The 111,084-nt window shown below is 36.5% G+C and overlaps 8 protein-coding genes across 8 annotated transcripts; all 8 read left to right on the top strand.

The window, feature by feature from the left end:
- Positions 1–10,225: 10,225 nt before the first annotated feature.
- On the top strand, positions 10,226–13,298 carry LOC143551350 (D-galacturonate reductase-like). The gene is made up of 4 exons (XM_077041807.1): positions 10,226–10,569; positions 11,627–11,870; positions 12,061–12,240; positions 12,817–13,298. Exons 1-4 carry the CDS (start codon positions 10,253–10,255, stop codon positions 13,042–13,044), a joined length of 969 nt encoding a protein of 322 aa, XP_076897922.1. The 5' UTR covers positions 10,226–10,252; the 3' UTR covers positions 13,045–13,298.
- A 7,107-nt stretch (positions 13,299–20,405) lies between these two features.
- Positions 20,406–20,985, top strand: LOC143551349 (defensin SD2-like). The gene is made up of 2 exons (XM_077041806.1): positions 20,406–20,545; positions 20,696–20,985. The coding sequence occupies exons 1-2, from the start codon at positions 20,482–20,484 to the stop codon at positions 20,866–20,868; spliced, it is 237 nt and encodes a 78-aa protein (XP_076897921.1). The 5' UTR covers positions 20,406–20,481; the 3' UTR covers positions 20,869–20,985.
- Positions 20,986–29,763: 8,778 nt separating this feature from the next.
- On the top strand, positions 29,764–32,435 carry LOC143551377 (uncharacterized). The gene has a single exon (XM_077041830.1). It carries the CDS (start codon positions 30,699–30,701, stop codon positions 31,938–31,940), a length of 1,242 nt encoding a protein of 413 aa, XP_076897945.1. The 5' UTR covers positions 29,764–30,698; the 3' UTR covers positions 31,941–32,435.
- LOC143551363 (uncharacterized) lies at positions 32,070–41,072 on the top strand. The gene is made up of 12 exons (XM_077041817.1): positions 32,070–32,307; positions 32,694–32,949; positions 33,241–33,457; positions 33,540–33,892; positions 33,979–34,494; positions 34,584–35,757; positions 35,847–36,200; positions 36,289–36,526; positions 37,450–39,941; positions 40,027–40,145; positions 40,722–40,972; positions 41,059–41,072. Exons 1-12 carry the CDS (start codon positions 32,070–32,072, stop codon positions 41,070–41,072), a joined length of 6,222 nt encoding a protein of 2,073 aa, XP_076897932.1.
- Positions 32,740–60,278, top strand: LOC143551361 (uncharacterized). Its single transcript, XM_077041815.1, has 5 exons — positions 32,740–32,949; positions 33,241–36,526; positions 49,194–51,680; positions 51,766–51,881; positions 60,002–60,278. Exons 3-5 carry the CDS (start codon positions 50,295–50,297, stop codon positions 60,276–60,278), a joined length of 1,779 nt encoding a protein of 592 aa, XP_076897930.1. The 5' UTR covers positions 32,740–32,949; positions 33,241–36,526; positions 49,194–50,294.
- On the top strand, positions 47,091–49,831 carry LOC143551362 (uncharacterized). The gene is made up of 6 exons (XM_077041816.1): positions 47,091–48,017; positions 48,078–48,122; positions 48,233–48,577; positions 48,661–48,898; positions 49,194–49,387; positions 49,493–49,831. Exons 1-6 carry the CDS (start codon positions 47,091–47,093, stop codon positions 49,829–49,831), a joined length of 2,088 nt encoding a protein of 695 aa, XP_076897931.1.
- An 8,741-nt stretch (positions 60,279–69,019) lies between the features above and the next one.
- On the top strand, positions 69,020–85,222 carry LOC143551376 (uncharacterized). The gene is made up of 13 exons (XM_077041829.1): positions 69,020–69,186; positions 74,046–74,570; positions 74,664–75,848; positions 75,929–76,256; positions 76,580–76,835; positions 77,067–77,283; positions 77,380–77,732; positions 77,812–79,513; positions 79,607–79,960; positions 80,060–80,297; positions 81,312–83,782; positions 83,875–84,157; positions 84,209–85,222. Exons 1-13 carry the CDS (start codon positions 69,061–69,063, stop codon positions 84,643–84,645), a joined length of 8,475 nt encoding a protein of 2,824 aa, XP_076897944.1. The 5' UTR covers positions 69,020–69,060; the 3' UTR covers positions 84,646–85,222.
- A 24,312-nt stretch (positions 85,223–109,534) lies between these two features.
- Positions 109,535–110,058, top strand: LOC143551359 (uncharacterized). Its single transcript, XM_077041814.1, has 2 exons — positions 109,535–109,541; positions 109,658–110,058. The coding sequence occupies exons 1-2, from the start codon at positions 109,535–109,537 to the stop codon at positions 110,056–110,058; spliced, it is 408 nt and encodes a 135-aa protein (XP_076897929.1).
- Positions 110,059–111,084: the final 1,026 nt, after the last annotated feature.

The raw sequence follows: 111,084 nt of genomic DNA, 5'->3' as shown, positions 1-111,084 counted from the left end.
AGCTACCTGAGGCGTTGACCCAGGCGCCTGCGCCTGGTCCCGCTGGTTCAGTTGCTCACTCTGAGCCGACTGTTCCAGCCGAGTTTATGCCACCGCCGGCCGTGAGTGCGATTTTTACGGCGTCCTTCTCCGAGCCGGCGGTTACGATTGCTGCGGATTCTGCTGGCAGCGACTGCGGCGGCTGCCACCATGCCCCCGCCACCGGCACCGATGGCCGGCCCATCAGGTACGCATGGGAGTACTCGCCAGTCTTTGCCACCTTCCCATCTGCCTGACCTTTTGGATGGGTTTCCTTTGGGTTCAGGTGATGGGTTCGGCGGTTATCGCCTGTTATAGACCCTACAGATGCGTAGGGTTCCTTGGCCCCTTTTTTTACTATTTTTATCATCTTTTTCCTAACTGCTTTTTTGTTTTTTGCAGTGTCGGATTCCAATGAAGTGTATGTTCCGCGATGGAACATACGCCGAGGAACAACCCTTCGTACCCCTGTGGAGTGCGTGGACTGGGCTCGCCACGCTGCTCCTCATGATGCGTTGGGGGAAGCCATGGCTAGCTACCAGGAGGGTAGGCTAACCAATGAGCTTCGGGTTCTCCAGGCCCGGATGCAGCCGCGCGTCGAGCTGCTTTGTCGTGAAAACGACAAGTTGAAAGCAGCTCGCGCCAAGGACGTATCTCAGGCGCGTGCTCTTCGGGAGGAGAACCAACGATTGACCGCAGCTGCTGCGGAGAAGGAGAAGGCCTTCAAGGCCCTCGAGGTTGACGTTCAAGCGCGACTCGAGGCCCGCTCCAAGGCTGCCCAAGCTGTTAACGAACAGCTTCGGCTGGCTAAGGAGACTGCGAGGAACGCGACTGAGAGGGCTACCAAGGCTGAAGCCGTTGCTGAGCCTTTACGCATGGAGAACGAGGAGCTCAAGGCCCAATTAGAGGCCCTCCAACGTGCTCATGATGCCTTGGCCATGGAAGATGCCAAGAAGCTCCAAGAGATCCTGGACCAGAGGGGTGTGCTTGACCACACCGAGCGGAAGCTTAAGGGCGTTGAAGAGGCTGCTGCAAAGGAAGTGCTTCTTGCCAATCTTGCTAAGAGCGAAGCCGAACGCGCCTGCACCCAAGCTCTGGTTGCCAAGGAATGGCTTCTTCGAGAAGCGTTGCCTCAGGTATTTTAGCTTTACGTCTTCACGCTTTCTTTTGTACATAGAAAAGGTGTTTTGACACTTGTATATTTTCTTTGTAGGTTGTGCATCGGGTCTTCTCAGAGACTACTTATGATGATGCCATGAGCGCAGCCCTCAACGCTTCTCACGAGGATGGGGAACGGGCCGGCTTCCTGCTTGGTCTAGGGTTCGTTGAGAAAGGCTTCCCGCCTTCCAACTTCCCTTTGTACAATGTTGATACTGAAGCCATATATGACCAAGCAGTAAATCAATACGCCGCCTTCCCGCATCCAGTGGTGGAGAAGGTGAACCAAGTAGCTGCTGCTGATGATGGGCTAGCTATCCTCAAAGCTTTCCTTGAACTGCCACGCTCTACCGATGGGGCTGGTCCAAGTGGAAGTGGCCCTGAAGCCTGATCCTGAAGATCCCTTCCTACTGCTAGGATAGTTTTAGCTTGTATTGATTTTTTTTTTTTTCTTTTCGTAGGCGGGTAGTTACCCGGCCATTCTTGTAATAATTCATTTGTGAAATATTAATCTTTTTGCGTATAAGATTGTTATTTCCTTCTTTGGGTTTCTTGCTTTATAAACTTATGACTTGCATACTTAGTTTAAATTAGCAATTTTCCAAGTGTAGAATAAGTTAACCTGTTGAACGTGGTTGATAATAGGTGTGAAGTTTTGCTTCCTTTTTCGTGATTGTGCGGGTAGAACCGTCACTTGCACTTAGTAGGATGGCGAAACTTTACCTTTATCTGACCTGCGTGTAGGTTTTCCTCATCTTTTGAGGATAAGTTAACCTTTGAACGTGGTTGATAATAGGTGTGAAGTTTTGCTTCCTCTTTCGTGATTGTGCGGGTAGAACCGTCACTTGCACTTAGTAGGATGGCAAAACTTTACCCATATCTGACCTGCGTGTAGGTTTTCCTCATCCTTTGAGGATAATTTTGTTTTGAACCGTTCGACGCGCGGTTGTCAATAGGTTAGTGTTCAGTTTCCTTTCATGACTCATGCGGATAGACCGGCACTTTCATTTAATGGGATCATTGAACTCTTCCCCTTTGACTGACCTGCGTGAAGGTTTTTTCCTGTTATTGGGTTTGTGCGGGTAGGACCGCCTTCCCACGCAACGACTTCACGTTTAGTGAATATCGTCACCAGTGTTGCATAGTTAACCGTTCGACGCGCGGTTGTTGATAGGTTATTGTTCAGCTTCCTCATTATGATTCGTGCGGATAGACCGGCACTTTCATTTTTGGGTGCTGAACCTTTCCCCTTCAACTGACCTGCGTGAAGGTTTTTTCCTATTATTGGGTTTGTGCGGGTAGGACCGCCTTCCCACGCAACGACTTCACGTAATGTGAATGCCGTCACCTAGTGTTGCATAGTTAACCATTCGACGCGCGGTTGTTGATAGGTTATTGTTCAGCTTCCTCATTATGATTCTTGCGGATAGACCGGCACTTTCATTTTTGGGTGCTGAACCTTTCCCCTTCAACTGACCTGCGTGAAGGTTTTTTCCTATTATTGGGTTTGTGCGGGTAGGACCGCCTTCCCACGCAACGACTTCACGTTTAGTGAATATCGTCATATTAGTGCAGAAAAGTAAAATCATCAGCTTCGATGTTCTAAAGAGAATCATTTCCATTAGAAGTGGCTCTTGGCCTTCTTTACAAATTGGAATTGATTTACATGTAAACTGTGTAAATGAGCTCCCTTCCATGTTGGGATGGGAGTGCCATCGAGCCGATACGCACCTGGTTCGGGATCTCGTTCTTTACGCAGCATGTAGTCTCGATATTGAAGCTGGAATTTTTATTCGTGTTTTCCCCCGCTGGGGTTCTACACGCACCCGCCTGCTCAGCCTTTATTGCGCCACGAGGTGCGCGAGCGTCCCATCTCTGACAAATGCTTCTACCATGTCTTTTACGTCTATGCATTCTTCAGTGTTGTGGCCTTTTGTCTTGTGAAAGTCACAGTATTTGCTCCGATCAGCATCGTGACGATGTCGGATTATTGGAGGCTTTGGCCACGGGAGCTCTTCAGTGGCGAATATCTCAGTGACGCTTTTGGTGAGTGGCGTCCATCTGGAGTTTCGGTGCGGCTGTACATTATCCCTTCCGCCCAATCGATGTTGCAAGCCGGATGAGGTGTCAAAGTTTACCCTTGAGTGCCAAATGCCTAGCTTCCGCTTTTTGTTTAATCGGGCGGTGAGGACATTGTCTTCTCTCGTCTTCTGAGTGTAGATGTTTGTGCTCTGTGGGAGATCTCTACCCAGTTGCTTCTCCGTTTCCGCATAGCGTTTTGCTGCTGTCATGATGGCATCCCATGTGGATGGCATACCATCTTTACCCGTTAGGGTGCGGATAAGCTCTGGGTCATGCGCGCCCTGGATGAAGGCTGTGCGAACAAGATCTTCGCTGATATTGCCCAAACTTAGCTTCTTTGAGTTGAAGCGAGTGATGAAGTTTGGCAGAGATTCATCTTCTTCTCGTATGCATTTGAGGATTGTCCATTGCTCCTCGGTATACTTCCGTTGCTGGCTGAAGTGTTGGCTAAACTTCTGCTGGAAGTCTGCCCAGTCGTAGATGTGGTTGACCGGTAGACGATCAAACCAAGCTCTAGCAGCCCCAACAAGCGTCATTTGGAACATGTAGCACCACGTGGGTTCCGTCCAATTGCTGACGGTTGCCCCCGCTATGAACCTGTTCAAATGATCGTCTGGATCAGATATACCGTCATATGTGCCTATGTTAGGCATTTGTTTGGCACTCTTTGGGGCGATTGCTTCTGCAATGTCCCTTGCAAACTTGGACGTTCCTGCATTTGCAACGTTTGGTCTGAACGTTTTGGAGAAGTCTCGTGGACTTCCACCTGTGCTTTTTGGTTTGAAGGCTTGTCCCAAATGCCTTTTCGGTTGGGATTCCATTTCCTTACGCTTCCCTTTTGCCCTATGGCGAGGGTTCGCGTCGGAGTCGGATTCCTCCGAGTCATCCTCCCAGTATTCGAATTCTTCGGCCTGTTGTACGGAACGCAAGCGTTCGTTCAACTCGGCCTGGAATTCCTTTTGTCGTGCCTCCGCCCATGCCTTGACTTCATCGAGAGTTTGGCGGGGGAGTCTTCGTTTCTCAACCTGGGTATCCGTGGATCCCAGTAGGCGATCATTTACTGCACTTGCCCCAGCATGAGTAACTGGGGTAGTGTTCGTAAAATTTACTTCACTTGCCCCGGCTTGGGTAACCGGGGGTAGTGTTTGTAAAAACTGTGTTACCGGTATTCCCCCCAGTAGCTGGGGTTGTGGTTACCGGAATTTCTCTAACCATCTTTGTAGAAGTTTGAAAAAACTGGAGAAAAATGTAGTTCTAGCTTTATGCACGGATGGCGCCAATGAAGAAACACTAACCGAACCCCGGACAGATTACTGGTAACCTGGGGGTTAGATAGATGTTTCCCACGAGGGGTTAGACCCTGAGAAGATGGTTCTTCTGATAACCTGCAAAACAGACACCGTGAGCTCGTCACTGAGAAGGGGGGGTTCCTCCTTGTGACCACCCTCCGGCGTGAGAATCAGACTAGATTGCTCTTTAAATATAAAAGTATATTAAGAGATTGCTAGAGCAGATATCAGGTATAATATGATGATAATGTGATAAGATATGATATGATAATACAAGATAAGATCAGATGGTCATAACATTTGTGGTATTTATAGCCGAAGGTAGGTTTCCAAGGAGGTATGGCCGGCTGCAACAGTGTTCCTGTTCACCAACAGTAGTCTACGCACGTGCCCTGCTGGTAGTTGGTGGGTAGGTAGCGGCTGACAGTGACCAGGCCTGCTGTATACTATTCCTTTTCCACCAAATGTCAGCTACGCACGTGGTATGACAAGAGTTGGTGAGTAGGCAGCGGCTAATAGTGACATACAGTGTAGGAGCATGCTGCTCGCCATACTGTTGTCTATAAGCTGTCGTATCTTTAGTCAGATCTTTTTCCCATACCTCGTCAGGTACAGTACAGAAGATCTTTCTGTATCGTACGGACTGGCTTATTTGGGCGGGAGTATTCCCCCTCCCGCCCTTGTGCGGGATTGTTCCCGGCTTCGCTCATTCTCAGGTGACACTGAACGATTGAGAGCTAAGTGCCTTGTGCGTGTAGCCTTGCTGCGCGGGTGGCCTTCCCTAATGGCTTGTATCCGAGGCTGCGGGGACAGGCGGAGTCCTTCACCATTGGGAGGCATTTCCTGCGGGACAGCTTGCGTACTGCGCGTAAGGACGTCACGTCTCTGAGCATGGTTGGTCCTGCGGATCCAGTTGGTTTCTGCGCAGGACGTCCTGTTTAAGGTGAGTCTTGCAGGTTCAACTGGGCTCTGCTGGGACCTACCTCTTCAGGTTTGGATGTATCATGCGTTTCGTATTATTTTGTTGCATAGAATTGTTATAAGAAGCTTTAAAAATGTTTTTGATTCATGTTTCTTGACATATAATGATTCATATAAATAGTTTAGTTTGTATGTTGCTAAATGAAACACATGTACAGATGAAAACTGGACATGAATCTTTTCTACATAACTATCAACAGTCAACCCACCTTTGTTGACCAAGAAACAACATGGCTATGTGGTTCTGAAGAATGTGAACATATTATGTGGTGAACAAAAGGAGATAATGGTATCTTGGTATCGTGTTCACAATAATGTTGCCCCATATATAGGCTAATTACAATTGTAGCTCTCGATTGTTTCCCGTGTATAACGAGTCATAGCTCTGATACTCACTTGTTATGATCTGGAAAACACATACAATACTAAAACACACACGAAAGCAAATAAATAAAGCAAATAAATGAACATGAGAATTTATCGTGGTATGGTATAGATTGACCTATACCCACGAACTGTAACAAGAGTAATATATCTTATTATTGATGTGCCTCACTCTTAAGGAATTAGAAATACAATTATATGAATAGATTGAATTACAATAAGGTTTACACGTAGTACAAGAAACATAAAACATGCTTCTATTTAGGAATAGAATACGAGGACCGCCCGGGCGCATCCTAGTGATCTTCAACTAAGAAAGGACCCGACCAAAATGTACCTAAAAACGCCTCCAACCCCAACACTTGGATGAATAAACTTTAAAAGTTAAATGGGTCAGGATGGATAAAATAAAATTCTTCAATGAGGTCAGGATGGGTTAGGAGTATACAAGTGAGTTTCATTTATAGGTTAAAATTGGTCAAAACAAAATATCCAAGTTATCCAAAATTTATCTAATTCAAAATACCCAAACTATCACGTGCGAAACAAAACTCCCAAAAAAACGACCAAAACGAAGCAAAAACACCGAACCGACCAAAACGAAACTGAACCGAAATAGAAAAACGACCAAAACGAAACGAGACCGAAAAAAGGACCAAAACGAAACAAAAAAAAAGCGAAATGCAAACGAAAAGCTGACCAAAACGAAACAAAAACACCGGATCGACCAAAACGAAACTGAACCGAAATAGAAAAATGACCAAAACGAAACAAAAAAACGAAACGAAACCGAAAAACTGACCAAAACGAAACAAAAAAAAAACGAAATGCAACCGAAAAGCTGACCAAAACGAAACAAAAACACCAAATCGACCAAAACGAAACAAAAAAAAACAACACGAAACTGAACGAAATAGAAAAACGACCAAAACAAAACAAAAAAACGAAAAGAAACTGAAAAACTGACCAAAACGAAATGCAATCGAAAAGCTGCCCAAAACAAAAAAACACCGAATCGACCAAAACGAAACAACAAAACCAAAACGAAACTTAACTGAAATAGAAAACGACCAAAACAAAACAAAAAAATGATATGAAAACGAAAAGTTGACCAAAATGAAGCAAAAAAAAGCAAAATGCAACTGAAAAACTAACCAAAACAAAACAAAAACACTAAATCGACCAAAACGAAACAAAAAAAGAAATGAAACTAAACCGAAATAGAAAAACAACCAAAACGAAACAAAAAAACCGAAATGAAACCGTAAAACTAACCAAAAGAAAACAAAAAAAAAAGAAGCTAAATGCAACCAAAAAGCTGACCAAAACGAATCAAAAATACCGAACTGACCGAAACGAAACAAAAAAACAGAAACAAAACTGAACGGAAATAGAAAAACGACCAAAACGATACAAAAAACCGATATGAAACCGTATAACTGACCAAACCGAAACAAAAAAAAACGAAATGCAATCGAAAAGCTTACTAAAGCGAAACAAAATACTGAAATGTAGCCGACCAAAACGAAACAAAATGAATCAAAACAAAACAAAAAAAAACGAAATGAAACCGAATAAACCGACAAAACGAAATAAAAACACTGAAACCGAAAAATCGACCAAAACGAAAAGTATTAACCAAACCTGAACCGAAATGAAAAAGAAAAAACCGAACAAAACAAAACAGAGTAACTGAAAAGATCGAAACCTAAGAGCTAAACTAAACCTCTAAACCGAAATTTCTTTGGTTTTTTTTCCATAAACTAGGATGACGGGGGAAACATTTTAGTTATTTTACATTTTTCGTTTTTTATTTATATTTTGAATTTTATTTTTTTAATTATATTTTTTTGAATTTTTTGAGGGGTTTTGAGATCTTTTGTATTTTAACATTTACATGAGTCAAGATGAATTAACTCAACCCATCTTGACATTTATCAATCCTAACCCTTTTTTTAAAAAAATCCATCCTAACCTATACTCATCCTGACTCAAACCCATCTTGACTCATCACCTCAATCCAACCCAACCCATTCAAATTGTCACCTCTAGTCAGTGGCGGATTCAGAAACTTTGCTCAGTGGGGGAAAAATTTCGGTAAAACTACCGTGTATTGTCCACTTTTACAAATAAAATGGGGCTAAAACGTCGTTTTTTATATCGATCTTTCTTTCTTTCTGGAAAATCATAACCACGAAGGAAAATCATCTAAATCAACAAAACAAAATTTGAAGATGTTGCTTTTGTTTCACAAACCTTTTTATAACACCAAATATAGAACCCCGGAAGTTGATTTTAAACCAAGGCAATAAGAAATTTAGATGGACATGCTTCTAGTGCAAAAATTGAATTAGGCACGGAACCATTTATTGGTGGACTTTGAAAGACTTTTTGATAAAATAGGCTTTTGAATTAGCTTTTAGCAGGAAAGAGCAAAGGACTTTTGTGGCCAATGAATAAAATTCAAGGGGGATCTTTAATGTTAGATCTATTTTTGCAAAAAATATACAAATAAACTTTAGAATATACTTAGAAACTTAAAGTACCCCCCCCCCCCCCTCCCCCAACAATCAAGTAAATCCGCCCCTGCCTCTAGTCACCACCATGCATGTGCATGTAAGTGGTAAAAGTTGCAACTTTGTCAAGAGGATAGTTTATATATATGTGTTGTATTTTGCATACAAAGCCTAGTAGACCTTGTGTTGTTGTTTGGACTTCGATTTAGTTGTGTTTTCTTCTATTATTTAATTTTGGTAGTATAATTTTTTTTTACTTAAAATAAATAACAAGACCCAAGAAAGATACCAAGAATATTTTATCAACTGATTGATGGTTACATGGTGCAAGTAGGAGAATAATTTAAAAATCGGTATTTTACTTGTACCGGATTGGGTTAAAAAATTATACAACCGGTTGAACCACCTTATAATTTTCTATAAATGTAACTTTAATCCAAAAATAACCCAAAACTATATAATATTATAACAAATAATTAATCCATATTAAAAAAAATAATGCAAAAGCATTCAATCTTTAAAAAATAGTTCTAAAGTTTATACGTTTGAATGTTAATTGTTGGTTTAAAAGTAGTTTTGAAAAAATATGGGCTGCAAATATCAAAAATTTATCGGACTTAAAACCGGTTTTCCGATAAACGGTATTTTAGACAAAAACCGCCGGTACGATGTTCTAGTAAACCGGCCAAAAATACCAAACTCAAAATACCAACTTATTGTGCGAAATCCAGTTTAACTGGTTTAACCGGCCGGTTTGAAGCGGTTTTTAAAACATTGAGTAGGAGTTTAACATCAACATTTGGAAATTTGGTCATATAGAAATTGCCAATTGAATTTAATTTAATGGAATTGCTATTCTTTCGTCAACTAAAATCCATTGAAAGTTAGAAACGTGACGTTGTTTCTCTCTTTTGTTGTATACTTTTGAATTTTTGATTTTTGGTATTTGTCACAATCACATGATTATTAATATATACATTAATTTTTAGGAACCGTCTGTAGAAAAACAAAATAAAGAAGAAGAGGAAACACCATAACAAATTTTTTTTAACTTTTAGTAATATTCAAAAATACTTTATGAGCTAGGAGTAATATATCTTTGAACGTAAGTGTATTTTCTTAAACAGCAAAAGAGCATAACATTCCAAACAAAATAATAAAATAAAAAATAATAATAATTAAATAATGATACGTGCAACAACCTATATTACTATATATATCCCCAAAAAAACAAAAATAAAATACAATAAAAACAAAACAAGAAACTAACAAGACATCAAAAATATCATTGTTTTAAAGACCGGTATTTTACTTGTATTTGATTGGGCTAAAAAATGGTACAATCAGTTAAACCGGGTTATACCGAAAGTTTCAACCGATTGAATAGTTTACATTAAAAAAAATAGTTCTAAAGTTTACACGTTTGAATGTTAATTGTTAGGTTAAAAGTAATTTTGAAAAAATACGGGCCGTAAATATCAAAAATATCTCGGACATAAAACCGGAATTTTAGACAAAAACCGCCGGTATGATGTTCTAGCAAACCGGACTCAAAATACCGGTTTGCTATGCGAAATCCGGTTTAACCGGTTTAACCGGCCAGTTTGAACCAGTTTTTGAAACACTGAGAAATACACAAAGCTTTTGACTAAGTGTTACCTACTTATCTTGGTCTTGATTTTTATGAACTAAAAGTAAACATGCTTACGCATGCCAGTCCGTCACGTACCAATTGTTCTTTTAAAGAAAAGTCTTTCGCCTTAGAAAAAAAACACTATATATACACTACAAACTACAACTTATATAACAATAATAATCAAAAACATGGTATCCATTCCGGTAACAACGATCAGCTCATCCGAAGGCCGAAGACCCATTCCGCTAATAGGATTGGGTACCGCAAGCAGCACAGAAGTCGGTAATGATGTGAAAACTGCGGTTATTGAAGCCATCAAGGTTGGTTACCGTCACTTTGACACGGCTGCGCTCTACGGGTCCGAGAAACCTCTAGGGGAAGCCATCAAGGAAGCTTTGAGTCTCGGTCTCATTAAGTCACGGGACGAACTTTTTATTACTACAAAATTGTGGGGTGACTCCACTGAAGGCCACCTTGTGTTACCAGCCATCAACAAGAGTCTCGAGTAAGCTATGCTACATAATATTATTCCTCTACAAGATTTTTTTTTTTTTTTTTTTTTGTGGTGGACAAAATTAAAAGTTATTAAAATAGAATTACTTTCATCTTTCAAAATCATTTGTGGTACTACTGAAATAATATTCTCTTCATCTAAACACATATTCTTAAAAACCATAGGGGTAACAAGAACAACAATACCGGCAGGGTCGGCTCCAAAAAACAAAAAAAGTTTTGTGTCGAAGGCGAAAATTTTTATGGGATTTAAGTAAAAGAAATATTTTGTTAGGTTTAAATAATTTAATTTTATATGTGCTTAGTTGGTTATAATTTGAGTTTTGTAAAAAATTTTGTATTAAAATAAGATTAAACATGTCTAAAATGAGACTAGAACCCATAACCTTTTGGTTGGGAGTAATACTCCTTTACCACTAAACCAAGTTGTAGTTATGTAATTGAGTTTAACATTAAATATACATATTGTATTTAATAAAAATACATATATTAATTTTTGTTTAAATTTCGGGCCTAGCGGAGTGTCGGGACTGTGGCCGTCGACTACCCTGCCACCCCTATGGGCCGGCCCTAAATACCGGTTCGGTGTTCGGTTCGGTTCTAAAAATATTGTTCACCACACAATTGTGAAATTTTATGTCTCCGTAATACAAGGAAAAAATAATTATAACGTTATATAAACATATACCATCAAGGAAATTATTCTTGCGGGTCTCACCATATTATTTTTCCTTGTATAGATTTTCTAATTTTTTATTATGGATGACTGATGAGCAAATGGTGTTGGTATCGAATCGGTACCGACTATATAAGGTTTAGGAATCAGTATGGTATTACTAATGGTACGGTTTGATTTGGTACCGGTATTCACTAAATTTTTGCCTGTAGTACCGGTATCGGTATCAAGTTTTTAAGAAAATCGGGATCAGTGTTGGTATGAAACTGAGCTCTTCCCTACTTTCTACTATATGTTTCTAGTTTTCTCAAGACTTCAAAATAAACGCATAAATAAAAATAGATATTGACATTTGGGTGTTTGTGTTAAACAGGAATCTAGGACTAGAGTATGTAGATTTGTATCTAATACACTGGCCACTAAAGATAAACCAAGATGAGCTGAAAATCCCAATTCCTAAAGAGTGCATAGCTGCAATCAATATTAAAGAAGTTTGGGAAGGAATGGAAAAGTGTCAAAATCTTGGACTCACTAAATCTATTGGTGTAAGCAATTTCTATCCGAAACTAATTGAAGAAATCCTTTCCTTTGCTAAAATTCCCCCGGCCGTCAACCAGGTGATCATCTGCTCTATCCTCGAGTCATAACTATTTTCAGGGGTGTTTGGGATTCCTTATGAAAACTTCTTATAACTTTTCAACCAGTTAATAAGTTACAAAAGTGTAACTTATTAATTCTCACACCAAAAGCAAACCCAAACACCTTACTAATGCTATCTCGTCACTGATTTTCGTGTTGTTGTTGAAGGTCGAGATGAACCCGCTTTGGCAACAGAAGAAGCTTAATGAGTTTTGCAAAAAGAATGATATCCTTATCACGGGCTACTCCCCTTTAGGCGCAACAGGATCTAAATGGGGACACAACCGTGTCATGGAGTGTGATGTCCTTCAAGACATTGCCAAGTCTAGAGGGAAGACAATAGCTCAGGTACTCTTCATACCAAAAACTAATTAAGTCTTGCAAAAATTGTGGGTCGAGTCTAGTATAACATGTTAAAGTATATTAGGTTAAAAGTATGTCGTTTTTAAAAAATGTATCAAATATTTTGGCAAAATGGGTTCCGACAATGGTGGTGGTGGCGTCTTTCTAGAAAAAAAAAGGTATAAAAATAGCTTAGCCGTCCAATTTATTTTTCATGGCGGCTAGACGACATAAGGAGGAAGTGAACTAGTGGTGACGTGGATGGCTGATGTTGGGGACAACGATGGTGGGTGACGACAATGGTAGTTGTGGCGTCACAAGGACGAGGTGATGGTGCCACATAGTGTTAGTGGGTGGTGCTGGCTCGTTTTAATCATTTTTAAGTTGGCAAGTGTTATAGGAGAACCGATTGCATAATTCGAATAAATTTGAGTAGACCCAAATTGACCAGTGGTATAATGTGTGAACGCCCATAGACTCGTATAATTTGAGTAGACTCAAATGAACCATTAAGTAAACAAAAATTCCCAAATCAAATAATTAGCTTATATATGTACTAATCTTGTATTGGTTGACATGCAGATTTCTTTAAGATGGATGTATGAGCAAGGTGTGAGCTTCGTAGTAAAGAGTTTCAACACCGAGAGGATGAAGCAAAACTTAGACATATTCGACTGGTCATTGACCGAGGAAGAGTTGAACAAAATAAGCCAAATTCCTCAACAAAAACATATTTATATTACAGGTGCGTTGGTGAAAGAGGCTAACGATGTAATCACCGAGATTGATGCTGGTCTGGCATTTCAGTAAATAGTTTCATCATAAACTATGCATGTTATATACTTAAAACGCCAATAAGAGAGTATCGGTTTGACTGTATCGTATCATATTATCATTATCATTTGTTGTGTAAAACGCACTATTATAAAAAGAATTTAGTATCAAGATTTTCTTCTTGGAAATAATTATTCATGCATGTAAATGAATGATGTGTCGCTTAATGAAACATGTGTACTGATAAAACCGAGATCAAAGATCCACCCGTTGCACCTCATCACGGTGTAACCAAACCGAGAGTGTCTTCTTTGAGGGATCAGTTTTTTTAGATTTGGTTAAACTAGACGTTGGCCTCAGGTTGGAGATGTAAACGAATCATAATATAAAGGGTGATCCCCGTTATAGCGGGTTTTGGATGTTTTGGATGACTCTGAGTCTTTACTATTGGATACATCTAGGCCTATATAAACTTTTAGAATATATTGGACTGGAGGTGGGCCGAATTAAAGTATTTTGGGTACGGTTGGATTGATGCGATACTATTTGCGGGTTATGAGGAAGACGGGTCAACTAATCGACACGTTATCATTGGCTGTTTGGTCGAAGCAAATCATGAAGTCAACATTAGTCAAAGAAGATGGGATGATCAATCAAGGATGCATCATTTGAGTGTCATAACTTTGGTGTTTGTTTGATGTGTAAGACCATATGCTATGGGGCGTCCTCAAGGGGCCTTTTTGGGTGACCAGGGTGCGGAACACCGCGGTGGGGCGCCAACGAATGCTGGGCGGTGAGGGTTCGGCCAACGCAACGGCAGGTGCGGTTGATTGAATTTTGGTGGGTCCCCCCTCCAACGTTCGTATAACGGCTATATTAAAAAAACTAATTATTTTATTTATAAATACCAACCCATTTTTTCAATTTTTACTCAAACAAATACCAAATTTCACTCAAATAAACCCTCAAATTTCACTGCAATAATCTCTCAACTCTTTACCATGGATCCTTTCTCAAATTTCACAAGCTCGAGCTCAAACCCGAACACGAGCTCGAGCTCAAACCCGAACCAAAACCCAAACACGAACCCAAACCCGTGGGATCCGGCTCAAATGTGGTGGGCTAGTGTGCTCGCAAACAACAATGACCTACCAACCCTTTCTATGCCAACAAGAATCTACCCGTAATGCCTCAAACTGTACAACTGTAACACCCCAGCTAAAGCGCCTTTACGCCCGAGTGTGACGTACAGATTGCCCAAAACACATGTGACACTATTAAGTGACAATATTATTATTAATTAATTTAAACATCAAGTACACATGTTTGTAACAAGAAATACAACGAAAATACAAGAATCATTAACAACTTGTCCATTTATTAATATAACCTAAGTTCTAGTGTCTTCTCCGTTTCATCCTCTAATAATTGTACCTGTAACATATATATATAAAATAAAGTCAACTAAATGAATAGTTGGTGAGTTCACACAAGTTTTGATATGCGTACATAAAAAATCATACAATTCCATAAACAAGTGTAAATGAGCAAGTAATGTCCTTTCCAACTGGGATTGTGCACCAGCGTACTCAGATAAGCGCAAGTAAGGTCCTTTCCAGTTGGGATTGTGCACTAACGTACTGGGATAATGAGGCCTTTTTCCACTCATAACAACAAATGTATTAAGCGCAAAGGGGGGGGGGGGGGCGTATGATCATACTATCTTGAAGTAATCCATCAGCAAGTAATTTGTAGTAAGTAACAAGTAAACACACAAGTCCATGTAGCGAATTGTAGTTTGTAAATAATGAATAAACGAAATTGAATTGTTGATATGATATATATGCTACCTCTAAAATATGTAAAAGCGTTAAAAAGGGGGTGTGAGAAACTCACCTTTGCAATTGAATGATAACTTGACATAATAACCAAAAGCGCGTTTAAGGGAATAAATGATCGCACCTCACAAACTATAATTAAAAATGAAGTACAAAATTTAAAGACTAACTATCGGGATTATAGAAGTTAGTTAATATTAGTTTTAGGAATTATGCGTTATTTAAATATCTATTTCATTAACTTATGAAAATGGGGACTTGAGAATTTTTAATTAGTTTAACACCAAATGAATAAAGTTTATAAAAGTCATTTGATGTTTATTAGTTTAAAAATGAGTTGTAAATACATAATTATAACTTATTAATATAAGATTAAATAACAATATTAACAATAATTTATGATTAAACGTTTTTTTTTCAAGTAACATAATTAATTTATTTACTAATTAATTAACTTAAATGTTTTGCATGAATTCTTTTAAAGAAATTATAAATATTAGTTTATGTTGAAATAAAATAAACAATAATTAATTTACTCAATAATTAATTTAAGATATGAAGTATGTTATATCTATTGTGAAATATTTTAAATAAAAGAAATTTTTATAAATCATCTTATTTAAAAGAAATTTATAAGTTTATGATGATCAACAAATCATAAGATTTAGATAAATATATATTCATGCTTTTTCTTGCATAATAACTAGGTTTGATTCAAGATTTAGAAAAATCATAGTGTTTATCTTGGATATCCATGATCATATTGATTCTTAAAACCAAAATATAAGATTTTTATGATAAAAGTAACATGATCATGAAGAACAACTTATGAATAAGTATGAACATTCAAAATAAAATCAAAACAAAAGCTATAAAATGCTTGAAATGGTAATAACTTACTTGTTAGTGCTCTTAAATTTAAGAAAAGAATGGATTGAGGTGTGAAAATAATGGAGGATTTGTCCTCATTTTATATTGAAAATATAGAGTTGTTATGTCTTAAGGAAATTATGAAAATTAATCATATTGAATGTAATTAAAACACAAATTAAAAATTGTTTAATAGGGTATTCAAAAGCTTTAACTATTTTAATAAATTTTATTGAATTAAAACATTCTTTAGTTATTATTAATTAAATAACATATGAAAAGATGATGATGATAATAAAATTAATAATAATAATAAAATAAAAGTAGTAGTTGTAGTTAAATAATAATTATAGTAAATTGCATGGGACATGTACTTAAATATTTGATCTTGATTATGAATGTTTTAAATGAATCTTTAATGCCACAAAGGTGGTAAAATGTATAATTGCATATAAATGATCACATGGAATACATTAATGAAAATTGAGATTAATTAATAATATTATAAAAATATATAAATTTAAATAGAAACAAAACCGGAAATTTAAAATGGGTCGAGTTTTTGGGTTTGAAAAGTAACGAATGTTACAACAACCGTTTCCGTTTATGCCGTTTATGTCTCTGCCACCCCAAACCCCAATACTCGAAACCCAAGTAGACGAACAGCAAGTTGGTCGCAAACGAAAGCATAAAAAGAAGGTTGATTCCGATCAAACATCCTCCGAAAAGTTTGATTAGAAAGAGTGGGAAGACGATGAGGAAGCGGCGTTGGCGCAAACGTGGATCGACTCATCAGAAGACTCAGTCCTATGTGACGGTAAACGTACTGCAATATTTTGGGCAGAAATACGTGGAAAGTTCTCTGAGATAATGGGGCGAGGTCTTTACCGTGGGGATGATTCCGTCTCCCATAATAAAAGGGGTGGTGTGATTGTATTTTCTATTGGGCCGGCTAAAGCCCAGCTTGAGGCTAGATAGATAGAAATGTGGTTAACATTAGATGGGTCGGGTTGTACGCACCACACGTTTGTTTAGGCCCATTTTGATAGTTGGTTGAGAGTAGACTATACTAGAGGACATGTCCTGAGATAGGGAGATAGTCTAAAACATTTTACTTTTACTTTTTCTCTTTTGTAAGTCTATTCTCCAAATTTATTAAAGCTTGGTCGGAATACCGCCCCTTTATCTAAAAAAAAAGAGAACATAAACTTAGTTCTTTGAAATTAATAAAAGCTTGGAATATCGATCTCTTTATCCCATAAAAAAAAGAGAGAGAATATAAACTACATGTACAGGTAATCTGTGAAATTTCATTTCCAATTTTTGAACCGGTAGGCTTCCTCTTTCCATTCAAAGCCCCTCTGAGCCAAAAATGTGATAAGAATCACGGTTCCGCGTCACAGTGCTAACACAAATGAACAAACGAGGCCCTTGTTCATGTTCGAACTATAGCTTTCTCTAGTTATGATGTACTCTTTTTTTTTTTAATTTTTATCGTTGTAGCTGCATGATAAGATTGATTTGGATTCTCTTTGTTTATTCTCATTCTTCTTAATAATTTTTTTCCCATTAAAAATTGCATTTTGCTATGACAACTAATGCTCTCGTAATTTATGAATCTCTGAAAGTATCAAGACATAGTAATATAAGATAACATTTTTAATTCAAAAGGCATGATGATATCATTTTAGGAAAGAGTTAAATGTCATTTTAGTAGCTGTGGTTTTAACAACTACGCAACTTTAGTACTTTTTTTGAATTTTTCGCAACTGGATACCCCATGTTAAAAAAACTGGCCATTTTAGTACTTTTTCGTTAACCCGTTTAATTTGTTCGTTAAGTCAAGGGCATAATAGTAACTTTAATATTATTTTTTTTAATTTTCTTTTTTCTGTTAACTCCTTCCCTTCCCCGTTATTATCATCCAAACCCTCCTCCCCTTCCCTCCTTTATTATCATCGGGAATTGGCAGCTGTGTTTAGGGAAATTGGCAACTCAGTATTTAGTTTCCAAGGGTTTAGTTCCGCTGAATTCGGGTAATGGGAAGTGGCAGAATGGTAATTTGAAGAATCAGGTTGGTGGTGCGGGTGAGGATGTGGTTTCGGGTAGTGGGAGAAGAAGGTTTTCGGATGAAGGTAGGGGTAGGAGAAGTGTCGGGTCGGTTAAAAGCCCTGCGGTTGAAGTGAACCGGGACCGTGAAGTTGTTGTTGATCGGAGTTCTTCGTATTCAGAAAACGTTAAAGATGAAGAACAGAAAGTTGGTAAAGACGGTGGTAACGAAGACCGAAAATTGATATCTGGTGACCAACAGAATCAACCGCTTGATGAGAGGTATAAAGAAATGAGGGAGGCGGCTGAGAGTGAAAGAACTCGTAGTTACGGTTTGGATGATAATAAAGGGGGAAGGGAAGGAGTTAACAGAAAAAAGAAAATTAAAAAAAAAAACTAAAGTTACTATTATGCCCTTGACTTAACGGACAAATTAAACATGTTAACGAAAAAGTACTAAAATGGCCAGTTTTTTTAACATGGGGTATCCAGTTGCGAAAAATTCAAAAAAAGTACTAAAGTTGCGTAGTTGTTAAAACCACAGGTACTAAAATGACACTTAATTCTTTTAGGAAAAGATTAACCTAATAGACTTTGAGTTCGATGCATTTTTTTTTTAAAAAAAATGTATTTTGTTTTAACAAATGATTATATCATAGCAATGTATATGTATACAGTTGTTAGAAATGAAAATTGTTATTTATATCTATTAGTAGTTTATAAATGGTAAGGGGCATGGTGCCATATATATATATATATATATATATATATATATATATATATATATATATATATATATATATATCTGACTTGTAAATTACATAAGCAATGCAAAAACAAACAAACGTACCCATTTTAATCTAACTTGTTGGAGATCTTATAGGTAGGTTATGAGAAGGATGCGTTGAGTTGTTTATTTTAGTCTTTGTAGTTATATTATTTAATTTTTAAAATTTGAAAAGTCATATTATTCAAAGAATTGAAGCTTGCGAAAATCCGATAATGAAACATAATTATTGTTGGAAATTTTTAATATCTCATTATGTAATTTGTAACCTTTAACTATAGTTTAAGAAAAAGAAAAGAAACATTAAACATGGACTCGTGGTCTAATCAAAAGTTGCAGGCAAAACCCATTCATACACACCACATAGTGCTTTTACCTTTTTGCATTATCTTCATGTGATCATGTTCATATCTTTCCATAAGCCTTTTATACATATTTTTTATTAAAATGTTTTAAGTAAATAAGCTAAACTTTGTGTTTTAATATAAAATCTAAAATTATTCCTTATGAAGTTGAATATTAAAATAGTGAGTTACACACAGTTTTTCTTGGTTTATTATTCTCACATATTAATTAGGTCATGTTTGGGATTCCTGATTTTGCACCTCCTTTTAACTTATATACTTTTAACTTATATATGTTGTTTTTGTAAGTCACTCCCTTCTAACTTATCAAAAACTCATATTTCCATTTTTAAAAACATAGCAAAGTTACAATTAGGGAATATTTCATATGATAGTAACAAACTCAAACATCTTCTTAACTTATACGAAGTTAATAAGCTATAAGGAGGTAAAAATAAGGAATCTCAAACACCCCCTTAGACTCTAAATTTCAAAACTCGTATGTTTGAGTTATTTGGTTTTTATTTATAGCCCGGGTTGACGCTAATTTTCTTTAGAGACTTTTAATTTTTAAACCGACTATTTTACCGTTTTGTTGTAAACGTAAAAAAAAATCTTAGATCTCTCTCCCTCGTTTTCTTCTTTGGCCCCCCCTATCCCGTTCATCCACAAGTGGAAACAACCTCCTCCAAGTCACATACTAACATTAACACTAGTGTAACTAAACGCACACACTACTGTGGGGCAGAGGCACATGTCTCTTAGAGAGGAGGTGTCATGTTCAAACTTAGGTGAGTAGTTTAGAATTATTCGTGTAAAGTATAGTAAGAGTAACATTAATCAAGGCTTGTTGTGCATTCTTAAACATTTTCCAAGATGCATCATCAATAGTGACCGCCTCGAACCCACTTCTCCGGACTTATTAGATGGTGATTCATATACTTTTTAATGGAAATTAGTGTTAGAATCTACACTAATTACAAAATAAAAACGATACATTCCAAACATATTAAAACTTACTTAATTAGACTACAAAGGTGGACCAAACCAAACTATTAAAATTATATGTGTCCGTAATTAACTCCTAAAATATTTATTAGCATAAGCTAAACATCTATTTTGAGTCAATAATTTATGGAAAAAAAATTCTCGGTTGATGTACTAAAAATCAGGGGCGGATCTTCATACTGGCCGGACCTTACAAGTTTTTTCATCAGGTAGTGCAATTTCTAAAAAAAACTCAATAAAACAAAATATGTATTAAGTCCGGCTCATCCAGATTATTTATTCAAAATCTTTCGGCCCACAAAAATTATTTGTTTAAGATCCGTCACAATATATAAATAAATTAAAGAATTATCATAGTATTGTATGATTGAAGAATATCACTAGCATGTTCTAGTTCCTTTTCTTTTGCGTTAGTGGAGGGCCTAACTATCATTTTGCCTTTTAGAAAAGTAAAGAATGAGAAAATAAAAATGAGAACACCCTTCACACTATAAACCAACTCTATATAAACACCTTACTCATATATGCCCTGTGTCACCACTTCTCTCTCACTCTCTCTCTAGATCATTGGGTGAAGATGAAGTCTTCCATAAAGCTATTTGCAACATTGTTGCTTGTTGTCATGTGTCTATTGGCCAATGGTAATCCATTTCATATATGTTAAAACATGCATGCATGCTTATGTAGTAACTTTAGCTACTTGTGAATAAACTCTTGATTTTGTGTACAAACATTATTTGTTTTGAATACGCGTACAATTATGTAACATGTATTATTTATCATGTATACAGAAATGGGTGGTCCGATGGTGGCGGAAGCAAGGACATGCCAGTCAAAGAGCCAGAAGTTTAAGGGGCCGTGCTTGAGCGACACCAACTGTGGTAATGTGTGCAAAAGTGAAGGGTTTCCTAGAGGAAAGTGTCGTGGTCTTAGACGCGGATGCTTTTGTGTCAAACAATGTTAGATCGATTGATCTATATATAGCTACTACGTCATGGCCGGACGAGCATCATGTGTGCCCGGTCTTTGAGAGTCCTGTTTGAGTTGCATGTTTTTATTGCATGGTGTGTTACTTATTGTCTAAGTATTGTCTAAGTACCTTTTATTTAATAAATGTGGGATGTGATCGAGTGTTGTGTTGCAATAAGTTATTATAACTATAATCAAACAAATATTACATAAATATATTATAACCATAATCAAACAAATACGAGTGTGTGTAATAATAACTATATTCGTTTCTTTGATAGTACTGAATCTTTTAATTTAATTAAAATGTAGTGTTTACATTAATATAGAAAGCAAGAGTTGAACTGGCCACTACACCGGCCGCTAGCATTTTTAAAGTGGTTAAAGCATACAAAGATAACTAGATAAGTTGCTACGCATCAAGTAAAAAGTAGTCAAAACAGCAAGTCGATCATATCAGGAAAAGGAGTAAAAAATGAAAAGAATAAGAAAAAATAAAGGCATGTGAACATGTGTGTGTATATACAAAAGTGTTGTGTTAAATCGTCTTTTAGATAGACACAACGCAACAAGTATGCTAAAATTAAATTTCTTTTCCTACTAAACCGATCCGATTATTAGATGGCCATTAGAAACAATATTTTCGTAACCAGATCGTTCATTAAAGCAAAACTTCGGTTATCGAACTAATTTGAAAACCCATGTGGTTGTAAACACACACAAGAAAATCATTTTAGCCTCATTTTTGTAAAAAAAATGTTGTTTTAAATGTTTATTTTTATATATCTTTTTATTTTTTTAATTAAAATAGCTTTTACATGTAACAACATAATTAATTGGAAAATTGGTTTTAAATAATTCAAACTATGCCCTATTGGTAAATATCAGTCACAACTTTACACTTGTCTGCTGACAGTACCAACTATTTGTGTATTTGTTTTTAACAAGCCACGACTAACGGATGTTAACTCCGTTAGTCTTTGTCTGACGTGGCCATCCCAGCTGACAAAAATTTGATTACGTGGAACGTTATGTGGCGTCTAACTGTATCCATCCCACCACTAAACCCATCATCTTCAACCTAATACTCTTTACAACCCATAACCGCCACAACACCACCCCTGCAACCATTGCCGGAACCCCGACCACCACCATGCCCATCCACAACAACCTCCACTGGAACCCACCACCTGCATGTCCACCCATCTTATCTTCTTCTATATAATACAACCACCACCATTGTCTCCTTCCTACAATCAATTGCTACAAATACAAATCACCACCCACCGCTGCAGCCTTACAGTTCCTAATTAGGGTTTTATTTATCTCGCCGGAGCAAAGGGTATAATAATCAGAATAGGGGTAAAAACCGGGAACGTCAAGTTGCAGACATCACGGCTATACACGGGGCTACGCGTCCACTAGCACATGTCCGATCAGTACGACGGAAGGTTCATTCAATAATAATAACCATTGAGAGAAACCCTTCTACGCACGGCGGACGTGGTGCCTTGCCGTCTGAAGGCGGTTGAAGTAGTCGGATCTGATTTGAACCCACCGACCACCACCAAGTTGAAAGGAGGTATATGGTATAGTCGGAAATGGGTTTTGTGAACTCCGGCAAAATTAGGGCAGAACTCCGGCAAGTTGGGGTCAGAGAAGATGGCCGGAAGATGGCCAGTTGCAGGTAGGCCTGTAAACGAACCGAACGTTCGGTGAACGGTTCGTGAACCGTTTGGCGGGAAGTTTGTTTATTTATTAAACGAACGAACACGAACAAAAAATTTGTGTTCGTTTAATTAAACGAACGAACATGAACGCATGTTTCGTTCGTTCATTTATGTTCATGAACGTTCGTTTATGTTCGTTTATTTATGTTTGTTTATTCATGTTCTTATATGTATTAATATAAAATAATTAATTATTATCTGGATGAGTCATTTAATTAAAGGTTTTATATTTTTTTAATTTGTGTTCATTGAAGTGTTTTCATTTATGTTTGTTGTGTTCACTTACATTTGTTCATCTATATTTATTTATGTCCGTTTATCTTTGTTCAGTTATGTTCCCTTTAATTAAATTATAAACAAATGAATATGAACGAACACAAATACTCTTTTTTTAAATAAACGAAAAGAAACATAAATATTTGTTCGATTAAGTGTTCATATTCGTTTAAAGTTAAATGAACGAACATGAATATGCTATTGTTTGTGTTTGTTTGATTCGTTTACATGCTTTCATTATTCACATTGATGAATACGTCGGTCTCAATCTCTAGGCTCTGTTGATTTTATTTGTGTTCGCTTGTGTTCATGAACCGTTCGTGAACACATTCGTTTCCTTAATGAACGAACATGAACATAAAATCTCGTTCGGTAAGTGTTTGTGAACCGTTCGTGAACACGCTATTTTCTTAACGAACGAACACGAACAGGACCTTATTCGTGTTCGTTCGGTTCGTTTACAGCCCTAGTTGCAGGTGGTGGGTTCTAGCGGAGGTTGCTGTGGATGGGCATGGTGGTGGTCGGGGTTCCGGCGATGGCTGCAGGGGTGGTGTTGTGGTGGTTGTGGGTTGTAAAGAGTATTAGGTTGAAGATGATGGGTTTAGTGGTGGGATGGATACAGTTAGCCGCCACATAACGTTCCACGTAATCAAGTTTTTGCCAGTTGGGATGGCCACGTCAGACAAAGACTAACGGAGTTAACATCCGTTAGTCGCGGCCCGTTAAAAGTAAATACACAAATAGTTGGTACTGCCAGCAGACAAGTGTAAAGTTGGGACTGATATTTACCAATAGGGCATAGATTGGATTATTTAAAACCAATTTTCCTAATTAATTACACGAAATTATGGAAATTGCATTTTGATCCTCTCGTGATCAAGTAAAGTCTACTTAGGATTGTCGATCTTTGATTAAGGAATGGTTACCCTTAATCAATCATGTCTAAAGACATATGATACCATAATTGATCGACCATTTACTGGATTCCACACCAAGAGGTTGATGCAAACCTCATGTCTCCTCAATTGAAAACTAGTGTAAAGGGGTCAATGTTATATTACTCATATACATAATACATATAGCCCAACATAATGAGTTAAAGGTTTTTGTCAATATCCCAAAGCACATGCCTTTGCACTTATAATCAATTTATGAAAACAATAGCGAAAACATGAATCACCTCAAAATAAGTAAAAGTAAAATTGAGTAAGTATATATGTAGTTTACCTTGTAGGAAAACATGCAACCAACAAGCAAAAACAATTAGGAGAATCCCCGGTTAAATAATCAAGTAATAACGTATTAATGTCATGTAACATATACATGAGGGTTTGATTTGATCATACCATACTTACATCATTATTGCTAAGTCTTAGTTAAGTCTCTAAGTACGTAAATATCACTTCTTGGTACTAAGTCTAGTCTTAGCCTAATCATTAATCAAATATTAAAGTTTCTAAATAAAGAAACTTTATGGGAAAAATATTTTTAACCAAATCTTCTAATGTATTATATCATATGGACAAGTTCGCCATGGTATCACAAGTAATGCTAGCTAGGATATGAAAATACATAAGTCTCATTGGATGCACACGACCCAAAATAGTAATTAAGTAGTATATGGACATTGGACAAACAGGGCCGGCAGTGGCGAAGCTTGGACTTAGTCACGGGGGTGACCGAAGTCACAGACTCAAAAATTTTCGGGTCGACGATTCGGTTCATGCCGGTGATTCGGGTCGGGTTGGATCAAACAATATAACATCTATATATATCTAATTTCTTCATTTATTAAAACAATTGTTCTTACAATAAAAAAATAAAATAATTTTTAACCACAAAGACTTAAAATATTCATCACAGCGCAAGAGGAAGGGTGAGTATGGATAAGCAAATTCAGTATTGCTACCGGTACCGAAATTGGTACAGATTTGGTACCGTCTGTACCGAATGGGTACCAAAGTTTTGAGTTTCGGCACTGGTATTTCTCAAATTTTACCTTAAATACTGGTATCGAACAGAATATTTTGGTATTGGTACCAGTATGGTACCGATCTCATCCCTATGGGTGAATACCCGGAATAGGAATTGCAAAGACCTAAAATATTTATAAAACCAAATATTTTACTATTCGACTATTATTTTGTAACTTTTGTTTATAAATACTACGAGATTTTAGGAAAAAAAAGCCAAGCAATGGAGTATTATACTTTTAAAATAATCAGTGGTGACCGGTAGCATTTTGGAAAAATACATCGGGGTGACCGCGCTTAATACCTATAAAAATTTTCAAGCAAAATCGTGATATTTACCCAACAACAGAGAAAACGGCAGTGGCCGGGGCCACCCCGGTCCCCATTGAGCTTCGCCCCTGAGGGCCGGTCTCTGAGGATGCGGGGTACCTCTAGGGCCCTGTGCAAGGAAAAAATTGGCCCATGTATATTGAACTTGTTTTTAAAGAGAAACAAAAAAAAAAATGCTCGGATTAGTCTATTTGGACAAAAAGATACATACTTATTGTTCTTTGAATTACATGAAACTTGAATTTTATAAATTTATTTATGGGCTTTTGCTTTAAAAAACTATATTATATATATAAATATATATAATATAAAAGATTTTAATACAAACAAAGAAATTGACCCAAGCCATAAAAAGAAAAGAAAAAGAACATTGTAGCCCATTTAAGTTTCAGGAAAATGAGTGCAATATAAGTTTTGAAAAAAAAATATAAAATAAGAGTGTGATAACCGTGAATTGAACGCGAGTCCACAGGTTGTAAAAACATAGCATACCATATGAGCGATAAGATATGTTTGTTGTAGTTCCGTTTGTATCTAATAAATTTATTTCGAATCCCGAATTTTTTCTTTTGGGCTCCAAAACTTTTTGGGTCATGTGCGGTTGCACGGCTGCCTAGCCCTTGGGCTGGCCCTGTGGACAAATATGACATAACTACAATAGTAACTAATGATTGCATGCCTTTAATAGTTCTACAAAAGACTAGTTATATTGTGTTTTTTTTAGTTATGTATGTTTTCACCTTACGAGAGGTTTTAATGCTAAAAGTTTTATGTTTGTGTCATTTTTTCATTATTGTTTTCACTTCCCTTAAATATGCTTGTTTTCTTTAATATTTTAATTCTCGGACGTGCATATATAAAGTTTTGTCAAACAAGGGTAAAGAGCGTTACACATTTAACATGAACTAATTTTCCATCATAAAATCTTATACAAGAACAAAATCAAAACCAATTTAAAGGAATTTCAATTATCATTATCATGGGCGTATATAAATTTAGTGTTTTGTAACATGTTAAATTATATTAAACAACACTAGATAAATAATAAAAATGACTCGCATAGCTATATATGTTCAAATCTAAGACTGTGCGTTGTGATCTCGCAACCACCAATTTCAACGGGTGGCGCACACCACAACGGCCAGCCGCGAGTGCGGTGGTGGGGTGAAGTGAACGTTGGGCTTGGGGTTTCATGATTTGACCGTTAGGCTTGGGTTAAATAAAAAAATTATTTTATATTTTTTTATCTATACAAACTACACCATGAACCTGAATAAGTTTGTCCATGAACCTCTCAATTTATTAAAGACCGGAATATTTGTGATATTTGGGTGGGTGAATTTTTTTCCAAAACTTAAGATAACTTGACAACGATTAAAGACTTCATACGGCCGACTTAGACCAACATATAGTATTTAGAGTCTTAGGTGATGTTTGTTTTTGCTTCAAACATCTTCAGGAGAGTAATGTCTGCAGGCGCGCAGACAATCAGCTGTGAAGACAGTTTGTTTTTTTAAAAGAATAAGATCTGCAAACAGCTTATAACTTCTTAAAACAAAAGCTATTGAAACATGCTTCAAACGTCTTCATCCTCCACAACCGGTCGTCCAGCCCTTCCAACCCTAGCCACCGCCTCCGTCGCTCCTCCACTTGCCGGCAGCCATCGCCACCGCCTCTGCTCCTCCAGGTACACTCCTTCTCTTCCTCTCTCCCTTGGTTCCGGTCGCCATAACCACCGCCATACCGCCTCCTGCTCTCTCCCTTGGTTCGGTCGCCATACCGCCGCCATAACCACCGTTCGACCACCTCCGTCGACCCCCCGCTGCTTCATCATTAAACCGTTCGACCACCGCCGTTCGACCACCTCGTTCTGGTGGTTGTGTTTTGGGCTGATTTGGTCTGCTTATATAAATTGAAAGAGTCGAGAAGTTTTATCGTGATTCATACAATCCGTTCAGTTTCTCTCTCAAACATCAATTTTGTTCATCTTCTGTTAATTTAGGGTTTTGATTCTTGAATCCGTTTGTTTTCCAGTTTTAGTCTTTATGATTGTTGTAATCAGTAGATAGATTCTAGTGTACCAGATGTGCTATAAGTGTGTATTTTAGAGTTTGATTGTCTGGTTGTTTTTGTTTGAGAGTTGTTGAAGATTTATGAAATTGGTAGTAGTTTTCAGAGATATATGGCAAGATTGGTAGTAGTTTTCAGAGAAGTCAACATATATAAATGATTTCTTTTATTTTGGTCCATAAACTTTCGTCTTTAGGAAAATACATTTTAAGAAAAAAGAGTGTGTCGGTTTATGGTATTTGACCCAAACCACCTTTGATTTGTTTTTGTTAAGCCATTTGTTTTTGTTATGGTATTTGAGTTTATTTTATGTGCTTTGAGTTTATTTTATGTTATGTGTTTTTTAAACTTGTTTTTAATATTATAATTTTATGTAACTTGAATGTTAAATAACTTCTATCCAGTGAGATAAGTTTGATAATTTACATATTTTCAGTTTATGCAAACAGTATCAACTTATAAAAACAAACAGTCTTATTTTTTCAGCTTACAGAGCTTCAGACCACATATTCAGCTGCAGACATAAAAACAGATGAAATCAGCTTACAGACAGTTTATGTCTGCAAAAACAAACAGCACCTTAGACAATTCTCTTTTTGTTTGTCCGCGATAAACGAGAAATACCAACATATAAGTTTTTGTCACAACTCACAAGGTCTGAAAACATATAACCTTTTGTTCTCACTCACATACAAAAAGCTTTTATTATAACTCGTGAAATGAAAAGACGACACGTGGCAGTCGCGGATCAAAAGCACACACAACAACAGTAAAAAAGAAATAATAATAATAATAATAATAATAATAATAATATGAAGAAGTTGAGGAGACTCACTTGCTGCAATTTCACTCCCATTTTCTATCTCAAAACCAACACATTTCACCTTTTTCGTACGGACATTTTATATAAACGAGCGTAAGAAAACCTAATTATCAGTTAATACTCAAATCAAAACCTGCATTTCATTATAATGGAAGACGATAGTGATGACAGTCAGCAGCTTCATAAACACCAGGTCTATTTAAATATTATTATTATTATTATTAACTGTTACTGTGTTTACGATAAGTTTCGTCTATAAGTTAATATTATTATTGAGTGTAATGTATGTATTTGATACAACAGGAGAAGGAGATAATAATAATGGATGATAATTTGGTGAAGACGACGAAGCACGTCATAGGCATGGCTTTGATGAGATGGTGTTTTCGTGGTCTCTTGAAGATATTTTGAATCAGGACCTTTATAAACACCAGGTCCATTATTATTATTATTATTATTATTATTATTTGTAATTAGTTTATGTATTGAGTCTCATTTTTGTTGATTTCAAGTGTTTGTTTATTATTATTGTTAATTAATATAATGATTTATGAAGGTTAATTTTGTCATTTGGCCTTGGAAGTTAATGTTACAGTTGTATTGTTAGTATATTTTTATTATCATGAGTTATGTTGTTGTTGTTTAGTAAGGGTGTGCGTGGTGCAGTTTGGTGCGGTTTTAGGCTAAAACCAAACCGAAAACCAAAACTTCGGTTGTTTTCTTTTTGTTTCGGTTTTTTCTGTTTTTGCCATTTGAGCCTGTAAATTTTAGGCCGAACAAAAAGTTGGCAAAAATAAATGAATTTAGGTATAAATAATTTTGTTAATTGTAAAATTATAGACTATTATACATTTGACTAAATATATTTGAGTTAAATATTTATTAAAGTTTTATAAATTACTTAATATAAAATATAAAAGAACAAAAATTTAGAAACTCAGTTTGGTTTGATTTTTACAAAAATATAAAACCAAATCGTAGGTTTTTATTTCAGTTCGGTTTCGAATCGGGTTTTTTGGTTTCTTGCACACCCCTATAATGTTCAGTATAATTATTTTTGGAATGTATAATTAGATTAGGGCCACTGGCTTATTACATTAATCTAATTAAGCCCGTGGGCCCAAATCTGATAATACATTCCAATACTTGAAGTTAATGCTTTACTTTTTACTTATAAGTTAGATGTATTGCTCATATATTGTTATCATGATTTATCAACTTCAGTTTTGTCATTTGACATTGAAGTCAGTGTTTTAGTTTTTAGTTATAATTGGATGTATTGCTCGAATATTATTATCATGATTTTTGAACTTCGGTTTTGTCATTTGACATTGAAGAATGTATAAGTCTTTACTTATAGTTTGATGTATTGTTTGTATATTATTATCATTGTTTATGAAGTTTAGTTTTGTCATTTGATCTTGAAGTCAATATTTAGGCTTTATTTATAACTTGATGTTTTCTTCATTTATTATTAACATGGTTTATGAAGTTTACTTTTGTCATTTGACTTTGAAGTCAATGTATAAGTCTTTACTTGTAACTTGATGTATTGTTCAATTGTTACTATCTTGATTTATGAAGTTCTTATAGCTTGGTTTTGATGAGATGGTATTTTTATGGTCCCTTGAAGATATTTTGAATGAGGGCCTCTATAAACACTAAAACTCTAGGTTTTATTTTATTAATGAATCTCACCTTTGTTGATTTCAAGTGTTCATATATTATTATCATGATTATGAAGTCAATGCATTAGTCTTTACTCTTAGATTGCACATGAAGTTGAATTCCAAAATTGGCTGCCTGATGATTAGATTATAAATTAATATGTCTTATAACTTCTTGTATTGAATCTCATTTTTGTTAATTTCAAATAGTCATATAACATTATAATGGTTTATGAAGTTTAATTTATCATTGTTTAGTTTGTTTTCTTGATTAGTTGTTTTGATAAAAGAAACAATGGCTTTCTTTTCTATTAGATGAAATTAACCGAATAATGATATTTGTAGGTGGAGAACATACCACTTACTTTTCAGTCTGAAAAACACTATGTTGGTTCCTTTATCTATCCTTTGCTAGAGGAGACTCGTACTGAGCTGGCATCTTCTATGGAGTCCATGTATAGAGCTCCATATGCTGAAATATTTTCTTTAAACGAGAATAAACGTCATGGAAAAATGTTGTATACTGTTACTGTTGGTAATTGGAGAAACAAAACTAGTGAACGGGGAAAAGAGCCTTACCGAACATTACCCGGTGATTTGCTTATTTTAGCAGATGGAAAACCTGAATCGGTTCCAGATTTGCAGCGTGTGGGAAGAACGTGGGCTTTTTTGTTAGTTAACCAAATCAATCAAGATGACGATAGTGATGTTGATAGTACATCAATGTGTTTCAAAGTAAAAGCTTCAGAACAAATTGAATTCCAAGAAGGGATGTTTGTTGTTTTCTTGATGAATATCACAACAAACAAAAGAATTTGGAATTCATTGCACATGCGCCAGAATATGAATATCATTAAAGAGGTTCTTTACACTGATTCTATGGTAAGTTTTTTGATTAACAAACTCTATTAGTATCCTCTTCAGTTGGTAATATCATTCTTAACTGTGAACGTGTAATGTGTTGGTTACAGGTTAAAGAAAGCTGCAATATCTGTTCTTTCGATAACGGTTCATCTCAGATGTTTGATTCACATCTTTTTGAGCAGCTGAATGAATCTCAATCAGCAGCAATTAGGGCAGCCCTTTGTAAAACCGAATGTTGTCACGGTTCTTTTGTGGAGCAGATATGGGGACCACCTGGAACGGGGAAAACAACAACTGTAAGTGTGTTGTTTATTCTTTTGCAAATGAACCGTAGGACACTTACGTGTGCTCCTACGAATGTTGCTATTATACAAGTAGCTTCACGTGTGCTAAATCTGGTAAAGGAGGCATCTAATGCTACAACTGCCAACGGGAATTTCTTTTATTGTATTGGAGATGTACTTCTGTTTGGGAACAAACAACGGTTGAAACTTGGTACAGAGATTGAAGAAATGTATCTGGAAAATCGGGTTAAGAGGCTTGCCGAGTGCTTTGGGTCTTTGACCGGCTGGAAGCACTGCATAAGATCAATGGTTGATTTTCTTGAAGATTGTGTTTCCCAATATCATGTTTATTTGGAAAATGAGTTGTTTAAAGAAAAACAACTTGCAGCCGAAAATAAAAATGAAACTGAAACTACTAAGTTGGAAGTCAAATCATTCATTGAGTATGTGCGTGATCGATTCAATTCATGTGTATTGCCTCTCAAGAGATGCATCTTAATATTCTTGACCCATATTCCAAAAAGTTTTATGAAGGAACACAATTACCAAATGATGGTCTCTCTTTTGGACGATTTAAGTTTTTTTAAATCACTATTGTTTGAAAAGAGTTTGGTTTCTGATGAGCTTGAGCAACTTTTCACTTCTAAATTGTTTCTAAATGATCTTGATAAGTTGGGTGATATGTCATCAATCAGTTTTGTTAGAGCCAAATCTTTATCTGTTCTAAACGCTTTGCAAATTTCTCTTGAAAGACTTGCTTTTCCACATTATTTGAACAGAGTTGCAATAACTAACTTCTGTTATCAAAATGCTTCACTTATATTCTGCACAACCTCTACTTCCTACAAGTTACATTCTATTGGAATGAAGCCTTTGGAGATCTTGGTAATAGATGAAGCTGCCCAGTTGCAAGAGACTGAATCCACCATTCCTCTTCAGCTTCCCGGGATAAAACATGCTATTCTCATTGGAGACGAGTGTCAGTTACCTGCTATGGTTTCCAGTAATGTAAGTCTAAACTTACTTTTACTGCCTTTTGTTTATGTTTAAATCTTTATTTATATATACAGATTGAATGTTTGTGGACAGATATGTATTGAAGCTGGCTATGGAAGAAGCCTATTTGGCAGACTGAGTTTTTTGGGCCATTCTAAGCATCTACTGGATGTGCAGTACAGGATGCATCCTTCTATAAGTTCTTTTCCAAATTGGAAATTTTATCAAAACCATATTCTGGATGCAGATAATGTGATGTGTGAAAGTTATGAAAAACAATATCTTTCTGGACCTATGTTTGGTCCATATTCGTTTATAAACGTTGTTGGGGGAAGAGAAGAAAGAGATGACGAGGAACGAAGCCGGAGAAATATGGTTGAGGTGGCTATTGTGGTTAAGATTGTGCAAAATCTATACAAAGGTATTTGTTATCTTTGTTAGTTAGTTAGGATCTGTACAGTTCTATATCTTTTGTTGTAAAGAAAGTAAAATAATGTTGCAGCACTTGAATATGGTTTATTAAAGTATATATATTTGTTTTAAAGAAAGTATAATAATGTTGCAACACTTGAATAATGTTGCAATTCTATATCTTTTGTTGTAAAGCAAGTAGAATAATTTTGCAGCACTTGTAACATAAACTGAATATGGCTTATTAAAGTATATATATTTGTGTTTGAACTCAGATACTAACATTTGTATCTGCGTGGTTAATAATCACTTATGTTTAACCACCTTTTTTTGTGTGGTTAATAGTCACCTATATCTAACCACTTTTTTAACCGCTGTTTTTTCCCTCAATTACAGCATGGCAAGACTCTAAAAAGAAGGTTACTATTGGTGTCGTATCTCCTTATGCTGCTCAAGTTGTTTCCATTCAAGAAAAACTTCCCAAAAAGTATGAGAAACTTGATGGATTTTCAGTGAAGGTGAAAACCATTGATGGGTTTCAAGGCGGAGAAGAAGATATTATTATCTTATCAACAGTAAGATCAAACAGTCATGGGTCTGTTGGTTTCTTATCTAGTCCTCAAAGGACTAATGTAGCCTTGACTAGAGCACGGTATACTATCTTGTCACAATCTTTACAATTGGTTTTTGTAGTTACGTTTTTTGTGGAACTTTAGTTTTGATTAAATTACATATACATGGTATTATCTGTGTTAAGTTTTGTCCAAACTGGCCAGCTAAAAAGTTTCGCTATATGCATATCATATTGATGTTTTTGTAGTCATAGTTACATTTTACTTAATTTTTAAGCTTTCAATCTAAACATGTCTCTTGAACCTTTAGTCTTTTGTTTTAATTTGTGTGTCTGACTCTGTTTTTGTACTGTCTTTCATTCTTTGTCTAGACACTGTCTTTGGATTTTGGGCAATGAAAGAACCCTCACTAATAGTGAATATGTGTGGCAAGAATTAGTCTGTGATGCAAGGAATCGCCATTGTCTGTTTGATGCTGATGTTGATGAATGCATGAAGTCGATCATCATAGCTGCAAAGAAAGAGCTAGACCAACTTGATGATCTGGTTCATGGCAATAGTGTTCTCTTTAAACATGCAAAATGGAAGGTACTGTACCTAAAATTCTTGTTCTGATTCCAATTATCTCATTATGTGATATAATGACATATGCTGTGTTTTTGTTCATTAGGTCCTCTTCAGTGATGATTTTAGAAAGTCGTTTGGAAAACTGACATTTGCTCGCTTGAAGAAGGTTGTTATAAATCTTTTACTGAAACTTTCTGGTGGTTGGCGCCCCAAGAACACAAGTGTAGACATGTGTTGCGAAAAGTCTTCACAAATTCTTAAAAAGTTTAAGGTTGAAGGTCTTTATGTTATTTGCTCAATAGACATCATCAAGGAAGTTAAATACATACAAGTTCTAAAGGTTTGGGATATATTACCCTTGGAGGAAATTCCTAAACTTACAAAAAGACTTGAGAGCATATTTTCCGTGTACACTGATGATTACATTAATCGCTGCACTTCAAAGTGTTTGGAAGGGTATGCTTATTTGCTTTCTACTAATTACTAATATTTATTTCTTAACATAGATTATACATGCTTTTTTTTATTTTTTTGGTGTTCAGGAATTTTGAAGTTCCTAGGAGTTGGCCGGCTTCACAAGAATTAATCAAATTTCATTCTTTAAACAACTGCGAAGGTGATAGTGAGGCAAGTGTGAGTCTTGGTGATGGAAGAGTTTATGTTGAAAACTCCAAAGTGAGTGAAAGCTTACTGCTTATGAAGTTCTACTCGTTGTCACGGGGGGTGGTGAGCCATTTGCTATCTGGTGAAGAACTTGACCTGCCAATGCAAGTAACTGATGAACAAATGGATATCATTCTCTTTGGCAAAAGTTCTTTCATTATTGGGCGATCGGGAACTGGGAAAACCACAATTTTGACCATGAAGTTGTTCCAAATTGATCTTAATTTTCGCGTTGCTTCTGAAGGGATTTATGAAGTAGAAAACAATCAAATTAGGGATGTTGAAGCTATTAATGACTCTGAAAGTAGTAAACCGAGTGTTCTCCGTCAGCTTTTTGTGACGGTCAGCCCCAAATTGTGTTATGCTGTGAAGCAACATGTTTCCCAACTTACAAGGTGCAAAAATATTTGAATCTCTCTCTCTCTCTATTTATATCCTTGCATTGATTATGTTTTCTTACTTCAATGATTAATCTTTTTAATAGTATATCATGTCAAGGAAGTTCGTCAGCTGAGATCAATCTCGAGGAGGCAGATTGTGCATCAGTCTTCAATGATATTCCAGACACGTTTGTTGACATCCCAGTTAAAAGCTATCCGCTTGTGGTAACATTTCATAAATTTTTAATGATGCTAGATGGCACTCTGGGTAGTTCTTACTTTGAAAGATTTCACGAGGCTAAAGAAGGTTCTGAAAGTAATCATATAAGTTTTGGATCTGTTGCATTGCAAACTTTCATAAGATCAAAGGAGGTTACATTTGATAGGTTCTGCTCACTTTACTGGCCTCGCTTCAATGAAAATCTTAAAAAGAAACTTGACCCTTCTCGGGTATTCACTGAAATAATTTCTCATATAAAAGGGGGTCTGCAAGCAGGGGAAAGCAGTGGCGGTAAACTGAGCTTTGAGGATTACTGTTTATTGTCTGAAAGTCGCATATCCACTTTAACCAAACAAGAAAGAGAGAATGTTTACTTTCTTTTTCAAGCCTATGAAAATTTGAAAACTAAACGTGGGGAGTTTGATTTGGGTGATTTAGTAATTGACCTTCATCATAGGCTTAAAAGTGTAAGGTATGAGGGCGACCAAATGGATTATGTTTACATAGATGAAGTTCAAGATCTTAGCATGAGGCAAATCTCTCTTTTTAAATATATTTGCCAAAATGTTGAAGAGGGTTATATATTTGCTGGAGATACTGCACAAACCATTGCAAGAGGCATTGACTTTAGGTTTCAAAACATTAGATCCTTGTTTTATAAGGAGTTTTTATGTTCTCGCACAACTCAAAAACAAAAGAAGGGTATTGTATCTGAGATATTTCAACTAAAACAAAACTTTAGAACTCATGCGGGTGTTCTTGATTTAGCCCACAGTGTTATTCAGGTTCTGTCCCGTTACTTTCCTCATTCAATTGATATTCTGGAGCCCGAGACTAGTCTTATTTCTGGGGAAGCTCCTGTTCTTCTAGAGTCTGGTAATGATGAAAATGCAATCGTTACAATCTTTGGTGGCAGCGGAAGTGAAGAGGAAATAGTGGGGTTTGGTGCAGAACAGGTAATCCTGGTACGTGACGAAACTGCAAAAAATGAGATTTGTGAATATATTGGAAAGGCTCGTGTTCTCACTATCGTGGAATGTAAGGGTCTAGAGTTTCAGGTGATTTTATTTTCATTCTGTCATGAACATATTATTTTTGTTGTGACTACTTTTTATGTTTTTTGATGTTTCATTTCCATCATTTTCAGGATGTGTTACTTTACAACTTCTTTGGGACATCCCCTTTGAAAGATCAGTGGAGAGTTATATATGAATACATGAAGGAACACGATTGGCTCGATGAGAAACTTCCTCAATCATTCCCTAACTTCAGTGAGTCAAGACATAGTGTCTTATGTTCTGAGTTGAAACAATTGTATGTGGCAATCACCCGTACACGACAAAGGCTATGGTTATGTGAAAATAAAGAGGAACTTTCCAAGCCAATGTTTGATTACTGGAAAAGAAGGGGCTTCGTTCAGCTAAGAAAGCTGGATGATTCAGTGGCACAAGCCATGCGAGTGGCGAGCAGTCCTCAAGAATGGAGGGATCGTGGCAAAAAGGTTTAATTTGATATATTACTTCTGTAAATGTTTTATGATTTGTTTTTTAACACGGTTTCATGATTATTGTTCATTTGTTTGGTTTCAGCTATTTTATGAGAATAACTTTGTGATGGCACAAATGTGTTTTGAAAGAGCTGGGGATGTGATGTGGGAGACTTTAGCTAAAGCTTCTGGTCGGAGAGCATCTGCTGATCAAATGCGGGGAACAAATCCTGAAGCTTTTTCACGCAATGTCAGAGAAGCAGCAGAATTGTTTGAATCTATTGGGAAACATGAGTCTGCTGCATCTTGTTTTTGTGATTTGAGGGAGTTTGAAAGAGCAGGTAACATCTCTTCTAAACATAATTGTCTGTCTAAGATTAAGTGACTGCACTAATTTTCTCAACATTTACATGATCGGGGCTCCTAATTTCAATTCATTATCTTATGTCTGGTGTTTTAGGTTGTGCTTTATCTAGAAGTATCAAAAACGTCTAATTGGTTGAAATTGCAGTGATATATATGCTTTCTTAATTATAGTTAATGTGGCCATTGCTTACAGAAAATCTTTAAAATGGACAGAAAGTGTTACAGATCAACCTGATCTGTTTAAACCTGTACTAGAAAGACCCATTTCAACCTGACCCGCCCATACTTGTACATCTAATCTAGGTCTGTAAACGAGTCAAGCCAAGCCAAGGAAAGCTAGACTTAAAGTTAAATGAGTCAGCTTGGCTCGTAAAAACTCGTGCCAGATCATCTATCTAAAATAAAGTTTAAATTTTGTAATTTACACTTAATGATGTCTTTAAAACGAAACAGTGTTTTGTTTTTCTTGTTATTTATATATTATTATTATTATTATTATTATTATTATTATTATTATATCTTTTAAAATATGGTGCTTAAAATACGGGCTCACAGTTTTACACTTAATGATGTCTTTAAAACCAAACAGTACGTGTTTTGTTTTTCTTGTTATTTTTATATATTATTGTTATTATATTTTTTAAAATATGGTGCTTAAAATAGGGCTCACAGTTTTTATCCATTTTTATAAATGGTGTTTAGGTTGTGTTTTATTTAGTAGTATTAAGCATGACAAAGTGGTTAAACCTTGTAAATCTTTTTGCTCCAAGATTTTGTTTATTGTTGATTTGTTGTGATAGTTTTGCTTTCTTAATCATAAATATTGTGGTGATATTCTACGAAAAATCTTTAAATGGACAAAAAGTGTTTACAAATTTGATCGTTTGTATCTGTGCAGGAAGAATCTATTTGTATAAGTGTGGTAAGATGGATGCAGCAGCAGAATGTTTCACTCTAGCAGAATGTTATAATGATGCAGCCGAAGCTTTTGCTAAAGGAAACGAGTTTTCAAAGTGTTTGTCGATTTGCAGAAAAGGGAAACTATTTGATAAAGGATTGCAGTTTATAGAACAGTGGAAAGAGTGGTGTACTGTTCAAAGTAAAGAAATAGAAGCAATCGAACAAGAATTTTTGAAGAGCTGTGCTTACGATTCCCATGACCTTAAAGATCTTAAATCCATGATGAAGTTGGTCCGTGCTTTCTGTTCCATGGAATCCAAACGTGTGTTCTTAAAGTCGGTTGGCTGCCGTGATGAGCTTTTGGTTTTGGAAGAAGAATCGGGTTATTTTCTTGAAGCTGCTGAGCTGGCAAGGTCTTGGGGTGATGTTTTAAAAGAAGCTAATCTCTTGGAGAAGGCTGCGCATTTTAAGGATGCAGCGGTTCTGTTACTTTGGTATGTGTTTTTTAGCTCGTTATGGGGAAATGGGAACAAAGGTTGGCCTTTGAAGCAGTTTTCTCAGAATGAAGAACTTTGTGAAAAAGCAAAGTCGCTTGCAAAAATGCATTCAGATATTTTATATGAATTTGTTTGTAGTGAGCTTGATTTGCTCTCTGATCAACGTAGTAGCTTGCTCGACCTCAAAATAAGTTTTCATGTTTCCCAGTATAACAAGAGTTTCAGGGGAGAAATATTTAAGATCAGAAAGATTTTGGATTCTCATTTTCGTTTAAATTCTTCGAAGTACTACTGGGAGGATGAATTACCGGTTGATATTGATAAGCACTGTGATAACATGATCTTTCAGAACCGAGTTTCTGTTAGAACATTGGTTTTTTATTGGAACACGTGGAAGGAACATGTTCTTGATATTTTTCAGTGTCTTGAAAGTTTACACAAAGAACCGAATGAACACATGAGTCATGTTGATTTTATTTTGAATTATTTTGGGGTGAGGAAATGCTGGTCAAAAGGGAATGTTGTTTACATTTTAGTCAACGAGCAAGCTCAATGGATAAAAAAGGCGGGTCAAACGGGTCTTCATAGAGATGGGAAGCTTGTAACCATGAGTATTAAGGATTTGGTGCTTTGTATAAGGTCTTATTGGCAGTCTGAGTTAGTTTCTGTGGGTATAAAGGTGCTTGAAACTTTGGAAGGTTTGCATATTTCAAACTTAAATGGTTCTGCATTTCATAAAAGCACGTCTCTCCTACACATGTTTGAGGTTTCCAAATTTCTTTTAGACTGCAAGTTTTCAACTTATTTTGATACAAAGAAGCTGGAAAGATTTCTAGGAATTTGTTCAACTTATTATGATCTTGTGTTTCCATTAGACTGGCGAAGAGCAATCTCTGCTGATTTGATTTCTTTAAGAGAGTCTCATCTATCTCTCGACTTGCTTGAGGAGATTATAAGTCAAAACCTCAAGGGTGACCTTAACTATTGGACGATCGGGAAGGTGATGATGATGTGCCTTGGTTCTAGAAAACCCGTAGCACTTGACGATCTTATAACTAGACAAATTCAGTGGAATCCAGCATGGAAGCAGTATTTTAAGATTTTTATGAATCGTGGCTTTAAAGACGTTTATGTTTCTCAAACACTGCTTACCGCGTTAGAAGATACAGTTAATGCCAACTGGAGATGTGCTGGCTACATTTCACCTCACAGTTTTGTGTATCTGTTGGAAAATCTTCTTTTCATGGCATCTTTCTATTCAAGAATCTTTTACACCACACGATCTTCTTTTGTTCAATGGTTTGCACATATTCACTCTAGTACGTCAGCCTACTCTGCACCCCCACAGATGATTTCAGTGGCAATGCCCTTTATTTCTGGAGAAATTCAACGAATTCTCTACTGTAAAAGCGACACTGTATCATGGATTAAAAGTTCGAATATTAATTTCTCTTTTTACCATCCACTGTTATCATTGAAGCTGGTCATGTTGCTGTCTTTAATATGTTTGCAAGAATCTAATTGTTCTCCAGTACTACTTGAGTTGCTGACGGGACCGAAGAATATTGCTTACTTGCTTCCAAAGAAGTTTGTCCTTGTTCTTTTAAGAAGGAGAAAGGGCCGTTACATGAACCTGAAACCAGAAGTGGTTGCAGAAGCATTTAAGAGCGTAGGGGATTCCCTTTTGATAGTGTCCACGGGGAACACAAGTCCAAGAATCAATGCTCCGTGTGCTTTATGTGTGGACCTTAAGAAATCCAAAGAGGAGATAATGAGTGTATTATTTCCAAGAGAAACTGTGCCTTGTGTTAAAATACCTTCAAACGAGACGATTCTTGAGGCACCAATTTCAAACACATCACCTGATGATATTCTGAATGTGAATTCTGAGGAACTGCAAATTAATTGGAAAGTTCTAGAAGAAATATCCGAGGCTATAAATGGGAAGCGGGAAGTGGTACTGAACAGCTTATCTGATGCAGCTATGATAAAGGTGAAGTTATACCATTTGGGTTGTAATTAATATTTTTGTTGGTCAATAGTGTAAGTTTGATCCATTTTGTTTTTATGTTTGGCAGAAAGAATTGGATAAAAATATAAGCACATTAGCTACTGCCCTTAAAGATGCAAGTGCTGTACATGAAGCAAATCTTGCAATTGTAGATTTAAAGTTGCTTTCTTCTGCTTTTGGCCCAAGGTATAGACTTAACACTTTTTTTTTGAATTTAGACATGTTTATATACATATTTCTAGGGGAGCAAACGATCGAAGCTCTACTTGGCTCGAGCTCGGCTCGTTTTAACATACACGGAGCTCGAGCTCGGTTTGTTTCGAGCTCAGCTTGTGAGAAAATTTTTAAGCTTGAGTTTGGCTCAGTTACTTTTTATTAATTATTTTTTATATATTTATAAATATTTTTATATATTTTTTCAATTATAAATTTACGTATAAAATTAATTAGTTATTTTTATTAATTTTTTTCATAACGTTGGTTTTAGGTTTGATTTTTACCCGTTGATTCAAATGATGGGTTCGCTGGATTAGCTATATTGATTAATAATTATTAAATATATATTTTAAAAAATCATATAAATGATAGACTCATTTAGGCTTGCGAGCCGGCTCGAGCTCGTTAAGTGAAGCTCGGGCTCGTTTATTAAATGAGCTTACTTTTAGGCTCGAGTTCGGGCTCGGTTCGTTTTCACCCCTACATATTTATATTTCTTACATTTAGAACTTTTTTCAAGACTTGGGCTTCCGTGATATTTTTCAGTCGAAAAGATGTGGAGCATTCGGTTGTCATGAAGATTGTGCAAGGGGTTGTGGAAAGGCTGCGTATTATCAGGCCAACGATAGATGATTTCTTGAAGCGTTATGTCATGGTACAGGAATCAAAGATTGAGCAAATGGCAGCGTCAGAGAGCAGCAGCAAAACTAGTGAGGTGATTGAAAATCAAACCAGTGGTGGTAACACTCGGGATGCAAAAAGGAAGAATGGGAAGAGAAAACCCAATAAGAACAAAGGTAAAAAGGGAAAGAAATGATATGGATGCATGATCGGTTTAAGACCGTTTTTTTGTTTGTTAAGTTTCTGGTTAATAACTTTACAGAGCTAGGAAGATGATGTCTTTTTAAGTTTTAAGAATCTATGCTTATGTATATAATGAAAATATCATTAAAGTCTTAACCAAATGTGATTTTTTGGGCAATGTAGACTGGTCTGAAGTTTTTAGCTGTTTGCAAATCTTTTTACTGGATGTATTTATTTCCTCTAAAACTTCACACTATACAAACTGAGCTGTCTTTTAATGCTTAAAAATTACACACGAGCTGGGCTCAAGCTTTATAAGTAGATCTCAAAACTAGCCCAACTCGTGCGTTTTAAGTTAAAACAGGCTGAGCTCGAGTTTACGTTTACACCCCTAGTTAAAATCATTACATGTATGGCTGTTCAAAGTGTCATACTGTCATGTGTTCACCAATGAAAAAAGGGGGAAAAAAAGAAAAACTGTAGGGAACTAACTGGTTCTTTGGAAAAACTGATTTAATGATTAAGATTAATGTGGTGACAATTTAATAAATAAATTAATGTGCTGACAATTTAGTTCATTTATTTTTTTAATAAATTTTCCTTTCATTAAATACTAGTTAATTTATTCATGTTTTAAATGAAACAAATAACATTTTTATTTTATATACCGACATACCGTTAATTAACTTTTTTAATAATTTACCATTTACACAGATAAATAATTGCAGCACGTAAATGGTAACAAATGTTTTTTCTCTTTAATATTGATAGAAAATTACTATTTGTGTTCATGTGGTCTTAGAATAAAGGCACGACGAGTATTGGTTAGGTCCCTGTGGTTTAAAAAAGAAATCATTTGAGTCCCTGCCGTTACTGACCATCAACGGAAAAGGTAGAATAACTTATTACCCTTTCTTATTATCAGCATGATATTATCTGGTTTAAGTGATTGATCAGTTTTAATCCCTCATTAAAAAAATTCCTTTTAAATGCAAAAGTGAATCACCAAACTATAAACAATCAAAAACTCAACCAACCAAACCATAATCAATAAAAAGTAAACGAATTGAATTTTTTTATCAACAAAAATAAACAAGCCGAACTACTTTTTCTTAACAAAAATAAACGAACTGGTCCTTTTTTATACAAAATAAATGAACCAAACAATTTTTTAAATAAACGAACTGGACTACTTTTATAACAAAAATATACGAACGGAAATACTTTTTAACAAAAATAAACGAATCAAACTACTTTTTTTAACAAAAATAAATGAAGCGAACTACTATTTTAACAAAAAATAAACGAGCGAAACTGCTTATTTAACAAAAATAAATGAACTGAACTTTTCTCTCACAAAAATAAACTAAGCAAACTACTTTTATTAACAAAAATAAAGGAAACCAAACCTTTTTAAAAACAAAAATGAACTAAGCAAACTTATTTTTTAACAAAAATAAACGAACCAAAACTACTTTTTTAACATAAACGAATCGAGCCACTTCTTTTTAACAAAAAATAACGAACGAAATTATTTTTTTTTAAAAAATAAACGTACCGAACTACTTTTTGGCTCATTTAGTTTAGTAAAAAAAAGTAGTTTGATTTGTTTGCTTTCGTAAAAAAAAGTTCGGTTCATTTATATTTGTTAAAAACGTAGTTCCGCTCGTTCATTTTTGTTAAAAATTAGTTCGATTAGTTTATTCTTGTTAAAAAAAAACTAATCTCGTTTATTTATTTTTGTTAATAAAGTAGTCCGGTTTATTTGTTTTTGTTAAAAGTAGCTTGGTTTGTTTATTTTGTAAAAAAAAGGTTAGGTTTGTTTATTTTTGTTTAAAAAAAGTTGTTCGGTTAATTTATTTTTGTTAAAAAAAGTAATTCTGAAACCACAGGGACTCCGGTTGACAAGTTATGAAAGTTATTGGACTCAGAGTGATCACGTATGTGTATGTGTATATATAATACATATAAACAAAACTCTAAAAAACTCTCCGGTTGCTCCCTACATTCTCTCAAGCTACTAGACTGCATTATTTATAAATGGAGGTTTCTCATGCATTTGATTCGAATTCACCGGGTATTGGTCTCACCAAACCAAGATATTCTTTAAACGGTTAACATCTCATTATATTAAAAATTAATCTCTGATTTATTTAAAAAACGATATATATTATTTATAATTAAAAAACAACTTTATAGTAAAAAAAAAATAAACGGGTCATGAGTCTAATAAAACCCAAAAATAGCTTTTAAACCATATTATAACATCTCATTTATTTGTGAAATCTTTCATCACCAAATACTAAGTATATTATTAACTTCCTTACAATAAATAAAATTCAAATTCAAATTCAAATATATATATGTATATATATATATATATATATATATATTATAAACAAATAATGTAAAACAACCACCGTAATACGGGGGATAAAAGCTAGTGTGTGTGTATATGTATATATATATAGGGATAGTTTGAAAACTTGTTGAGTTTTAAAAACTTTAAGAACCTCATTTTTAACCACACATTTAATCAAATAGGTTAAATTATGTTGTTATATTAAATCTAATTAAAAAATTACGTACGAGAGAGAATAAAGATGAATAGGGATTACACTAATTTAAACGTCTGTTACACCTATGTAAAAATTCGATTCGGTTCGTAAAAATGTTGTAATTTTTCTACGTACATGTAACCTACGTATAATACATATTTGCAAAAAAAAAAATGTCACGTTAAGTTTTTTCGAGTTCTTAAAACTCAAAATGATTTTCAAATGAAATCAACTATATATATATATATATATATATATATATATATATATATATATTATAGGTGAAATGTCAAAAATACCCCTGAAGCTAACACAGTTAAGTAACGTCGGGACACAAATAGTTCATTTTTGAAACCACAAGGACGCAACCAGTTCATTTTTTGGGGACTAATATGTGCCTCCGCCTTAAAACCACAGGAACGCAACACAACATTTTTTTCATATATATATATACACTAGTTTTTGAACCCGTGTATACACGAGATTTGTCAAAAGATAAAAAATAATAAGGTACATTATTTAAAATAAAGTCACAAAATTAAAGGTAATAAAAAATAAAATATGTAGGGCAAGCGTGTTAAAGCGATCTTCCCAGCAACGGACCTCATTTGCACCCTACACGACGACCATGGTGCCTTTCGGTCACGTAACGTGACCAAATTTTGGCACACGCAGTTAATGACCTCGTCGCGCAGCACGACGAGTTTGAGGAAAGCCGTCGCGTAACATGACAGGGAGATTTTTTACAAACTTTAGAATCTGATACATTACACCCCTGCACTTGATTTAAATGTAATAAATGCATAAACACATGAAACAAAAACTTGAGATTAATTAATAACATATTATATATATATATATATATATATATATATATATAGGGTAAGAATTTTAAGAGAACTTTTTGAAATTGAGAACACTGAAAACCATTTTGGGCTACAAAAAAAAACCTTAAAAAAATTATAAAAAAAGTTATAAAACAAAAAAAGCCAAATTTTAAAAAAGCAAAAAAACCAAAATTTTTTATTTTCATCCTGGTTTCATAAAAAAACTATTTATAAACATAAGTATATTTTTATTTAATCTCGATTTACATAATGTATACATATGTACATTATCATTTATCTTAATAGTACATATGTGTATAAAGAATGACTTGTATAAAATTAAAGAATATGTATTACACGTATATGTATAACTTTGTTAAACAGATATTTTTTTTTAAATTCTTTTTATTTTTTATGAAACCGGGATGAAAAATAAAATTTTTTGGTTTTTTTTACTTTCTTTATTTTCGCGTTTTTTTGTTTTATAAATTTTTTTATTTTCCCTAAAAATATTTTTTTTGTGGTCCAAAATGACTTTCAAAGTTCTTAATTTCAAAATGGTTTTCACATGAACCTAATCCTATATATATACACACACATAACAAATCTGAGAATTTAAATAGGTGGTTTTCAGGTTTGAATATTAACGAATGTTACATTAGGTATGAGACCCATAGGTTTATTGATATCGCTTGAACTTAATTGCTAAATATGTGCGGGGGCTTGATTAGCTGATGGTTGTGTTTAAGTGGACAACAATACTGACAATCATGATTTTTTGCGTTTATCTAAGCTTAAAATAACCTATATGATTTAAGAAAATTTTTCCGATTATGATTCCATTGCATAGATCTTTTTCAGGGACGAAAAAAGAGTAAGCGTGATGATATATAATGTATTGTAAAATGCATCTATTTTTCGTGTAAAGTTGGTTAGTTTTTATTTAAGTTAGTTCGTTTTTAGTTAGAATGTGTATATCTATATCTATACTATATATAAAACATGAGTGAGGGACCTCGTAATTTTAAGAGGTACAAACTCAATGCTTTATTTACAACACACAATGCATCAAAAATATAAAAATTAAGGGTAATTAAGTCTTTTCATTTCTTTAAAATATACATATAACTTTGGTCCCTCAACTTCACTACTTTTGTAAATTTAGATAATAGTTACACATATTCCCCCTAATTCAAAACCAACTACCCCTCGACTTTTTAACGGCCATATCTTTTCACACGTTAATATTTTTCTTAAAATAACTACATCATAAAAACGAGTATTTTATTCTCTTTAATTTAAGTATAGTATTGCTATAGTTTTTTAGTTTTAAAAAGTTAACATGTTACGTGATTACCGTGTAGAACTGGTAACAGGTCGAGTCGAGTGAGCTTGGGTCATTTGTAAAAGTGGATTAGGGCCAGAACAAGTCGATACAAGTAAAATGGTTAATTTGGTTCGGGTTCGAGTACATAGGGGCCAGGTCAGACTGATGTCGAGTCAGAACGGGTTTAGGGCCAAAACGGGTTGGTTTACAAAAGTGATTTATTTGAAATTACTGTATATTTCGGGTTTGCTGCTTGATTTTCGTCACCGTTTACCAGATGTCGTTGTTTACATGTATCGGGGCCGATAAACGCGTGTTCAGCACCACGTAACGCACGTAAACAAATCTTGGTAAGCGCTCAACATAGCGCCCTGCACCGGTAATCATTATGAATTACACGCATGGTCTTGGTTAAGCATGTTTTAATGTCAATAACGTGCATTCCGGGCCGGTTACACGTGTTCAATCTTCGATTACATGCAATTGGCTTTGCACGAGTTACGTGTCAAATTTTGGGCCACGTGCACACTCTCATCAAATGACGTATGTAATGACACATATTATACGTTCAATGTCAAGTTAGTGCACACCCCCGTTGCATTGCGCGAGCACTCAGCTAGTTATTGATCTATTTGTGTGTTACATGTCTCAGGATTTAAAGTTATTGAAAAGGGAGAACATCGGAGCTATATATGCGAACACAGAGTACTGGAACGAGTTCGTGAGAGACATGAGCTGAAACTAAAATTCGAGAAAAATAGCCTCGCCGCGCCACATAGCTAAGTTTGTATATGCTCCCCGCACGACATGGGGATACCTCATTGGATGATTCCAAGTGTAAGCACGCCGCGTCACACAACTAACCTTGTTCTTGTTCCTCGCGTGACGAGAGGAGCTTTTTTTCATAGAAAGTTTCGAGAAGATGCAAGGTTTGAGGTTCAAAACTCCTATATAAACACACTTATCAAAACCCTAAACCTACGATTGATAGCATGTAAGGCCCCGTTACCGGTAGCCCTACTTTCGTGTTGGATTTACTTATAAACGCAGTTCTAATATCAGAGTTAATTAAAAACATTCGCGGAATATAAAAACTTTAATAAAACATTTCATAACAATTCAAAACTTGTCTTAAACAACCAACTTGTCTTTCGAAAACTAAGTAATTAAAACATAACACGCCCTGAGCCTTCCGATGCCAGTCTCTTATTCAACGCCACGTGTCCTCTCAAGCGAGCTGCCTCATCCTACTCACCTGCGTGCATACTAAAAGTCAGCTACGCTGAGTGAGTTCTAGTTAATCATACATTATACAATACACACAAACTTATATTCATACTTTCATACTTTCTTTTGTACTAACTTGCTTTCATATCCTACATTTCATAAATTTTTAATGATGCTAGATGGCACTCTGGGTAGTTCTTACTTTGAAAGATTTGATGAGGCAAAAAAAGGTTCTCAAAGTAAACATATAAGTTTCGGATCTGTTGCATTGCAAACTTTCATAAGATCAAAGGAGGTTACATTTGATAGGTTCTGCTCACTTTACTGGCCTCGCTTTAATGAAAATCTTAAAAAGAAACTTGACCCTTCTCGGGTATTCACTGAAATAATTTCTCATATAAAAGGGGGTCTGCAAGCAGGGGAAAGCAGTGGCGGTAAACTGAGGTTTGAGGATTACTGTTTATTGTCTGAAAGTCGCATATCCACTTTAACCAAACAAGAAAGAGAGAATGTTTACTTTCTTTTTCAAGCCTATGAAAATTTGAAAACTAAACGTGGGGAGTTTGATTTGGGTGATTTAGTAATTGACCTTCATCATAGGCTTAAAAGTGTAAGGTATGCGGGCGACCAAATGGATTATGTTTACATTGATGAAGTTCAAGATCTTAGCATGAGGCAAATCTCTCTTTTTAAATATATCTGCCAAAATGTTGAAGAGGGTTTTATTTTTGCGGGAGATACTGCACAAACCATTGCAAGAGGCATTGACATTAGGTTTCAAGATATTCGATCTTTGTTTTATAAGGAGTTTTTATGTTCTCGCACAACTCGAAAACAAGAGAAGCGTATTGTATCTGAGATTTTTCAGCTAAAACAAAACTTTAGAACTCATGCGGGTGTTCTTGATTTAGCTCAGAGTGTTATACAAGTTCTTTATTGTTACTTTCCTCATTCGATTGATATTTTGGAGCCTGAGACTAGTCTTATTTCTGGGGAAGTTCCTGTTCTGCTAGAGTCGGGTAACGATGAAAATGTAATCAAGACAATCTTTGGCGGTAGTGGAAGTGGCGCAGAAATGGTGGGTTTTGGCGCTGAACAGGTGATTCTAGTACGTGACGAGACTGCCAAAATAGAAATTTGTGAATATATTTGAAAGCAGGCTCTTGTTCTCACTATCGTGGAATGTAAAGGTCTTGAGTTTCAGGTCAATTTTCTACTCTTTCCATCATAAGCATATCACTAATTTGTGAGACTTCATTATTATTATTATTTTTTTTTTTGCGTTTTTTGATGTTTCATTTCCATCATTTTTAGGATGTGTTATTGTATAACTTTTTTGAGACCTCTCCTTTGAAAGACCAATGGAGAGTTATATATGATTACATGAAGGATCATGATTGGCTCGATGAGGAACTTCCTCAATCATTCCCCAACTTCAGTGAGTCAAGACATAATGTCTTGTGTTCTGAGTTGAAACAATTGTATGTAGCAATCACCCGTACACGACAAAGGCTTTGGATATGTGAAAATAAAGAGGAACTATCTAAGCCAATGTTTGATTACTGGAAAAGAAGAGGACTCGTTCAAGTAAGAGGTCTGGATGGTTCACTGGTACAGGCAATGCGAGTGGCAAGCAGTCCTCAAGAGTGGGGGACCGTGGCAAGAAGGTTTCATTTGATTTGCTATTATAATACATTGTTTAACATGGTTTCTTGATTAGTGTTCATTTGTTTGGTTTTCAGCTATTTTATGAGAATAACTTTTTTATGGCAATAATGTGTTTTGAAAGAGCTGGGGATGTAATGTGGGAGATTTTAGCCAAAGCTTCTAGCCTTAGAGCATCTGCTGATCAAATGCGTGGTAAAAATCCTGAAGCTTTTTCAGCTTATGTTAGAGAAGCAGCGGGAATGTTTGAATCTATTGGGAAACATGAGTCCGCTGCATCTTGTTTTTGTGATTTGAAGGAGTTTGAAAGAGCAGGTAACATCTCTTCTAAGCATAACTTTTTCAACTTCATGGTTTCAATCTATTAAATTATTATGAATGGTGTTTTAGGTTGTGTTTTATTTAAAAGTATTAAACACAACAATCAAGTTGAAACTTGTAATTCTTTCTTTGCTCAAAGATCTAGTTTATTGTCGTGATTGTTTCTAAAAAGATTTTAAATTGGACGAAAGTGTTTATGGATCATTCCGGTCCGTTTAAATTTGTACTAGGAAGACCCAATTTAGCTTGACACGCCCCACATCTAATCTGATATTTTGTATTTGTTTAGGAAAAATTTATCGGTATAAGTGTGGAAAGATGGATGAAGCAGCAGAATGTTTCATTCTAGCGGAATGTTATAGTGACGCAGCCGAAGCTTTTGCAAAAGGAAATAAGTTTACCAAGTGTTTATCGGTTTGCAGAAAAGGAAAATTGTTTAATAAAGGATTGCAGTTTATTCAACAATGGAAAGAGCAATGTACTGTTCAACGTTAAGAAATAGAAATTATTGAACAAGAATTTTTGGAGAGTTGTGCTCTCTATTCCCATAAGCGTAAAGATTTTAAATCCATGATGAATTATATCCAGGCTTTTTGTTCTATGAAATCAAAACGTGCGTTCTTAAAGTCATTAGGCTACCTTGATGAACTTTTGAATTTGGAAGAAAGATCAGGTCATTTTCTTGAAGCTGCTGAGCTGGCGAGGTCATGGGGTGATGTTTTAAAAGAAGCTCTTCTTTTGGAGAAGGCTGGGCTTTATAAGGATGCAATGATTTTGTTACTTTGGTATGTGTTCTTTAGCTCGTTATGGGGAAATGGCAACAAAGGTTGGCCCTTGAAGCAGTTTGCTCAGAACAAAGAACTTTGTGAAAAAGCGAAGTTGCTAGCAAAAACGCATTCAGAAAATTTATATGAATTCGTTTGTTAGCTTGAATTACTCTCTGATCAGCGTAGTAGCTTGCTTGATCTCAAAATAAGTTTGCATGTTTCCCAGTATTACAAGAGTTGGCGCGGAGAAATCGTTCTTATCAGAAAAATCTTGGATTCACATATTCATTTGAATTGTTTAAAGTATGAATGGGAGGACGAATTACCTGTTGATATTAATAAGTATTGTGAAGACAATATTTTTCAGAATCAAGTTTCTGTAAAACTCTAGTTTTTACTGGAATGCATGGAAGGAAAGTGTCTTGGGTGTTTTTGAGATTCTTGAAAGCTTTCACGAAGAACAAAATGAACACAATGGTCGTGTTGATTTTATTTTGAATTTTTTTGGGGTGAGGAAATGCTGGTCAAAAGGCAATATAGTTTACGTGTTGGTCAACAGGCATGGTGATTGGATAAGAAATGCGGGTCAAAAGGTTATTCAAAGGGACAAGAAGCTTGTAACTATGAATGTCAAGGATTTGGTGTTTTCTATGAAGTCCTATTGGCAGTCTGAATTAGTTTCCGTCGGTATAAAGGTGCTTGAAACTATTGAAGGTCTTCATAAGTCAAAGTCAAACGGTTCTGCATTTCATCAAAGCACATCTCTTCTTCACATTTTTGAGGTTTCCAAGTTTCTATTAGACTGCCAGTATACTAACTTCACAGATACATGGAAGCTAGAAAGTTTTCTACAATTTTCTTCTGCTTATTTTGATCTCATGTTTCCACTAGACTGGCGAACATCGGTCTCCGCTAATTTGATATTTTTAAGGGAGACAGATCTATCTCATGAATTTCTTGAAGAGATTATTCATCAAAACATAAAGGGTAACAGTAACTATTTGACAACTGGGAAGGTGATGATGATGTGTCTTGGTTCAAGAAAGCCTATAGCTCGTTACGAGCTTATAACTAGATGGATTCAATGGAATTCCTCATGGAAGCAGTTTTTTAAGGTGTTCGTGAATGGCGGCTTGAAAGATGTTTGTGTTTCTCAAGCACTGCTTAGTGCTTTGGAAGATACTTTTAATGCTAACTGGAGACTTCCTGGTTACATGTCACCTCAAAGTTTTGTGTGTCTCCTGGATAGTCTTATTTTCATGGCATATCACAATTCAAGAATCTTTTTCACCACAAAATCTTCTTTTGTTGAATGGTTTAGATATATTCACTCTTCTTCAACTTATTCGGCATCCAGACAGATACTTCCAGAGAATGCAGTACCCTTCATTGTTGGAATGATTCAACAAATTCTGTACAATAGACATGACACGTTATCATGGATTGAAAAATCGAAAATAGATTCCTTATATTACCATCCGTTTTTATCACTGAAGCTTGTTATGATGTTATTATTAATTTATCTGCACGGATCAGACTATTCTCAACTATTACTTGATTTGTTGTCTGGACAAAATAATATTGCTTATTTGCTTCCCAAGAAGTTTGTCTTTGCTCTTTTAAGGAGAAGAGATGGTGATCACTTGTACTTGAATCCAGAAGTGGTAGCAGAGGCGTTTATGAGCGTAGAGGATTCTCTCCTGATTGTGCGGTCAGAAAATGTATTTCCAAGAGTCCATGCTCCTAGTGCTGTATTCGTGGACCTTAAGAAATCTAAAGATGAGATAATGAGTGTACTGTTTCCGAGAAAAACGGTACTTTGTGTTCAAACACCTTCTATCGAGGCTATTCTTGAGGCGCCATCTTCAAACACATCAGCGAATGACAATCTGAATGTGAATCCAGAAGAAATGCAAATTAATTGGAAAGTTCTTGAAGATATATCTGAGGTTATATACGGGAAGCAGGGAGTGGCACTGAACACGCTATCTGCGGCAGCTATGATAAAGGTAATATTGGATCATTGTGGTTGTAATGAATGATTTTTTTAGTCAATAGTGTAAATTTGATCCCCGTTAATTTTATATTTGGCAGAAAGAGTTGGATAAAAATATAAGCACATTAGCTACTGCCCTTGCGGACAAACAATTCTGTGCCGGCAAAGATGCAAGCATTGTACATGAAGCGAATCTTGCAATTGATGATTTAAAGCCTCGAGCCAGAGGCGATGTTGAAAGACATCGAAGAAACTTTCAACACGCTCAGAAAGATAAACATGAAGCTCAACCCGAGCAAGTTTTCCTTTGGGATGGAAGATGGGAAGTTCTTAGGAGTCATCGTTATCAAAGACGGCTTCAGAGCGAACCCAGAAAAGGTTGAAGCCATTATGAAAATGGAATCACCTACTACCATCAAACAGGCTCAGACACTGAATGGACGACTAGTCGCACTTAACCGCTTTTTGGCAAACCATGCGGATAGATCGTTCCCATTCGTGTCAACATTGAGAAATTGTTTGAAGAAAACGCACTTCCGCTGGACACCAGAAGCGGAAGCAGCCTTTCAAGAGATTCGGTCACGCTTGGTCGAACTCCCAACACTCACAGCACCAGAAGTGGGGGAAGAATTAATTCTCTACCTCTCCGCCACAGACAGAGCAACTGGGGCAGTCATACTAGTAGAACGAAAGGGCATCCAGATGCCCATCTACTATGTAAGCCGCGTCTTAACAGACGTGGAAACCCGGTACTCCACCCTGGAAAAATTAGTCTTAGCGCTTGTACAGGCTTCACGCAGGCTAAGACGATATTTCCAAGGCCACCCAATCACCATTCTCACCAACTTCAAACTTGCAAACGTTCTAGGCAAACCCGAGTTGTCAGGGCGCCTAGCCAAATGGGCAATTGAGTTGGGAGAATACGCGAAAAAGAGTGCCAGGAAGAGGCTCAACCCTCTCCAGCACAAGACATTAACGATGTCTGGCGACTCTATACTGATGGAGCAGCCAACAACGAAGGTTCAGGTGCATGGTTGAAACTAACTAACCCAGCAGGCCAAGAATACACTTACGCTATTCGGCTGGATTTCCCAAGTACGAATAACGAAGCGGAGTACGAAGCATTCCTGGCCGGATTAAGAATTGCGCGTAAGATAGGGGTGAAAAACTTGGAAGCCCACGTGGATTCCATGCTAGTAGCCAACCAGATCAACGGGACGTACACGGCCGTGAACGACACAATGGCCCTGTACCTCGCACAAGCAAAAACCCTTATGCGCGATTTCAACGACTGCAAAGTTGTGCACATCAAGCGAAGCAAAAAAAATCTGCGGATGCGTTAAGCAAGCTTGCATCGTTAGCCTTCACCCACTTGGGAAAGGACATCCGAGTTGAACTTCTTGGAGCACCATCAGTCCCACACAAGGAAATTTGTGTCATCCAAACCGGCACGGAAACATGGATGACGCCAATCATAAATTACCTTGCGACGGGTGTACTACCAGAGTCAAAGACACAGGCAAGAAAGATACGCTGTAAATCACTGAACTATCAACTTGTTGATGACATACTTTACAGGCGTAATTTTCTTGGCCCACTCCTCAGATGCGTTGACGACCAAGATGCCGACTACCTCCTAAGGGAAGTACACGAAGGCATCTGTGGAGTACACGCAGGTCCACGCGCAGTTGTAGCTAAGCTAAACAACGCGGGATACTTTTGGCCGGGGATGCACACAGATGCGCTGGCCTACATCAGAAAATGTAGGTCCTGCCAGCTCTACGCACCCAACACGCATCGCTCGAAGAACGAACTTGTTCCAGTCACTTCTTCATGGCCATTCCAGAAGTGGGCCATCGATGTTACAGGCCCATTTCCCACAGTAGGAGGGAACGTTCAGTCCCTAGTGGTAGCCATCGACTACTTCACCAAGTGGATAGAAGCAAAACCCCTAGCCCAAACAACCGCAAAACATATCAAAAAATTTATTTGGGAATTTATTATTTGTCGTTTTGGACTTCCACAGAATTTGGTGAGCAATAACGGCACCAACTTTGCTGACTAGAAGCTACAAAAGTGGCTGAAAGAGCTTCAAATCACCCACACCTTTACCTCAGTGGCACACCCGCAGGGTAATGGTGAGGTGGAAAGAGCAAACAAGAGCATCGTCGACGGCATAAAGAAAAGACTCTTGGAGCATAGATCCGGCTGGGTGGACGAAGTTCCACATGTCCTTTGGGCAAACAGAACGATGAAAAAAGCAAGCACGGGCGAAACCCCATTCAGCCTCACCTATGGCACTGAAGCCATGGTTCCAATCGAGATTGGTCTACCCTCACCAAGAGTCATAACTCAACAAGAAGACAATGAGGCGGAAAGACGGTTAGACCTTATGCTAACCGAAGAGCGCAGAGACTTAGCCGCAGCGCGTGAAGAGAACTACAAGCGAAAAATGCAAAAGTACTACAACACGCGGGTGAAACTCTGCAACTTCAATGTCGGAGACTACATACTGCGTAACAACGAGGCTTCGAACCAGGAGCGCCCAGGAAAGCTGACCCCGGTCTGGGAAGGGCCATACATTATTAAAGAAGTTCTGGGAAAGGGCGCATACCGGCTCGAAAGGCTCGATGGCACCCCCATCCCAAGAACATGGAATGGAGCTCAATTACGCAGATGCTACATGTAGATCAATTCCAAACTTGTAACGAACAGGCCTAGAGCCACTTCTAATGGAAATGATTCTCCTTATCACATTGATGCTGATAGCCTTACCTTTATACTTATGATCTGACCATACTGATATGCCGGTATTCACCGCATAAATAAGTGAGGGAGGAAGTAAGTCGTTGCGTGTGGAAAGCGGCACAACCCGCATAAACACTAATACACAGTAAAAATTTCTAAGGAAAAGATGAGGAAAACCTTCACGCAGGTCAGATATAGATGAAGTTTGGTCATCCTACTAAGTGAAAGTGACGGTCCTACCCGCACAATCATGATAGAGGAAACAGAACATTAACCTATTATCTGACACGCGTCGAAAAGTTAACTTATTCAAAACACTTAGAAAAATTGCTAAGTTAAACTAAAATATGCATGAGCAAGTCATATAATGTTTATAAGGCAAGACATTAACAAAACATTTATATTCACGATAAAAGCTGTTCAAACATTACAAAATGGCTAGGTATCTACCCGCCTACAAAAAATGCAAAGCTATCCTAACGGCTTGGAGGAATCTCAAGATTCAGGCTTCGGGACCACTCCCTCCAAACCCACTTGAACCCGCACCATCAGTTGGCTGCGGCTGTTCAAGGAAAGCCTTGAGAACAGCTAGCCCGTCATCAGCAGCAACAACTTCATTCACCTTCTCCACAACCAGATGAGAGAAAGCAGCATACCGGTTCACAGCTTGGTCATAGGCAGCCTCAGTATCAACGTCGTGCAGAGGAAACTTGGAAGGCGGGATACCTTTCTCTGCAAATCCTAGACCAAGTAAGAAACCAACTTTCTCTCCATCCTCATGAGAAGCGTTAAGGGCTGCGCTCATGGCATCATCATAGGATGTGTTCGCGAAAATCCGATGCACAACCTACAAAAAAAATATATAAAAAACTTTTCTTAGTATAAAAAGCAAAAGGAAAAGGATAATTGAGCTATGTGTACCTGCGGCAATGCTTCTCGTAGAAGCCAATCCTTATGGGACAGAGCCTCTCGAAGGGTCGCTTGAGCTTGATCGCGTGCATGTTCGGCCTCATTCTTATTAAGGTTGGCAAGCAACACTTCCTTGGCAGCAGCCTCCTCAACGCCTTTAAGCTTGCGCTCAGTGCGATCAAGCACACCCTTCTGATCCAAGAGCTCCTGTAGCTTCTTGGCGTCCTCCAAAGCCAAAGCCTCATGAGCCTGCTGAAGCTTCTCCAATTTAGCTTTCAGCTCCTCATTCTCAGTGCGTAGAGGCTCAGCAACAGCTTCAGCTTTTGTGGCCCTTTCAGTAGCGTTACGTGCAGTTTCCTTAGCCAACCTAAGCTGTTCATTAACAACTTGAGTAGCCTTGGAACGGGCCTCATGCCTAGCTTGCATTTCGGCCTCAAGATCCTTGAAGGCCTTTTCTCTCTCAGCAGCGGTGGCGGCAAGCTTCTTATTTTCCTCCCTCAGCGATCGCACCTGAGCCCCTTCCAAGCTACGCGCAGTCCTTAATTTATTGTTTTCACGACAAAGTAATTCGACACGCGGCTGCATCCGGGCGAGTAGAATTCGGAGCTCGGTGGACAACCTGCCTTCCTGGTAGCTAACCATCGCCTCCCCCAATGCACCACTTGGAGCGGCATGGCGCGCCCAATAGACGCAGTTCGCAGCCGTCCTGAGAGTTGTTCCCCGGCGGATATTCCACCTTGGGGCATAAACCTCATTGGAATCTGAAACTGCAAAAAAAAAAAAAAACAGTTAAGAAAAAATGACTAAGGATGGATAACATGCCAAAATAACCCCACGCACCTGTAGGGTCAATAACAGGCCGATAGCCGCTAAACCCATCACCCGAACCTAAAGGATATCCATCCAAGAGGTCAAGGAGATGGGAAGGAGGCAAAGATCGGACCCCCTCATCAACAGAGGTAAGTCTAGAGGTCCCAACTCTAAACATACCTGAAAAACTGGCCAAGGACGAAGTAGTCGTTGACGCCGAATGTGACACCGTAGAAGTCACAAAGGTAGAGACCATTGGAGATGAACTCATTTGAGATGAACTCATAACCGTTGCAGTCGCTGCAGATGAGCTCATCGCAGACGAGCTCATAGAAAAAGTCACCGCCGGTCCGGTGAATGACGTGGTGAATATCGCAGAAGTTGAACTGCTCAACGCAGCAACAAAAGTGGACGCCATCGTCGGCACAGCAGCCATGACAGACGACGTCATAACCGGAACAGTAGTACCAGAAATAGGCGCAGCCGCCTGGGTCATCGCCTCGGATAGGTTGACCAAACCTATCGTCGTGGGTCCTGAACCAACTCTTCCCGCACCACCCTCTTCAAAAACAGATAATTCTACTTCTGCATAAAGAAAAACCTCAAGATATCAAAAACAAAGGCGGAAGGAGATGCAGAAAAGATACACAAAAAGTACACTTACTGGTTTTCTTGATCTTGAAAGCCCTGATAGGCGGAGATGGACCCGATGAAGATGGCCTCTTCACGCCAGTTACCTTCGCAATGCTTGGCGGCTCGGAAGTGACAGTCGTTGTCTCAACCTCTGAGACAATGGTCTCGCCACCACCACCAAGGTTCCTCGCCGCCTCCTCACTCTCAGCCTCGGAATCAGACTGATCCCCCAAGTCAACGAAGGTAGTAACCTTCGCTTTGCCCTTCACGCTAGCCGCCTTCTTTTTCCTTACTATAAAAGACCCATCTGCGGATCCCTCATCAGAAGATGACAAGATCAAAGGAATTCCAGCAGAAGTGTGAGCATGAAGAGGACGAGGATTAAAGAACTCATTACCTGGCCGAGTGGCGCTTAAAATCTCATGGCCTGGCGGATAGACCTCTACGAACCTATCCGCAGTTTTCTCCAAAATGGGCAACTCGTTCTCATCAATATCACGAGTACCCAACCGCGTTGGACCACCAGTCTCCCGCGGGTGCAAAAGCGACTGTAAGTCGTTCCCTTCTGAAATAAAAATGATAACAATGTTAGAAGGAAAACCCTAAACCAACGCAAAGGGCGGGGCGTACCATAAGGAATATAGTTCAAACCGTATTCAAGAACGATGGGGATTTGCGGCGTCCCAGACCCGGCATCCTTCCACACGCGACTCATCCCAAGCATAACCATCCCAGATTCTGGGAAGCGATAAACAGGAGTCCGAATCTGGGAAATCTTGGTAAACCACTCCGTCTCCTGGTAATTGGAAGCATGACGATTAGGAAGTGCCCTACCATTCTTGAACGTCATCGCAATGGGAATGACGCGAGCGGAAATATAGAAGAATTCACGCTTCCAAGAATGAAGACTACGCTCAGTAGCACAGATCTTCAAACCCTTGATCCGAGTGACAAGGGTATACCAACCCTGGATGCACCTCCAAGTATAGAAGGTCATCAGGCGGTCGACTCGAGGCTCGATATCCAAAATACGGCACACCCATTCGAAATGGCGAACTTTAGCAATTGCCATTGGGTGCACCTCTGTCAGATGAACACCGTGTTTCTCCAAAACACGGTATACGAACTTCGTTAATGGGAATCTTAGATTCCCATATAGGAAGAACGAAGCGTAAACCCCTATCTTGCCCTTAGGGGCGTCGTATACCGTCTGGTTGGTCTCCGGAAACATCGACAGAAAGAGTACACTGACACTCGCCAGCAGTACTCTTATCGTCCTTGTCGGACGTTGACGCCGGGTTCTCGAGGAAAACGTCGGACTCTTCGACGTTAACCTCTGGATCATGAGGAGAAGAAGAAGACATTTTCTTTTTTAATGTTAGTGAAAGAAAGTGGTTTCAGGAGAATGCTCGCCGGAAAGGATGAGTATTCGCCGGAAATCGCTTAAAAGAAAAAGAAGAGTGAAGTGAAGATATGGGACGAAATACACCCTCTCCACCTTATATACTCATCGCAATGAATGCGATGAATTTAATGCGGATGAGAGAGAGCGTAGGAGCAATGACACGGCGACACGTGTGGATAAAGCAAGCTGGCAACAGATGTCTTCATGGCGCGTGCCATGAAACTCACGCCCACGCACCTGAAAAAGCGTCCAGATTGACCACATGCTGTCACGTCGTCATAACTTCCTGCACATCCTGAAACCGTCAGAAGACGCCAACGTCCTCTCAACCGTTTGGACTGTCCTTATCCTTTCACCAACTCTTTGAATTTCAAAAAGATTCAAAAAGATTCAAAAATAAGAGGGAATATACCCCCTTACCTTGGAAACAAGAAACCATAAGACAAGTGCGGGTACAGTGTCAAGGCGAAACCCTTCACATACTTAGCACTTGCAGGGAATTGAAACCAAGAAGATCGATCTTATGGGCCATGCTTGCGGAAAGGGAAATAACACCCCCGCATGGCGGGAACGTTGAGAACTAGATTGTTTGAAGCTTCAAGGTGGAATTGGTTGTTTAACATAACTGATCACTATGTCTAAAACTACCAAAACCTCGTGGAGAATCTACACAAGTGAAACTCAACGCTCCCGACTTGCGAAGAGGTTACACACCTACCCGCATCATACCCAAAGATCAGGCAGGAAAAGTCGGGAATTTTCTGCAAGTGACATTAGGAAAACTGCAGGAAGAATCCCCACGGAGAACCTTAAAAAACGAAAAACCCCTTTTTAAAGCCCCTTGCTTAAAGTCCAAAAGTTCCCCTCACTTATTAACAATTCATGAGAAGAACAATGGACTGGGGGGACTTGAAGAGGTAGGTTCCCGCAAAGCCCAGTTGGACCTGCAAGACTCACCTTGAAGAGGTACGTCTGCGCAAAGACCAACTGGATCCGCAGGACCCACCATGCTCAGAGAGATGAAGACCTTACACGCACTAAGCTAGCTGTCCCCGCAGGAAAGCCTCCCTTGGCGCAGTACCCTGGCTGTCCCCGCAGCTGTGGGTACAAGCCAAGAAGGAAGGCTACCCGCACTAACAGTAAGGCTACACGTATAAGGCACTAACTCTTATACTTCAGTAATGTCACCTGAGGAAGGAATGAGCAAGGCGGGAATATTCCCGCCCAAAAGAGCCAGTCCGTACACTTCTTGAAGATCTTTTGTACTATACCTACCAAGGTATGGACAAATAGACAAGATCTGACAAAAGCAACCCATGAACCAATCACAGGGTGACAGCTCACTGACAATAGTACGAGGAGGAGCACGCTCCATTACAAAATGTCACTATCAGCCGCTGCCTACCCACCAACTCCCATCGTGGCACGAACGTAGCCCATAGTTGGTGGAAAAGGAATATTATATACAGCTGGCCGTACCTGCTTGGAAACCTACCTTCGGCTATAAATACTCCAACACCCTGGAACGGTATCATTATCTTATCTTCTCTCTAGCTATTTCTCTCTATATACACTTATATTCAGAGCAACCTAGTCTGATTCTCACGCCGGAGGGTGGTCACAAGGAGGAACCCCCCCTTCTCAGTGACGAGCTTACGGTGTCTGTTTTGCAGGTTGAGAAGAATAGCCATCTTTGCCGGATCTAACCCTCGTGGGAAACATCTACTTAACCCTAAGATTATCCTTAATCTGTCGGGGTCACTTAGTGTTTCTTCACATACATTCAGAACTTTTTCAAGAATTGGTTGGGTTTCTGTGATCTTTTTCAGACGAGAAGACGTGGAGCATTCGTTTTTCATGAAGATTGTACAAGGGGTTGTGGAAAGGCTGCGTATTATCAAGCCAACGTTAGATGATTTTTTTAGGCGTTCTGTCATGATACATGAATCAAAGATTGAGAAAATGGTAGTGTCAGAGAGCAGCAACACTCAGGACGCAAAAAACAAGAAAGGGAAGAGAAATAACAAAAAGAACAATGTTAAGGGAACAGACGTGGTGGTAGAAAATCAAACCGGTGGTGGCAATACTCAGGATGAAAAAAACTAGAAAGGGATTGGAAAGAACAGAAGGAACAGAGGTAGAAAGGGAAAGAAATGATACAAATGCATGATTTGCTTCATATCGTTTTGTTTTGTTTGTTTGTTTTTGTTTATTTCATGTTAACTCGACAAAAGGCCAGGGAATGTTGTCTTTTGAGTTTGAGAATCTATGCATATGTATGTAATGGAAACACCATCAAAGTCTTAAATGACTGTTTGCTTTGGGCTATGTAGGCTAGTTTCAAGTTTTTGGCTTAATTTTTCTGCTGGATTCATTTATTTCCTCTAAACCTTTACGCTTATGAAGATTAAGATCAAACAATGTTTGTAGAGACTAACTAGAAGTGTACATATGACTCTTTACACACCGAGTCAGCTTTTTAATTATTGAAAACTACACATGAGCTTTGTTTAAACCTTTTATAAGTAGAGCTCAAAACTAGCTGAGCTTATGCTTTTTTTAAGTTGAACAGGCCGAGCTCAAGCTCACATTTAGACAGTTACACCCCTGGAGAACATTCAGCTGTCTACGTATTTTGCTCAGTTCAACCTCCTATTCTCTTGGACTTTTTAATCTTCTTTTGAGTTACTCGAATGGCCGTTTCAAGTGTCATCGCATGTACTCCAAACAAAAGAAAGGTGTATGGAGCAATCTGATTGGTTTAGCGAGAAGTTTGTTTATGTTCGTTCGTTTATGTTCATGAACGTTCATTCATTTATGTTTTGGTAACTGCGTTCATTTATGTTAGTTTAGTTTGTTTGTGTTCGTTTAACTATCTATACTATATATAATGTATGAGAGGAAAGCAAATTGAGACACCTTGGTTTTAAGGGATTTACAACCTATATAACACATGGTACAAAATACAAAGCATGTTGAAGGACAAAATGGTATTTCAAACATACAAATTTTCACCCTTAACTTTACTACACTTTTGTTAAATTAAATAATATTTGCAAGTTTGGTCCCTCATCTTTGTATGTCCTCTAGATGGATCTCACAACCTTACTCGAATCAATCTGTGTTGTTAGTTAGCGGAAATTACTAACAATACTCGGATCTTAGTTTTTATGAACAAAAGAGAGAGATGAAGTTTAGTGAGAGAGAGAGTTTCTCTTTATTTCCTTGAAAGTCTTATTTCAAAATGAGAGTTGGAGAAATGGGTAAAGTGACCTTTTTATATGGTTCCTATTTTTCCAAGTTTACATTACATGGGTATAAAATTAAACGTACTAAGGTACGTAATACACCGACTATTAGCAAATAGAAAGACATACACAATCCTAATAATAATATAGACTATTAGGCCTACAATCTCCCTCTAGGATTGAGTATGTCGAGGAACCTTCATCAAGTTCTTTGTTGTGTCTTTATTTTTTGAAATTTAGTACTTGTCTTGATCCAAGAGCTTGAACGAGATTGGATCTTGGACAATTCTTTATTTTACATACTTGAAGACTTGAACTTTAATATTATTTTCTGGGAATGATCGGCAACAACAAATTTCAGAAACATCAGGCGCGGGAGGGTCAACATCTAATTTTCTTTTGTTGAATTTCTTGGGCCGACTGGTTTGTTTCCTTTGCCGTTCGACTGATCTTTAGACACGATCGGTTCATTTTTAGGTTCAATTGCCAATTGTCACGTTCTCGTTTTCTTTTAAGCGTTTCAGCATCTGCAACTTCAGTCTCTGCAGCTTATGAGACTTGATCATGATCTACCTGTCCATATATAACTGCATAAAACTTAGAACGAACAAGATTCGTTCACGGCTTTTTCAAACATGTCCCCTCAAATCCCAGGTTTCCAACGAACTTTGCATGAACGACTTTGACAACAAAACATATGATTTTAAATAAAACAAAGGTTTAATAAAATATGTACAAACATAAAAAAATTTTAAAATCTTTTTGCCATTTTCAATATTATAATATTACGAATATATATATATATATATATATATATATATATATATAGGGGTGAGATCTAGAGAGAACTCCTCTTAAATAGAGAACTAGAGAACTAGTAAAGAATTATTTTTAACTATTTAAAAAAAATATTTTATGATTTTTTTCTTTCCTCATTCTAATAAGATTATATTGATACTAAAAAAAAATACAAACAAACTTGTCGGTGTAATACTGTAGTGCATATGTGCACTAATGCCTTTTGCATATATACAATAGTGTTTTATTGCATATAATACAACACAATTGCATTATCCAATACACACTATTGAATATATGCAAATACGACACTAATAATTGTATGCAAAACACATTATCGCATATATGTAATACAACACTAATGCACATATGCACTATATCGATTTTTTTTACTTTTTGTATATAATATAACACTATTGCAAATAAACAATACAAACAACTATATATATGCTATTCAACACTATTTCAAATATCAAAATGCACACTATTGCACATATGCATTATAAAAAAAGTCGGTGTATTGCATATATGCATTACTCGTTAATTTTTTTTTATTTTTTTTGTGGTAAAGAATAACAACATATAAGAAGGATGAAAGAAAAAAATTTTTAAAAATATTTTTTTAATTAAATGAAAAATACTTCATTATTAGTTCTCTAGTTCTCTCCATAAAATGGAGTTCTCTCATGATCCTCTCCCTATATATATATATATGCATAATATTTTGAAGTTGAAATAAAAAAAATGAAGAAGATAGGAGTAAAGATAAATTTAATATTATATAACAATAATATTTACAAAATTTTCTAATGACTTCAATATTTTTGCGAGAAAAATCACAACATGGAACCAAATTGATCGATAACGTCCTAGATCGCACTTCTATTTGGACGTTATTATGCCAAGACTCCAAAGTCGATTGTAGATATTTATGGTTCACCTTAAACTTAACAAGTATTTTGATGTCAGTTTGATACGTTAAGGCATATATTAAGCACAACACTTATGTGGTCCCCATTTAATCCGACAAGTTACTGACTCCATCATACCTCGTGCGTAGTTTGTGTTTATCAAAATCACCCCGAATTAACTCTGACCCCCTAATGATTGATCAAATTGTTTTAAGCTTATTTAAACTTTTTGTAAACTTTTTCAAACAACAAAGGTTGAACCATGAACTTACTTGTCAAGCGAACTTACAAGCCTTTATATAAAGTGTTTGGACTTACTTGTTTGCCCCACGTTACGTGGTTCTAATATACCCCTTTTTGTTTGTTAATTTTCAACATTTTTGTGTTGATTTTAAATTCTTTTAAGCACTTTGCAGCTTTTCTGCTTTAACATTTTGATATTCAGTAACTTTATTTAAATCAAGAACAATTTTAAGGTGATCAATCACTAACGTGCTCGACTGACTAATAACATTTTTTTCTTCATCGATATGACTTATCGTCGAGTCAGCAACCGCTTAAGTAGTGTGTAACCACTAGCATAGGCGGGAATTTAAGTTTATATCACTATGACATTTACTCGTTTGTCAAGTCTATCTACACATCAAGCGATGATCTTGTTAGCTTTTGATCTACTCTTTTCATGTGCTAGGATCATTAGAGACAATTTCTTATCATTTTTCAAATGGTCGGATCGATTTCTCAAAATTTTATAATTTTTATAATTTCCGACTCCCTCTAAGTAGGAGCTCCCTCTAAACGAAAGAAATTCTTTTTGAAAACTTTTCTGAATATAATATAATGAAATAAAGATAAAATATAGAATATTTTTGGCAAAGTCAAGTGACTTAATTTTGTTTTTTTTTTAAGATTAAAAATCTTTTTGGTGAATTATACTTAACTCATTTTCTCCCCCTATAATTGTGACATTTTTTTTAAAACATCCACAATTTTATATACAAAAAAGATAAAACAAGATTTTAGTCAAAACATATCATGCCGAGCGACTCTACAAGAAATAGAATCGAACACAATCAAAGGCTTTGGTGAAAAGGTCAGCAAATTTTCAGCAAATTTGTCATTAGTGTCAACCCTTTCAATGGTGACTAGCTTGCGATCGAAACAATCACGAATAAAATGCATTCAGATGTCAGTGTGCTTAGTCTTTGAGTGTTGGACCGGGTTTTTCACAATGCGAATCGTTGTTTCGTTGTCACACTTGATGGGGTGGCAAAGAAATTCAAACTGTAATCCAGCAGCCGATGTTGGATTCAAATGACTTGAGAGCTGCAACTGGAAGCAGCAATATACTCCGTTTCAGTGGTGGAGGTAGATACGGTGACTTGCTTCTTGCATTGCCATGAGATCAACCGATCACCTAGGAATTGACATCCTTCTGATGTTGACTTTCTGTCTAAGTTGCAACCACCATAAAATAGTGTTTGGGATTCCTTATTTTTACCTTATTATTTTTAGAGAAAAGTTATAAGTCACGAGTCTGTAAATTATCAATTTTTCCACCAACACAATAAGCAAATCCTAAGCATTTTTATTTTGATTTTTTCAAAGAGTTATAAGTTATAAATAGACAAAAATAAACAATCTCAAACACACCTTAAATTTTCTCATTAAAATCTTAATTAAATTTAAAAACAAAATTAAAACTTTATTGTTAGCCATAATATCTTAAATATCCGATTATTTATTACCTAAGGACTTAGAGGGGGCGGGGCACTGTGTGATGAGCTCCCCATCACGCGTGATGGGTCACCGCACACCGCCGCCGGTCATCGCTCACGCGTGACGGGGGTTGGTTGCGTGATAGCCATCACTCAAGTGATGGGGTGTTTATCGAGGAAAATGGAACGTTGGAGGGGAGGAGCCGTTGGAGGGGAGAGTGTTTGGCCGGAAAAAATGGTTGGTTGGTGTTTGGCCGGAAAAAGGTCCGTTCGAGTGATTTTTTCTTGCCAGAGCTCCAGTGATGAACGGATCTGGTGCGTGATGAACGGATCTGGTGGTTGGTGGTGTCGTCGGGTACGGATCTGGTGGTTGGTTGGTGTTTGGCCGGAAAAAGGTCTAGCGATATGGGGTGAAGGTGGATTTAGGTTTTTGAGGGTGTTTAGGAAGTGAGTTTTGGTTGGATTTGAGTGAAACCGGTGAAGGTGGGATGAAGGTGGCCGGAAAATTGGCCGGAAAAAGGTCCGATGAAGGTGGGATGAAGATGGTCGGAAAAAGGTCCATCACACCACACCACACCACCACCCCTACCAAATTCCATCAAAATGTGATGGATTTGGGGTTGGTGATGTGACACATTTTGATTGGGTGGGGTGTGTGATGAGTTTTGCACCACCCCTCCCCCCTAACGGGGGAGGAGTGGTTTTATTTCCATCACCCATCACACCCAATGGGATGGTGACACATCACCCAAACCAAATCCATCATATGTGATGGAATTTAGTAGGGGTGTTGGTGTGGTGTGATTAGGTTTTTTTTTTGCAACTTAAGAAATAAAAACAATATTTTACTTAGAATTAAAAAATAAAAGTTAGAATAAACGTCTACTCCTTGTCTGAATCCGGAAATTCCAAACCTAAAGAACCTATAAGTTTAACTAGATCCCATCTCAACCGATGGTGAATATTGCCATCCCGCAAGTCTAATTTCACATCATCGGGAACGGAAAATTGAGTAGGAGGATCCGGTACCCAATCTAGAGAAATTGCATGTCTATCTTCTTTTATTAACATATTGTATAATATGATGCATGCATATACGTAGCTAGAGATCATGGGTTTTTTCATTGCATGAAGCGGTCGACTGAGTATGCACCATCTACCCTTTAAGACACCGAAAGCTCTCTCGACATCTTTTCTTGCCGATTCTTGCAACTTCTTGAACGCTTTTTCATTGTCCTCGACAGGAAACGAAAAGGCTTTCACAAAAACAGACCATTGTGGGTAGATACCATCGACAAGATAGTAGCCACGTCTGTAATATCTCCCGTTGACAAAATACGGACATAAAGGTGCGGTACCATCTGTTAAGTTCTGAAACAACGGTGATGTGTACAGAACAGTGATGTCGTTGTTTGAGCCGGGAACACCAAAATAAGAATGTCAAAACCATAAATCATTTGACGCAACCACTTCAAGTGAGATGGTTGGTCGTTTGATATCACTCCTAACATACGTCCCTCGAAATTCCCGTGGACAATTCCTCCATTCGATATGTGTACAATCGATGCTACCGAGCATCCCGGAAAATGCCATCTAGCCTCATGCGCGGCGTAAAGACGTGTAATGTCGTGTCTTGTTGGTTTTCGTAGAAACTCTTTGCCATACAATTTAATAATCGTGTTATAAAAGAATTGTAGACATTCACGTGAACTTCTCTCTGACATTTGTAAGTATTCATCGAATTGTTTGGGTGGGTTACCTGTCGCTAATTGACGAATAGCGGATGTGCATTTTTGAAGCGCCGTAAAACTTCGTTTGCCCCACGCGTCGTAAGATTCTTGAAACCATTCTTCGCTTGCTTTGACGTCGGCTACAATTTCTAAAAATAAAGATTTCGGCAAATGAAAGCGTTCCCTAAACGTCTCGTCATTGTATTTCGGCTATTCCACAAAATAGTCGTTCATTAGCACTTCGTGGGCATGTATACGATCACGATCCACCATTTTTTTTATTTGGACGGCTCGGGCCTTCAAGTCCGTTATATAACAACGGGAACCATTCGACAATGTCATCGTCCGAAGACGAAGAGCAATCAGTGTCTAAGGGAACCAAGTTGTTCGGAAATTCCATTTTTTTTTGCTTTGAATGAAGTGGAAGATTGAGAGTGTTTTGAGTTGGATTTCATTTTGAGTTGGATTGAAATGGTTCTTTATTTATATTGTTTATTTTTTTTATTTAACCCCCCCCCCAAACGGTCAAAGCCCCCTTAACGGTAATATTCTTTGGGTTTCAAACACGTGATGCACCACGCTAACCCTCTCATCACGCGTAATGAGAGGGCCGGCGGCGGTGTTTGCCAAGCCATCACGCGTAATGGCTGGCCATCTAGCTCCACCCCGTCCGCCCTTATAGCGCAACGATAACAATGTTTGGGGAAAGACGTACACCATAAGGCTATCTGTAGTGGGCGGCAAATATGGAGAGACGAGGGCAATTAAGAGGCGCGAAAACCGCCTCCCTGGGCGACTTTTGGGGCAAAATGGGGTGGGGCGCAAGGAATTGTCGTCGGCTATTGTGTGTATATATTATTATTATTATATTATTATGTGTGATATATATATATATAATAGGGTATAACACCATTACACCCCAAAAACAAAAACCTACCCTTTACTGAATGGCGGCATATGACGCAAAACGCCCCAATTTGTAGCCCATCCACTAAGGCTATGCGTAGTGGAGGGGCTACAGGTTGGGGCGAATTGCGACACGTGGCTCCCAGTCAGCAAGGGGTGAGAATTGTTTTTGAGGTGTAATGGTGTAGGGGCTACAAATTGGGTCCACAATATCTTTTTTATTATTTTCTTTTTATAATTAAACTCAACAAATAAAAACCAATTTATTTAAATAATTAAATAAAAATGCATTAAATTTAAAAAGAAATAAAAAAAATACATAACTAAAAAAAAATATACTAATATCCATAATATTCGCGCATTTTTTCGACTCGTCGTCGTTGCAACAATGCGGAAATCTTTGAGGGATTTGTATTCTTTACTCATTTCCCGCAATTCCATCATAGCGACAATCTTTTCGTGTTGTTTGTTGGTTTCTCTCATGGTATCGTTGAGTTCCTCGGCAAACTTTTCATGTTTTTCGATGATTTCTGTCATGATAGCGGTGAGTTTCACGGGTTTCGGTTGGCTCGGGTTGTTTGTAGGATTCATTTTGCTAGATTTTTTGAAGAATTTGGGTATGAATTGTGTATGAAATGGAGAAGAAGGTGTATGTTTATATATATATATATTGTTTTAATTATTTTTTTTTATTTTTGATCGTTTGAAAACGTTCATAGTAATAAAATAATATTATATTTAAACCACGCCGGCGACAATAACACCCCGCCCATTTTCGCCTACATATCGCCGGAGGGGGGGGGGGTTTCCCTTCTTCTCACCCCAAGTCGCCCCTTTCTCTCGCCCCACTACACAGTCTTAAGTGTTTGAGTTATCTAGTATCATGGTGGATATTGTAAGTTTATGGGTAAATCTTCAAAGTGTGTAAGTTAGTTTTTTTTTTTTAAAATAATGTTTTGTTTAACTTTGACTGTGGAGCAATTCAAATAACTCAAACTATAGTATTCAAAAATACATGTAACCCGAATTAAATTCAGTTTATTTCATTTAAACAGAAAAATTAATGTTACATGAAGGCCAACCTAATGTTTAATAAAGGTAAATTAATATAGTAATTAATTTCTAGCTAAATAACGATAAATGATTTATATAATATTAACATGAGTTAAAATCATCAAAGAAATTCATCACTAAAAAACCAATGACACATAATCATGACGAATTATTCTATTTACTCCGTTATATTTAACGGAAAGAATGACTTTTTAATTGATTTATATCTAGTTATCTACTTTTGCAACAAAAAGTTAAGAAATATTGTTTAATAAAGCTAGGCTAGACTTTTCGTACCAAAAGTATATTGTTTAATAAACAAGTGGCACTTTATAGATCAACAATGCATTAGCAGCAAATGAATGGAGAAGTTGAGGAGACTTGAAGTTGACTTGGTACAGATTTCAGAGTAAGTATCCACATCACTTCCTTCCAGGGTAAGAAAACTCACTCTCCTCAAACAAATAATAAACAAGAAATTAATAGACAAACCAATTTTTATTTTTATTCAAGCTTCCATTACAATGATGAAAAGATATCATTTGGGGAAGGAAAAAGAAGCTTCTCACCGTCCAACTGATGAATTTGAAAAGAAGATCTTGTCATGGTCTGTTGATGACATTCTGAATGATGATCTCTATAAACACCAGGTATTTGTTTTTTAATAAATGTTTTTCTATAGTTAGTTTCTGTATTCATACTCATTTTTTTGGTGCTTTGGTTCTTGAAATTATATCTATTTTTATTGGCATTATGTGGTCGAATTTTAGTCCTTATTGTTTGGTAAAATCTTTATTACACAACAAAATATATTACAATAAAATGTATACAATACCGCTATTACAAAACTTAAATCACTCATTCAAGAACTGGACACAACAAGATCTCCCTTAGAGCGTTTAATTTCCAAAGTGAACCGGAACTTAAGGTCCGGATGTTATGGCGGAGGGCCGGACAAGAGAGGACGGACCTTCTTGTGTTGTGGACTCAAGGCACTGAGCCTGGTTTGGGGCTGCATATTATGAGTGGACGGAGGGGTGGGCCATGGTCTCACATCACTCTTTTTCCCTCTCTCTCACAAGCATATATATGTGTATTTACGCAGTATAATAAAAATTAATGAAGTTGAGATCGAGATATTTTATTAATTTAGCAAAATATTATTACATCAATAAACTAATAAATTATTAACTTAAAGAGTTGGCTTATATTCGTGAGCAACCCTCAAATTAATGCATCGACCTTCAAAATTTTCATATCTGTTCACTTTATCAATTTAAATAAAACAAAACAAGAACATTCAAAATTCCCATGTGATGACCGTCGTTTGAGTCAATCAAAAACCTAATTATTCTAAATAGTTAGAGCAAGTAGGGTATCGTATCACAAGGAGTATGTGGTTAATGTATTCGTGTAACAGATTTCTAAATATGAAGTGACTGATTTTTAGTGCTGATCACACAAGCAATTTTAGTAAATGTAGAGAACTAAGCAACGAACAAATAAACGAGTTGTAAGTAGTTAACAAAGCAAATCACACCTGGAATTCAAGTAAGCAACCAACAGTATCTCATGCAACCTAACAGATTAATTATTAACGATTAACTGAAAACTGATCAATCAGACAATACCTTAGACATCAACAATTACTTTACACACGACACTGGTTATCAAATAGTCCTGCCAGTGTGACTCAGTTAAGGGCAATTGTATGTTTTATCGTATTCAATCTAACCAAACAGTTATATGACTAATTATCTAGCAACTGGTAACAGATCGTTCAGACCAACGTAAACCTAAACCGACAGAACACACAGAAATACCAAACATCGATAATCATATATCAATCATCAATAACAATACACAAGTGTTCTAAATCACATGAGAAAAACTGTAAAAGGTTACAAACTATACATCCAGGGTGCGATTCTAGGAGATTAGCCGAGCCTTGACATCATTGAATCTTCGATATGGATGATAGGAATCATATGTTGGGTCTTGGCACGAGCTAGGATAGTGAAAATCGCCTTCTTGGACTGCTGGAATCGCCTCTTGGTCGTTAAAACGGAGTTAGGGTTTCATCATGATGAAGAATATGATTTAAACTAAAAATCCCGTTTGCACCTCCCGTCGCGGTACGCGATGGGGTCTTCCATAGTCAATCGCGTATCGCGATTGACCAAAAGTCAACAGATAATTTTCCACCCATCGCGGTACCCGATGGGGACCTCAGCAAGCCCATCGCGTACCTTGATGGGACCCTGTTACAACAAACTTCAATCAGATCATTGATTTGCGTGCTGGACATCCCGAGTCTTCATTCTGTGTCACAACAGGTCCATATTGAGTACTTTAACGCCTGTGACCTGAAATACAATAATACACGTATGAAGTATCGATAGTTCTAGAATAAACAATTAAAACTAAACAATAAATGAAATAAAACATAAACAAATTAACCGACCATCAAAGACGTGTTTCGTCGATTCAGCCACCGAGACACAAACCCGAAAGTCGCTAGAAGTCAACGACAATCCTCTAGAAACTAAATTAGGTGCTACTGGGATCTTGTTTTGTAGCATCCTCCAAACAAAACAATTAATTTTTATCGGCACCCAAGTTTCCCACTCACAAATCAGAGCACCATCGCCGTAAATGGCGTTTGCCATAATCCGTCTCATAGCATGAACCGTGAACGTGCCAGAAGTGTCACCATTCCAGCGCCACCCATCCTCCTTGCCTTTGTTGAATAAAAACATCCCAAACCATCTCATTAAGATCATTTAAATCTGACAGTTCCTCAAGTGAAAAGTTGGATTTGGTCCATTTAAAAGCCACAGACACACACCCAGTAGCATTTGAGGAAACCAAGTCACTAACCAAACAACTTTTCTTGATAGCCAATTTGTAGAGTTTCGGGAAGATATCCTTCAACGTGAATTTTCCCAAGCCACACATCCAGCCAAAAACGAGTCGAGTTACCCATCCAGCCAAAAACTAGTGCAATACCTTCTAAACAATAATTCTTAGAAGGCCAGTTGAAGTTACATACACCTTAAACTTGTCCGGTGTCAAGAATTTTGTGAGCATATCTGTTACATTTCTTCGAACCATCTAATCCAATTTTCGAGTGACGTCACTGATCAACATCTGATAAAGTGATAACATAGGTAATGTGCTTCGTCTTCCAATGAAACATGTTTATTGGCAAGATGAATGCCACTTTGATTGTTACAATACAACGGGATATTTTTTTACTTCTTGTATAGCTCTTCAAAAAATTTTTTTAACCCGCTCATTATTGGCTTTAACAACTAAATGAACTATGCTTTGTAAGTTGAAAGTGTAACTTTTTGAAATTTTCCATTACCAATTTTGACAATTTAGGAAGTTGAGGGATCAGTTAGCTATTTAGCTAAATTAAAAATATAAAAGACTCACGAAACGACATGTGCCTGATGACATGTGTCAAAACCGAATGTCACGTATCCTCGCGAAGTGACATGCGGATGATGATTAAACAACATGGAATGTCACGTGTCAGCACATAATAAACGAGTCATCACAAAGAATGACCTTTGTCGAGTTCTAATAACACATCGTGCTTACTATAGAATTCATTTTCATACATCCCAAACTTGAATAGTCGAGCTAAGTTACCAATAATAAGAGGTCAAGGAACATAATCAGGTATCAAGGTTATCGACAAGTGATTATTAGATAATTAAAAAAAGAAAATACGCTAAACCTTTTTATAGTATGAATACGCTTAAACTTTCTTTATGACGTGAATACGTCTACCTTTTACAAAGTATTTACTCTTTTAAAAGTATGGACATTTATTCGTCTTTAAAGAGTACGTTAGAAAATAATTTACATCAAATTGTTTGAGTACCTCTAAAGCGTTTTGATACAAGGTAGTAATTAACACTCATGCTAAATTATACATGTGTCTGGATCCTTACATATATGATGATAGTGTTTCTATATCAAGATAGTGTTTTGCTCACAAATCATCAACAAAATGATTAACGTACTCTTTTAACAAATCATTAGAACAAACTCTAGTAATGTCCCCTCATTATCACAATTATGTAGAAAAGATGTTGTAGAACTTCTTCTTTTTGCTCTTCTTTCAATCTTTCTCTTCTTCTTTTGAATGTTTGAATGTCGTTAGAATCAAGAGAGGTGTGCATTTGGTAAGTATGTGTATTAGTTTGAGCACCTCTCTTGATTCAAAAGCTAGCTGGGTGTCCAAATGCACACCTCTCTTGATTCACGATAAATGTTGCATTTGGACACCCAACTAGCTTACTTACCTTTGCGATTTTGTTTTGCATGTGTTGTTCATGCCACAACATGTCTCAGTCGCTAGCCTTTGACCTTGCAACATTTATTCAAGGTTTACACTTTAATAGGTTATAAGTTATAACCTTTATGGTTTTTATCAAACCCAAATCACTACACATTTGATCTTCTATGTTTAGACTTTACCATTTATAAAATAGTTGGGTGTTAAAGATGCATGAATCAATATGGAAGACATTCTCTTTGTGGAATTGTTCTTTCAAAGAACATTTTGAGTTTCAAATAATACTTACTTTTGTTTTTTAATTTTAATAATTTGTTAGTTTGTTTTTATAAGTATTCCTTGAGTTTAGAAAAATTTGTTTAAGAGAATTATGATCTCGAGCATTCGTCTGGTTAAAAGAAACTTGCTGAGAGTTTTGGTATATATGGCATTCGTTCATAGGATTGGGAGTAAAACCCAAGTTCCAAGGGGAGACGATTGTAAAACATCTTGGCTCGTTACTCATGTATAAACCCCTACAAGGTTTGTTCCATCACGTGCATGTGACGACGTTAACACATTTCCTACTTAAGTTCCCTATCAACACACAACTTTGAATATCGACATCTTACTTACCTTAGCTCCATTTTTGACACATGTAGCCTCGTTAAGAAGCTCTCATTATGGGGAATGCAAACCCACAAGTTATTAATTTTATGTCTCATTTGCAAAAATAGTTTGTGTCCAAAGTTATAGTAACCAATTTTCTAACACTTATTTCCAATAATATTTATTATTGTTTTGTTTCTTCAAAGGCATAGGATTGATTAAACACTTTATTATCGCAATAGAAAAAACTGACTCAAAAACAACTTATAATAATTCTATGTAGCCTCTAACCAAATCCTATATTTACAGTCTAACCCTAACTTGGTGACCAAAAATCATATCACAATTAGGAAACTAAACCAACTTGACCGACTTGTCAACATACGTGCTTCCATATTCACCAACTTATGAATACGGTCCGGAATTACCAATATTTATTTCCTTGGTTAGTGACACTGAGATTGTTGATAAATGGTTTAAAAAATGGTAAACCTAACTTTGTCCTAAGTCCTAACACACAAGTTTAAATTACAAATGGGGCCGTTTCTTGTTAATATCATATCATATCTTTTGTAACATTCATTCATATAATTTGATGCGCTATTATAGGTGGAGAATATACCACTCACTTTTCAATCCGAAGAACACTATGTTGGTTCTTTCGTTCATCCTTTGCTAGAGGAAACACGTGCTGAATTGGCTTCTTCTATGAAAATAATGTATAGAGCTCCATATGCTGAAATTTTTTCTTTAAATGTGACCAAAGATGATGGAAAATTGATGTATGAGGTTACTGTTGGTAACTGGAGGAACATATTTAGTGAACGTGGCAAAGAGCCTTACCGGACATTACCTGGTGATCTGCTCATTTTAGCAGATAAAAAACCGGAATCTGTTTCTGATTTGCAGCGTGTGGGAAGAACATTCGCTTTTTCATCGGTTAACAACATCAGTGAAGATGATATTGGTAGTACATCAACATTCAAAGTTAAAGCTTCACAACAAATAGAATTCCAAGATGGGATGTTTGCTATTTTCTTGATGAATATAACAACCAACAAAAGAATCTGGAGTTCATTGCACATGCATCGAAGTACGAATATCATCAAAGAGGTTCTCTACTCTGATTCTATGGTAAGATTTTGGTTCAAGTAACTCTATTTCATGGGTGAATAATAACTTTTCAGTTGATAATATCGTTGTTAACTATGAATGCGTTGGTTACAGGTTAACAAAGGCTGTAACATCTGTACTTCTGATAGTAATTTTTCACAAACGTTTAATTCACATCTTTTGAATCGGTTGAATCCATCCCAAGTAGAAGCAGTTAGGGTAGCCCTTCGTAAAACCGAATGCTGTCACGGTTCTTTTGTGGAGCTGATATGGGGACCTCCTGGAACGGGGAAAACGACAACTGTCAGTGTGTTGTTGTTTATTCTTTTGAAAATGAACCGTAGGACACTTTCGTGTGCTCCAACAAATGTTGCTACTGTACAAGTAGCTTCACGTGTGCTAAATCTGGTAAAGGAATTATCCAGTACTACAACTGCAAGTAGAAATTTCTTTTATTGTGTTGGAGATGTACTTCTGTTTGGGAACAAGCAAAGGCTTAAAGTTGGTACTGAGATTGAAGAAATCTATTTGGAGAATCGGGCTAACAAGCTTAGAGAGTGCTTTGGGTCTATGACCGGTTGGAAGCATTGCATAAGATCTATGGTTGATTTACTTGAAAATTGTGTCTCTCAGTATCATGTTTATGTGGAAAATGAGTTGTTTAAAGAACAGCTTGCAGCTGAAAATCAAAATGAAAATCAAGCGACTAAATTGGTAGTAAAATCATTCATTGAGTTTGTGCATGATCAATTTAGTTTGTGTGTAGAGCCACTTAGGAGATGCATCTTAACATTCTTGACTCATATTCCAAAAAGTTTCATGAGGGAACACAATTTCCAGAACATGGTATCTCTTTTGGATAATTTAAGTTCCTTCAAAACACTATTGTTAGAACAGGGTTTGGTTTCTGAAGAGCTTGAGCAATTTTTCACTTCCAAACCGTTGCAAAATGAATTTGATAAGTTGGGGGATATTTCACCTATCCTTTTGTCTAGAGCAAAGTCTCTATCTGTTCTAAAAACTTTGCAAACATCTCTTGAAGGACTCGGTCTTCCAAGTGCGTTAAAAAGATTTGCTATAGAGGACTTCTGTTATCAAAACGCTTCCCTAATATTCTGCACAACTTCTACTTCCTACAAGTTGCATCTTGTTAAAATGAAGCCTTTGGATGTCTTGGTTATAGATGAAGCTGCCCAGCTAAAAGAGGCTGAATCCACCATTTCTCTTCAGCTTCCTGGGTTAAAACATGCTATTCTCATTGGAGATGAGTGCCAATTACCTGCAACGGTTTCCAGCAATGTAAGTATAGACTTATTTTTATTGTTTTATGTTTATGCGTAAGCCTCGTTTATATAGTGTACGTCGTTGTTTATGGACAGGTATGTATTGAATCTGGGTTTGGAAGAAGCCTATTTGAGAGACTGAGTTTGTTGGGGAATTCTAAGCATTTACTTGCTGTGCAGTACAGGATGCATCCTTCCATTAGTTATTTTCCAAATAGGAAATTTTATAAGAATCAGATTCTGGATGCAGAAAATGTGACACGTAAAAGTTATGAAAAGCGGTATCTTCCAGGACCAATGTTTGGTTCGTATTCATTTATAAATGTTGTTGGTGGAAGAGAAGAAAAAGATGATGATGAACAAAGCCTAAGAAATATGGTTGAGGTAGCTATAGTGATTAAGATTATACAAAATCTCCACAAAGGTAAGCATATGGGTTATGCTCTATCACTTGCACCTACTTTTTGTGTTTGTTAGATAGATTTGTCTATCCTACAACCCTTCCTACTTTTGTGTTGATGGATTTAGAGAAGAATAAAAAAACATACAAAAGTATCATCCGGATATGATTTACCTACTATTTTTGTTAAAGAAAGTGGATAATGTTACTTCTATATTTGTATTGTGTCGTTCTTTTCTTATTTTATATCATGTAGCTGTAAACCTTGTTTCCAGTGACTCAAATGCTGACATTTGCATCGCATAGTGGACGCTCGCTTAAGTTTAAGATCTTTTTTACTTTTGTAGCATGGCATAAGTCAAGAACGAGGCTTACTATCGGCGTTGTATCTCCATATGTTGCCCAAGTTGTTTCCATTCAAGAAAAACTTGCTCATAAATATGGGAAACTTAATGGATTTTCAGTAACGGTGAATACCATTGACGGGTTTCAAGGTGGAGAAGAAGATATTATCATCTTATCAACAGTAAGATCTAATAGCCATGGGTCTGTTGGCTTCTTGTCTAGTTGTCAAAGGACTAATGTAGCCTTGACTAGAGCACGGTACGATATCATGGCACTTTCTTAACAACCGATTTTTATAGATACATTTTTCTTGTGGTTTCGGGACGTGTCAATAAAAACTTTAGCTAAAAGGGGAGCCTTTTCAACCTGAATTTGTTTAATTTGAACTGCTACCGGACCCTGCCTTACCCACCCATATTCACCGTAAACCTTTTGGCTTATAAAGTATTGTATGATCTGTTTATGTCTATCTTCTATTTTTTTTTCTAGACATTGTCTCTGGATATTGGGAAGTGAAAGAACCCTCAACGATAGTGAAAGTGTATGGAAAGAATTAGTCTGTGATGCAAGGAATCACCGTTGTTTGTTTGATGCTGATGCTGATAAATGCTTGAAGATGACAATCATAGATGCAAAGAAAGAGCTTGATCAACTTGATGATCTGGTTAAAGGAAATGATGTTCATTTTAAACAAGAAAAATGGAAGGTATTCTACTTATATGGTCGTTTTATATAACAGGTTTTCTCATCATGTAATATTGTGCTTTTGTTCATCTTGTTTGTTGCACTTTTATGCCACCAGGTTCTCTTTAGTGATGATTTCAGAAGATCTATTGGAAAACTGACATCTTCTAGCTTGAAGAAGCGGATTTTAGATTTTTTACTGAAACTTTCTGTTGGCTGGCGCCCCAAGAATAGAAGTGTAGACGTTTGTCGTGAAAATTCTTCACAAATTCTGAAAAAATATAAGGTTGAAGGCCTGTATGTTATTTGCTCAGTTGACATCATAAAGGAAGTCAAACACATACAGGTTTTAAAGGTCTGGGACATATTACCCTGGGATGAGATATCCGAACTCACAATACGAATTGGGAGCATATTTTCGGCCTACACAGATGATTATATAAATCATTGCACATCAAAATGTTTGAAAGGGTATGTTCATTTGCTGTCTACTTAATCTAATTCTTCAAATAGTCATGCAAGCTTGTTTTCATTTCCTTTTAATTGTTAGGGACCTTGAAGTTCCTAGGAGCTGGCCAGCATCCCAAGAATTTATCAAATTTCGTAATTTAAGAAACCGTGAAGGTGATAGTGAAGGGAGTCTAAATCCTGATGATGGTAGAAATTATGTTGAAAACTCGAAAGTGAGCGAAAGCTTACTACTTATGAAGTTCTACTCATTGTCACCAATGGTAGTGAGCCATTTGCTTTCTGGCAAAGAGCTTGACCTACCAATGCAAGTCACCGATGAACAGATGGATATAATTCTACGTTGCAAGAGTTCCTTCATAATCGGGCGATCAGGAACCGGGAAAACAACAACTTTAACAATGAAATTGGTCCAAAATGAACAAAAATTCTGTGTTGGTTCCAAAGGGATTAATAAAGCAAAAAGAAATCAAATCAAGGTTGCTAAAGTTGTTGATAATCTTGAAAGTGGGAAACCGAGTGTTCTCCGCCAGCTTTATGTGACGGCTAGCCCAAAATTGTGTTATGCTGTGAAGCAACATGTTTCCCACCTTACAAGGTTCACATATACCTCAAGTCACGGAAATTCATCGACAGAGATCAATCCTGAGGGTGCAGAGTGTACATCGGGATTCAGTGATTCCCCCGACACATTTATTGACATTCCAGTGAAAATGTATCCTCTTGTTCTAACATTCCATAAGTTTCTAATGATGTTGGATGGCACATTGGGGGGTTCTTATTTTGAAAGATTTCTTGAGGCAAAAGAAGGTTCTCAAAGTAACCATATAGGTTCAGGATCAGTTGCATTGCAAAATTTTATAAGATCAAAAGAGGTTACATTTGATAGGTTTTGTACACTTTATTGGCCTCACCTCAATTCAGATCATAAAAGGAAACTTGATCCTATCCTAGTATTCACCGAAATAATTTCTCATATAAAAGGGAGCATGCAAGCAGGGGAATGCAGCGATGGTAAGCTCAGCTTTGAGGGTTACTCTTTATTGTCCAAAAGTTGTTCTTCCACTTTAACGACACGTAAAAGAGAGAATGTTTACTTCCTCTTTCAAGCCTATGAAAATATGAAAACTGAACGTGAGGAATTCGATTTGGGCGATTTAGTAAATGACATTCATCATCGGCTTAAAAGTGCAAATTATGAAGGTGACCAAATGGATTTCATATATATTGATGAAGTTCAAGATCTTAGCATGAGGCAAATTTCTCTTTTTAGATATATTTGCCAAAATGTTGATGAGGGTTTTATTTTTTCTGGTGATACTGCACAAACCATTGCAAGAGGCATTGACTTTAGGTTTCAAGATATAAGATCACTGTTCTATAGAGAATTTTTAAACACCAGAACAACTGGAAAACAAAATAATGATCTTGTATATGAGTTTTTTCAGTTAAAACAGAATTTCAGAACTCACATGGGTGTTCTTAATTTAGCTCAGAGTGTCGTTGACATTATGTACTGCTACTTTGGTCACTCAGTTGATATTTTGGAGCCTGAGATTAGTCTTATTTCTGGGGAAGCTCCTGTTTTACTCGAGTCCGTTAGTGATGAAAATGCTATTGCCACAATCATTGGTGGTAGTGGAAGTGGCGGAGAAAATGTTGGTTTTGGTGCTGAACAGGTGATTCTTGTCCGTGATGATATTGCAAAAACTGAGATTTGTAAATATTTCGGAAAACATGCTCTTGTTCTCACTTTAATGGAATGTAAAGGTCTAGAGTTTCAGGTTAGTTTCTTTTTCTTCTTGTCATGAAAATTTGTTTTTCATTTTATTTTATTATTTTCGCATTTTTAAATGTTTCATTTCCATGATTCGTAGGATGTATTACTCTACAACTTTTTTGGGACTTCCCCTTTAAAAGACCAGTGGAGAGTTATATACGGATACATGAAGGAGCGTGATTGGCTCGATGAGAAATTGTCTCAGTCATTCCCCGCATTTAGCGAGTCAAGACATAGTGTTTTATGTTCAGAATTGAAACAATTGTATGTGGCCATCACAAGGACTAGACAAAGGCTATGGATATGTGAGAATAAGGAGGAGCTTTCCAAGCCAATGTTTGATTACTGGAAAAGAAGGGGCCTCGTTCAGATAAAAAAGCTTGACGATTCAGTGGCACATGCAATGCGAGTTGCAAGCAGCCCTCAAGAATGGAGGGAGCGGGGCAAAATGGTCATATATATTTATATATCTATTTGTGTTATAGTTGTCGTATAAGTTGTTATTTTACTACCTTATTTGACATGCTTTCATGATACATATGGTTTTCAGCTTTTTTATGAGAGTAATTTCGCGATGGCAACAATGTGTTTCGAAAGAGCTGGAGACACAACGTGGGCGACTTTAGCAAAAGCGTCTGATCTAAGAGCATCTGGTGATCATGTGCGGGGAACTAATCTTGAAGCTTTTTTAGGTTATATTAGAGAAGCAGCGGAAATGTTTGAATCTATTGAGAAACTTGAGTCTGCTGCATCTTGTTATTGTGATTTGGGGGAGTATGAAACAGCCGGTAACATCTCTTAGTTTAAACATATTTGTCTTTACAGAACTTAAGTGATTGCACTAATTTAATCAACAATTGGAAGACAGAGATCAAAATTTCAACGCATTTACTTCATAGTTATCAAATGCGATAAGCGCTCGAAGCGTTGAGGCTGGGCCTAGCGCCCAGGCGATAAGCGCAAAAAAAGCGCCCGATTTTAAAAAAAAACGCACATTAAAAAAACAAATTTTTAAACTAAAATAGAACATCTTAATAAGAAAGCATACATTCATTCTTGAAATAGTTCATAGAACAACCAAAATCCAAAACATGAAGTACATCTTAATAATTAGAAAAACCTAATCATTAACACGTCTATCATAATATCCCATAATTCAACAACTCAATAAGCATTCATTTTAACTGTCAAGAACAACAATTTGATCCATTAACATATTTATCATAATATCCAGATTTCCAAAAATTAAAAAACTAAAACCTAATCACAAATTCTGAATATTTTAATCATTTAGTAACTGAAGTCAAATGATATTTAATACGCATGGGAAGTTTGGGAAAAGATTAAGATGCTTTAATATTGAATTTTTAGGTACTCCTAGAGAATAGGAACAGGTTGTTTAAATGATATTTAACATGCATGGGAAGTTGGGAACATATTAATGGCGCTTTAAATATCTGAGGCATGCAACTCGCAATTAATGTGCCTGGCGCTTTAAATGCGCTTAAGCGCAAAAGGCGCTCGATTTTAACAACAATGATTTACTTAAATGGTGTTTTTTTTTCTGTTTAGTGTTTTTTAAGTTATCTCAAACAGGCAGGCAATTAAATTAAACGGGTGAAACTGGTTAAAGGTCGACAAGAGTCTTTTTGAAGGATTAAGTAATTATTATTATTCAAAGATTATTGTAGTGATACTTTTGTTTTTTGTAATCTTAGTTAACATATTGTTCAGCTATAGAATATATTAAAATTGGAGTGAACTATGTATGCCACAGAATTTGATCTCTTGTATTTGTGCAGGAAAAATCTATCTGTATAAGTGTGGAAAGATAGATGCAGCAGCAGAATGTTTCACTCTGGCAGGGTGCTATAGTGATGCAGCCGAAGCCTATGCAAACGGAGATGAGCTTTCCAAGTGTTTGTCGGTTTGCAAAAAAGGGAAACTATTTGATAAAGGGTTGCAGTATATAGAACAACGGAAAGAGCACGTTAATGTTCACATGGAAGAAATGGAACAGATAGAACAAGAATTCTTGGAAAGTTGTGCTCTCGATTACCATGTGCGTAAGGATCTCAACTCAATGATGAAGTTTGTCCGGGCTTTCTCTTCTATGGAATCCAAACGTGTGTTCTTAAAGTCATTGGGATGCCTTGATTACCTTTCGGTCTTGGAAGAAGAAGCAGGTCATTTTCTTGATGCTGCTGAGCTTGCAAGGTCATGTGGTGATATTCTAAAAGAGATTGATCTTTTAGAAAAGGCTGGACACTTTAAGGAGGCAACTGTTCTCATACTCTGGTACATCTTTTTTAGCTTGTTATGGGGAGATGGAAACCAAGGTTGGCCATTGAAGCAGTTTGCTCAGAAAGAAGAACTATGTGAAAAAGCAAAATCTTTAGCGAAATCGAATTCAAACGTTTTGTTCGATTTTGTTTGTAGTGAGCTAATAGCAGTCTCTGAGCAGTGCACTAGCTTGCCCAAGCTGAAAAAACATTTGCATGCTTCCCAGATAAACAAGAGTTTAAGGGGAGAAATATTTTTGATTAGAAAAATATTGGATTCTCATATTCATTTGCATTCTTCAAAGTATGTCTGGGAGGACGAGATAGACAAGACTTCTCGGAACCAAGTTTCTGTTCGAACTCTGGTTTTTTACTGGAATGCATGGAAAGAGAATGTCTTGGACATTTTTGTGAGTCTTGAAAGCTTCCACAAAGAAGAACCAAATGGATACGAGTCTCGTGTTGATTTTATTTTAAATTTTTTCGGGGTGAGGAAGCAGTGTGTAAAAGGCAATATCGTTTACATGTTGGTGAACGAGCATGCTGATTGGATAAGAAATGCTGGTCAAAAGGGTCTTCAAAGGGACGGGAAGCTTCTAACTATGAATATTATGGATTTGGTGTCTTCTATGAGATGTTATTGGCAGTCTGAATTAGTTTCTGTGGGTATAAAGGTGCTTGAAACTCTTGAAGCTCTCCAGAAATCGAAGTCTAACGGTTCTGCATTTCATCAAGGCACATCTCTCCTTCACATTTTTGAGGTTTCTAAGTTTCTTTTGGGTTGCCAGTATGCTAACCCCAAAGATACAAAGAAGCTGGAAAGATTCCTAGGAATTTGTTCAACTTATTTTGATCTCGTGTTTCCATTAGACTGGCGAAGATCGGTGTCTAATAATTTAGTTTCTATAAGGGAGACTGAGCTATCTCTCAACTTGCTTGAGGAGATTATTCATCAAAATCTTCACATCAATGGTGACATCACCCAATGGACATTCGGGAGGGTGATGATGATATGCATGGGTTCTAGAAAACCCGTAGCACTTTATGAGCATATAACTAGACGGATTCAATGGAATTCAGCGTGGAAGTCATTTTTTGAGATTTTTATGAATGGTGACTTTAAAGATGGTTGTGTGTCTCAAGCATTGCAGAATACTTTGGAAGACACTTTTAAAGCCAATTGGGGACGCACCGGCTACATTTCACCTCATACTTTTGTGTATCTCTTGGAAAGTCTTCTTTTCATGACATCTTTCTCGTCAAGAATCTTTTTCACTACAAAATCTTCTTTTGTTGAATGGTTTAAGCATATTCACTCCACTTCAACTTATTCGGTACCCAAACAGATAATTCCAAATCATGCAATACACTTTATTGTGGAAGTGATTCAACAAATTCTCTATGACAAAACTGATAATATCTCGTGGATTGAGAGTTCGAATATTTATTTTTCTTATTACCATCCACTGTTATCATTGAAGCTGGTTATGATATTGTCATTAATTTGTCTGCAAGTATCAGATTACTCTCAAGTATTACTTGATTTGCTGTCTGGAGTAAATAATATTGCTTATTTGCTTCCAAAGAAGTTTGTGTATTATCTTTTAAGGAGAAGAAAGGGTCATAACTTGAACTTGAATCCAGATGTGGTTGCTGAAGCGTTTGTGAGCATAGAAGATCCTCTCGTGATTGTATGCTTGAGAAGTGCAAGTCCAGAAATCCATGCTCCTTGTGCTGTATTTGTGGACCCAAGGAAATCTAAAAAGAAGATATTGAATATATTGTTCCCAAGAAAAACTCCACTTTGTGTTCAGAAACCATCAAACAATGATGATTGTGGGATGATTCTTCAGGCGGCGTCAAACCCATTAGCGGATGATAATCTGAATGTGATTCCTGCGGAACTTCAGATGAATTGGCAAGTTCTTGAAGATATATCTGAAGCCTTTAAAGGGACGAAGGGAGTGGCACTTAACACCTCTATGATAAAGGTAATATATATAATGTTGTAATGAATGGTTCTGCTAGTTTTATTGTCATTGGTGTAAGCTTAAATACCTTAGTTTTTTTTTCTTCTTTCCAGATTGAATTGGATACAAATATAGGCACGTTAGCTACTGCCCTTGCATATAAAGAGTTATGTGCTGGCAAAGATGCAACTGTCATACATGAAGCAAATGTTGATCTGAAGCTGCTATCTTCTTCCCTGATCTATTCCATTCAGAAATTTAGGGAGCATTCGCTTTTTATGAAGACTATGCAAGGGATCGTGGAAAGGCTGCAAAGTAGAAGGCAAAAGATAGATGATTTCTTGAGCCATTTTACTGTGAGTCACGAATCGAAGATTGGGCAAATGGTCACTGCAAGTAATGTTACCATTAGGGGCGACATTATTAGCGGCGACGTTGAAATGTCAGAAAGTAGTAGCACAGTTGAGATCGGACAAACAAGTGAGGAGAATAACCATGTCAATGGAACAGCTGATGATTCAGTTGTGTTAGGAAATCAAAGCAGCGATGGTGGTAACCCTCCAGATGCGGGAAACAAAAAAGGGGAGGGAAGAAAGAGGAATAACAAGAACAAAGACAAAAAGATAGATGATTGCTTGAATCATTCTGCTGCCATGAATCACGGACAGAAGATTGGGCAAGTGGTAATGTCAGAAAGCAGTAGCACAGCTGAGATTGGACAAACAAGTCAGGTGAATGACCATGTTAAAGGAACAGCTGACGATTCAGTGGTGTTAGGAAATCAAAGCGGCAATGGTGATAACACTCTGGATGCTGAAAACAAGAAAGGGAAAGGAAGAAAGAGGAATAGAAAGAACAAAGGTGACAAGAAATTATGTGAATAGTATGGTACATGAAAGATCATTAATTGTAACATCATTATGCATATGCTTGTCCTGGAATATGTTGGCTGTGTGTATCTTTCCTCTAAACTGCTATGCTTATGAATAATACGATCAAAGTATATATGTTTGTGGAGACTAGTTGAAAATAAGTCTTTTATCACTAAAGCTTTGACAGATGAAGGATCCATGTTACTTAATGTCTTCCATGGACTCATTTCTCTTCACAAAAGATCTCACACAACATCAAAGTTACTGTGATACGTTGACCCTTTAGCGACCACACGTGATCTAATGTTGTCCATAGTTTTTAGCGACATGTCATCGCAAAGGTCTTCTCGCCTAAACCTTGATGCTGAAAGGGGAATGTGTCAAAACATGGGTTCTCGCTATAGACCAGCCTTCGTGTTGTCGTTAAAGGGTCGATCCAATATATTTTTTAGTTAAAATAAATATTTAAATAAAAAAACAATTTCAGGCTTTTACGACGACATATCGTCGCAAAAGATCCGTGGGACACATTTTTTAGGACTGAATAAAAGATTTAATAAAATAACTTGAAGCCTTTAGCGTCAATATGGCGTCACTAAAGGGTTGAATTGATAAAAAAAGTTATTAGAAATAAAGATAAAACGAAATAATTTTTAAACCTTTGCGACGACATATCATCGTCTTAGGGTCTCTTTTTGTTTATATATTTTTTCCGATTTTTACCCAACAAATACGAAAACTGTAATTTGATTGCTAGTTAAAGTTATAAACGGTCAATTCACATAAATTACTAATTGTAATACAAACTGTATCATAATTAACTAACAATTATCTTCATCATTGCCTTCACTCAACGACTCAAGTTTTTTGGATGTAATTTTATGATCTCATCTTGCATCCATTACATGTTTTCATTCAATAGTCTTATAGTTTCTTCCATTTGATTTTTCTTTTTTATTGTGATTGTGAAAGAAGTAATTTGAAAACAACTAAAAAACTAAAAGTTATGAAGGAACATATAGATTTTTACTAAATTAGTTTTCACATCCCATTCTTCATGCTCGTTTGTAGAGTGTAATAGTAACTCTTTATCTTTAGAGAGTAATAATCATTCACCATTCTATATAACTATGCGAGTGTATAAGAAAAAGGAAAAATAACATACTAAGTATTTGTACGTAGGATATAGATAGAAATAAAGAATGAGATGTAGGATTTTAAAATATAAACACAATTTAGAGAAATGATGTTTTTATTTACTTGAATTATATAAAAAGAGATGAAAAAAGATGCGATTGCTTAAAGTATTATTTTAAATAACCCAAACTTGGTAAAGATGGACAAAATTGAAAGTGTGTAATAAAGAGTGCTACTTTGTTCACTTGAAGTCTTGAACTATTAACAAGATGTCTTAACTATTGCACATTAAGCGTTAAAACTTGTACTTCTTAAATTCTAAGTTGCCTATGTGTTCAACATTATAATATACTAGAGATGTCTACCACGTATGAAACACAACTACAGCATTTTAACATCTTTTTTAAAATTAAAAAATAATTATAGTGTCACATCTAAATTGAAGAGAATAAAATACGTGTTTTTACAGTGTAATTTTTTAAGAAAAAAATATTAACACATGAAAGTTATGACTGTCTAAATATCATGGTAATAGTTCGTTTAAAAATAAAATTAAAAAATTATATATTGGTAAAGATATAGGAGGTGTGAGTATTAAAATACAAAAGGTTAGGCAAAAGTGTTTGGGTGGGTGGGAGGGGGGGGGGGTCTAGGTCTGCTTTAAATAGTCCATTATTTATTTTATTTATGTTATTATTTTGTGAAACGTTTGTTTTGATGGAACGGAATTTATTTTGGATTGCTTCTATTGTTTTATAGGTGCGGAGTGGTTGCGAGAGGCGGCAATGATGCAAAAAAGAATGCAAGGATTTATGATGCTAACGGAAGCAAAAGTTTAGCTAATCCGACTGACACTATTGTTAGAACGTTTGTTAGAACATTTATACTAAAGCTAGATTGAATATGGAGTTATTAACTTGCTTTGAAAGAAACTTATGTGAGGTTTAACCTACACTTGAGGGCTAATACAATTAGTTGGATGCTTAAAATAAACCACGCTCCATAAACGAAATTACTTTAAATAAATGCATTAGGTATTGTATCATATGCCTAAAAAGTTATAAAAAAACCTCTTAAATTGTCTTTTCCAAATGCTTTATTACATATATAGATATATCTACTTTATAATATAGTGTACACATAGATTATAGATATGTTTCTCATAATTATTTAGTTTATTCATATCAAGTTTTCATTATTTACATATCTCTAAATTGAACATATAATTATCAACTGCCTGAATCCTTGAGGCCCTGCTAAGGGTCCAACTTACCCTGGCCTATGTAAGCTTGGTCTCAGTATTGGTCCTTAGGTAGTTAGGTGTTTAATCATATATAATACAAAAAACCAACCCAAAACATGTAAAAAGTCAAAGTAGATGAAATTCAAAAGTTAAATCAAATCAATATATTAAAATCCTTTAGCCCAAAAACATGCAAAACTAGATACAAACTAAAAATCTCTGAAATAAAAACAAGAGCTTTTAGAATTATCTGACTGCTTCTACAAAAGCTACTATCAGAAAGTTTTGCATTAAATCAAAACATCAACAAACATTCAAAACAAAGCCCAAAACTTTTAAATCTAAGAGTACACTTCACCGTTCACTCTCTTTCTTTCCATTCTCATCTTCTTCCAACATGTATTCTTCACCTTCTATATTATAATCATCCCTGTTTATAAATATATGGATTCCTATACATGGTTTTAAATATGGTATAAGCCTTTGTGTTGTCCACATGTTCTTCTCCTAGACTATCCACATATGCATCCATGTCATTCACTTCATACTTATTGTAACACCCCAACCTACGGCGGAAATGTCGGGACGTGAGCTGATTGTTCACAGCCCTCAAGGTACTATCATGCAAAATTGGACATTTCAATATCTATTAAGTTAAATTCAATTAAAACCAAATATTCAATACAAATATCCAAAATCAAATAATTCACCAAACAAACATATATCAAAATATAGAAACATGATCAAATACATTTTATTCTTAACATGAAAACGGTGAGAACCAATTTGTTGTTATGATTAGGTTTACTTTTATAGGTGTTTGCTGCTATTTTTTGTTCGTATATGCTCATTTTCGATTATGAGACGTTATAAGTATTTGCTTATTTATATTTTGTTGTTATTATTAGATGTTTTCTTTTGCTGTTATAAGTATTTGCTGGTATATGATGTTATTATTTTGTTCTTGATTTTGATTCTTTTGTTGTAGTTTTAGGTTCTTTCATTTGTTATTATAAGTCATTGTTTATGTAGATTGGTATTGTAGTTGGTATTGTTTCTTACGTTCGCATTTTTAAATAAATTGACATTATTTCCTACGTACTCATGTTAAGATCAAAATGTACATGAACCTTCCCCTCAAAATATAAAAGTCTTGTTTTTTTCTTTATCTTGAATCCTAAGTTCTCTTTCAAATCTTGACTTAACTTCACATCACACGATGACCTGCATATATGCGTTAAAAATAAAATAGATTTGTCAACACAAGGTTGAGTGAGTAAAACACCAGATTTTCATGATTATATAATAATAAATAAAAAAGCAAACTGTGTCAAGTGAGATAAGCAATTTAACCATTGAGCAAGTAAATAATGATGTCAGTAAGCTAAATGTCAGATGCACTGAACGATGTTTAACACGACGGACGTATGATCATAGTAGACTGAGATTATGTTGGACGTCTCCGACATGTATTCAAGTAAAGAATATAAGCATATAACACATTAGGTGTAACCTGTTACACACACATGACTAATAGTTGCAAGTTGAGTATTATAGTAGTAAAATAAATAGAACGCATATGTCCCCAAAACGGTTAAAAATGTATAATAAAGATTAGTATGGTAGAAAAGCTTTGAAGTTAATGCCTAGAATAGATGCGGGAACAGTACATATAGATAATTAACGTATGGTAATCCAGATGATTAGTTATTATTATTATGATAAATATATATTACTTAGATTTGTTAAAACGTTTATTATGTTTATAGATCTTTTAATATATTTTAAATCTATTTCAACTAATATAATCAATATTATAAATAAAAATTATTTTGTAAAAGTTATATGTTTATAATATATAAAAAGGTTGATCTAAATCATTTAAAATATATGCATACAATATATATTTATGATATTTATAAAAGTTAATTAAATCTTATACATATAATCGGTTTTTTATTTATATAAATCACAAATTTTGTTATATTTATATATATGTATATATATTTATACATATATATGATTTTTAATAAAGACTTGAAAAAGCAACTAGTTAATATGTCGGTTTTTATAAAATACCGATTAATTATTATATTTGTAATATACTTTACTTGATTAAATATATTAATATTATAATATATGTATTAAAATAAAAAATAATAAACAAAACACGGGCTGCGGAGGTTCGAAACCCCCCCCCCCCCCACATATATTGAAAGTTATAATTATATATTTCCATGTTGGATAACGCGTACAATGATTCAATTTCCATGTTGGATGCGATAATTGAGGTCCAAGACATCATAATCGTAATCGGGTCTAATAATAGGGGAACAGGTTAACAGGTTTGGATCCTGGGTAACTGGATTGGTGGATTATAATTTATAAAATTTCAGTTTAGTCCCTATATTTGAGTTTGGAAACATAAAGGGATAAAAGATGGGGTTGGGGTTAACTTTGCCATATATTGAAAGTTATAATTATATATTATAAGATTAATTAAAAAATAATATAATAATGATTTAATTAACTCGAGAAAAGCGATAAAATTTCACGAGTATCGAATTGTGTCGGATATTTAATTAAAATGTTTACTTGAAAAAGTCCAAGTTGTTATAGTCTCCCATACTTTAGGGAATTTCGTCCCGCAATTAAAGAATACTATAACAATACCATTAAATTTTAATTAAAATACATATGATTTATGTAACACCCCGACCAAAGGCGGATTATACATCGGGGCGCCACATATTGTTTCATTACTCGTGACACTATTGGGTGTCAATATTTAATAAATACATTCATTCGCTCACGCGCAAGGTAAACACAAGATAACATAAATCAATATATTATAAGGCAAAATATTAGAACAACCAATAACTTGTCTTGATACATTTTAATCTAGGTCCAAAATAAAGAAAACTTCCTATGTGTCCTCGAACTCCAAAACAGCTACTGCAAACCTGAACATGTGTTAAAATAAACGTCAAACACTTGCGTGTTGGTGAGAAATCAAGTTTAATACAATACATAGGTAACAATAAATCTGCGCGCAACACGTGTATGTCTGGTGTTTAACAAGGGTGCAATCAGATTGTGATCAAGCCTAAATAGATCATAGCTCATAGTTCATAGTTCAATCCGTGCTCCCAATTGAGCACAAAAAACGAGAAAACATCTGTGCAAGTGTAAACAAAGAAAACCGTAAACGATAGGTCTCCCGTGTTCATCTAATGGATCCATGAAAACTTCGGAATAGGCCGAACAAAGCGGTTAATGATACACACATACAAATAAACAGCCAAGTAAACGTCCTCAACACATGGGATACTGCGCGACTAAAGTTCATAAACAAGTTTAAGACTCAAGTTTGTACGAACACATGAACATCCCAAAACATTAAAAATAAAAAGGGATTAGGTACGAGATTACTCACATGATAAACGATGCGGTGTAAGATAAAGCAAGAACCAACTTTAAACAAGCACAAGTTAACCTATAAACAAGATTATTGTTTTAATGATTTGTTTTAAGTCTTGATTATAAGTTAGCATAATTAACAAGTAAATTATTATATATAATATATATTACCGGAAAAGCAGGGTAGAACAGGGAGGAAGACGGAGGCAGAGAGGAGGCGGCAGAGAGAGCAAGGAGCAAGAGAACAGGAGAGATTAAGTGTTTTGTGTGTGTAGTGTTATGAAAATATTATTATTATTTATAGAGAAACCCTAGGGAACACAATCCCTAGAAAAGGGGAAAAAGATCTCAAAAAGCAAAAGATTCCAAAAGCAAAAGATATCAAAAGATATGGCAGCAGGGAAAAAGAGAAAAAGGCTGACAGGGAACAGTAAAAAGCATGGGCGGATCAGAAAAAGGTACCGGTCAAGCAAGGAAAAAGCAGATCTCAAAAGATAATGTCAGTCACTTTTTCTGCCAACCAATGGGGTTGGTGCGCATGCTGCGCCGAAAGTAACTTTTCAGACATGAAGCAGATTAGGTCAACAGCTCAAAAGATAAGACATCACAAAAGCAAACGGCTAGATTCAACAGAAGAAAACTCAAAGGGTTTAGCGCGAGAAGGCTAAGGCGCGCCGCGGGAAGAATCACATTTCTTAGCGCGCCGCGGGAAGAATCACAATTCCTAGCGCGCCGCGGGAGGAACTACAATTCCTAGCGCGCCGCGGGAAGAACTATAATTCTTCGCGCGTCGAGGGATGAACTACGATTCTTAGCGCGCTGCGAGAAGAACTACAAATCCTTAGCGCGTCGCGGGAAGAACTACCGTTCTTCGCGCGCTGCGAGAAGAATTATAATTCTTAGCGCGCTGCGAGAAGAGTTCGTCTCGCGTATCGCTGGAACAGATGGTCTTCACGCAGGCTTCCTTGGAAGGAGTCTGGCGCGTGGAGCTGCGCAGACAACCTTAGGCGGGAAGAACCAAAGGACAAGGAGAGGAGAAAAAGAAGGAAACAAGGCTTAAGGGCGGGACGGCGACAAGAGGGAAAAGAAGGCGGAAAGAGAGAAGAGGGACGGCGGAAAGAAAGAGAGAGAAAGAGGCGGGGAAGGAAAATATATATTATTATTAAAAGTAAAATATAAGTATAAATAAATATTAAATCATAAAAGAGAGAGATCGGGTCAGAGAAACGGGTACCTGGGTCGGGTCGGATCGGGGCAGATGCTACAATTTAAAACTAATCATAATACAGAACTTTGAATAGTTAAAATAACGCTCCAAATGAAAATCTGATAAGGGCACTTATATATAGGATGTACCAGCGGCATATCCACTATGCCCTTATCATCTTTGCATATGTACCGTTGTCCAAACTACCTTCGATTCTATATTTTGACACACAATCGTAGGCATTATGATTTCCATGTGAGAACTTTGATAATTATATTCCGGACCATAATTATTTAGATCGCCAGATGGTCCACATAACTCGTCTTATCGTGTGGGTTTTACAAAAACGTTTGAAAATAAAATTTTATAATAGAAATCCTTTAGTGAAAGGAGTTTTAAGTGGGACGTCTTTAAATAAACAAAAGTTTATAGTTTGGTGATTTAAAATGAGGAATTTTATAAAACAACCATTCGATAATTTTAACTTTACTCGGGGACATAACAATAGAAAATCTTAATTAGTACTTCAATAATTCTTAAAATGTTAATTCTATATTTATTAAATAGTCGATACAGAGAAGAAAAGTCAAATTCAAGTAAGATAGAATACGACGAGCGACAAAGTCTTCTAGTAGCTTAAATCTTCAGTTGCGCATGACTTGAAACCTTGGGACTTGAGCATCTTGAATGATTTGATCGATGCAAGCTTGAGCAGTCGTGGTAGATTGATTCGGCATAACTTAAGCGTGAACGGTATGCAAGAGGGTGGTTTGATTAGAGTAGGTTTGGTAAGCTTGAGCTTGCGGGGGCGGGACTTGATAAATTTGGGTTAAGTATGAATGATCTTGTTTGATAATTTTGCACTTGGACTACTTTTTCATGCTATTTAATAAATTAATTTTATAAAAGATCAAAAAGAGGAACCTTTCGTTTAACAAAAACAAAGTTAAAGTTAATAATCATAATTCTCTAATATAAATTAGACGGGTTCTTGGAATCACAATATAAATTAGAGTACTTTTCCTCATCGGCTTAGGGCCATGTCACCTTGGTTCGTTTCATGACAAGTGTAATTTTGTAATATATTTATAACTTAAATTGTGTAACCTGACCCGCCCAACTAGGATGGGCCGAAAAAATTTAATATATAGCGATAGATGACTGACCCCAAACACTTACAACCCTTATAAAAAAATTCATGTGTCCACAAATTAAGTTGGGTTGCATCTAAAAACTAAAAAAGATATATATGAGATGAGATCTTATGAACCAATTGTTGGAATACCATATGCCCGAGACACATAATTAGGTTAATGCGGCTAGCCGTGTTTGATCCAAGTCGGGTCATACCCAATAACGAGTTAGACACACACCAATTATATATTTGTTAAGATAAGATCTATAAAACAAATACAGGACGCGATACATTCAGAAAATCGGGTTTCTGAATATTTACTTGAAAGTGTTAAATAAATTAATTGGTTAATTTATTTATTCAAATAATTATTATTGGAATAATTATTTAACTATGTATTCTTTTATAAAATGGTTTATAAAAGATGGGGTGTTTATATATTTTATAAAATATAAAATAAAAAAAAAAAAAAAAAAAAAAAAAAGATATAATTGGGGCCGGTTTTGGGTGGGCCCCACACCCCAATGTATTGGTCAAATCTTGTCATGTATTTGGTATATAATGAGTATGTTTTACTTAACCATATACCAAACATCATGGATGGATGGATATGATGATAAAAGAGAATGATCATAAATCTTTCAAGTAAGAAAAACATCAACAACTCTTCCTTTCTTTCTTTCTTTCTTGTTCACGGCAAAAAGGAAAAAGAAAGGCTCGGGTCTCGGGTTTTTCGTGTTCAAGCTTCCTAGCATAGCTCGGTGTGTGTTGGAGACTCGGGGTATATTCCGTTTGAGGGTTTTCCTTTGAAAGTCTAGCATTCACATCATCATCTTCTTCAACCATCTACTAAACTCTTAAAGGGTTAAGAATGTAAGTATTTATTAGCTTGATAGTTTAGTTTTCCCGCATTACTTGATCCTTGCCTCGGGTTTCTAATATATAGATTATTGGTAATCATATATCATGAATAAACTAGGTTGTTCATGAACATATATTATATAGACTTGTAATATATAGATATATATATAAACATATGGATACATATGTTTAGTTTGTAAATATCACGCTTCCGCCTTAATTGTGATTAGTTAAATGGTTAACTAAATTTATAAATTCCAAAGAAACCCAACAAATGGCATCAAGAGCCGGGATACGGGAAACTAAGCTTCGGGTTCTCGGTTTTATTTTTTCCCCTTGAAAGATTTTATACAAAAAAAAATTAACATGCATGAATTTTTCTTTGTATTTAATCTTGTTATTGTTTTTGGCTTTGTTCAAAAAAAAAAAAAAATAAAAAAAAAAAATAAAACCGAGTATATGGGCCGAAGCCCAAATCGGGTGATTTTGGGCCGAAGCCCACTTGGATATGGTTATTGGGCTAACCGGACATAAAAGGGAAAAAGCTATATGGGCCGAAGCCCATTTTTGGTTAAATGGGCCGAAGCCCGTGAGTTTTTTAATTGGGCCGAAGCCCATGTGTTTTGCACATGTGGGCCGAAGCCCATAATCATGTTATTGGGTCAAGCCCAAATTGGGTTGGGCTAGGCCCAACAAAGTCAAGGGGGTTTGGAACGGGTTCCTAAAACATAACGGGTTATGTTTGTTAATACTAGACCGAGCCGTAGACCAAGTGGATGTTTGTTTGTGGTTGATGTTGTGATTGTAGTTAATTATTCAAGTTTCGGTTTGTAATAATTAATTAGGGGCAATTTTGTAATTTTGTAATTATTTATTCATATGGGTATGTAATAAATAGGTTATTTGTATTATCTTTATTTTATAGAAAAATGTATTAGGACATTTATTTTGTAAAATAAAGAAGATTGCAAAATTGGAAGTTTGGGCCTAATTGGGCCGGGTATGGTGATAATGGGTCTCACAAGCCCATTAAAAGGATTCAAACCCAAAAGGACCTAAGCCCACCAATTGAGCCCAAATGGAAGCTTATGGAAGCTAAGGCCCAAGTTCAAGCCCAATGGATCACAACGGGGTTGAAGAAGATGCTCGAAGCATTTGGATGCGGGATCGAGTGGGAGCTACAACATCCATGTGTCATGTGTCCCTTAGGATTGGACCTAAGACACACACTTGTTTCGGCTAACAAGTGTGGTCTAATTTAGTGGCTCGTGTCTAGTATAATTGTGTATGCTTGTTAATTAATTGATTGTTTGATTGTGTGGTTGTTAGATATTAGGATATCAACTTCGTCACATAGAATTAATTAACAAAGCATAAAACGGGTTCTAATAATTATCGGTAATTACGTGACACATAGTTTAATAAAATGGATTTATTAACTAGCCGTCTCACGCCCATAATAAAATGGCTTTATTATAAATTAGAATTTTGAAAATGGTTTCAAAATATCATGTTACTAAATGCATGTTAGAACATGATTTAAAGTTTTACAACTAGAATTATTAAAACTAAAAATCCCTTTTAAAATTAAGGATAATAAGTTAAACACCATCCTTTTGTATAACGCTTAACATATTAGTAAGCTCTTAGTGGGAAAAAGGTCACCTAACCGCGTAGAGTAAATTAATATGTTGAGGTAATATTGGCATATAAATGGGAAAAAGGTCACCTAACCGTTTGTATGTTAATATTACAAGTTGATACAAGTAGGACGACTTAAATTAGAACCATGTGAAGAGGGTCACCCAAGCATGGGGTCTAATAGGTGTTGATGGGATAAACATGCCGACACGAAATATGATTTCGAACCGGTCCCATAAACTCTAGAAGTTGCAAAAGGGTTTGCAATTGTTATGAATAACTACCTTGATAAACCGACAATGGGAAAAAGGTCACCTAACCGGAGTCGGGTTTATCGTTGGATTCTAGATTTTAATTATTAATTATATTTGGTATATATATAAAAGGGTATTAATAATTAAAAAGGTAAAACACTAAAATGAACTTAATTAAAATTCTGCAGATGGCCGCACACGTCGACGACAACATAATCCCTAACGTCCAAAATGTCTCTCTCCGATCTATTCTCGCTAAAGACCGTCTTAACCACAATAACTTTTCGGATTGGTTCCGAAATTTAAGGATAGTTCTAAAACAAGAAAAATTATATCATGTTTTGGAAACACCTATCCCCGAAGAACCGGAAGAGGGTAGTGAGGTCGAATATATGAATTGGGTCAAACTCACGGAAGATTCCATTCAAGTGTCATGCCTCATGTTGGCGACTATGGTTCCCGAAATCCAAAAAGATTTCGAAAACCATAATGCGTACGACATGATTACTCAACTTAAGGAAATGTTCCTTAAGCAATCAAGAGTTGAAAGGTTCGAAACGGTTCGAGCCTTGCATGCATGTAGAATGGATGATAATCAACCAGTTTCAACTTATGTACTTAAGATGAAAAGTTACATTGATCGCCTCGCCAAGCTCAATTGTCCCATCTCAAAAGAGTTAGCAACGGATTTGATCCTTAACTCTTTGTCGAAAAGGTTCGACACATTCGTGTTAAATTATAACATGAACGGGTGGGACAAAACCATTGGAGAACTTCACTCAATGCTTAAAACAGCCGAGGCGAGCATGGGCAAAAGGGTTTTACCCATGTTTGCGATCAATGAAGGTAGATCCAAGAATCGATCTCAACCCAATCTTAAGGCTAAGGTAGCCAAAAGAAAGGGTCCTCCTGTGCATCTTAAGGGTAAGGGCAAATCACCGGTTATGGCAAAGAAACAAAAGGTTATGGAACCGAGGGGTCATAAGGATGATCCTTGTTTTGGTTGTGGGGAGACCGGACACTGGAAACGCAATTGCCCGGTCTACCTAAAAGAGCTAAAAGACAAGAGGAATGCGGCGCATACCTCGGGTAATGTCTTTATGATTAATGTTGAGCTAAATCTTATTTCTTCTAACACATGGGTATTGGATACCGGATGTGGAACTCATATTTGCAATTGGTTGCAGGGGTTCAAAAAGAATGAAGACTTAAAGAAGGGCGAAGTGAATCTTTTCATGGGCAACGGTGCAAGGGTGCACGTGGTCGCTAGAGGAGACTTCACTTTATCGCTTCCAAGTGGTTTGGAAGTTGTTTTGAGAAATGTTTTGTATGCTCCTAGTTTGACTAGGAACATTATTTCTGTGCACCTTCTTAGACAATGTAATTTTGATTTTAAATTTGTAAGATCAGAAATGCATGTATCATCTAATGGTATCTTTTATTTTAAAGCTGTACCAAACAACGGTATTTATGAATTGGTTCATGATAATACCTTAAATAGCTCATTATATCAAACCTCTACTAAAAGACTCAAAAAGGATTTGAGTGATTCCTACATTTGGCATTGTCGCCTTGGACACATAAACAAGAATCGTATAAATACTCTCCAAAAGAAAGGTCTTTTGAAAACAAACGAGTTAGGTTCGTTTGATGAGTGTGAATCTTGTATTCAAGGCAAGATGACCAAAGAGCCTTTCAAAGGTACAAATGAAAGGGCTAAGGATTTGTTAGGTATCATACATACGGATGTATGCGGACCTTTCAAGCCAACTAGTAGGAATAGTGAAAGGTACTTCATTACCTTTACCGACGATTTTAGTCGATATGGGTATGTTTATCTAATGAAACACAAACATGAAGCCTTTGAAATGTTCAAAGAATTTCAAAATGAAGTACAAAATCAGCTCGACCGAACAATCAAGGTACTCCGCTCCGATAGAGGAGGCGAATACCTAAGTGATGCTTTTCAAAGTCATCTTAGAGATTGTGGAATTATTTCACAGCTCACTCCTCCTGGAACTCCTCAACATAACGGAGTATCCGAGAGGAGGAATCGAACACTGTTGGACATGGTTCGATCAATGATGGCACGAAGCTCACTACCGCCATCATTTTGGGGATATGCGCTACTCACAGCGGCTCGTATTTTGAATATGGCCCCGACCAAAAAGGTGGATCGAATACCCTATGAAGTGTGGCATGGAAAGGTTCCATCCTTTTCATATTTAAGGGTATGGGGATGCATAGTTTATGTTAAACGTGACACCCCAAATAAGCTTGAGGCTCGATCCATCAGGTGTATCTTCATAGGATACCCAAAGGATGATATAGGATATATATTCTATGATCCTAGTGAACAAAAGGTGTTTGTTTCACGCAAAGGATACTTCTTAGAAACTAGGTTCCTTATGGAAGGACCTAGTGAAAAGAGAGTGGAACTTGAAGAGGTTCAAGAATCACTGGATGATACACAGTTGGTCGATACTAGCTTTCAACATGAGGATGTTGAAGATGATCAAATGGTTGATCATACACACGTTGCTCGCAGATCTAATAGGATTAGTCGACCTCCCAAGAAATATGGATTTCTTGTGGATGATTGCTACTTGGTCGATTCGGATGAACCGATCTCCTACAAAGATGCTATGTCACAACCTGATTGTGACAAGTGGCTTGAAGCCATGAGCGCCGAGATGCAATCCATGCACGATAATCAAGTTTGGGAATTGGTTGATCGTCCACTTAACTCCAAACTGGTTGGATGTAAGTGGGTCTTCAAAAGGAAGACCGATATGCATGGAAATTTAGATACTTACAAAGCACGACTTGTAGCAAAAGGTTTCACTCAAACTCAAGGGATTGATTATGATGAAACCTTCTCGCCGGTCGCGATGCTTAAGTCGATTAGGATATTATTTGCCATTGCAGCTCATTTTGATTATGAGATATGGCAAATGGATGTCAAGACCGCTTTTCTAAATGGATATCTTGAGGAAGATGTCCATATGGTTCAGCCTGAAGGTTTTGTCGATCCATCTAATCCAGATAAAATTTGTAAGTTAAAGAAATCAATCTACGGGTTGAAACAAGCATCACGGATGTGGAATCATCGTTTTAATGAAGAAATCAAAGCGTTTGGTTTCGTCCAAAACAGTGATGAGGCGTGTGTGTATAAATGGGCTAGTGGGAGTATAATCATTTTCCTTATTTTGTATGTCGATGATATACTTTTATTTGGAAATGATATACCAAGTATGGAAAACGTTAAAGCGTGGTTAAGTAGTCGTTTCTCAATTAAGGATCTTGGAGAAGCGACATATATCTTGGGAATAAAGGTCTATAGGGATAGACAAAGGAAATTGATCGGACTCAATCAAAGTGCGTACATTGATAAAATCCTGAAAAGGTTCAGGATGGAAAACTCTAAGAAAGGTTTGGTACCTATTCCTAGAGGAACCGTGTTAAGCTCATCCCAAAGTCCTAGCTCTAAGGAAGAGCAGGATAGGATGAAGCATGTTCCTTATGCTTCTGCAATAGGATCTATTATGTATGCAATGATGTGCACTAGACCGGACGTCTCGTATGCTTTAAGCATAACGAGTAGATACCAGCACAACCCAGGTGACAGTCATTGGATGGCTGTCAAGAATATATTAAAATACCTTAGAAGGACTAAGGATATGTTTTTAATATATGGGTCTGGTGAGGAGGAACTCGTCGTAAAGGGTTACGTTGATGCGAGTTTCCAAACTGACCGAGATGATTCTCGATCACAGTCGGGATATGTCTTCATTTTGAATGGAGGCGCTGTCTCTTGGAAGAGTTCGAAGCAGGATGTTGTCGCGTTATCCACTACAGAATCTGAGTACATCGCCGCTTCAATGGCAGCCCAAGAGGCTGCATGGATGAAAAAGTTCATCATGGATCTAGGGATTATCTCTACCATTCAGGAGCCCCTAGAGATATTCTGTGACAATGAGGGTGCTATTGCACAGATCAAGGAGCCTCGTGCTCATCAGAAAACGAGGCACATTGAGCGCAGATTCAACTACATAAGGGATGAAGTTGAAAAGAGAAAGATATGTATTCATAAAGTTCATACCGATCAAAATATTGCGGACCCACTCACGAAGCTCCTCGATAGGCCAAAGCATGAGGGTCATGTTTGTGCATTAGGACTTCGGTATTCTAGTGAGTGGATTTGATCTGTGTTTAGTGTTTATATAAGAACGAATGTAATGGGTATCTCATGAAAATTAATTATGTTTTAATTATTCAATGATTTATGTTCTATATTTGCATGTTTAATCCATGAATGACTTATGTTGTTCTAAACGTCCGTAGTCGATTATGCTTGTGGGAACAAGTATGAAGGTAAGACTATTATGAACCCGGATTGGTTGATATTCATGTGATGAATATAGGGCATAGGTTTGCCACCAAGGTTCATAGATATTTGTGGGATACAAATATTGGACATGATCCGCTCTCAAGGATCACTGCATGGAGTTAGTGCAACTGATCATAAGTAATCCTTGAGTAAAGGCGAGTATCATTGTGTCCTTTGACCTGAGATGCATATTGGATCTGGTTTTTCATCAAGTCTGATAACTTGACTCTCTTCTTTGTTTTTCGGTAACACGATGACGTAAAAGAAAGAGCTCAGATATCATACGAGATGTCAACAAGGATGTATGCAGTCAAGATGGGATTTGTTCCTCTTATGTGTTGAGAGTTTAGATGTCTAAGGCCTGTTAAGTTAAATCATTGAGAGAATGATCACTCTGTGTCTTTTCGATTTAACAGGACATCTAGTAACAAAGGGATGTAATGATAAGACTTACCTATATCATATCAAGTATGGACTTGAAGGGGATGATGTTATTGAATGGCACTTAGTCAAACACACTAGGGGTGGTGACCTGTTGTTAGGCGGTATTCACCATTAGCATTAACTTCTTATGAGTCACGTGCAAGTGGGAGATTGTTGGAATACCATATGCCCGAGACACATAATTAGGTTAATGCGGCTAGCCGTGTTTGATCCAAGTCGGGTCATACCCAATAACGAGTTAGACACACACCAATTATATATTTGTTAAGATAAGATCTATAAAACAAATACAGGACGCGATACATTCAGAAAATCGGGTTTCTGAATATTTACTTGAAAGTGTTAAATAAATTAATTGGTTAATTTATTTATTCAAATAATTATTATTGGAATAATTATTTAACTATGTATTCTTTTATAAAATGGTTTATAAAAGATGGGGTGTTTATATATTTTATAAAATATAAAATAAAATAAAAAAAAAAAAAAAAAAAAAAAAGATATAATTGGGGCCGGTTTTGGGTGGGCCCCACACCCCAATGTATTGGTCAAATCTTGTCATGTATTTGGTATATAATGAGTATGTTTTACTTAACCATATACCAAACATCATGGATGGATGGATATGATGATAAAAGAGAATGATCATAAATCTTTCAAGTAAGAAAAACATCAACAACTCTTCCTTTCTTTCTTTCTTTCTTGTTCACGGCAAAAAGGAAAAAGAAAGGCTCGGGTCTCGGGTTTTTCGTGTTCAAGCTTCCTAGCATAGCTCGGTGTGTGTTGGAGACTCGGGGTATATTCCGTTTGAGGGTTTTCCTTTGAAAGTCTAGCATTCACATCATCATCTTCTTCAACCATCTACTAAACTCTTAAAGGGTTAAGAATGTAAGTATTTATTAGCTTGATAGTTTAGTTTTCCCGCATTACTTGATCCTTGCCTCGGGTTTCTAATATATAGATTATTGGTAATCATATATCATGAATAAACTAGGTTGTTCATGAACATATATTATATAGACTTGTAATATATAGATATATATATAAACATATGGATACATATGTTTAGTTTGTAAATATCACGCTTCCGCCTTAATTGTGATTAGTTAAATGGTTAACTAAATTTATAAATTCCAAAGAAACCCAACACCAATGTATTGATATGAAGGTTTATCCGATAGAAAGATAAAAGTGATTTCAATTGGATTAGATTATTTTAATATAGAAAACATTATAATTTTGATTGGTTTTCAATGTAAAGTTAGACGCCTAGCTAACAACATCATATTCACTTTCCTCATTATTTATATCATCTTTGTAAAAATTATTTGATCTTTATTTAATTGGTTACTATAAAATATCATGATTTCATATGTCTGAATCTTACATTAAAGACAATAAGAATAATATCTTTTTATTAGAAACCATTGGAACTCAACACAACCAACTACATACACAACTACCAAACTTGCAAAACCCACTTTGCACCCCTCTTCTATGGAAACATTGATTTTTTGCATACCTCTTGATCACATGGATCAAGGTCCCAAAATTCTCTACATGCTTCACCGAACATCGCCTTGCTCCCTTTATTAGTTAAGCATATATGTATTAGTCAAGCATATGTTGACCAATTAAAAAAAGAGAGTCATTAGAACTGTGTTGTTTATAAGGTTAGAAGCAAAACATTAACACTCTTTAAAACTTAAGGAATGTGTTGCTTACCGGCATATGTGAGTAGAAGAAAAACTGCAATGTAAAGCTTTACAGACGACATGCTTTTGAGTTCTTGCTAATGAAATGGCTCTTTTGGATGCCCTGTGATTATAAATTTATAGTTGAAGCTTTTTGTTGAGAACGTGACATAAATATATTATGATATTATGATATTAAATAACCATAAATGTTTGATATTAATAAATTGAAACACACTACTAGAAAAAAAGGCCTTTAATGACATGTGAATAATGACACGCGATGATTTATGACACGCAAATGTGTATGTCATTAAAACACCGTCATAATTTTTAAAAATTTGACAATTATTTTTGCGTGTCATTAAACTGATGTCATAAATTAAAAAAATAAATGTGCGTGTCACATATGAGTGTCATCTTTAAATTCAAATAAAAAGTTTAACCCACTCCCAATATTTCACTCAAAATAATGCCCAAGTTATAGTGCATCATTAGTCCATCTCCTTCAGCCATCTAATCTTCTCCCAATTGAATGCTATCTAGGGTTCACCTTCTTTGACCATCGATCTTCTCCATCAGTCCCTCTTTACACCATAACACCATCTAGGGTTCCGTCCACGATGCTACACTACCACGGCACGTTCAATTTGCATTCGGATAGGGTTCAATCGGCCTGGAGGATTATGTTGCTAATGCTTATGTTTCAGTAGTAGCTAGAATAGTAGGTCTGCAGATTTTTTTTTCTTTAGGTGATAATCGTGTACATTTTGTTTATTTACCATGTGATGTGCCTAGCAATATTGCACTTTTATTTAGGGCTTTCCTTCATAATCTACGGATTCATCTAACACATAAAGGTTACCTTAGATGAACAAGGATGGATTTAATTAGGTCGCTAAGTAGAAGGAAGTTAACGTGTCATTATTTTTATAATAATAGAAACAGTAGGGTTGCTTGCTTTCACATAAATTTGTGAGTTTAATTTTGCATAAACATTGAAGTGCGTTGGTTTGGGGCAAATATTGAATTAGTTACTTATTGCAAAGTTCCATTAATGCTCATGGTGTGTTGACTTTTGTTACCGTTACAGAGTTTCCTGATGACTTGATGCCTTCATGAATAAATCGATTATTAAGTTCATAGAGAAAGGATGAAGGAATTTTTATTTCACTTTCACTTTCTTTTTCTTTTTGCTTTTTTCATTTTTCTTTTTCTTTATCTAAAGCCAATTAATTCAAATTGTTGTTTCTGGAGTAGTGATCAAAAAGAGATTAATAATAGAGGAGTTTTGTTGAGTGTTAAGTCACTCTTGTTATTTGTCAAATAAACAGCAGCAGAAAACATGTGTAAAAACTGCAACTATGTTTGTAGCGTGTCAAGAAAACAGATGTGTGTTATCCATGTCTTCTGCAAAATTAATTTCTTTGTTTGATTCATATTTAATCTCTATATAAGAGATTGATCTTGTATTTGTTTAATTGCATCAAACAAGTAATAAAAACCTCCTAGTTACCGAGAGTGGATGTAGGTCAGAGCCGGACCGAACCACTATAAATCTTTGTGTTGTTCTTGATTGTTAGCTAAGTGGTGTGTGATTTGTGTTCGTGTGTGTGACCCGCCTGATCCTAACAACTGGTATCAGAGCACATGATCGATTGAATCACACGAACCAGGCTAGAGGTGAAGAAAATAATAACTTGTGAAGCCGGGACTAGAGTTCCGATCAGAACCATCGTCGCTCAAGTGAATCACCGCCGTGGTTCCGAAGCCGCCACGACTATCTAGGGTTCCGACGAACCCATCGCCTGCTCCCCTCACCGGAAATCGTGCACGCCACCATCTCCTGCTCGTTTTCTTGGGAGATTTAATTTTTTTTTTCTTTTTTGTGTTTGTCTGCTAATTACTACCACTAGTCACTAGGAGCTATATCACTACTAAATCAACTTAAAAACGCAAAACAAAAATTGCATACGCATAATAGCACGAAAACCGCTATTTAAAGCAAAAAAATCATATAAAAACGATGAAATACAAGTAAATAACGAACATGCTAAAATCAACAACTAGCAGCTATATTACACAGATCTAACCAAATATCACCACTAAATCAACTCAAAAACGAAATACAACGCTTACGGCGCATAATAGCACAAAAAACGCTAGCTATCTAGGGCAAAAAATCGTATAAAACCGAAGAACATTTGCAGCGAAGCAGCAGGACGAGTAAATGCAAGGCCCCGTTACCGGTAACCCTACTTTCGTGTTGGATTTACTCATAAACACAGTTCTAAATATCAGAGTTAATTAAAACATTTATGCGGAATATAAAACTTTCATTAAACATTACATAATTCATAACTTGTCTCAAAACATCCTTTGTCTTTCACATTAAAGCATTAAAATAAGAACATCATAAGTCTTCAGATGCCAGACTCTTGTTCAGTGCCATGTGTCTCCTCAAGCGAGCTGCCTCATCCTACTCACCTGCGTGCATACTAAAAGTCAGCTACGCTGAGTGAGTTATAGTTAATCATACACTATACAATACACATAAACTTATATTCTTTCATTCATACTTTCATACTTTCATACTTTCATACATTCATTCTTTCATACTTTCATTCTTTCTTTTGTATTAACTTACCTTCATATCTTACGTTATAAAGAGCATTACGCCCTACATTCCTCGAGTATTATTAGGGCCCGGTACCCTCCTTCCTCGAGTATTATTAGGGCTCGGTACCCTCCTTCCTCGAGTATTATTAGGGCTCGGTACCCTCCTTCCTCGAGTATTATTAGGGCTCGGTACCCTCTTTCCACGAGTATTATTAGGGCTCGGTTTCCCTCTTTCCACGAGTATTATTAGGGCTCGGTTTCCCTCTTTCCTCGAATATTAGTAGGGTTCGGTTCCCTAGTTCTCGAATATTAGTAGGGTTCGATTCCCTCTTCGTTACCATACAACCATACATCATACCTCGAGTATTATTAGGGCTCGGTACCCTTTTCGTAACCATACAACCATGAAACCGTCATTTCCTTCTTTTATTAACTTTATCACGTTCATACACATAAGCATACATATCATACTTATCTTATACTTAGCGTTACAACCTGACAGTACGTGCAATATCCGAAGATCGTTCACGTACCATCAAGCAATCATTCATACATTTCACATTATTCACATAAGGCATACACTTATCTCTTAGGATAAGCGTATTAACAAACATATTGAGTATGCACACAGCCCCGAAAACATAACACATAAATGGGGCTAGAAACTCACCTGAACACGGTTACGTTCACCGTTAATCGTAATACCTTTCTTCAGTTGTGCACGGCTGACTGTATAACAAGTATACATATCAATTAACTATCACTTCTCATAATGTATTTCTATCTTTATATGACCCACAACGAACGGGGATCCGGGGGCAGCGCCCCTGGCAGCGGGGTCTAGGGGCGGCAGCCCCTAGCAGGGTCCAAGGGGCAGAGCCCCTGGCTGGGGTCGAGCTGCCAGGTCAGCTTGGAAAAATTTTATTTCCATTAACTGTCATAACACATTTTTCATTAGATTTTTAATTTATTTTCTAATCGAACTTGGCTTTAGGCGAAGTTAAACCTTAGGCGAACTTAACTTTAGGCGAAGTTAAACCTTAGGCGAACTTAGCTTTAGGCGAAGTTAAACCTTAGGCGAACTTAGCTTTAGGCGAACTTGGCTTTAGGCGAAGTTAAGCCTCAGGCGAACTTAGCTCTAGGCGAAGTTGTCATCGGGCGAACTTAGCTTTAGGCGAAGTTGCCATCAGGCGAACTTAGCTTGCAGGCGAAGTTCATCAGGCGAACTTGGCTTGCAGGCGAAGTTCATCGCTTTGAAGGCGAAGTTGCCCAGATGAAGGCGAAGTTGCCCAGATAACCGCAGTTTTGGTTTCTGTCCAACATTTCGAGCGATTTTAACACCCTTGTTACGGTTCAACATCACCCACTACGCTTCCCGACCATTTTCGGTCGTTTATACACTAAAAGCTCGGATCTTTAAACTTCAAAGATCAAGAATCATACCTTTTTGAGCTTGTTTGGGTCTTGTTTATTTGCTTAATCACAACTAGTCTCTCTCTCTCACACTCTCGGATCTCGCCTCTCTCTTCCGGCCGCCGGCGGTTGAGGTGTGTGGTGTGTGTGTTTTGGAAGTGTTAGAGAGTATGGTAAAAATGAAGATATTTTGGGATTTTGGGGGTATTTATACCCCTGAAATCCCATTCTCATTTAAACCATCTCAATTAATCCAAGTCCAAGACCTGCTCATTACCCGATATTAATTAATTACGCGAAATCACTAAACATAACTTCTTTTATTCATCATTAAAATTTTAGGATGTTACAGTAAAACTACAGATTAAAGCGTAACAAACACGCTAAAATGCATAACTAGCAGCTATGTTATACAGATCTAACCAAACGTACAAAATATCAAGTAAATATCAACACTAAATCAACTCAAAAACAAAATATAACGCTTACAGCGCATAATAGCACGAAAACCGGAGAGCGTATGCAGTGTACAATGAATAGCGTAACGAACGAACATGCTAAAATCCACAACTAGCAGCTATTATACACAGATCTAACCAACCGTACAAAATATCAACTAAATATATATCACTACTAAATCAACTCAAAAACGATATATAACTATTACGGCGCATAATAGCACGAAAAACATACAGATAATATAACTAGCAGCTATAATACACAGATATAACCAACCGTACAATATATCAACCAAATAATACTCCAAAACCATAACAAAAACGAAATATAACGCTTACGTAGCGGTTGAGATATCACAATATTCGACGAAACGAGCTTGATTTCCGCAGATACAAGCAGCGGAAGCTCCTGATCAGCTTTGCTTTACAAGTACCAGGAATTTTTTATGTTGTCTGCTCAATAAGAAAAGAAAAAGTTCTTGTTTCTTTCTTTTTTGTGAAAAAGCAAAAGGAAAAGTTAGGATTCCTTTTTTTTTTTCTCCAAGTCACAAGTTTCATACTTTGATAGACACCACCCCTCAACCATTTAACCAAGATTTTATCAAATTTCATACATCGCCGTTAACTCGTGAAAAAGATAAGTTTCTTGTTTTACTTGTTGCTTTCGCTCGTATAAATTACCACTTAACAGTACGAACCTATTTGGTAATTTGTTAAAATGGCAGAAGACGGTAAATCAAGATTGATAAATTTGATGGAACTGAATATGAATTTTGGAAGTTGCAAATTGAAGATTTATTATATCAGAAAAGTTTGCATTTGTCTATGTTGGGCGAACAACCATGTGACATGTATGATGAAGAATGGAAGTTGTTGGATGGACAAGCCTTGGGTGTAGTTAGGCTTTCATCCTAGATAATATTTCGACTTTGTTATAGTATAACTTGGAAATTATATAAGACAAAGATAGTGTAAATATATCAAGTTTATCGTATAGGATGTTAGACAACTTATCATATAAGCTTAAGCTCTTTGAGCTAAACAAGTAGAGTTTGATCTTAAGCTAAATAAGTCGAGTTTGGTCTCAACTCATTTACACTCCTTTAAGCTTTTGTCTAGAATATAAATATGTTAATTATTAAGATAATGTTTTACAAAAACCCATTATATATATTTGTTTAGTCACGAAGAAAATAACTCGAAACATATTAATTTAGGTCAAAATTATCAAAACCGTATCTGATCAAAATTTTACTTAAAAAGGTTGTGAATATTTTTGTTTGATGAAATAAGCACGACCAATCACACTCCGCCTCCCATGCATCCTCATGCCACCCCAATTGTTGCCAAATGACCATTGTTGCGCCACCACAACCCCCATCCGGCCATCTTAACCTCCTAGCCAATGCCGCCATCATCCCCACCCCAGTGACCCTCTATGCTACAACCATCAAGTCTCTGTTATCATCCGACCATCGTCGCCACCTAGATTTCTCGTGGTGGTCACCACTGCTGCTACCCCACCCCCATTAGAATACCTAAGGCAATTTCAGTCTAACCCAAAGATTTATATCATGTGGTTCAATTCTTCAATATAATGTAATAGTTATTATTTGCTATGGTTTTGATTAAAAGAGTTATCATCATCATCATCATCATCATCATTATAACAAAAACAAATAAACAAAAAAAGATATAGTGGTTCACCACTAGCCTCAAAGAATATAGCAGATGAGAAAATTTTAAAACTTTTTCTTAAAACGACTTATTTCAACTCAAATATGTGTTAGTATGATAAACATTTATTTAACAAATATATATTAAATAAAATGTATTGCGTTGGAATGTTCGTCGTGACTAATAATTCTGAACGAAAGCACCGCATTAAAATATACAACTTTAATGTTTCAAAATATCAATACATGTTTTCTAATACATTCATCATCATACATCTAAAATTCCAAATAAACCAAATGATGTATGGTGGAAGCACATTGAGTCTACTACTTATCTATGTTTGTGGAAACGTGTAGAATGATTTTCAAAGCCGCTACTTGACAGGATTCAGCACCGAGCCATCGATCTTATTGTCATGGTTTAAACAACTTTTCGTGGTTTTCGTCAAACCAGTAAAAAAAAACCTTGTGTCCAACTAATTATCTGCGTTACCTCTCGAGATATTTGTTTATTCTGTTGGGTCAATTGTTGTTTGGCCCAAATGTAAGGCCCGACCCAATAATTAGGTTTTATTATATCTGGTAATGTCTTGGCTAACAAGTTAGGTTAGTCTATATAAACCGAGTTATGGTTAGACATTAAGGTGTGGAGTTGGTGTAACCGAGTTAGGGTTCATCAAGAGTCAAACCAGGTTATGGTTGAGAGATTTGTAACCAGTTTTTTGAGTTATATTTTCTGATTAATATAAACGAGGGTTATTCGTTTAGTTCGTGTTTGATTATCGATACGGGGCTTGAATTGGTATCAGAGCCAAGTTCAAGAAATCGATAAAGAGAGTTCGGTCAAGTTGGATCGAAATTATTCTGGTGTTTGATCGTGGTGGTTTCCAAATTTGTTGGGTTCAAGGTGCAAGTTGCTTGCAACAAGGCTGCTTTCGGTGAGCTGGGTTTCATTAAAGGCTAAAAAGGAGTTGATATATTGAATTGGAGTTCAAGAAGCTGCTTGATTTCGACAAATTTTATAAAGTGGATTTTGACTTTTGTGAAGCAAATTAAGTTTCGGGTAACAAATCATAAAAACTCAAAAGTTGATTGAAGGTATTAAATTCTTTTAGTTTGCACAGCTTACGAAGAAGAAAGGGAAGCGGAATATTTATTTTTGCAATCCAATTTCTTTTGCACACGATTATTTGTAAAAGGTATTTGTGAACCGGTTTACAAGCAAGCGGGTTTGGTTCTGAAAAGTTGTTCAGACTAATTGGTTTGTATTTGTTCCAACGTAGTGGAGCAAGGGTGTTCGACAACGTCAATGACAGGTGACAAAGAAGAGCCGATAATCCAACCCAAAGCGAGTGGGGGGGGGGGGGGTTATCATTGCAGGTTCCAAAGCTGAATGGAACTAATTACATCACATGGGCGATTGTGGTGGAAGCGATCTTGGATGATCAAGAGTTATCGGAAGTTGTTCAACCGAATGAGGGTGCGGTTATTGATGCGATGAAGAATAAAACGGCAAGGTCGTTTTTGTTCCAAGTTATGGAAGGTAATATTCTTCTTCAGGTTTCTCAATACAAGAATGCTCGAGAAATATGGGCGTCTTTGAAGGTACAGTTTGTTGGGGCCAAGCGAGTCCAAAAGGCTCGACTCCTGACGTTGAAAAGTAAATTTGAGAAACTCAAGATGGCGGAAGACGAAACTGTTGATCAGTGTGCGGGAAAAATAACCGGTATGGTTTCAAAGGGAACGGGTCTTGGTCACGTGTTCGAGCAAAATGTATTGGTGAAAAAGTTACTTGACGCGGTTCCAGACAAATACTTCAACTTGGTAGCCTAATCGAGCAAACGGTTGATCTCGATAGTATGAGGTTTGAAGATGCTGTTGGAAGACTTAAGGCGTTTGAGAAACGTCTATGAGGGAGAGAACGTGCTTTAAGTTCACAAGGTCAGTTACTTTTTAATCGGTCAGAAAGTAATTACAAAGGCAAGTCGTATGATCAGTCCGGTAGCCGAGGTAAGGATTGGCCGAGTTCACAGGGGCGTGGAAGAGGCCGGAAAACCGCAGGTCAAGACCGAGAGGATGAGGATCAAGATGGTTGTGAAAACCGAGATGGTCAACATCGTGGGTCAAGGTATTCGAGTCAAAGAAGAACGAGTGATCGTCAATGGAGAAGGAAAGATATGTCACAGGTTCAGTGTTACCATTGTGATGAGTTCGGTCGCTTTGCGTCAACGTGTCCGGAACGTATGAAGAAAAAGGAAATAACTAATTTGAACAAAATTGATGATTTTGATCCATGTTTATTTATGATTAAAGGTGATCAGAAAACGGTTTTTTTTAATGAAGAAGGGGTGATTCCAAAGCGTTTCGAAACCGAGCCGATGGAGAAAGATGTTTGGTATCTCGACAACGGAGCATCGAATCACATGACGGGTAATAAAGTGTATTTTTATGAATTGAATGAACAAGACACGGGAACGGTGAAGTTCGGAGATGAATCTTGTATTGATATTCGGGGGAAAGGGTCGGTCTTAATTGAAGGGAAAACGGGGGAGCAACGTTTGTTAACCGATGTCTACTACATCCCGAGCTTACAGTGCAATATCATAAGTCTTGGTCAAGCAACGGAAGGTGGATGCGAGATTCACATGAAACATGATTTGCTAACCATTAAATATGATACATGTAAGCTTTTGATGAAGGTGACAAGGACCAAGAATCGATTGTATAAGATTAGTTTCAAGATAACAAGTCCCGGTAAACGAGCTATCAATGGAATGAAGAATTTTGCAGGTAGGGATCTTCAAAGTATTGGACTGAAAGAAGACAAGCCGGCTACGAGTCAGATTCCAATCAAAGATC

Source organism: Bidens hawaiensis, unplaced genomic scaffold, assembly GCF_021521415.1.
Source record: "Bidens hawaiensis isolate Kalapana, Puna unplaced genomic scaffold, B.hawaiensis_p1.1 tig00016367_1, whole genome shotgun sequence".
Lineage (NCBI taxonomy): Eukaryota > Viridiplantae > Streptophyta > Magnoliopsida > Asterales > Asteraceae > Bidens > Bidens hawaiensis.
This window is presented reverse-complemented; position numbering and strand designations above follow the sequence as displayed.

Bases quoted from the DNA above. Each gene is read 5' to 3' on its own strand.
- LOC143551361 (XM_077041815.1), top strand. From the start codon at position 50,295: ATGAATGTCAAGGATTTGGTGTTTTCTATGAAGTCCTATTGGCAGTCT. The intron at 51,681-51,765 runs GTAATATTGGAT...TATATTTGGCAG, and splicing joins CTGCGGCAGCTATGATAAAG to AAAGAGTTGGATAAAAATAT. The intron at 51,882-60,001 runs GCCTCGAGCCAG...GATCTTTTTCAG, and splicing joins CTTGCAATTGATGATTTAAA to ACGAGAAGACGTGGAGCATT.
- LOC143551363 (XM_077041817.1), top strand. From the start codon at position 32,070: ATGCATCCTTCTATAAGTTCTTTTCCAAATTGGAAATTTTATCAAAAC. The intron at 35,758-35,846 runs GTGATTTTATTT...CATCATTTTCAG, and splicing joins GTAAGGGTCTAGAGTTTCAG to GATGTGTTACTTTACAACTT. The intron at 36,527-37,449 runs GTAACATCTCTT...GTATCTGTGCAG, and splicing joins GAGGGAGTTTGAAAGAGCAG to GAAGAATCTATTTGTATAAG.
- LOC143551377 (XM_077041830.1), top strand. From the start codon at position 30,699: ATGTGTTGGTTACAGGTTAAAGAAAGCTGCAATATCTGTTCTTTCGAT.
- LOC143551376 (XM_077041829.1), top strand. From the start codon at position 69,061: ATGATGAAAAGATATCATTTGGGGAAGGAAAAAGAAGCTTCTCACCGT. The intron at 69,187-74,045 runs GTATTTGTTTTT...GCGCTATTATAG, and splicing joins ATGATCTCTATAAACACCAG to GTGGAGAATATACCACTCAC. The intron at 76,836-77,066 runs GTACGATATCAT...TTTTTTTTCTAG, and splicing joins GTAGCCTTGACTAGAGCACG to ACATTGTCTCTGGATATTGG.
- LOC143551350 (XM_077041807.1), top strand. From the start codon at position 10,253: ATGGTATCCATTCCGGTAACAACGATCAGCTCATCCGAAGGCCGAAGA. The intron at 10,570-11,626 runs GTAAGCTATGCT...TGTGTTAAACAG, and splicing joins GCCATCAACAAGAGTCTCGA to GAATCTAGGACTAGAGTATG. The intron at 12,241-12,816 runs GTACTCTTCATA...GTTGACATGCAG, and splicing joins GAGGGAAGACAATAGCTCAG to ATTTCTTTAAGATGGATGTA.
- LOC143551362 (XM_077041816.1), top strand. From the start codon at position 47,091: ATGCTAGATGGCACTCTGGGTAGTTCTTACTTTGAAAGATTTGATGAG. The intron at 48,123-48,232 runs GTCAATTTTCTA...CATCATTTTTAG, and splicing joins GTAAAGGTCTTGAGTTTCAG to GATGTGTTATTGTATAACTT. The intron at 48,899-49,193 runs GTAACATCTCTT...GTATTTGTTTAG, and splicing joins GAAGGAGTTTGAAAGAGCAG to GAAAAATTTATCGGTATAAG.
- LOC143551349 (XM_077041806.1), top strand. From the start codon at position 20,482: ATGAAGTCTTCCATAAAGCTATTTGCAACATTGTTGCTTGTTGTCATG. The intron at 20,546-20,695 runs GTAATCCATTTC...TCATGTATACAG, and splicing joins CATGTGTCTATTGGCCAATG to AAATGGGTGGTCCGATGGTG.